This window comes from Mobula birostris, chromosome 11, assembly GCF_030028105.1.
Source record: "Mobula birostris isolate sMobBir1 chromosome 11, sMobBir1.hap1, whole genome shotgun sequence".
Taxonomy (NCBI): Eukaryota; Metazoa; Chordata; class Chondrichthyes; order Myliobatiformes; family Myliobatidae; genus Mobula; species Mobula birostris.
In genome coordinates this window covers 75023444-75167622 of record NC_092380.1, presented here as the reverse complement: position 1 = coordinate 75167622, position 144179 = coordinate 75023444, and the positions used below count along the sequence as shown (strand labels likewise).

At 40.3% G+C, this 144179-nt stretch overlaps 1 protein-coding gene, 1 long non-coding RNA gene and 2 other non-coding genes across 4 annotated transcripts; 1 reads left to right on the top strand and 3 right to left on the bottom strand.

Annotated features, from left to right (window-relative positions):
* Positions 1 to 49678: 49678 nt before the first annotated feature.
* LOC140205193 (uncharacterized) lies at positions 49679 to 54054 on the bottom strand. Its single transcript, XR_011887774.1, has 5 exons — positions 53902 to 54054; positions 53580 to 53779; positions 52960 to 53009; positions 50604 to 50679; positions 49679 to 50032 (listed from the first exon to the last, which is right to left on the bottom strand). It is a non-coding gene; the product is annotated as an uncharacterized lncRNA (long non-coding RNA).
* On the bottom strand, positions 50434 to 50513 carry LOC140205639 (small nucleolar RNA SNORD35). The gene has a single exon (XR_011887907.1). It is a non-coding gene; the product is annotated as a small nucleolar RNA SNORD35 (small nucleolar RNA).
* On the bottom strand, positions 53259 to 53336 carry LOC140205638 (small nucleolar RNA SNORD35). Its single transcript, XR_011887906.1, has one exon. It is a non-coding gene; the product is annotated as a small nucleolar RNA SNORD35 (small nucleolar RNA).
* Positions 53564 to 133508, top strand: LOC140205192 (protein RIC-3-like). The gene is made up of 6 exons (XM_072272542.1): positions 53564 to 54293; positions 112532 to 112752; positions 116867 to 116951; positions 117395 to 117488; positions 131445 to 131590; positions 132444 to 133508. The coding sequence occupies exons 1-6, from the start codon at positions 54173 to 54175 to the stop codon at positions 132881 to 132883; spliced, it is 1107 nt and encodes a 368-aa protein (XP_072128643.1). The 5' UTR covers positions 53564 to 54172; the 3' UTR covers positions 132884 to 133508.
* Positions 133509 to 144179: the final 10671 nt, after the last annotated feature.

Sequence of the window (144179 nt, the reverse complement as noted above, 5' to 3'; positions counted from 1 at the left end):
TTGGTACTGTGTTTTGTACCTTAGCCCCAGAGTAATGCTGTTTCATCTGGCTGTATTCATAGGTATTCATGTATGGTTGAATGACAATTAAACATGAAACTGAATAAGCAACTACAGGCTGAAGATTTTGGCTAATCCACAATATTGAGTAGCATTAACTCTCAAGATATGGCATTTCTTTCTAAATTTCTTCAGAAAAGCTGTTTGAATACAATTTAAGCACTGCACTGTACAAAAGCAAAAATTAACAAGTTACAGTCACAGTATCTTGACAATACTATTTATTGGAGTGACAAAGTAAAAGATTTGCTTGCATGCATAAGTTATGACATCAACACAGCTCCTATTATTCAATTCATTCAACATGTATGTAGTCACTTGGATAATAGAGTTCCTGATGATGAATTAAGAGAATGGCAGGTTTTTGACCTTGTTGCTCTTACAAACATAACCAATTCTGAATTTGGGGAAAAAAATGTTGTACAACTGACAAAAAGTACTCAGGTACTATTAAATACTACAATGAAAGCGTTGCCTAAAAATATCGCAGCAATACTCTAATTTCAAATTTGTCATTTCTGAGAAAGTTAAGATTGGTTTAATTAAGGCATTCACTGATAGGCTGAAGTTCATGCATAGAAGCGAAGAATTTGAAGAATTGTCCATTGTTGTTGGCACCATTGGAACATCTCTAGCTCCTAGTGCTCAGTGTGAACATGGATTCAGTCAGATGTATTCAATCAGATGTAATCCAGAAACAAACTAGAAGTAAATATTTGGATGAGCTAATGAAGATTTAGAGGTATCTTTTATCTAGATGTGAAATTAACCTGGACAGTATTTATAGACATGGATTTGTAAAGACAGACGAAAGTATTTATGGAATGTGAAAGAATTTCTTTGTACTGTATTTTATTATACCTTTCAATTAATAAATAAAATCAAAGGCATGTGATCTTTCAATTTTCATTCTAAATATTCATAGTATATATATTACAAAAAAAAACAATTTAAGTACCACACAGCTTTCAGGCCATGTAACAATTTCCTGCCCAGAGCAATGGTTGGTCCGTGCAACTGCGAAAAGAATTAGAGGGGATATTGGCAGTGGGTTTGCTTTAATATTAAGAAGTTTATGTTCCTTTATAAATATTGTTATTGAAAAGAAGCAGCACCTTGAGTTGATTCCACAGCTAACATAATATGCACATCTGGTTGTGATGCATTCACCTGAAGTACAAACTTAGAACCTTGGTCCTTCTAATGTGTTTATTTTGGAGAGTTTCCACATAACCTTTTTACCATTATTATTTAAATGAAGACATATGAACTCCTAAATTAATACAACCTATAATAACTTGTTTATTATGATGCAGATATACCTTCACAAAATTGCCAGGGATGCAGTATATTGTTGTATGTAACAGGCAATTTACATTGTGATGAAAAATTCTGATGGAAGGTCAGTAATCTGAAACATTGACTCTGATTCTCTCTCCACAAGGGCTGCTTGATCCAATGAGTAGCTCCTACATTTCCTGATTTGTTACAAATTTCCAGTTTTCACAGGTTAATGCTTCTCAAAGAAGTTTACACCTTGTAAACTTTTAATTATATTTTTCTTCAAACGGACAAAATTGCAATATGTTTGTGACAATGAAGTGTTAAGTGGAAATGTCCAATTTTGTATTTGATTGGCATTTATATAAGCAGTAGATGGGATTACTAGAACTTCAATAAGTCAATGTTTTGGTGACAATTATGTGAAGAGAAAAAATAAACTGAGAAACCATTGTACAGGAACATTCATAAATATACAAACCCATGGAGATACCCACTCCAATCATAGAGCAAGGACAACACTGGGCATCCCTGTAATCTCCCCCTATCACAGACAGTCACCCATTGTTAAAGTCGGAGTACAATTGGATAGAACTGCAATTTGAACGTGGTCCCTATTTAAGATATGGCAATCCAGAATGAGTTCATTTACTTTATACTTTATTGTTGCCAAACAATTGATACTAGAATGTACAATCATCACAGCGACATTTGATTCTGCACTTCGTGCTCCCTGGAGTACAAATTGATAGTAAATATTAAAAATTTAAATTATAAATCAAAATAGAAAATAGAAAAGGGAAAGTAAGGTACTGCAAAAAAAACGAGAGGCAGATCCGGATATTTGGAGGGTATGGCCCAGATCCGGGTCAGGATCCGTTCAGCAGCCTTATCACAGTTGGAAAGAAGCTGTTCCCAAATCTGGCCATACGAGTCTTCAAGCTCCTAAGCCTTCTCCTGGAGGGAAGAGGGACGAAAAGTGTGTTGGCTGGGTGGGTTTGCATTTTTAAATTGTAGAAACAATTAAAATGAGTGCTAAAATAAAGAGTAGCAACTTGAGGAAAACCTCTTTGAAGAAGTAAAAGGCATCCCAACTTATTAACAATTCTGACAAGTCTGTAGAGTAAGTGCATGCAGAATGTACTGTAGGTCAGATGAAAGCATATGTAAATTGAAAGTGAGATGGAACAACTAGTGTCTTGTTTAATGGCTAAATTAGTGATGAGCAGAATGAGGTGTTTGTAAGATTGGTGTCTGTGCAACTCCTTGTACCAGCTCTGCAGATCAGCTACACTAGGAAGCACCAAGAAGTTCCTGAGCAATAGTTTATCAAATCTTCTTCTCCCTGGAAGTAGAATGGCCAAATTTCAGTAGCTGGGGAACAGGGCAACAAACCTAATCTCACTACTACAGTACTTTCTGAACTCACTAAAGTTCAAGGCACAAAAAAAAAATGAACATCAAAACTTCTGAAAGGGATTAATAAAATATTTTGAAATTTATTTTATAGTTATCTTTCAAAAAAGTTACAGACGCAAAACTAAAATATTTTATTTGCTTTTTTTCCATTCTTTACAGTCAGCATTATGGTTTTATAAAGTATTATTAAAAATATTAGGTGATGAAACATCCCATATGCTGGAAGCTATGGACAGAATTCAGTTTATTGAAATTGTGGAGATGATAATGCCAGCTTTACTCCTTTGCTAAAACATGCAATAAATCTGAAAGTTTTTGTGCATTATTGCTTCAATATTGTATCTTAATATAATAACCCCATAATATTGAGATTATGATAAAAATTCAATTTATGGTAATAACACGGCTCTGTGTATATGGCTCAGATTACATTAACATCAACTCCCCCAGGATATAAACAGATTAATGTGCCATCAGCAATACAAATATTAGATTCATAATCAAAGCCCCTCTTATTGCCATTGCTTTAATGTATAAGGTCCAGGTAAATGTCTAACATCCACATTGTCAATCTTTAAAGTGGAATTTGCACCCCTGCTGCCCCTTCTTGAAATAAATTATAAAGAATTATGTTTTGCTCCTTCTAGAGTAATACAACTTTGTCTATCTAAGTCCCACAGTTGATCACACAGATTACAAATTATCTGCACAAAGATTGTTGAAATCCCCTGTGTTAAAGGACACAGATCTGATTCTTGAACTGATAGCGAAGGACATCATAATTCTACACATTTTTTCTTGAAGTTTCTTGTAAATCATGTTGCCCAATAAAATCTAATTAAAATTGTTAAAGCTTCATCTCCTTGTGAGCCAGTTACTTGGCAGCCAACCATCCTGTCATGAAAGATAACCTATCCCACTGTAACACACATGCTTGAATTTCCAGCATCTGCAGAATTCCTGTTGTTTGCTGTTGTTTGCTATCCCACTGTGACTGCTTTATAAGACAGAGATGAACTCCGATTCCTCAGTCTAACTACACCATTGTGCAACTGGGTGTTGGACTTCCATCCAACAGACCTCAAAAAGAATGCACAAGCCCTGCTCCCTCCCCATCATCCTCAACATGGCTGTGTGCTGGAGCCCATTGCTGTACGCTCTGCTCACACATGACTGCATGGCCAAACACCCAAGTAATCACATTGTCAAGTTCACCGATGACACAGCAACAGTGGGTTCCTCACCAGCAACGATGAGATGGCCTACAGAGAGGATGTGGAAGACCTCAAGGCCTAGTGCCAGGCAAATAACTTCTTCCTCAATGTCCGGAAATGATTATCGACTATGGGAAAACACATACCACTCACACCCCTCTTTACTTTGGAGGCACTGCAGGGAAAACTCCGAGCTGTTTCAAGCTCCCAGGACTGCATATCTCACATGACCCCTCATGGTCCCAGAACACATTTTACAGAATCAGGAAAGCTCACTAATCCCTTAACTTCCTGAGGAGGCCGAAGAGGGTTGGACTTTGCACACCCATACTCACATCATTCTACAGATGTGCAGTGGAGAGCATCCTAATAGGCTGCATCACTGCATGATATGGAAACTGCACTGCTGTGGACAGGAAAGCTCTATGACATGTAGTCAAAACTGCCCAAAGTATCAGCTGCACCAGCCTACCTGCCGTTAAGAACAAATATACAGAAAGGTGCCAGAGAAGGGTCAGCAACATCATGAAGGATTCCATCCACCTTGCTCATGGACGGGGTTCTTCTCTGATAGGAGTCCCACTCCCGCCAGAGAAGAGCCTATGCAGCATCCACGCCAAGGCCACCAGACTCAAAAACAGTTACTTTACCTAACATCTCCAATCTCTAACCCACCCTTCCACGCTCCCAGCCACCACTACTTTATCATTTCCTATCAGTCACCTACGCACAGGCACTCTTATGCCTGACATCCCTTTATGGATGTACAATCAATCTATGCATATAATCTATCTTATCTACTTATGTCTACTGTGTTTGTGTTTAAATATTATTGTGTTCTTTATCTTTTTTTGTGTTGCATCAAAGCTGGAGTAACAATTCTTTCGCTCTCCTTTACATTTGTGTGCTGGAAATGACAAAAAAAATCTTGAATCTTGAATGAATATTATTAAAATGGTGGTATAAGGTAAAGGGCACATGGGAGAAGTAAATCAGTAACAATTACTGGAGAGTGGTGCAAAGTAATTTGTTTTATCATTGTGACTTTGGTTTCAAAATTATTCTATTTATTAACTGGCCTGTAGAATATCACATATTCTGTTTCATACTCTTTCCTATATCCTCTAATAATGAGAAATCTGGATATTCCTTGAAGTTACCAACGTAAACTTTCTCTATTGTTGTAAATCTGAAACAAGGTCAGGAATTGTTGTAAATAATTTGATACTCAAGCTGTATCTGTGGAAGAAGAAACAGGCGGTGTTTCTGATCAATGAAATGATTACTCTCTTTCACTTCCTGAGGAATATCTGACTTGTATATTCATAGCATTTTCTACTATCCTTTCCAGTTTACACAACTGCATTAGCTATCCAACACAGTGCATCCACACCAAACCCAAAATGTACAAAGTTCATGGTAAATTTACATCAAAGTACATATATGTCAGCATATACAACCCTGAGACTAATTTTCTTGCAGGCATACTCAATAAATCCAATAACCAGGATAGAATCAATGAAAGACCATGCCAACAGGGTGAACAACCAGTGTGCAAATGATAAGAAACTGCAAAGGCAGACAGACAGACAGACAAGCAAGCAATAAATTTCAAAAACATGACATGAAGGGTCCTTGAAAGTGAGTCGATAGATTCTGGGAATAATTCAGTGAATAGGGTGAGTGAAGTTATCCCTTCTGGTTCAAGAGGCTGATGATTGAGGGGTAATAACTGTTCCTGCACTTGATGGTGTGAGTCCTGAGGCTCCTGTACCATCTTCCTGATGGCAGCAACAAGAAGAGAGCATAACCCTGATGATGGATGCTGATTTCCTGCAATAATGCTTCTTGTAGATGTGCTCAATGGTGGCGAGTCTTTTACACATGATGGACTGGGCTTCTGTAGGACTGTCTATTCAAGGGCGCTGGGTGTCCATACCAGGATGTGATACAACCAGTCAATATACTCTCCACCACAGAAGTTCATCAAAATTTTTGATATTGTATCAAATCTTCGACTAGCACAGGGAATGGAAAATTACAAAATTGAATGCAATATTTCAAGTGATTGAAGACCATTATTTTCCTTCTTACTGCTGTCACTCGATGCCTCTGATCATGACATTCAAGATTCGGTTTTCTTTTTCTGTTGTTGCTCCTGTATTACAATCTTTAAGTGAACCATTTAGCAGTATTGCCATATCCCCAATCCTCTCCTATCTTGTATCAATCAAGTTATTACAATTATGTGCACATTTTGACTATTCATTCCCATTTTCTGATTTTACTGTTCTTCGTTATCCATATAGAGCAACATCTGATAAGTAACTGGGACCATCAAAGCATCCAATCAGGAAAATGAGAAGACACTGGTGACTGCACAAACAAAGCACATTATTGGCTCCATGGGGCACCAATAAAAGGAAGCTTTGACTATTTGTGGGGGATTAAGCCTGTTGGGAATCACAGAATAAGAAACTGAATTCATCCCATTCTATTTTCATGTTAATACAGGTATTTTTCCTTCCTTCATGCAGAAACAGCCAGATTGTATTTCTCCACACATTTTGCATCTTTATCTGTAGGTACGGGCAAAATTAAGAATCTTGAATTTCTCATTGTTGAGAAGCTTCTTTAATAGCATAGTAACTCTACTGGTTCACAAAGCTTAATGTCAATCGCCAGAAGTGGAGCATAGATGCCAGTCAACTGAAATGAAGGTGCTTTCTCCTCACTGGTACCCTGCTTTCAACATAACCAATTCCTGGCTTAGTAAACCAGCTTCTGAATTATCATGGACAATTTCTAGGAATCAGTCTCTCTGGCTCAAGTCCTCAAAAGTAATATAAAAATTAAATTTGTCTTTGAAGGGACTCTATATTTTTCAAATTCTAAGAATATCTTAGAATTATGCATTAAATTAACTTTTATTACAATGAACTAAGTAGATTTTGGTGCAAATTCTTGTTTTAGTGTTTTTTTCAGTGTGCATCTTGATTTGTAATGAATCAGCTCTGATTTTCTGCAGATGTCCTTTCTGTTCTTAATGGAATTACATTGTATTATTTGCAGTTTACATTTATGTACTTTACTCTTTTTGATTCAATTTCACATACTGTATGCATTATTGATGTAGTCTTTGCCCCAGGCAGGTAACCAACATTGTTAGTTCCCAGCAGGTTGGTATAATTAGTGCTTGAGTTTATTTGCAGCAATGTCAGAATATTTTTAAATCTTTAATTCTAAAGTTGAGTTGAAGTTATTGGAAAGTTCCTCACAGAAGCTTGTACACTTTTCTCTGAATTTCTCTGAATTACCTAATTTTCATTTGGTGTGTCTTCCCCCCTAATACTGTTAATGTCTGGTATGCTAAGTATGTATTTTATTACTATGCAGGGTGTGGCACTAAAAGCAAAGCCAGCATTTATTTCACATAAACCCAAGAGATTCTGCAGATGCTGGAAATCCAGAGTAATGCATACAAAATGCTGGTGGAACTTAGCAGGTCAGGCAGCGTCTATGGAAATGAATAAACAGTCAAAGTTTCGGGCTGAGACCCTGTCCTGATGAAGGGTCTCAGCCCAAAACATCAACTGTTTATTCATACCCATTGATGCTGCCTGGCCTGCTGAGTTCCTCCAGCATTTTGTATTTATTTCGCATCCTTCATTGTTCTTGAGAAGTTACTACTAAGGTGCCTTCTAGAACAACTACCAACAAGTTGATAATGATGTTCTCAGAGCATGTTTGCATACAGTGATCCAGGATTTAGACTCAGTGATAGTGCAGTGATGCATTGTGAAGTCAGGATAATGTGCTTTACTGGCTGTAAGAGGCTGTTGCATTCTTCAAGGTGGTAGATCAGCTTGCTAGGCCATATCAGTGGGCAGGTAAGAGTTAACCATTACCTTGTAGGTCTAATATAGGTCAAATTTTCTTCTCTCAAAGACATTAATGAGCAAAATACCTTTAAATATCATCAGTTATGTGCCTAGTTATTGATGTTAATTCCTCTTTTTGTACAAATTTCATTTTATTTAATGAACTAATTACTTATTTCATTAATTTCCCTCTCTGGTGTGGTGATATCAGAATCATGTCTCCAGGTATTAAATCCAGGGCTCTGGTTTACTAATTCTGTAACTCACCCTTCCAACATGATGCCACCACCAGGCATATAGTCTCCTCCATGCACTGCCACCCCCTTTCGACATCTGAAATGTCAGTTCTTTCTGCCATGCACTGGCCCACCCTTCCATCTGCAGCAGCATCCTCACCAGTTCTCACAGCACCTTCCCATTCAGCCACAGGATATCAACATTTGTCTTTTTGTCTCTTTCTTCCCACCACTGCTTCCAGAAACTCACCCAATTTAGTGTACAGCACTCTGTCATCACATCAGATTTGCTCCGACTTAGATTTGGTTCAAAATCCACAATAGCAGTGCTGAGCTTCTAGTTTCCTACCACTATGACCTCTGGCCTCCCTGTCCTTCTCTATTGAAGTCTAGTGTAAGCTGAAGAAGTAGCCCCTCATCTTCTGACCATGCCCCTCATCTTGCCACTAAATTCAACAACTTCGGAAAAGCAGCTTTCCACATTGTGTCAGACCTGTTGATAATTGTTGACCCTGACCAGATTATAGTAGTGAGTTCATTTTCTGAAAGCCATTAGTGAACTGGACTTATGCAAATCTAGCAGTTTGACTGGCACATCAGGTCACAAAACCAGCCAGCAAGCACCAGGCTTCCAGCAGCGCCAAAGAGCAATCAGGGAAATCAGAAGGGCTGTAAGACAAATATTTAGCTCTGACATTATCATGGATGGAAGAAAAGTAAGTAAATGTGAATTCTATATGTTTTCTATTGGTCCCACTCAGTCTGGGATGAATGCAAGGTCAGTAAATATGGTATGTTCACATGGAAAAAACTGAGAGTCCTGATTCTCAAGACCCTGGCTTTCAGGTACTCCACTCCTCTTTCCCACTTCCATCTTCCCCTGGGATTAAACTCAAGTCTTTCACAAATAACAACATTGTTACAACTACAAATTGAGAGACTTGTTTGATAGCATAGGCAAGTGCCCTGTAGAGGGACTAAAGCTTGTCTCTCAGGTCTTCACATACTCCCAATGGAAACTCTAACTGATGAATGAATTTGCTGAATTGGGCCATGAGAGCTGAAAGGAAGCCATCCCAAATTCTCACTGAGTTTCCCAGATACAGCTTTGCGGCAACTCAAGCTCCAAATCTAACATTGACTTATAGAATTTGTTCTATCTTATCACTTAGTTTTTTTCTGTTCAAGAAATTTGTCAAGTATGTGGTCGGAACTGCAGCATATCGTGTGACATCTATTGTCCCATGAACTCTATAGTAACAATGTGAATAGTTGCTAGAATACTTTCTGAGAGTAATCAAAAAACAGACAAATCTTCCAACTCTGCTGAATATGTCAGAATTTACCAAACATGAGGACAATCTGGCTAATGTGGTAGACATCCATGGTGGCACTTGACAGTTAAAAACAGAGAGCTCTACTGACAATTTTCATTATCAACGCTCCGAGATATCTTCATCTGGATTTCTGTTCATTGTGCGTAAAGTGGCATTGTGGATCATTTATGAAGACACAATGTCACTTTCGGTATCTTTTTGGATCTCTAAGATCATTACAGCTGTCATAGTAGGTTAGCTATGCAGACCTTTAAATGTGCTGATCTCTTGCTTTTGCTATTGCTCGTCTTCTCAATGATTCAAAAGCCTTTGGGAGGATCTATGATGTTCAATGAAGGTTAAAGATATGTTATTGACCAGCTTGTATATTTTCTCTGAAAGTTTACAGTTGCCCCACAAAGCAATTTTAAAATAATTCCCAAAACATGTTGACAAATATGAGATAGGAATGGAGCTCATCCAAACTCTATGCATTTTCAACTGGGACACTTTTCCTGGTAGATCCGTTTCATTATTTGTCATGAGGTACACTAAGGAATGACAAGAATGGGAGATCTGCTTTATGCAACAATCACATTTGTATATACATGTTATTGTTATGGAGATCAGATACATTATCTCTCACATAGTTTGGAAATTTCAATGGCTAACACTAGAGGGCAGCTTTAAGGTGCTTGGAAGTAGGTACAGGAGAGATGTCAGGGGTAGGTTTTTCAGGCAGAGAGTGGTGAGTGCGTGGAATGGGCTGTTGGCAACGGTGGTGGAGGGAGATATGATAGGGTCTTTTAAGAGACTCCTGGATAGATACATGGAGCTTAGGTAAGTAGAGGGCTATGGGTAACTCTAGGTAATTTCTGAAGTAAGTACATGTTCGGCACAGCATTGGGGGCCAAAGAGCCTGTATTCTGCTGTAGGCTTTCTGTGTTTCTATGAATACAAATAGAATGGCCACAGGGATTTCTAGCAAGATGGTGGCATGCTTGGACGCAGCAGCCACTCTGGGTCCAGCCAACAGTGCAAATGTTCATCCTTTATGTCTTTTTTACATTCACAAGAAACTGCCGGTTATCAAGAACATGAAGTAATGCAGGTCTACCCCATCAGCAAGTTGTTTAATAGCAATGGAGCTTGACTTATTAAGTACTGTAGTTATGTTGTCGCCTGGACTTGTTGCATACTTGTTGCTGCCCTGAAAAGGAGATGTCAAAGCTGTGTGGGAGATAGCAGGAGACTCTGTGAGCACACTGGAGTCCATGTTGGGTTGAGATCTGGCCCCTTCCTTCAGGTCTATCCTCCAGGGTTCCTGGATGTTCCCAGTGCTGTCCTCCGATTTGCTCAGTGGAAGAACAAGCTGGACCAGAATAACATCCCATGTACTATCATTCTACAGGCCATGCCATTCAGGGACTTGAGCTAAATTTTTTTATGAATGTATGTTTTCTGCTGTCATAACCATATGTGCCATGTGCTATGTGCTATGTGCTGTTGCTAATGTGTTTTGCACCTTGTTCCTGGAGGAACATGCCTTCATTTGGATATCTTCATGTATGGTTGATAGATAATTAAACTTACACTTGAATTTGCTAATGAACGTCAGTTTTAGATTTTGTTTAAAATGTCATCTAAAGACATCAGATTTCTCTTACATCTTTATTTTCACTAAATACTATATAAGGAATTTCGAGCATTTCTAGCCAAACCAAAAGCTTATACCATCCAACAACTGAAAAAGTTATACCAGCAGTCAAACCAACGGAGAAGCGAATCATATCTGCAACAACAGATTCACTTATATGAGCATCTACAGAGACTGTTCGTGTTACTTTCTATAGCATATAGCATTTATCAATGACCTCCAATAAATGTACAAAAATAATTTCCAGTTTTCCAGACAACAAAAAAAACTTGGATCAAATAATAAACTATGAAGAGGGCAGTGAATGGCAGATTGGTGAAAATAATCAAATATATGGCAAATGAGAAACAATGGTAAAAAATGAAGATATGGGAACTCAAGATCTGGAAGGATGTTGCATAAGTCATTGAAAGTGTGAGGGAAGATTCAGAAAACAGTTTAAAAATAAAACAAGTTCTGGTCCTTATAAATCAAGGCACAAACAGTAGTTCAGCCAATAGCTGTATAATTGTGTCTAGCTCTGGGTACAACACATTAGGAAAGATGTGATGATATTTGAAAGGGTGCAGAAGAGATTAATTTGAATGATTCCAGGAATGAGAGAAATTGGCTTTGAGGATAGACTGGAAAAAACAGAGGTTTCCTCTGGTGTCTGAAGGGCAATAAGATATTACAAATCATGAAGGGTCTAGTTGGAGTAGATAGAGAAATAATGTTCCACTGATGGAACCACAGAACACAGAGTAAAAGTGATTGATAATAAAGCAGCAAATTCATAATTATGCAGCAAGTGGGTAGTAATAATTCCATCCCTTTCAATACCTTAGCTAAAAGTTAAGAAGAGCTTCATAATGTATGTGAGATGAGGTCGCAGCAGGAAAACCAGTGGAATGTGAATGCAGGCAACTATCAGTTAATCTCATTAGATATTGAGTAGGTCAGTCTGAAATTAGCCCCTGTTCATCAGCAGGGTATTTTATAGTAGGGTTTGCATGCATCCTATGTTTGTAATATAGGAGGGTAGCAACAGTCACAAGAACTGGGAATGCCAGTTCAACCAATTACCCTTTTCTTAACAAATGATGGTAAAGGCACTTCCAGACTGTTCATGAATACTATTTTCTAAACCATTAGAGTTCTGTGATGCAAACACATCCTGCTTTCAAAGTATCATGACCAGAAAATGAATTACAATTTTATGCAAGTAAATAGCTTCTAGTAAGATGGTGGTGACCTGGGCACAGTGGCTTCTATAGGGCCAACAAGAAGTGTTTTTGTCTTTTTTTAATGTTCTTTTTTATGATTGCAAGACACTGCTGGATATTAAGAGCTTCAGATACTGTAGGTGTACCCCATCAATGAGTTGCTCAATAGTGGGAGTGCTGGAAGGACTTGATGTGGACTGCATTACTGCCTGCTACAGAAAGGTGTTGGAGTCGATAAGAGAAAGTGGTGTGCTGTCTAACAGCAAGTGATTGTCTTGGATATTTTTCTTCTGATGCAAGACCCTGTTGGACACTGGTAATGTAGAATACCGCAACTCCGGTTCACTGGGAGACCAGAGGCGGGGGAACTGCATGGCCTAAGTTGTAGTATGGACTAGGCCTCATGTTGTGGGCTTGCCTGTTGTAGCTGCCCAAGAGAGGAGATGCCATGGCGTAGCATCCATGCTGGATTGGGGACAGGTCCCTATTATTGGTGCTGCCCTCCAGTGTTTGGTCAGTGGAAGACAAAGTGAATTGCATGTGTGCATGTGTGCATGCTTGCATTAATCTGTGGACTACTGAGGGCCCGTGCACCTTCAATCAACAGGACAAGTCACTCAGGGTCTTGGGCTAGATTACTTTTTTGTGTAAGACTGTTGGTACTGTATATTGCACCTTGGCCCTGGAGGAACACTATCTTGTTTGGCTGTATTCATGGGGCATTCATGTATGATTGAATTATAATTAAACTTGAACTTGCTTCATGAAAATCTTTCACTGGGTGAAAGTTTTCTAAATATATTCCAAAAAATGCAGAATATGTAAATTCATTAAGATGATCATTAAATCCGTTTCTTTCTCCACAGATGCTGCCTGTCCTGGTGAATACTTTTAGTATTTTATTTCTAATTTTCAGCCTTTGCAGTATTTTTTTCTGCTCTCAATAAACTTCTCCAAAACTCTACTCAACAGTCCAGGTCATCGCTTCTGTCTTTGAATTATTTTCACGAACGTTTTGAGCAATCATTCCTCTTCATATTCACTATAACCTTGAACCTAGAGTTGCCAAGAAATTTTTCTCCAACTCCTATGCTCCTTTATGTACGGCTACTCTTCAGTTATGTATGTGTAGTCAATTTCTACGGAAATTTCAAAAGATACTCTGCTCTACAACACCTTTGCTTTCTCAGCACCTTAACTTACTGCACCATCTCAGAACGCTTGTCCAGCATTTGGCTTTGAATGAGTTTTAACCAGGGGTATAATCACTGATAGGTTACAGCTATGACAGTTTTGAAAACTTTTCTACTTATACTCATAGTTGGAGCAATTCTCTTTTCCATGGAGCCAAAATCTAAATGCTGACATAATGAATGTACTTTGGTTAAATACATCAAATCAGTCATTGAAATATGATCTACAAGATGCACAAGACATGCTGAATTATCATAATCTAATTGCTAAAATAGTATGTATGAAAATCCTCAAGCTACCATTAAATATTTTGATTTATTTCATGCATTATATTGACATACACTGAATTAAGAAATGCCATTTTAATTTACTCTGTCCTAACTATACTGAGCTGTCATTGACTGACTAGCCACAATATTTTACCACTTACTTATCTTAAGACAGAGTCTGCAAATTCTACTTGACAACGTTGCAGCTACTGAAGTTGGCTTTCGGATTGGTTTTTGAAGCTGCAGCATAAGAAACTAATGGAAGATGTAAGGAGCATATTCTGTGCTAGGTGCCGATTCATGCCCTGCATCTAAGCCCCACAATGAGATCAGTTCACCAAAAGTCAATGTTTTTACTTCGGCATAACAGCTCAAGATAAAATCGTACAGGACATTCCCTTTATAAGGTCCTGTGGAGAGCATTGTTGTTCTGCAGGCCCTCCTCCATTCCATCCATCACCATCAATCTCAACCAAGCTCCCACTGACAGTTAGCTCAATTGATGATGTCATAGGTGAGCAGCCAAGTAAAGCAAAAGTTCATTTTCAAAAGTGCCAGTGATTGGGGGAGGGATAAAGTGTAAAGTATGAGTTCAGAGTATTAAGCATTTCACCATATTATTATGAAAATAATCCAAAAGCCATTTGATGCACAAATGTGAAAAATGCCATTTCCCATGGGATAGGAACTAAATTAATAGCTCTCATCTGGACTAACTCTGTTGTTGGTAGAAATGCAGACTGGTTTCTAAGTAAGGATCATCATAAAATATCCTTTTGCATTCACATTAACTCACAGTTGCAACACAAAGCAGCTTGTGAATGTTATGAAGTCTCCACAATTCCCTTTACAATTGAAGCCTTTAATACAGGACTGATTGGCAGACTTCATAGGCACAGAAAAAAATAGCTCAAAATTAATCACACCTTTTGAAGGAGAACAATCTAGTAATAACAAGGTACAATTGTAACATATAGCTGTGTCAGTAAGACAAGATTATCTACAATTTTAAAGAGCCACCAATTCATTCAAAATAACTATCTAATGCAAATATGCCATACAATTATGGTTTTGATGAGAGTCTCACTTCTGGGCTGTTGTGGTGTTCATGATGCTTACACCCATGAAAAGCTATAAAACTACTCTCAATGGACTACTCTGCCAGGTATGCTGCACATTTACATTGTATAGATGGGGAAGTCTCAAAATGTTTTCAAACCTGAGCCTCAAGAAAATATTTTTAAAGTGGTTCTACCCTCTTAAGGAGTGCAACAACCATTTTCATTTTTACAATTTTATAACACAAAGGGTACTGTGTGATTTCTGTCGCCCTGCAGGATAACAAAATGAGGAACATCAAACCTAAACATCATGCACAAAAAGTGCCCTTTAAGAGAGAAGTTTAATGATAGTAGTTTAAGGATTGCGTTTCACTGTCACTGGAGGAGTGCCTCCTGTAAGGTTAAGTGCTGTATAATTATACTTTAGATACCTTTTTACCCTGGGTTTCTTCTTTTGACAAGCACTAATGATGAGTCTGCTTTTACTTAATTAAAGAAACTCCTCTTTCCAACTTCCTTGCTTATGCTGTGATTCTTCTGGAATTCAATAAGTGAATTTGTGAAGAGTGTTACATTAGTTTTTCTGACCCGACCTATATTCTCAACATTCCTGATTTACAGAGGAATAATTTGGCTGGTGATCTGACTCCTAAGTGCCTGTAGACTGGTAGAAATAGGATGAAGTTGAAAACTTGTTGATTTTTGACCTGAGACATCGACTGTACATTTCTCTTCAGAGATTTTGCCTGACCTGTAAGTTCCACTAGCGTTTTGCATGTTGCTCCAGATTTCTAGCTTCTGTAGCCTGTCTTGTGATCTTTTGATTCAATGTTAATGTACAGATATATAGAGCGGGAGAAAAGATCAAAAGGGAACATCAGGAATAAGAGGAATGCAGCAAAGAATAATTATGAAGGGATAGGTATGCTTATACTTATACTTTTATACTTTATAATTTATTGTCGCCGAACAATTGGTACTAGAATGTAGAATCATCACAGCGATATTTGATTCTGCACTTCACACTCCCTGGATTACAAATATTAAATATTAAAAATAATTAAAATAGTTAAAATTAGTAAATATTAAAAAATTAAATTATAAATCATAAATAGAAAATAGAAAAATGGAAAGTAAGGTAGTGCAAAAAAACGGAGAGGCAGGTCCGGATATTTGGAGGATGTGGCCCAGATCCGGGTCAGGATCCCTTCAGCAGTCTTATCACAGTTGGAAAGAAGCTGTTCCCAAATCTGGCCATATGAGTTTTCAAGCTCCTAAACCTTCTCCCGGAGGGAAGAGGGACGAAAAGTGTGTTGGCTGGGTGGGTCTTGTCCTTGATTATCCTGGCAGCACTGCTCCGACAGCGTGCGGTGTAAAGTGAGTTCGCGGACAGAAGATTGGTTTGTGTGATGTGCTGCGCTGTGTTCACGATCTTCTGCAGCTTCTTTTGGTCTTGGACAGGACAACTTCCATACCAGGTTGTGATGCACCCTAGAAGAATGCTTTCTACGGTGCATCTATAAATATTAGTGGGGGTTTTAGGGGACAGGCCAAAATTCTTTAGTTTTCTCAGGAAGTAAGGGCACTGGTGGGCCTTCTTGGCAGTGAACTCTGCTTGGTTGGACCAAGTCAGGTCACTTGTGATATGTAAGGCAGAAAAGGTGGTAATGAGACAACATAAACACAAAGAGATTTTTGCAAATTCTGGAAATCCAGAACAATGCACACAAAATGTTTCAGAAACTCAGCAGGTCAAGCAGCATCTATGGAAACCATTCAGGACTGATGAAGACCCTTGTCCCAAAATGTCATTTCTATAGATGCTGCCTGACCTGCTGAGTTCCTCCACCATTTTGTGTGTGTGTTGCTCTGGTAACTGGACAAGTCAGGAAGTAAAAGTCAAGAGAAGGTGAAAATGCGAGAATCATCAGTAAGCAATTGATCTGACTGTCAGATCCCACTAACAATAGAGAGTGGAGTGATGTGACAGACTATTGGAACTTTAGGATTATGTTTGCTGGTAGAACAAAACTGTGCTGGAAGGGTATCATCCAGTCTCACCAGAGGGGAGACCCATTATCAGCAGTGAAGACACTATATTAATAAAAAGTAATTGTTGGAACAAGTGCTTGAGGCCCTGATTTGTGGGAAGGGAGGAAGTAAAACTCCAATCAGCAGATTCATCAAAATGGCCAGAAATTGGTGGGTAACAATCCAATGAAAAGCGGAGTGAGAGGAAATTTAATTTTAATTTATGACATACCAAGGGGCTGCAGACTTCCTAGATGGTATATGAGGCCCTTCTTTATAGGGCCTCTGCCCCTTCCCTCTTCAGTCCTGACGAAGGATTCTGGCCCAAAACGTTCACTGATCGTTTCCACGGATGCTGCCCGACCTGCTGAGTTCCTCCAGCGTGTTGTGAGTGTTGCTTTGACCCCAGCATCTGCAGAGTATTTTGTGTTTGTAACCTATGAGGAGCATTTGTTGGCTCTGGGCCTATACTCACTAGGGTTTATAAGCCTACCGAATATTGAAAATCCCAGACAGAGTGGGTGTGGAGAGGATACTTCCCATAGTGGGTGAGTCTACGATCAGAAGTCCCTTCAGAGCAGAGATGAGGAGGAATTCCTTTAGCCAGAAGCTGGTGAATCTGTGGAATTCATTGCCACAGATGGCTGTGGAGACTAAATCTTTGGTTTTAATTAAAGCAGAGGTTGATGAGTTCTTAATTAGTAGGGGTGTCAAAGGTTACAGGGAGAAGGCAGGAGAATGGGATTGAGAGGGATAATAAATCAGCCATGATGGAATGGCTAGCAGACTCGATGGGCCAAATGGTCTAATTTTGCTCCTATATCTTATAGTCTGTTCTTGTACCTGCCTCTATTATCTTCTGTAGAAGCTTGCTTCATACAGACCCTCTGCATGGGAAATTTGCTCTCAGATCCCTTTTAAATCTTCCTCTTCTAAGTGGCTTATGCTCTCTAGCTTTTGCTTTCATTTCCCTGGGAAAAATTACAATGTACGTTCACCCTACTATACCTGTCATAATTTTGTGCACCTCTGTAAGGTCATTCCGCTGTCTCCTACATTCCGAGCAATAAAGACTCAGCCTGCCCAACTTCTCCCTATAACTCTGGCCCTCAAGTCCTAAATATTTCAGATGTATAGTTCTACGGAGTGAATCAACAATGTACTTGCCTTTCAAGAGGGTTCTTAATGGATGAATCCATTATATAATGAGAATTGCAGAGTAGTAACTTGCTAGATTCTGCCTGTAGCTTTATTTTAACTTTTCAACATCTGTGTGTCATCAGCAAAGTAAACATTCTTGTTCCTCCCTAGATGCCCTGAAAAAGTGGTGCTGTAACTATTATCTTGGACTGCTGAGGTCATTCTGGTAAATGCTCTCTTCTGTTGCTGTTTGGGACAGCGATCCAGTGGCAATGGCAATATATTTCTATTCAGGATGATGTGCGATTTGGATGGAATCAAAGATTCAAAGTGTATTTGTTATCAAAGAATGTATATATTATACAGCCCTTGAGATTTGTTTGCTTCCAGGCAGTCGCAAAACAAGGAAGCCGAAAGAACCCAATTAAAAAAAATAAGACCAACCCCCAGTGCCCACAGAGAAAGAGAAAAGAAAAACACAAATTTACATGAAACAATAGAAGTGAGCAACAACAACAGCATTATGAACCAAATTGAGTCCTTAGATCCAAATCCCTGGAACACCTCAGAGGAGGCCCAAAGCCTGGGTATTTAGTTCATCATATTAGCAGGGCAAGTTGCCACAAAGTTTACAGTCACAAAGCACAGTGGCAGGGAGCAGTGTCACCGCCTTAGCATCATGGAGAGAGAAACTCCCAGTCTATCTAAACAGCTTAGGACCCAGGTCTTGCCACGGCAAATCACTCCAGGCCTAGAACATGCTGCCCATTGATTCGACCCAGACCTAGTTTTTGCTGCCAAGGAACCTGTTCTTGATCTCCCCAAATCAGCTTGGCACTTAGAATAATCCACCCTCGCACCCGGACCAGCTGGACGGGCATTGGAACTCCTCTGTCCCATATTTCCCCCCTGAATCATTCACTCTAACCAGCACGACTCTAATTCCAACTGCATTGAATTTGCAGCGACCAGTAGGGGCACGTCCCACGAATTTGCTTTGCCTTCACTCACCTCTTCATTGTTTACAGTGATAGTTTTCCACAATTCACTTCAAAAAAAGTGTTATTGATAATGTTTTTAATCAAATTCTTTTGCTTTCGAACTACCAGTAAGCTGTCGCACACCTTTGGTAGCACCATCTTGAACTGCAGTGATGATATTCCCAGAGAGAAGACAGTGCAGAGCGGTTTCTCCAGGAGCCCCAATCTGTCAATAGTCTTTAGGCAGCAGTTTTGCTCAATGATCTTCAGTACGGAGCAACATCTAAAGAACTTTTCTAAGAAAGTGCAAATTAGTAGCAAGTGACTTAGAGTGTAGTCCATGGGAATGAGTATAAGGCAATTGATAATTCAATATTGCGTCCATGTCCTGGGTGCATGATTCTTCCATTATCCCAAACTGTCCCTATCTCTAATGGAATTGAACTTGTTTTGTTGTTGTTGTTTCTGCTTTGCAGTGAACATGGTGGGCATGATATGCTGGTGCCAGAGTGTGAGTGTGAGTGTATTGGTTGTTAATACAGATGGTACATTTCACTGTATGTTTTGGTGTATGTGAGATAAATAAATGAATCTGAATCTAAGATGGGACCCTTTTCATTGGATCCGATCTGATCTCAAAATAGAACAATTTATAATTAATAAGAATAAATGGATGCTTATTTCTGCATAGGAAGTCCTGACTGAACCAGAAACCATTTCAAGATTTAAAAGTTGCTCTTTAAGGAGTTAGAGGCATAGATGTTCATGAGAATTACAACATTACTACCGTAGGGGATAAATTCCAAGTGGCTGTGTGAAATGGCCTGATTACATTTTATAACTTCTTTTTAACTTTCAAAAACGTTTTTAAAATACTGTAAGAAAATGACATTCATTATTCTTCATGAAAACATGTCTGATTCTCACAGTATGATTTTAAAGTTAAAAGATTATTTATTTTAATAGCTATAGCTGATTTCAGAATGATCAGCTGGCTATTTTGTTGGAAGATTAGATCAATTTATATATTTTATGTGGCAAATTGAAGAATATAAATCACTACTGAGGGAAACAATGTATGCAGTCTCTTCCAAATGTCAGATTATATCACAGTGCAGGCTGTTAACATTGTCTCTGTTGTCAGAGTAAAATGGCAAGGCTTCTACCTGGTGATCACTTCAGTATATTCAACTATATTATTCTATATAATTAGGAATTAAATAGATTATTACTTTGGGCTTATTTTTCCATGAATAGCATACAATGTATTTAGTAGTGATGATAACCTGACTGAAGCAGTAATATTCCATTCAGGATCCTGTCAGATCACTTTCCCATTTAAAATAATGAAACATGGTTGATTCTTGGGATTAGAAGAGTGAGCATACATACATCACACACCGTTTATTGACAAAATCTGTATCTTAATGTTACTTACATCATTAGGGACTATAAGAGACTCTTAGATAGACCCATTGATGAAGGTAAAATGGAGGATTATGTAAGAAGAAGGTTAAATTGGTCAAGGAGCAGGTTTAAAGGTTGGCACAAGGTCACAGCCCAACAGCACTACGCTGTGCTCTTCTATGTTATATTTTTTATGTTCCATAATTCCAGGAAGATAACTCAGCATAATAGGGAATTATGTCTTATAGATGAGGTTGGTTGGTGTACTCTGGCTCAAATAATTTGGGCCTTGTCAAAGTAATCTGAAATTTCCAGATGTATGTAGATGGCTCAAGCCCCAGCTCACTGCCATAACTCTCCAATAATGAAGTATCAAACATTTCCTTCACCTAAATTCTAAAAATGCTGAAGTCATCCAACACTTCTCCAATACATTCCATCAACACCCCCTCCCCCACCCGTTCAACACACTGCATTCCCATCTTGGTGTCCTAAAGCTTTTAAATCTTTCTACTCCATATCTTTCCCATTTCCTCCAAACCTACAGCTGCTAAAGCCTCTGACTCTGAAATTTCTTTCTCCAATGTTTCTTCCTCTCTACATTGTACCCCTCTCCTCCCATCTGACTACATATTTCGTCACATGTCCTAATAGTCCCTTATTATGGCTCAAAGTTAAATCTTATTTGTTAACAACCCTTAGCACCACCTTACTACTCAAATGTCCCTATGTAAGTGCAAGTTGCTGTCACCATAGTGCAGTAATGTCTCCTCATATAAATATGCCTTGCTAAATTTCTTGAAGAAGATGGAAGTAAATAAACAAGAAAACAGCTGAAAGCTAATGTTTCTTAGGCTATTTATTCTGGACTGTCTCAAAAGTGATTTCCCTCTTCCTGAACAGTGGGAAACTATGGAGAAGATCCCAGCTCTAATGTATTGGATGGTAAACTTTGCACAACATAAAGGTTGGGAGATATAAGTCCATTGTAAAATTGCATTAGATGACAACAATAATTTTAACAGAAGCAAATAGAAATTTCACAATGAAGAGGAAATATTTTAATAGCTTAACTGAACTTCCTCCAGAAAGGACAGCAGCTTGTAATTCATCAGTTACTGTGCTGGTGCAAATGAATTCTGATATTCTGTGGCATGACTGAGAGAGTGTCAGTAATGCACCATTAACACTGCAATCAGTCTGTTCTAAAGGTGATTCATTCTTACATTCTAATGCACTGAAATTTGACCATTAAGTTATAATTTACAGCCATATAGGATCATATCACTGGGCACTGAAATTATCATTCTTGCTCACAAAGAAATAAACACAAGTACAAAACTGTGCTAAAGACTTAAGCACATGTAAAAAAAATCTGTAAAGCAAAGATGGTTTCAAAAATAACAAAGTTCCTAAATATCAAAAAATTACTATAACGAGCAGTAAACAGTGAAAATATAAATCCAATCAATATTTGACGTGACCTCCATTTGAAACTGCATCTATTTTCTTAGGTACATGGTCATGCAGTTTGAGAAGAAAAATCAGTTCCTAGGTTGTTGCAAGCATCTTGGAGAACTTGCCACAGTTCTGCAGACTGGCTGTCTCTCCAGGTAATCCCAAATAGTCTGAATGATGTTGATATCAGGACTCTGTGGAGACCATACCTTCTGTTGCAGAACATCGTGTTCTTTTTGCTGAAGATAGTTCTTTATGACCTTGGTCGTCGTCGTCGTCGTCGTCGTCGTCATCGTCGTCGTCGTCGTCGTCATCCTCCTCCTCCTCCTCCTCCTCCTCAACATTTAATTTTTGGAGGAAATGGATGATTGGAAATCTAAAATTTGCTCTTTTCTACTGACACAGTAATTCAGAAGACAAAAATAAACAAAATTTATATTAAAAAATCTAGTATGCCTATGACTTTTGCACAGTACTTTAGAAATAAAAGTTTAACTAATCTGACTGAGATATGCCCTGAACTTTATCTTTTCTAAAATCTTGTTTGTCATGATCTATGATTGCCACCCTGCAAAAACTTTAATTAAAATAAATTGGTTCACATAGATTTATAATCTGCTGCAATCTATATGTGGTTATAGATGAATAAGTAACAAATGGCATTTTTGTTTCATCTCAGAGCGCATTTGAAGCCTGTATCTTCATCACACAGATGCGACTTCTTTGCCTCATATTGGATTGTCCCAACCTGACTAAATTTTCAAATATAAGCAAGATTTCTTCTTCTTTTGCCAATTTTCATTCCATCTGCTGAAAGATTCATTTTATAAAATCATTCTATGTGTCCAAGATGTTTCAGCGATCTTAGCCAAAAAGTTGCATTTATATATAAAATTTGGTAGTGAGTATTGACAGACTCATCTTACTTTTGACAGACCCGAATTAAATATTTGCTGAAGACTAATTATTTGGTCAAGCTTTTAGTTGACTGCTCTAATATCTCCTTCTGCAGCTCGGTTTTATTTGTTTTCTGATAATAAACGTGTGACGCCTTGGGACATATTAGCTACATTAAAGATATAAGGCATTCTTGTTAGCCTCCATTTAGGAGCCCAGGGTGAAATACCCCATTGCAACCTTCTGACACTCTAGCCAATTGTCATTCAAGGTGAGATAATAAGACCACAAGACCATAAATCTAATCATTTATGATTTATATTAATGATCTGGAGAAGAGCACATAGTGTAAGTTTGCCAGTGACATTAAAGTAGTTGGAGGAGCCTCTTAAGGTGAGTATTTTTGGACTCCACATCAGGATATCAATAGTTGGGGTAAACAAATAGACTTGACAAATGGAGTTTAATGTGGGAAAACATGAGGTCGTGTACAGTGTAGCAGGAAATTAAGGCAGAACATTGCCTAAGTGGAGAAAGTTTGTAAATTAGTAATGTATAGAGGCTTGCATGATCACAAAAGAAGTGAGCAGGCAGGTGCAGCTTTTAGTTATGAAGGCAAGTGCCATGTTGGTCATTATAGCAAAAGGGTTTGGGTTTAGGAATAGGGAAGTATTGTTACAACTGTACATTGTACCACTGAGGCTCAATCTAGAATCCTATGACCAGTTTTATTACCTTTAAGAAAAGATAAACTAGCATTGAAGGCTGATCAAATGGAATTTGCTGGGCTAATCCCTAGCATAAAGAGCTGCTTGATCATGAGGGGCTTATGGAATTCGATGTATATCCTTTGGATTTAGAAGAATGAGGGGTGATCTCCTTGAAACATATAAGATCCAGAAGGGGTATGAAAGGATAGATGTTGAGATGTTTCCACAAGTGGGAGAGTTACAAACAAGAGCACATAGATATAAGATTAAGAAGTGGTCCTTCAAAACTGAGTTGCAAAGGAACTTCTTGCATATTCCAGGATTCTTGGCAAATCGCAGGAATTCTCTGCTACAGAGGGATATACGGATAAGAGCACTGGATATTGTTGAAGAGGGAACAGATAAGTTTTTGAAATTTGGGTATTTGAGAGATATGGGAGACTGGCAAAGATGTGGAGCTGAGGTCTGGAACAGATCAATATGATCAAATTGAACAATGGCAGGTCTGGCTTTAGTTGCCAAATGGTTTGCTCCTGTTTTCTTATGCTTTTAAATCGGGTATTTGCGTCGATTGGATTACTTACAAAGTAGTAAATAGATTTGTTGCCTACTGATCCCAATTCATGAAGCTCTTGTTCTTCCTCTGACCATCCTAAACAAATGATGATTGGTGCTTAATATTGTCCTGTGGCATGTGGATGGAAATCAGAATGAAACCAATGCAAGATCCTGATCACATCTCAAAAAACATGGTATAGTGAAGTTGTCAATTAACTTACTTATTTTCATGCGGGTTTGAGTGATTAAGGATAAATACAGTGGATTGGGGGCAGCAGAACAGGGTGCATCAATTATCATTAAAACGTGTTAGACGATACACTCATATGAATGTATCTATTTAATATGTATGTTTAATTTAGCCATCTGCAGACAATCAAGATCATGTTTTCATGCATGCCCTGTTGCAAATAATACCAGAAGATAGTTTTTACATACCAAGCTAACACATAGAGAATCCTTGCAATTCCTCATCTAAAAGCTAGAATTTCTAAACACACACTGTGTCCCAATGTGATGATCATTGCCAATTTGAGTAGGTGGTGCCAAAAGCCAAAATAAGGATTTGAATCCATGATCTTGTGACTCAGAGACATCAGGCTAACAATGCAGAATTAATATTATCATGGAGCTATTCTTTCACATCCTCCTTTATAACAGATGTATCCATTAAAGTCCTCCCAAAAGAGTTATTATTTAGGTTTTATTCTAAGATTAGGCTATTCTTTCGGTAACTGCTTTGTAATTGAGTAGCAACATACGAAAGTAGCAGCATTAGAAGTGCAAGCAACACACATCAACATTGCTGGTGAACGCAGCAGGCCAGGCAACATCTCTAGGAAGAGTCCTGAGTCCTGACAAAGAGTCTCGGCCTGAAACGTCGACTGTACCTCTTCCTAGAGATGCTGCCTGGCCTGCTGCGTTCACCAGCAACTTTGATGTGTGTTGCTTGAATTTCCAGCATCTGCAGAATTCCTCATGTTAGCATTAGAAGTGCAGTAGCAATAAACTAATTACAGTGGATTTCAGTTAACCTGGACACATAGGTGGCCCAATTAAGCAGCTGCCCCAACTAGCTAAAGTTTCATGGAGAAAGTTAAAATATATTTTTAAAAAGTCAAACTACAGTTTAACTGAGAAACCAATTTATGTATTTAAATGAGATACACAACACATTAGAACATTACCAGTTCTGCTACAGTACTATAAAACCATGTATTAGTTCCTAACAGTTATCTGCAGATTAATTCATCCAGTGTATGCTGCCATGTTCTTTTGATTGACTGTAAATGAGCAAAATCAGTGCAGACACCTAGTGTAGATAAATGGAATGCAGATAATACAACGCATCATCCAAATCTCCATTTTCACTCTAAGCACAGTGTAGTGTTGATAGGCCACACAAGTGTGCACGACTGATGCTAGACTGACTGTCTCTTGTCCCAATTAAGCATCATAGAGTCTTGAATACACAAAGGGAATCTGGGCTGTACTCTTGATTCGTTTTTGTTCTTTATCGCAACTAAGTAGCTGCCCCAATTAAATGATGGACCAATTAACTGGAATCCACTGTATTGGCTAGATATAATTTTTTTAAAGATCTAATGATCAAAGGTTATTCTATATTAGTTGTTTCAGAAATACTGAAGTAATTGCAGTAATTTCTTGAAGGGGTGGAAAATATTATTCTGACTGGTTCAAGGTTTTAGTATCATCTGAAAGCCCTTCCATCATGGAGTCATACCTTATTGTTTGATAACATATTCAGTATTCATCGTGTTTTTTGGTTCAACTATTATTCAGAAATATGGGCATGAAAACATTCTTTAACTATGTATCTGAGGTGCCCACTCACTCCATAAACAGAGTTACAAAAGTGTGTTCAAGGGGTAACGAAGGCAGATAAGGGTGTTGCATCTTCTTATTGTCATACCTTTGTCTTTTCCTATTCTCTTTTAATTGTTGATTCAGTTGTTACATTTTTGTCTGTTATTTTCAGGACCAAGAGTAATACCACTGCATGTACAAGTGAGAGATTCTGTGGCTGAGCATAGGAGTTTATAATCATAACGAGTCTTTTACTTTTACAGAGGAATTAGTTATTTTACTTCACTTTATTATGGCAATAGCATAGCTCATTTTTCCTCCAATAATCATGACATTAAACGCAGCCCATACTGTCAATAATGGTTTCACCCAGTGTAGAGCTGACTATCATAATAAATGCAATTAAATCATTATGATAATGTAAACACAATTTTGGTGGAAATCTAAGAACTACAAATCAGCAAAGTAAATCTGTCTCTTGTTTTCACCTATACATGCATATATACATAAAGTATATCCATAATAAGTTTGGTGCTGAGATGAGAGTCATACTTAAATTTAAAAAATATTCTGATTATGGCAGAAACTCATGGAGGTGTATCTGAGAGCTGCTGGCAATGACAAAGATTCAATTAAATGCTGTGCAAACATTAATAAAAAAGGTAATTTTTTTAAAAAAAGTTACCTATTCAGGATTTGTGAAGAACAATATTTCTGTAATTAGTTCATTAATATTCAATTAGGGTCAGTGGGCTAAATAAAACCTTTTCAGAACCTAGCAGAAATGTTGAAACACACTAATGCAGATGCCTACATTCATTATCATCTGTATACAGGCATACCTTATCTCCTGCCCAGATGTCTGAGAACAATGTTCACCAATTATCATCCTGGCACAGTCTGCATCTCTGAGCTGTGGTTTACTGTGACTGTGCAGAGTAGATACCAGAACATTTAGCGCCACTGATATGTGGCTCATGTTTGATTTTAGAGAGTGTATTTTTTCTTCCTTTTCTTTAAATGAAGGTATTTAAAATGGCAGGATGAGTTGTGATTTTGTTCACAGTCTGTTTTCAGAGTTCACAAGTCACTCTTCAGGCGAGGTGAGTGTCAAATGTTTCTCTACATTGCAGTTCGGAGTATTACCAATTACCAAAAGTGGATGTTATAAGCTATTTTGATTCCTAATATTAGGTGTGGCTAGTCAGAAAGCAACACATTCGTAGTATCCTCTTGTACATCAAAAAATTGCCAATTGTATCTTCCTGACATGCTGGATTTGATATCCAAAACCTTATATCTTATCAGAAACATTATTGCACATTCCTAGTTATTCTTTTACTTAACAGAATATCTTATAAATGCTATTAATGTTGATACGTTAATGCAAGTGAATTCTTTTAATTCTTCATTTCTTCAAAATAAAACAATTGAGATGTAAGCAATTAAGATTTTTCAGTTATGTAACTATTGTGAACTGTTAAACATTAATATATTTCTCTATAATAATCAAGCTGCTATTTGAATTTTCTAATCATCCATGAGTTGTACAGATAATCCCTTGGCTTCTTTATCCTTTCCTATTTTTATTTACTTTCACATTTAATTTTCACTTTTTCTTGTGCTCTCTTTTTATACTTCAGCTACAATCCTGTACTATGCTTTTCTTTATACGCCTTCTCTTTTCTAGTATTCTGTGTAGGACGCTACAGAAAAAAATGAGGTCTGGCACAAGAAGGAACATAAAATCAGCCACTAAAAAACAACAAATTGTACTAATTTAGACAACATTCTACATCATTCTCCTATGTAGGGAATAGTATGTTGATTTATACACACATAGCTCTGTGATAATGAGCAGATAATTTGCTTTTCACATGTTTAATGAGAAATAAAAGTTAGAAACATAGAAACATAGAAAATAGGTGCAGGAGTAGGCCATTCGGCCCTTCGAGCCTGCACCGCCATTTATTATGATCATGGCTGATCATCCCACTCAGAACCCTGCCCCAGCCTTCCCTCCATACCCCCTGACCCCCGTAGCCACAAGGGCCATATGTAACTCAAATAAAAGTTAATCAAGTTATTAGTTTATCTCCCAGATAGTTCCTGTGGTCTTCTTCAATTTACAGTCAATATCCAGCAGCAGTTTTTGTTTTCTGGTTTATAATTAACCCTGCCTTCTGAATACTTCTGCATATCCTACTGTCCCCAGATGATATCAAGGCAGGCAATTGTTCTATGAGGTGGCCCTCCAGGACGATCAGGGACTTCATACAATTGATGCATGGTCATGGATCTAGGAGTGCATTTTTTGCAATTTAGTGCACCGCGTTCAGTGCTCACCATATGGGTTTCTCTACAGTGGAAAAGGCAAAGACAGATAGGGTGACCTCTGCTCAGTTTGCATGGATGAATCCTGAGCTTTCTGTCTCAGTCATCTTAATTCTTCAACCACTTCCATCTTGTCTACTTTTTTGACCATTTGTATTGTTCCAACAAAATCGAGGTATGCTTCAACAATATTAACTCATCTTCCGATTGGGCATGTTAAAAACCTTTAGACTCAATGTTGAATTACATAAATTTCAAATAACTTTCCTTTCCCATTTGTTTCTGATGAAAAGGCATCAACCTGTAATATTAACTCAGTGGTTTTTTCTCTCTGCAAATGCCGCTCGTCCTGTTTAGTGTTTCCAGCATTCTCTTTTATTTCAAAAAAATACTGTAGCAGTGCTTTATATCCCATAGTCTGAACAGTGTTTTTGTTTTCTCTCATTGGTCTTCATTCACCACCTATTTACATTTTCACCAAACAGACTGGCTGCAGCAAACAAGCCTTTACCACCATCATTCAGCCGGCTCCCCTGGCCTCGACATCCCCTATATTCTCTCCATCTCACCCACTTCCTTACAATTTAAGACATGTTCTGTTTCTAACTTTCCTGTTTCAGATGAAAGGTCAATTCTTTGAAACTTCTCCACCTTGGGCTTACATTCCTGCTCTCCACTCATTGGTCTTTCACTATTGAAACACATGTCATCATGATGCAGGTATCTCCAGACCTCACATGATTTGTAAAAGCTGATTGTCAGTGTGTACCAGAATAGAGAAACAGTCAGTCCAGCACATAGCCAATTCAGAGTAAAATAACATTATCCTAAGTGTAAAGGTTTCAAGTTCCAATAATGAGAATTAAAATTCTGGATAGCTTTACATTGCACAACTGTATCTACAGTTACCTACTGTGATTTACTCACTTGCTTATTACTTCTAGATTTTTTATCTGCAGATGTTTAGTCAACATAGATGAATAGATTAAAGAAGAATTTGTTGTTGTTCAGTTGAGTCTGACTCTTCATGACCTCATGAACCAGAGGGTTTTCATGGCAAGATATGGACATAGATTGCCAGGCCTTTCTTCCCCACAGGTACTGCTGCTGCCCAGGTTGGGACCCGGCTAGGTTTGAGTTCAGGACCATTTACCTTGAAATCCAGTGCTGATGCCACTACACCACCAGCTAGCCCAAGAAGAACTTACGTTGACATTTACGTGAACAAGGATCAGGTAGATTATAGCAGATACTCATATGTTTGCATTTGTATGTTAACGTGGTTTAGTTAAAGCAACACTAAATAAATTATTGTAAACTTTTTTTCTCATGTGACTTAACCAAACCTTACTCCGGCACAATCCAGCACTTTATCCGCCAAAACTAACCAGTCTCACTATTTAATCTCCAAACTGCCTTTCGGTTATTACTCTTTTCAATTGGTCTAAATGCTATTTCTTTCAATGTTCTGCATTTTTAATTGATGTGGCTGAATAATCATTTGACCTGAGAGTCAACACATCAATTAGTTGTTAATCAGTTTAAGCATACACATTCACAACTGAGACTGTGAACCAATCATGTGACTTCTGGCATTGCAATTTTTCAACCAATTACAATCAGTAGATCATGAATACTTGAAGATTTTCAGAAGTGACATGGAAGAGTCATGAAAAATTGTAAGGAGATGGCTCAAAAATAATCACTTAATTTTCTTTGTTTGAAGCAACAACTTGTTAGGTAACAGAAAACACTTTTCACCCATGTAACCAAATTCTGAATGAATCTTTAGAAGAATTAAAGAAATCTCTTAAGGTTCCTGAGTGTATTCTCAATCAGACCATCTTGTGTGCTAAGCTTTCTCCCTTCAAAAATTTTAAAAGGGGATCATAAATTTATTTCATTAATATTGGCCATGATAAAAATCACAAGTGATGGTCTTGGTTAATTAGTCAGAGTGTAACAGATTACTGAGCATCAGCCCAAACGCAAGATATATTGAATTCTGCTGATACATCAAAGGTCTGTCAAAAAGATCATTAATTAATGGCAGCTCCAAAACGCCACCCCAATAAATAGAAATTAGTAAAGTCGGTGTAATAGAACCCATTTCCAATAAAACACATTAAAATGATAGGTTTGAAAATGGGATTAAAGAACATTTAACTTCTGAATGACAATAATAATTGCATAAAAATGCCAGAAAATATCTAGAGATCTTAAAGTGGGAAATGGTAAGGACAAGAAATTAAAAACAAAACAAAGGTATGTTCATGTTGACATCAGGTAGATATAACAGAAAATGTATATATTTTATTGTTACATTTTTTTTTACTCTCTCACAAAATATTGGTGCATGACCCAGGCATTTATTGCATATTCTTTAACTCACTTGAAATGAACTATTACAGTATGTGGAGTGAATGTAGGCCCATCACTTAGAGAGGGAACTTTAGAATTCTGACCCAGTGACAAGAAAAAAATGGTAATGCATATTGAGGTCTCAATGCATGTCATAGAAATACAGCGCAGTATAGGCCCTTCAGCCCACAATGTTGTGCCGACCCTTAAACCCTGCCTCCCATTTAACCCCCTGCCTTAAATTCCTCCATATACCTGTCTAGTAATCTCTTAAATTTCACTAGTGTATCTGCCTCCACCACTGATTCAGGCAGTGCATTCCACGCACCAACCACTCTCTGAGTAAAAAACCTTCCTCTAATATCCCCCTTGAACTTCCCACCCCTTACCTTAAAGCCATGTCCTCTTGTATTGAGCAGTGGTGCCCTGGGGAAGAGACGCTGGCTGTCCACTCTATCTACTCCTCTTAATATCTTGTATACCTCAATCATGTCTCCTCTCATCCTCCTTCTCTCCAGAAAGTAAACCCCTAGCTCCCTTAATCTCTGATCACAATGCATACTCTCTAAACCAGGCAGCATCCTGGTAAATCTCCTCTGTACCCTTTCCAATGCTTCCACATCCTTCCTTTTGTTGTAGCATGGATGAAATCACCGGAGAGACAGAGTCACTGGCAGATACAAAGCAGCTTCTTTATTTGACACAACAAGGTACAGCAGGCATCTTAACGGATGGAGACACTTTCCGCAGAAAGGTCTGCTAGGTAAAATGTGGGCTCGATATTTATATGCTAAACACAAAGGCAATCGCAACTTAAAAAGATACAGACAATGCTTCCTTTTGAAGTTACATACAAACATCACACCTTCGGATTTCGTCCTTTCCTTCTGATGCCAGCATGTCTGTGTTGGTATCCACAGCCTTTTAGTTCAATCCACAATACATTTACGTGGCATTTTACGTGCTAACATAGAAGACAATTAATATTTATAATGTATAGATAAGACTGTCTTCAAAACTACAGCATCAGGCACCAGAAGCATCTGGTATTTACACCTTTTAGGAAGCCCATTGTGGTGGACTCAATCCACGTCCTTTGTCAAACAGTTAAAATAGAAGTCTGGTGGCCAAAGTCACTTAAGTGTTAACAAATCATCTACCCAAAAAGAAATCCACTCTAACACGTTAGTGAGGCAACCAGAACTGGACACAGTACTCCAAGTGTGGCCTAACCAGAGTTTTATAGAGCTGCATCATTACCCTGCGACTCTTAAACTCTATCCCTCAACTTATGAAAGCTAACACTCCATAGCTTTCTTAAATACCCTATCTACCTGTGAGGCAACTTTCAGGGATCTGTGGACATGTATCCCCAGATCCTTCTGCTCCTCCACACTTCCAAGTATCCTGCCATTTACTTTGTACTCTGCCTTGGAGTTTGTCCTTCCAAAGTGTACCACCTCACACTTCTCCGGGTTGAACTCCATCTGCCACTTCTCAGCCCACTTCTGCATCTTATCAATGTCTCTCTGCAATCTTCGACAATCCTCTACACTATCCACAACACCACCAACCTTTGTGTCATCTGCAAACTTGCCAACCCACCCTTCTACTCCCACATCCAGGTCGTTAATAAAAATCACGAAAAGTAGAGGTCCCAGAACCGATCCTTGTGGGACACCACTAGTCACAACCCTCCAATCCGAATGTACTCCCTCCATCACCACCCCCTGCCTTCTGCAGGCAAGCCAATTCTGAATCCACCTCTCCAAACTTCCCTGGATTCTATGCCTTCTGACCTTCTGAATAAGCCTACCGTGTGGCACCTTGTCAAATGCCTTACTAAAATCCATGGAGATCACATTAGATTAGATTAGATTATGAGAACACTCAGTCCTCTTTTTTTTGTCATTTAGAAATGCATATATGCATTAAGAAATGATACAATGTTTATCTGGAGTGATATCACAGAAAACAGGACAGACCAAAGACTAACACTGACAGAACCACATAATTATAACATATAGTTACAGCAGTGCAAAACAATACCATAATTTGATGAAGAACAGACCATGGGCACGGTAAAAAAAGTCTCAAAGTCCCAAGTCGATCGACTCCCAAGTCCCCAATAGCAGGCGGCAAAAGGGAGAAACTCCCTGCCATAAACCTCCAGGCACTGTCAACTTGCCGATGCCTTGGAAGCAGCCGACCACAGCCGACTGAGTCCATCCGTCTGAAAACTTCGAGCTTCCGACCAGCCTCTCCAATACAGCCTCCCGAGCGCCATCCTCTGCCAAGTGCCTTCGACCTTGCCCTGGCCGCTGAAACACGCAAAGTTGAGGATTTCGGGGCCTTCAGCTCTGGAGATTCTGGTTACCACACAGTAGCAGTGGCAGTGAAGTGGGCATTTCAGAAATTTTCCAGATGTTCCTCCGTACTCTCATATCTGTCTCCATCAAATCAGAATTGTGCACGGTCCCCTACTTGACAGATAACAGATATCACCACCGAAGTGGCCACGCACGCTGCTGTTGCGCTGCCATCTTCTCCTCCACTACCCACTGCATCCACTGCACTACCCTCATCTACATGCCTGGTCACCTCCTCAAAGAACTCTATCAGGCTTGTTAGATACGATCTGCCCTTCACAAAGCCATGCTGACTGTCCCTGATCAGACCATGATTCTCTAAATGCCCATAGATCCTACCTCTAAGAATCTTTTCCAACAGTTTTCCCACCACAGATGTAAGGCTCACTGGTCTATAATTACCCGGACTATCCCTACTACCTTTTTTGTACAAGGGGACAACATTCGCCTCCATCCAATCCTCCAGTACCATTCCTGTGGACAATGAGGACATAAAGATCCTACCCAGAGACTCAGCAATCTCTTCCCTCGCCTCGTGAAGCACCCTGGGGAATATTCCATCAGGCCCCGGGGACTTATCTGTCCTAATGTATTTTTAACAACTCCAACACCTCCTCTCCCTTAATATCAATATGTTCCAGAACATCAACCTCACTCATATCATCCTCATCGTCATCAAGTTCCCTCTGATTGGTGAATACCAAAGAGAAGTATTCATTGAGAACTCGCTCACTTCCACAGCCTCCAGGCACATCTTCTCACCTTTATCTCTAATCGGTCCTACCTTCACTCCTGTCATCCTTGGAGAGGAACTTGCAAGTGACCACGTTACAGCCAAGTTACTGCTCCCGTTATCCTTTCAGCTGGTATTTATTCACCCATGGAAGGTGAATGCTGCTCACATTTACTGCAGTCCCAAACCTGCTTGTTAAGACCGAAAGAATATTAACGCAATAGCAGTCAAATTGGCAAACGGTATCTTACTTCCTTCTACAAATTGGGTTTGATGACACTGGTATTTTCATATTTCCTTATGGTTACTGAAACTATATTTATTTAGTTCTTGAATTTCAACTTCCCAGCTGCCTTGGTGAGATTTGATCAGGTGAGCTCATGTTTGAAGGTCTATAGTTTAGGCCCAGATATCAGTGCAGTAATTTAACTGTTATCCTTTCCCACCTATAAGGAAAGCAGACACTGGTGCTACTGAAAAAGCCTGGATGAATTTCTGCACTCAATTTTGTAAGGTTGCATTCTGCAGCTTCCTTGAAAAAGGGAGTGAATACATTCGATGATGAAGGCAATGATGAAGAATGCTTGTGCTGGTTGGTCAGAGAATAGAATGACGCAAAACCTTGAGTGCGCTGCAGATGCATTCATCTTGGCCAGTAGATACTTTGTCATACTCCTGACTTCAGTTTTACAGATGGAAGACATACAGGAACGAACCTTACTTCCACTCTGTCATAAGCTTTTTGATCGGTCCATGGTACCCTTGAATACTATCTCCTTACTTCTTGTTGTTACACTATTTATTTATTTTGTAATTTATAGTCATTTTAATTCTTTGCACACATCTGTAACCACAAAGCAACAGAATTTGTGTCATAGTGCAGCAGTTAGCGTGATGCTATTATAGCTTGGGGCGTTGGAGTTCAGAGTTCAAATCCTGCATCCTCTGTACCCATGGAACGCATGGGTTTCCCCTGGTGCTCTGGTTTTCTCCCATTGTCCAAAGGTATACCGGCTAGGTTAATTGGTCATTCTAAATTGTCCCATGATTAGATGAAACGGGGGTTTCAGAGAATGTTGGGATGGTGTGCTCGAGGGGCCAGCTCTGCACTGTGTCTATGAAATAAAATATAAGGCAGTGATAATAAATCTGATTCTGATTCTACTGTAGGTTGCCATGTTTCTGACCTATTTGTGTAGCCAGCACATTAATAGTGATGTTCCTGCTAAAGCTCTGGTCAGTGTAAACATTTGGTGTACCAGGCAGTCCCTGGGTTGCCATAGGGTTCCATTCCTAAAAATTGTTCATAATCGGAACTGTTCGTAGGGCTGATATTGTGTAAGAGAGGATTACAGAAAGAACTATGATGGGAGAGCGAGCAGGCACAGGTAAAGGAGCCTGCCAGCTGGTGAGCAAGTGAGTGAGTGAGTTCAGTGCTTCCAGCTCAACCCAGGCCTGGAATGTTGAGGCTCGAGAGAGATGTGGGTTTGGGATGGAGAGAGAAAGCGTTCAGAAATGGCCCACTCAAACCCAGCCAAAGATGCCTACAACTGCACAGCAGCCAGCGAAGCCATCCCCATCCATGTGGCTGGACTCCCATAAACTTGTTCATATGTATGGGGTGTCCATAAAATGGGTGTTCATAACTTGGGGAGGACTATCAGAAGGAAGAATCAGGATTAGGTCATATGTCTGTTGCCATGAACATTATTTGCTACCTATCATGTTTTACATTGCACGTGATTAAAACTACTTTATCTTTGGGTATTATGAATAAGAATGAAGAGTAAATATAGTCATAGTCATAGTCATAATTTATTGATCCCGGGGGAAATTGGTTTTCATTACAGTTGCACCATAAATAATAAATAGTAATAGAACCATAAGTAGTTAAATAGTAATATTTAAATTATGCCAGTAAATTATGAAATAAGTCCAGGACCAGCCTATCGGCTCAGGGTGTCTGACCCTCCAAGGGAGGAGTTGTTAAGTTTGATGGCCACAGGCAGGAATGACTTCCTATGACGCTCTGAGCTGCATCTCGGAGGAATGAGTCTCTGGCTGAATGTACTCCTGTGCCCACCCAGTACATTATGTAGTGGATGGGAGACATTGACCAAGATGGCATGCAATTTAGACAGCATCCTCTTTTCAGACACCACTGTGAGAGAGACCAGTTCCATCCCTACAACATCACTGGCCTTACGAATGAGTTTGTTGATTCTGTTGGTGTCCGCTACCCTCAGCCTGCTGCCCCAGCACACAACAGCAAACATGATAGCACTGGCCACCACAGACTCGTAGAACATCCTCAGCATCGTCTGACAGATGTTAAAGGACCTCAGTCTCCTCCGGAAATAGAGACGGCTCTGACCCTTCTTGTAGACAGCCTCAGTGTTCTTAGACCAGTCCAGTTTATTGTCAATTAATATCATTCATTGATTGGGTATAGTTGGGGCTAAGAAGAACAAATCCCAAAGAGACCTCCACGTCAGTATTCAACTCCTTTTTCCATCAGAATGGAGCTTAAAGTAGGCTTTAATTCAGGTAATATGGATGTGTTGCTATAAACTTCAGACTTGGTCTTTCAATACTCAAGTGATTGTTGACCCAATCTGATGAATCAATTGAAAGGAGAAAACAGTGCTCAAATAAGTTTTCGGAAGCAAGTCTGTTTTCATATGAGCACTGTTCTTTGAAGAGGCTATGTAATTTTGTGCTGCACTAACCTGAATAGTTCAATTAAAATGGCATTCTCCTAAGGGTAGGACAAAGCCACTTTCTGCATTATTTCCCAATATAGCAAATGCTCCTGATATTTCAAAAAAAAATACCTTTTTGGTCCAAGATGTGTATATCCCAATGGATAAATCCCTGTGATATTTCTTTTCTGACACATTGTTTGAAATAAAGTGAAGGCATCTCTAAATCCCATGCAGTTTCCAGTTCTCCAGCCTGTTGTTATGCATCGTTAGAATTTAACGAGTAGGCTAAAGAACCCACTCCCTGCATGTTTGTGATAAGCTCTAAATACAGCACTTTCATTGATTGCTGGAATGAAGCATTTTGTATGCAAATGAAGTATGGATTGGCAGAGCTAAAGCTACCAGGATGGAAAATAACAAACATTTGCCCCTTTGAATTCATTGCTTGCATAAGCTTCAAGTAACTTTAAGATGGAAAATGCTCTACCTAATTAAAACTTAGAAATAAGGGCTGCTATTTTGTAATTGCAAATGTTACAATATCGATAAAATAAAATGTATTATTGCCACTAGTTTTATTCTAAATAACAATGATAATTTGAACAAGTGTTTAGTACAAATGTAAATGTGATCAAATGGATGTATCAGTATACAAATCTGAGGTTAAGGAATGAACAGTTCTATATATGTGCTGTGTTAATTATCTTCCAATTCTATTTGCTTGTCATTAAATTGATAATTCTTTTAGCTGCTTCTGGGCTCCAATGTCATTCCTGCCATGGTGCTCAGTTTACACAAACACTGGTATAATATTGCTTCATTAGGTGACATGTCCTGTAATATCATCCATATGGATGATAATGAAAATTTCTGCATGTAAGTCTGAACAGTGAATATGCGTGAGCAATGCGTCGCCTGTTGGGTGTGATCTGAAACCAGTTGCCCCTGTAGCCAAAATGTTTCAACACTGACAATGTGGAAAACTGCCCAGGTATGTCTTGAAACATCCAATCTAGCTCTTGGTGTCCTCCCAAATCATCAGCGTTGCACTGAAAGATGTACCTACTCTCATTAATTGATACCTAGGTTTTGACAGGACAATATGACAAAAAATGTATAATCCAATGACTGTGCAAATACACTCTGCGAAAATGAGGCTTGAAATCTGACATTCTATCACATGTCACTCTTCAGCATTGAATTTAATATTGCTTAAGCCATAATGTATTGTATAATCCAACTATCTGATATACACACTGAAACAAATTTCAATAGGTCAAACCATCACTATTAGTAGGTTTTCCCAAAGATGGTCAAATTTAAATGGTCATAGAGAAAAAATGCCCAACAAGGTGTATTGTGTCAACTAAATGTTTTTATAAAGACACTCTCCCACTTCCCAGTATTTCCTGTCCATTCAGAATTCAATGTATCTTATGTTTCTTCTGCTGGTCAGTCATCTGTTACACGTTGTCATTCTCAAACTGTTCTCCTGGGTCCTCGACGACTCAATCAGGTATTTATTATCCCTCATTTAATCTAGCCTTGAGAATTTTGCTATTCCAATGCAATCTCCTCTCATTCAACCTATGCCTTCACAGAGCCAGTTTAGTGAAATTTCTATAGCAGGTATATCCTTTTAGGAGAGGGCATTTGAACTATATACTCAGGAGCACTGGGTTGAGTCACAGAGCACAACAGCACAGAAACACATCCTTCAGCCCATCCAACCCACTGTATTTTGCCTAGTGCAATTAACCCTTACCTGTCCATATCCTCCCACCCATGTACTTGTTCAAACTTCTCTTAAATGATGCATCAGAACCCCGTCCACCACTTCATTCCATCACGCCACACTCACCACACCTTCTGAGTGAATAAGTTCCCCCTCAGGTTCCCATTAAATACTTCCCATTTCACCCTTAATGAATGACTTCTAGTTCTAGTCTCACCCAACCTGAGTGGAAAAAGCCTGCTTGCAGTTACCCTTTCCATACACCTCATAATTTTGTATACCTCTATCAAATCTCTCCTCATTCCAATCTCCAGGGAATAAAACCTTAGCTTATCTCTGTACTATTTCAATCTTATTGATATCTTTCCAAATCCACTGGTTCCCTTACTTACTCTACTCAAAGAACTCCAACAGATTAGTTACACATTAATCAATGTCAACATCATACTCTTCTATTATTCTTTCCTGTGTTTTGTAATTATATCCTTTGCTATAGATTTCAGCATTTTCCCTAACAGGCAGTTCCTAATTTTTACTCTTCCCCCAATCCATGTGAATACTTTCAGAGTCTACAGAACTTTCTGAGAATGGAAACACTAACTATTGTCCAAAGCAGCCCTTTTCAAGACATTGGGCCCTTGGGATTCATCAGCCTTTATTAAATTCTATAGTTTACTTTGTTGAAAATTTGGTTCCTTCAAGTTCTTCATTCTCATCGATCTTGCATTCTACAAACACAAGGAAATCTGCAGATGCTGGAATTTCAAACAATACACACATAAAAACGCTGGTGAACACAGCAGGCCAGGCAGCATCTACAGGAAGAGGTACAGTTGACGTTTCCGGCCGAAGAGCCTCGGACTGAAACGTCGACTCTACCTCTTCCTATAAATGCTGCCTGGCCTGCTGCGTTCACCAGCAATTTTTGTGTTTGTTGCTTGCATTCTGCAATCTAGCCAAACTTTGTGAATCATCAGCAGCTGATTAATTCCTCTGTTATCTCCTCGCTCTCATTTACAAATCTTTTATATGGGCCTCAGATTTATCTTCAGTCTTATGTACCAATAAATACTCGTACCAGTCCATTTTTAACATTTCTTACAAGTAAAGAGTATATTGTCAATCTTTATCAATGACTTGGTCCCCTTCTGTCATGTGCGAAATGCTCACAATCCTTCAGCAAATTGCAATATCTGACAATCACATGTGCCTTTGATAATTGATTTCCTTTCCTGTTTCCTTTAACAGCAATAAGAGATGGGAATTAATTTGAATAGTGGGGCAGAGGCAAAATTTATACTCATTCTCAACAATGAATGGCTTTGTTCTACAAAGAATTATAAGAATTTAAAAAAATCATTGAAATCTTGAAAGCTGAGAAGCAGGACCTCCAGGGTAGTAAGGGTGTCACATGCCAGCGAGGGTAGAAACAGGATGATTTGGCTGATAAATGTGTGGTCGTGAAGCTGGGGGCAGGGCTTCAGGTTCTTGGATCATTGGGATCTCTTCTGGGGGAGGTATGATCTGTACACGAGTAACAGGTTGCAAGTGAAGCTAAGGGGGACCAATATCTCCTGGTTAGGTTTGTTAGAGCTGTTGGCGATGGTTTATTCTGATTTGGCAGGCAGGTGGGAACTGGAGTGAAGGAACTCAGGATAGGATGAATGGTAAAAAAACAAATTCAGTTAGACTGTCAGGAAGGGCAGGCAGATGATAGGACAAGATTGCAGCCAGCAGGGTGAGGATTAGTGCATTAGGATGCAGAATCAAAAAGAGTAGCAAATACAGTACTCAAAGGGTTAATTCTCAAGTACAGTACTCAAAGGGTCAATACTCCAAGAAATAAGGTGGATGATCTTGTTGCACTTTTACAGATTGGTGGATATGATGTTGTGGCCATCACTGAAGTGTGGCTGAATTTAGTTGTAGTTGGGAGCTGAATGTCCAAGATTACACATTGTATCAGAGGAATAGGAAGGTAGGCAGAGGAGGTGGTGCAGCTCTACCAGTAAAGAATGGCATGAAATGAGTGGAAAGATATGACAGAGGATTGGAATATGTTGAATCCTTGTGGGTTGAGTAAGAAACGGCAAGGGTAAAAGGACCCTGATGGCAGTTATATACAGGCCTCCCAACAGTCGCTGGGATATGGACCACAGATTACAATGGGAAATAGAAAACATGTCAAAACGGCAATGTTATGATAGTCAGGGGAAATTTTAACATGCAGGTCCATTGAGAAAATTAGGATGGTAATAGATCTTAAGAGAGTGAGTTTGTTCAATGCCTATGAGATGGCTTTTTAGAAAAGTTCGTCATTGAGCCTACTAGGGGATCAGCTTTACTAGATTGGGTGTTGTGCAACAGGAGGCGATTAGGGAGCTTAAGGTAAAAGAACCCCTAGGAGTCAGTGATCACAATATGATTGTATTCAACTTGAAATTTCATAGGGAGAAAGTAAAGTCTGACATAGCAATATTTCAGTGGAGTAAAGGAGATTACAGTGGTATGAGAGAGGAGTTGGCCAAAGTAAATTGGAAGGAAATGTTGGCAGGGATGACAGCAGAGCAGCAAAGGCGTGAGTTTCTGGGAAAAATGAGGAAGATGCAAGACAGATATATTCCAAATATGAAGAAATACTCAAATGGCAAAATAGTATAACCATGACTGACAGGGAAGTCAAAACTAATGTAAAAGCAAAGGAATGGGTATATAAAGCAAAAATTAGCAGGGGTTAGAGGATTGGGAAACATTTAAAAGCCTACGGAGAGCAACTAAAAGAATTATTAGGATGGAAAAGATGAAATATGAAAGCAAGCTAGCAAACAATATCAAAGTGGAGAGTAAAAGCATTTTTAAGTATGTAAAAAATAAGGGAGATGAGAGTGGATGTAGGACCACTAGAAAATGAGGCGGAGAAAAAATAATGGGGGACAAGGAGACGGCAGCTGAACTAAATGAGTATTTTGCATCAGTCTTAACTGTCGAAGACACTAGCAGTGAAGGTACTCAAAAAGCTGAAAGACCTAAGGTACATCAGTCACCTGGACCAGATGAACCGCACTCTGAAAGGGCTCTGAAAGAAGTGGCGGTAGAGATTGTGAAGGCATTAGTAATGATCTTTCAAAAATCATTGTACTCTGGCATTGGGCCAGAGAACTGGAAATTGCAAATGTCACTCCATTCTTTAAGAAGGGAGGAAGGCTTCAGAAAGGAAATTAATAGACCAGTTAGCCTTAAATCAGTGGTTGGGAAGATTTTGGAGTTAATTGCTAAGGATAATGTTATGGAGTACTTGATGACACAGGACAAGATAGGACAAAGTCAGCATGATTTTCTTAAGGGAAAATCTTGCCTGATGAATCTGTTGGAATTCTTTGAGTAGGATAGATAAAAGGGATGCTGTGGATGTTGTATATATGGACTTTCAAAAGGCCTTTGACAGGATGCCACACATGAAGCTATCTCACCGTATTAAGAGCCCATGGTTTTACAGGAATGTTACTGGTATGGTTAGAGCATTGGCTAAATGGTAGGAGGCAGCAAGTGGGAATTAAATGATCCTTTTCTGGTTGGCTCCTAGAGACTAGTAGTGTTCCTCAGGGGTCAGTGTTGGGACTACATTTTAATTCTGTATGTCAGTGATTTAGATGGTGGAATAGATAGCACTGTTGCCATGTTTTCAGATGATACAAAGAGTTGCGGAGGGGTAGATAGCATTAAGGAAACAGGAGGGCTGCAAAAGTACTTAGATAGATTAGGAGAATGGGAAAGAAAGTGGTAAAGGAATTACAATTTGAAAAATGCATGGTAATGTACTTTGGTAGTAGAAATAAATGTGCAGACTGTTTGCTAAATAGGGAGAAAATCCAAAAATCTGAGTTACAAAGGGACTTGGGAGTCCTTGTGCAGAACACCTTAAAGGTTAGTTTGCAGGTTCAGACAGTGGAGAAGAAGGCAAGTGCAATGTTAGCATTCATTTAAAGAGGTCTAGAATACAAGAGCAAGGATGTAATGCTGAGTCTTTATAAGGCACTGGTGAAGCGGTGAACAGTTTTGGGCTCATCATCTGAGAAAAAATGTTCTGGCATTGGAAAGGGTTCAGAGGAGGTTCACAAGGATAGTTCTGGGAATGAAAGGGTTATCATATGAGGAACGCTCTGGATCTGCATTCGCTGGAATTTAGGAGGATGAGGAGGGATCTCATTGAAAGGCCTAAACAGAGTAGGTGTGGAAAGGATGCTTCTCGTGATGGGGGAATCTAGGACAAGTGGGCACAACCTCAGAATAGAGGGGTGTCCATTTAAAACAGAGATGCGGAGAAATGTCTTTAACCAGAGGGTGGTGAATTTGTAGAATTTGTTACCAAAAGCAGCTGTGGAGGTCAGGTTATTGGCTGCACTTAAGGTAGAAATAGATAGATTCTTTATCAGACACGGCATCAAAGTTTACAGGAGAAGGCTGGGGAGTGGGGCTGTGGAGGGGAAAAATAGATCAACCATGATTGAATGGCGGAGCAGACTCGATGGGCCAAATGGCCTAATTCAGTTCCTAGGTCTTATGGTTATATGGCCTAAAACTAAAATGGATAATCATAGATCTTTTTGAGATGCAGCACAGTAACAGGCCCTTTGGGACCACTGAGCTTATGCCACCTTATTACACCTTTGTGGCTAACTAACCTGTACAACTTTGGAATGTGGGAGGAAATCAGAGCACCTGGCAGAAAACCACACAGTCACAGGGAGACCAAACAAACTCCATACAGACTGAGGCAGAATTGAACCCCGATCACTGGCACTGGAATAGCATTACAATAACTGTGCTGCTCCATGATCAGCTGAGTCCATTGGCAAACTTCCTGCAACCTTAGAGCCACCCTGTACAACTGTACAACTCCAATATCAACAGAGAACAATCAACGTGGTTGCCAATATATCTGATTCTGCATGTCCCTTTCTCCACTCCAGTAGACGGGGAGCAGTTGCTCACAGGTAAAACAACAGTTGACAAATGAAAGTCTTTTACCGAAAAACAAAGACAGCAATTTTAGGGAACTTTGAATAACAAAGGATATTGAACGGCAGACTGGGGTGAAAAAGTGGGATAGCAATCTCTTAAAAGTGTAGTATAAGACCATATAACCATAAGACGTAGTAGCAGAATCAGGCCATTTGGCCCATCGAGTTTGCTCCACCATGCAGTCATGGCAGATCCTTTTTTACCCTTCCTCAACCCTATTCCCTGGCTTTCTCCCCGTCACCTTTGATGTCGTGTCCAATCAGGAACCTATTAATGTCTGCCTTAGATACACCCAACGACCTGGGCTCCACAGCTGCCTGTGGTAACAAATTCCACAAGTAAGACAGAATGTAAGAGAGAATTTAAGAAGAAACTTAAAAATGAACCCTGAAATAATATCGTTGGCAAGTGCGTTTGAGGAGAATTCCAAAATGTTCACAATTATCTCAGGGGCAAGCACACAAATCAGCGAAAAAGTTGCATGCCATCCATACAGATCATTTCATTCTAGCAATGCACTGAGGAAGCACAAGGGAAATAACAGAATGAAGAATCAGGTGTTACAGTTACAGAGAAAGTGCAGTGCAGGCAGACAATAAGGTGCAGGGCCACAATGAGGCCTGGTGAGGTCAAAAGTCTATTTTATTCTACCAAGATTGCTCAGTAGTCCCCTGGTACAAATCTGTTAGAGTTCCTTGAATAACAGGCAGGGTGGACAAAGGAGAGGCAGTGGATGTCACTTACTTGGATTTTTGGAAAGCAGTTGATAAAGCTGCTTAACAAGATAAACTCCTATGGCGTTACAGGAAAAATACTGGCATGGATAGTGGAATGGCTGACAGGCAGGAGGCAGTGAGTGGGAATAAAAGGGGCCTTTTTTGGTTGGCTGCCAGTGCCTAGTGGTGTACCTCACGGTGAAGGAAGTGGAATTGGTCGTATCTCCAGAGGAGAGCACTGCAGGTGAGACTAAAGCAACAAAACACAGCAGACTGATGAATTTGATCACTGAGATTCAGTAGATGCTGAAATTCTTGAGCAATTATTTAGATAATGGAATTAATGTCTTTGTGGCAAAGTTTGCGTATGTTATGAAGATAGCTGGAAGGGTAGGTAGTGCTGGAGAAGCAATGCGATTGCAACAGGACATAGACAAAGTGGAAGAATGGGTAAAAAAGTGGCAGATGGAATATAGTGTTGGGAAATGTATGATAATGCATTTTGATAAAAGGAACAATAGTGTGGACTACTATTATCTAAATGGAGAGAAAGTTCAAACATCAGAAGTACAGAGGAAATTAGGAGTCCTTGTGCAAGACTCCCAGAAGGTTAATTTATAGGTTGAGTCTGTGTTAAAGAAGGCAAATGCAATGTTGGCAATTATTTCAAGGGGAATATATAAAAGCAAGGAGATAATGATGAGCCTTTATAAGACACTAGTCAGACTGCACCTAGAGTATTGTCAACAGTTTTGTCCCATATCACAGAAGGAATGTGTTGTCATTGGAGAGAGTCCAGAGGAGGTTCACAAGGATGATTCTGGGAATGAAAGTGTTAACATATGAGGAGCATTTAGCAGCTTTGGGCCTGTACTCACAGGAATTTGGAAGAATGCGGGTGGGGGGGGGTGAAATATCATTGAAACCAACCAAATGTTGAAAGGACTAGATAGGTTGGATGTGGAGAGGATGTTTCCGTGGTGGGGGTAACCAGAACTAAAGGGCACAGCCTCAAAATTGAGAGGCGACCCTTTAGAACAGAGCTGAGGAGGAATATTTTTTTAGCCAGAGAGTAGTAATTCTGTGAACTGCTTTGCCACAGAATGTGATGGAGGCCAAGTTCATTGGTATATTTAAGGCGTAAATTGATCATTTCCTGATTGGTCAGAGCATCAAAAGATATGGCGAGAAGGCAGGTGTATAGGTTTGAGTGGGATCCACGATCAGCCACGATAGAATGGTGTAGCAGACTTAATGGGCTGAATGGCCTAATTCTGCTCCTGTGTCTTATGGTCTTACAATAAGATGCTAGAATCTAGAAGCAGTCATTGAGCCTGGTGGTACATACTTCCAGGGTTTTGTATTTTCTGCCTGATTGTGGAGTGGCTGAGGTCTTTGTTTATATTGGCTATTTACTGAGACAGTGGAGTATAGCCATAGTCCATGGAGGGGAAGTGGCTTTTGTGATTTGGTGAACTGTATTTCCAACCCCCTCTGTAGTTTCAGGCAGAGCAGTTACCATACCAAGTCATGGTGCATCCAGATAGGATGCTTTCTAAAAAGTGATAGGGTCAAATCGGACATGCCAAATTTCTTTAGCCTCTGAAGGAAGTAGATACTGGTGTGCTTGTTTGGTGTGGCATCTACATGGTTTGACCAGGACAGGCTTACTCTTAGGAATTTGAAGCTTTCAATCTTTCAACCTCAGCACTGTTGATGTAAAACAGGAGAGTGTACACTGCTCCTGCCCCCTTCCTAAAGCGAATGACTAATTCTTTGTTTTGCTGATAGAGGGAAAGGTTGCTGTCATGACATCATTCCACTAGGCTATCTCTTTCCTGCCCTCTGATGTGTCATTGGAGATTCAGCCTGTTACAGTGGTGTAATCTACAAACATGTAGATGGAGTTGGGGAGTTGGACTGCACCCAATCAGCGAACAGGAGCATGAGAAGAAATGGTGACTTCACTAACGGCCACAGTTGAAAATTATAAAGGGCAGTGTTTCACAGCATTTTTCAGAGTTTGGACTGTGCTCATTCAGTGAACGGGATTGATTAGAAAGGGCGAATTAAAATAAGGCAGGGGCAAGCAGAGTGGCCATTGTGAGAGTGGGCTACTGTTGGAGTGGCGTTCACTCATCAGGCTTCGGTGAGGTAAGTGTCTTCTTTCTTCTTCATTCCCTGCCTGTTAGGGTATAATTAGTGCAGTGAGAATGGCTTCAGAGGCTATGCTTTGTTCTGTGTCTGAGATGTGGAAATTCTGGGCGACCTCCAGTCTCCTGGATTCCACATCTGCACCAGGTACATTCAGCTGCAACTCCTCAGAAAACCTGATAAGGAAATGGACCAGCAGCTCGATGACCTCCAGCATATATGGGAGACTGAGGATGTGATAGACAGATAATTGGGTGACTGTCAGGATAAGGAAGGGAAATTTGCAGCCAGTGTAGAGTATCCTGTGGCCATCCCCTCAATAACGTATACCACTTTGAATACTATTGAGGGGGACAACCTACCAGGTGGGGTGTGTGCCGTAGCAACCGGGTCTCTGGGACTGTGGCTTTGAACAGGAGAGAGGTGAAGAGAACTGCAGTACTGATAGGTGATTCCATAGATAAAGGAACAGAGACAAGATCCTGTGGATGTTATATGGACACCCAGGTGGTACGTTGCTTCCCAGGTGTCAGGGTCAGGGATGTCTCAGATCAGGTACACAGCATTCTAAACGGGGAGGGTGAGCAGACAGAAGTCTTGGTACATATTGGTACACATGACATAAATAGGAAATGTGAGGAAGTCCTGAAAAGAGATTTTAGGGAGCTAGGTAGAAAGCTGAAAAGTAGGACCTACAGGGTAGTACTCTGTAGATTGCTGTCTGTGCCACGAATCACTGAGAGTAAGAATAGGTTGATTTGGCAGATGAATGTATGGTTGAGGAACTGGTATAGGGGTCAAGGGTTCAGATTTTTAGATCATTGGGATCTTTTCTGGGGAACATAGAATCTGTACAAAAGGAATAGGTTACACCTGAGCCCAAATGGGACCAATATCCTTGCAGGCAGGTTTGCTAGAGCTGTTCAGGAGAGTTTAAACTAACTTGGCAGGGGGATGGGAATCAGAATGATAGGGCTGAGGATGACATTGTTGATTACAAATGGTGTGTAATGAAACTGCTACCAAGGGCAGACTGGTGATTGAGCAAAATTGCAGTCAACTGTATGAGCTGCAATGTAAAAGGGGGAGAAAATCCAAAATGGTGATGAATACAGGATGTTATATTTGAATACATGCAGCATATGGAATAACATAGATGAACTTGTAGCACAGTAACAGATCCACTTGTATGACATGGGCATCACTGAATTGTGGCTGAAAGATTATGGCTAAGAACTTAACACCCAAGGATACATGTTGTATCAAAAGGACAAGCAAGTAGGCAGAGAGGTTAGGGTGACTCTGTTGGTAATCAAATCATTAAAATAAGGTGGCATAGGATCAGAATGTGTAGGATAGTTGTGGGTAGAGCTAAGAAACTGCAAGGGTAATAAGACCTCTGAACAGTAGTAAAGACGTAGTCTACAATTTATAAAAGGAGATAGAAAATGCATGTCAAGGAGCAACATTACAATAATCATAGGGGATTTCAATATGCAGGTAAATTTGGAAAATGAGGTTGGTGCTGGATGCCAAGGGGAAGAATTTGTAGAATGCCTACAACATGGCTTTTTAGAGCAGCTTATGGTTGAGCCAACTAGATCAGCTTTTCTGGACTTGGTGTGCAACAAACCAGAATTGATTAGCGACCTTAAGGTAAAGGAATCTTTAAGGACCAGTGATTATAATATGATAGAATTCTCCTGCAATTTGAGAAGCTAAGGTCAGATGTATCAGTATTACAGTGGAGTAAAGGGAATTACAGAGGCATGGGAGAGGAGGTGGCCAAAACTGATTGGAAGGAAGCACTAACAGGGAAGACAAACGAGCTGCAATGGCTGGAGTTCCTAGGATGTAGATAGAAACATGCCAAAGATGTATTCTAAAGGCAGGATGAAGCAACTGTGGCAGAGCCAACATATAAGCCAGAGATGGCACATAATAGAGTAAAAATTAATGGGAAGGTAGAAGACTGGAACTCTCCTAAAAACTAACGGAAAGCAATTAAAAAGTCATACAGAAGGATGGAATACAAAGGTAGGCTAGCCAATAATTTTGTACGTGATACCAAGTTTCCTCAGACATATACGGTGCATGAGAGGTGAATGTAGCATCAAACAGATATTGGAGATGGGGGACAAGGAAATGGTGGATGAACTGATATATTATTTTACATCAATCTTCACTGTGGAAGACATCTGCAGTACGCCAGAAGTTAGAGCACATCACTGAGTAAAGTTGCTATTACTAGGGAGAAGGTACTTGGGAAGCTGAAAGGTCTGAAGGTAGGTAAGTCACGTGCACACCAGGGTTCTCAAAGAGGTGGCTGAAGAGATTGTAGAGGCACAAGTAATGATCTTTCAATAATCAATGGATACTGGCATGGTCACAAAGGACTAAAAAATTGCATATGTCACTCCACCCTTCAAGAAGGGAGAGACAGACTGAAGTCTGACCTCAGTGGTTGGGAAGATGTTGGGTTTGATTGCTAAGGAAGTAGTTTCATGGCACTTAGAGGCCAAGGGAAAATCTTACCTGACAAATCTGTTGAAATTCCTTTAAGAAACAAGAAGCAGGATAGACAAAGTATCAGTTAACATTGTGTACCTGGATTTTCAGACCTTTGGCAAGGTGCTACACCTGAGACTGCTTAACAAGAGACCATGAATAGAGCACTGAGGTGATTGGCAGGAGGCAGAGTGGGAATACGGGGAGCTTTTTCTGGTTGACTGCCAGGGGATTGTGTTGGAACAACTTTTTACATTCTAAGTCAGTGATTTGTATGACAGAATGAATGACTTTGTGGCCAAGTTTGTGAAAGGACTTGGAAGTCCTCATTCAGGATTCCCTAAAGGTTAATTTGCAGGTACAGAAAAGCCTGAAGCACTACCTCACTCATTTAATATGTATGTTTTTTGGCATGATTTTTAATCTATTCAATATGTATAGTGTAATTGAACTGCAGCTGCTAAGTTAGGGTGATAAATCATCTGATTCTGCTGTTAAAACTTTACTGGAGTGCAGGTCTCCAAGGGCCAGGATAGGGAAGCTATTGGAGAAAACTCATGGATAGTCATCCTGGTGTTGTGGAGTGGAAATACTCCTCCCTTTCCCCCCCTTCTCCCCCACCCACCACTGCAGCATAATTAAGGGCAGCAGTAGATATTATCAATACAATAGGCCATTTGAGAAGGCTTCAAATGGTAGTGTGGTCTAAGTTCAAAGTGAAGCTGTCTAATTAGCTTAGAGTGGAGACCAAGGGTAGAAAGGACGATTGTCCAATTAGTGGTGCAATGATACACATCAATAACAGATACAAATACTGGAGGCATGAGTAACACATTTGCAGATAAATTGAATCATTGCAAATAGAGCTAAGACATCTATAATAAAATGATAGAGTAGTAAGAAATACAAATAAAGACACATCTGTGGATTTGAATTCAAATTCATAATACCCTCCAAGTACAGTATAGGTACATATGGTGCCATTTTGTTGCTTGCTTTTATAGACTAAGGAATAAAATTTAGAATATTATCACTACCTAACACTAGGCATCATCAGAGCAAAAGCAACACACTACTAGATAATAGTTTACAGCCTTGATTGGCAGTGTCATTGTTCTAATCATTTATGCACCTTATAAACAGAGTAATTGCTTGAAAAAAAATGCACAAAACTACCTTCTCAAAAATCATGCTAGGACATTTAGGAGTACTAAACTGCAGAAACTAAACCAAATACCAGTTCCTGACAAAGCATTTAATACATAGAAATTTTCAAGAAATGGAGATGAAGGAAAACATTTGGTACTTCAAGAAATTTTCACTGCTTTGAATTACCAACATGCTTTTCAGTTACCAAATATACAAATTTAAACTCATTACACTGACATCTCTAAATAATACATTTCAACATATTCTAGGTTACATTGAACAGAAGGCATGCAAATAAAATGTTGGTGGATACATAAGTCATGAATAACATCAAGTATCTAGGCTTGTGACCAAGCACGAATTTTGAACATATCCAGCCTGGAGCCTTCTGTAGTTTCACTGCCAATATCAAGGGACTTTTAACGATGATCCACTCAAGATAGCTCTGGGAAGAAAAAAGTGAGAGAGAATTAACTTTAAGCTAAAATGTTTCCTTAACATTCAGTGAAAAGACTATTACATTTTCATTGCACCTGAAAACTATATACACCTACATAGGTTTAATATTTCATTCAATAACCACAATTAGATTAATCTACAGTCAAACAGCAAAAGGAATAAATGGGTGGGTGAAGGGCAGATGGCAGAGGAAAATGCACCAATACAAACTATACTAAATGCTCCAAGGTACATGAGCCTTGGGCAGCATTATTGCTACAAGGTGTCACAAACTAAGTGCATAGAACTATAGATAATGTATTACACTTGCAACCCAGGACGACACAGAAATAAGCACAGAACCAATCTCACTCATTGCATTAAGTCAATCTAGCCAACAATCCCTGTCTGGAGAAATCAGTTATTGCTATTAAGCAGTTTCATCATATTTGTTATGAAGACCATCGTGAGTAAAAACATCATTTTAACTCCAGACAGGAAACAATGTTGAAGATTCCATTAAGACATTGTGTACATAAATGCCACTGGACCTTACACATTTGAATCTGGGCACCTACCCATGAAATAACCTTACTTCTTCAGCGATTAAGTAATCTTTAGTCCTTATAGCGCAACATTACAGTAGGGCACTGGCTGAAACAAATGTAAAAAAGCACCATTAGAAAACAAATGAATATCACAGATTACTCAATTGCACTTCAATGCCCCCACTGCTGCTCCAGATAAAGACAAGCATTAGATCCAAGCTAACACATTCAATGGCACTAGAAAGTTCCAGATAAATAGTTAGCAGTATTTGAAAGTCACAACTGTCACTAACACCAAAGGAACTACCAAATAAGCAGTCCAAGATCTGAACCAAGCTGTACTGCTGGAAGTGATGACAGTCACACCTTTGCACCATTGAAATGGAAGTCACTTAACTTCTCCAAAGGGTTTGCCCTCACTGTTCAATACAAGTTACTGCATTCATGCACTGTGCCATTGCCAAAATATTAAAGCCCAATATGTTAAATGCCAAGATGAGAATTCCTATTTCAGCCTAGGACTTGATATGATCTCAAAGCAGCTGTGGGTTATAGTAACAAATTGCAACAACCTGAATATGGTTGTGAATGATTCATCCTTGATAAAATTATTCACAACCATATTCAAACACAAATATGACAGGATGATCCATATTTGCTTTGTCAAGGTCCTCAGAAGTTGTCTTCAGATAATTCAATCACTCCACAAATACTAATCAAGTGAGAAGTTTACAGAAAAAGGTGTCAAGACCAGAGAACATCCTTGCTGCAGTAAACCCAACCCTCAGAAACTGATACTCCCAGTGAAACAGCATCCATGGAAAGTAGTCCAGACACATCCTACTCACAAAAAGCAGACCAATGCAAACATTTACCACCTAGCCCATGGTTAGTAAAAGATGGGTGGACTACAGCACCAGAAGCCAACATACACCCAGTGGAGACTTCATTAGGTACAGGAGGTACCCACTGCATCTAGATGACATTTGATGAGCAAGACTTCAGTGAAAAGGCCCTCCAAAATGACTGATTATTGGAGGCAGTCATTCCAGCCACAGGACTACTCCCTGTGTACTCAGGTTCATTGTCTAGGCCTAAATACCAAATTGGTTAAGAGAGCTTGTGTATAAAAACTGGGTAAGCTGAGCTAGTTTTCTTTGAGCACAGACCAAAGGAGTGACCTTTAAATGTTTATAAATTAACAAGGGGCAAAGAGGATTGCCATTCCTCCCCCATTTACTACACCAGCCCCAGTAGCGTTAAAATGAAGTGCAGAGATTCAAGTGAGTGGGAAGAAAACCCGGGAGGCAAAATTTTCTCCATGGAGGGCAGTGGGTACAGAATGAGCTGTTGAATGTGGGTACAATTACAACATTTAAGAGATATTTCGACAGGGAAGGTTTAAAGGATAAGTTTCCAACCTTTTTAATGCCATGGACCCCAGGATGGTAACACTTGGTTTAGAGGGATATGGATAGACCAAATGCAGGCAAATGGGACCAGCTCAGGAAGGCTGGATCATGGGATTGGACTGGACTGAAGAGGACCACGTGTTGTTTGACCACGATTTAGGATTTCAACAAGCATACCCACACTAACCATAACACTAGTACTTCAGCTGTAGTGTGCATCTAAAAAAACTAGTCAGACCAGATTTTTTAAATCTTGGACTCATATAATGAGACCTGCTGAAATAAAACTTCCGAAACACGGCTTCTATTAGCAAACACCTCTTGTAATGCCAACCACCCTGCATTCCAAACATCAACTCGACATTGTCACCTTCTCTAAATACTGGAACTCCTCCATCATTAGCAGCGTGGTGAGTACTTTCAACAGAAGCAAACAGCTTAAGGTGGCAACCAGTCACTTTCAAGGGCAATAAATGCTGGCCAGGTCAACAATGCTCAAATAACAAAACCATTAATGCTAAAGCACACAGCCACTCACAAAATGAGCTACATTTCCTAATTAACTACTCCTGGGTATTTAAAATACTCACAATTCAAAGCCATTGAGGACAACAAAGCAAGTTCCAGGAGATAAAGCAAATTCACAATGGAATCACTATCCACCAACCCTTTCACTAAACCTCTCCTACTTGCCACCTAGCCCCACTAACAGGATCCTATATATATTTTCTAGCTCAACTATTAATCTCTTTAGCTACCCAAGCAGCCACTGCTTAAAATGTTGTTCCATTCCATTTAGTTTTTCCAGTGTATAAACCCTTAATCACAGACCCTACTATTAATGTAAGCATCAAACTCTTTCAGCATCTTGGATTTTGATCCGGAATTTCCAGTAAGCCTCACCCCGAGTAAACTTTGCTGACTGACATCAGCTCTCCAGTAACTGAACCAAATCGGAAAGACGTGCGAATTACCTGGCGACTGTTCATGATTTATGACTTCTCAATCAGAAGAATTCTGCAAACTGCGAAAGAAAACAGAAAATGTTCATAAGACATAGCCACATTGATTTCTTAAAAGTATTTAATATTCTGTTAAAAATCAGGTAGGAATGCTGCATTAATGCCGCTGTAACACAACTTCACTGGTCCAAAGATGTCACGGAAAACCGAGCACAATTTTCTATATACTAGAATACTAACAGCAGTCTAATCAATTAAAAAAATTTATGAAGCCAGCAACTCGCAAGAGTATAAAGCAGACAATTAAGCACTGAGTAGCTATCAGCAATGCCTTAAGCAATCTCATCACAAAGATTATGAAGACCATCGTGAGAAAAAACATCATTACTACTCAGCGATAAAAAAAAGACACTAAACAATTAATTACCCTTATATTTCAAATACACTTCTGAAAGTGTACAGAAATAACTTCATAGTTTTAGAACTATCATAGCAAAAATTTGCATTTGGACACCGGCAGACTGAATCTAAAATAGCCCTTTAAAAATAGCGATATTGTTAACAAGTTCTTTGTTCTATTTCACATTAACTACAGAGCAGGCCAGGAGTACCCACTACTTTGAAACACTTACACGAGCCTGGTTCGACCACGTGGAGTGGAAGCGCTCGGGCCCCTCTCCGTCGCAGGAGCGCCATCTCTCGAGAAATCAGATAGAGACCCGAGAACACCAGGAAATGATGAATGTTGGAACGGCTCTACTCGGTCCCATCGGCCTTCCACAATTCCCTCTCCGCGCCACACCCGCACAGCCAGCGAGGTCTCTTCTAAAGGCTAGGCGAAAGAGTGAGGTTGAAGGAACGAAGTGTGAAGAACTTGAGAGAGAGAGACGAGGAATGCAGGGGCTAAACCACCAGCGGGACCCGCACCCATCCCATCCCAGTCACCCCACTCACCCGAGGACCCTCCCACCTTCAGCGGCTGGAGTTGATAAGGAGCTGCTGGACCCTCCCGGCATTGGCCCATCGCCACGACCACCACCCGCTCACCAGCCACTGTCCCGAGAGAGGAAAAGAACAGCAGAGCGCCCCGATTCTTATTTATTTCCAGGAGACCGGAAGCTGTCGTCACGTGCTGACCGAGGCCCCGCCTCTCTCTGGGGTCCTGGCCTGAGCCCGGAGCCCGCCCGCTGGCCGGCCGCTTCCAGAATCCGGCGCCGACGTAGCCATGGGCTCCTCGGCCCTCCAGAAGGTGTTTCTGATTTCCTGCGTCGTGCTTTGCTGCTCCATCGTCTTCCCCAAAGTCTTCGTTTTTCGATCGATGAAGGATCAGCCGCGGCCGCAGGAGGGTAAGGACCCTTCCATCAACTCCTTCCCTCCATCAGCTCTTCTCCCCTCCGTCATCTCCATCATCTCCCTCCCCTCCCGTCCATTTGTTCTTTAACCAACCTACGCAACCCTAAACTTCACCTCAATATTACATCACCATGGCCACTTTCACTACAACAAATTTATGTTCTTTCTTGTATAATTTATATTTTTAATTTATCTATTTCTTGTGACTTATGTATCTGATGTGATGTAACTGTGATACTGCTGCAAGTAAGTTTTTCATTGCATCTGTACGTACATGTATATAATCATATGACAATAAAGTCAACTTTGACTGTTGTTCCCTCTCCCATTCTGCTCGAACTGCACTCATGTGTTGCCTGATTATATCCAGGGATTTGCTTCTCCAATAAAAGTTTATTTGTATAACCATCATGTTTTGCTTGCTTTTTCATCATTTTCCTCATGTATTCCCTATCCCTATGACCCAGCATTTGTGTTTCAATTTTATTTTTTATCACATTTGAAATTAGACTTACATTTAAAATGATTTATATTTTTCTGTAGTTTTGACATTTGATTTAACAAAGTTAATATCAGGCCATACTGGTCTTCCTCATTGAGCTTAATTAGAAAATCTGAAAGATGAAATAGTGAAAATGTCTTCAAAAGTTGTTGATCTCTTTTAACATTTACTAGCCGAATAGACAGGCAATTACAAAGGTGCATATTGTTAAACTTAAAATTTTAAGAGAAAAAAATTTCCTTGACTAAATGCCAAAATGCTGCAGCTCGAGAAGCAAATTTGCAAGTTTTGAAAACCAGCAGTTCTAGTATTCTGCACAGTTGTAAGCAATGTTCCCTCTAGTTTTATTTTACAGCTGTAGTTTTTTTAAACATTGCTCTGAGCAGGAAATTTGTACGCAGCCCGAAAACTCTGCAGCACTTTAAAAGTTTTCTTTGTAATATGCATAGTATATGAATATTGACTAGTCGGCGTCAGCAATCAGCGAGCCAGCGATTTATTAACAATGAGCTACCAACTTTCATTCTGTGTTTGTTGTTATGATTTGTAACAGTGTTGTACCTTGAAACTCTGACAATCTAAATATGTTGAAGCCCTAAAAATATCTCAAAGTAAAGGTTGTGGTACATTTTATTATTTATAAGATTTATAGATCTACATTAATATAATTAATTACAGGGTATTTTACAATTATATTAATATTATATAAAAAAAGTTCCAGCTGCACGGCAACAAACACTGCGTGCACAGGAGCATTTCAGTTATTGCACGACCACGCACCTGCAGAGCTTAGAGGGAACAATGGTAGTAAGGAAACACAGTATTGTTTATAATATGCGTAAATATTTCTGCACTTGGCCAGGAGAATGGGAAAATCACTGATGACTTTAATAAAAAATACTTTCATGTCTTTTATCAATGGATTACCTCCAGATGAATGACATAATTTTACAGATGATTTTGATACTTAATATTAGTGAAGAGGAAAGATTGACATACAAAAATGGTGGAGGAACTCAGCTGATCGGGCAGCACCTATGGAGAGGAATAAAAAGTCAACGATTCGGGCTGAGATCCTTCATCAGTATTGGAAAGAAAGGGGGAAGAAACCAGAACTAGGACGTGGGGGGAGCAGAAAGAGTTCACGCCAGAAGGTAATAGGTGAAGCTAGGTGAAGGGGAAGGTAGGTAGGGTGGGGGAGGAAAGATGAAGTGAGAAGCTGGGAGGTGATAGGTGGAAAAGGCAAAAGGCTGAAGAAGATGTAATCTCATAGGAGTGGAAAGTGGACCATGGGAGAGAGGTCATTTCCACTGGAATTTGCTGGAGTTTAGAAGAATAAATGGGGATCTCGGGTTTGAAGAAAGTGGGAGGAGCCAAAAGAGAAACTGTTGAGTGTGAAGACCAGTTCCACCAAATGGTGGAGGGAACTGATGAAGTCTATTGTCTAGAAAGAAGTGGAGAGCTTTAAGGCCTTCTTGATGAGGGACAGAAGTGTTTCGGGACTGGATGTCCATAGGGAAAATTAGCTGATCAAGGCCAGGAAATTAAAAGTTGTTGAAGAGATCGAGAGGATGTGAAGTGTTCTGAATGTAGGTGGTAAGGGACTGAACAAGGGGAATAAAATAGAATCGAGGAATCTGGACACAAGTTCAGTGGGGAAGATTGTAGTTTTGTAAAAAAAAATCTCATGGCATAGGAGAGCAGCTTCATTGCAGATGTACTAGAATGTTGTGTTCAAAAAGAGCTCCATTCACTTGAGTAATTCTGACTACTTTGTCATATTTTTGTATCTTTCAATGAAATATTTATAATACTTAGAATGATTTTCTTAACTGCTTCATCTAAAATGAGTAAAAATACTGAAATCCTCAAAGTAATCCCATTATTAGTTAAAGAATGTCCCCCCAAGTATTGGGAGAGAAAAATGACAGCAGCATTAAGAAATATTCTAATTTCTGAAATTCTTGATCTCATTTAGTAAGGATCTTCAATACAGGAACACAAAAGAAGAGGAACAAGCGAAGACCAGGACCTTCACACATGTCCCGTCATTCACTATGACAGTAACCAGATTTAACTTCCATGAGCCTCTGGAGCAGGAAGTTCCAGCGAGACAAGAGATGTCTATGAACTGCAGTTTAAATGACCAGCCCTTTGCAAAAATGCCCCCTTTTTTGAGACTCTCCTATTTTTTTCAATATTGCAGTTATGACAGCCCAGATTTTGCCAGACCAATCTTCTTGAGTGTAATGAACACACATTATCTTCTGTGATTTATCTAGACCGAATGTAGAGATTCAGTTTTATTGCTCTGAAACCATCAGCATTTGAACTGGCTGTCTCAGTACGGCAAGGCCTTCTGTAGCAGAGGGAAACCATATGCCCAAAATACCCCGGATGTTATTTGAATACAGTGGGTTCTGATTAATTGTGACACATTGGGACCGGTACATTTTAGACCTATTGAGCATCCGCTGAAGTTGCATAGAAAGTATAACAAAGATAAGCTACCATTTAACTGAGTAAAATTATGTATTTAAATGAAATTCAGAACAAATTAGAACACTATCAAAACTACTGTGGTACTATAAAACTCTGTATTAGCTTGTAATACTTACCAATTAAGTTACGCTGCCCTGTTTTTTTGATAGACTGTAAATTAACAAAGTCAGCGCAGAAACCAAGTGCAAATAATGGACTGCAGTCAAACAATGCTTTCAACGATTGCATCCTCCAAATCTTCATTTTCATTGTAACGTTCAAGATGATTGTCAATATCTTTAAATTCTTTGTAGGTCCTAACTTGTTGAAGTAGTGAAATCATTTCATTACCTGACCTTAGTTAGAAACTGTTCAGCAACAACCTCCTGTCCCAATTAAGTAGCATAGTGTTCCAAATAAACAAAGGTAACCCAGCTCTTTTCTCAATTTGTTTTTGTTCTTTAAGAATTGTCTCAAATAAGCAGCAGCCCCGATTAACTGATGGTCCAATTAACAGGAATCCACTGAATTAAGAAAGCAGCAATACTCCTTTATCAGTCCCTGACCTTCTAAAGCTTTCCTGGCTTTTAAAGAAACTGTAAAGGATTTTTAGTAGCTCTTAATGATCACAAAACATGTTAAAACATTCTTAATGTCAATATTGGAGGAATTAAAATAACTTATTAGAAATTACAAAATCAAAATGTAAAATATCTACAAACACACTTCTAATTAACATTAAACAATATGAAAAAAATACATACTTTTTTTTCACTTTTGCTTCTAGCTGAAACCCAGCAATAGTGTTAAAATCAGGCTTGTCTTGGAACTTGCACCAGATCTTATCCTGTGCAGCACACTAAGAGATTTTTCTTTTTTCAGGAAAAGTCCAGGGTTATACCTTTTTTTTATTATTAATTTTTTATTGCAACACCAACAAATTACATTCAATACAACCAGTTGCCAATTACATTTTGACTGTTAAACCCAGCCACCCCCAACCTTCATCACCATCCCCTCTCCACCCCTCTCTCCCCCCATCCCTCTCCCCTCCACCAATCAACTGAATAGTAGTACATACACAGACAAAACATTCCTATTTTAAGAAAAGATCTTTTAAGTTAGATATCAAATTTGTCCACATTATGATTGTGTTTGGTCGTGCATCATTTACGCTTGCTGTTGAAGGTTCCGGGCGAGAAATGTCCAAAAAGCTCCGAAGCCAGTGAGTATTTGAAATATCATGGGGAGGTTTCCAACGCTGGACTACAATCTTCTTAGCTGCAGTCAGGCCTGCCAGCCAGATTTTGCGTGTTTTTTCCATAAGGGAAAGGTGGGAATCATCACTTAGAAGATGTATAGCGGGGTCCATTGGTAATTGTACCCCTGTTAGTTCTGTAAGAGTACTGATAACCTTCCCCCACAAATCAAAAACCCCTGGACATTCCCATACAACATGTATAAAAGAGCTAATGGCTCTATGGGGGCAAAATGAACAATATGGGTCAGGAACCAGTCCCATTTGATGTCTAATTCTCAGTGTTAAATATGCTGTATGACAAAATTTCAAGTGTATATACTGATGATTTGGGTTTTTCGAAGCACCGGCAGCATTATTCCAAATTGCATCCCAGTCTTAAGTCTTGTCCCAATTAAGATATGGCCCTATCCCAAGCTTTCATTCCCGATGTGGGCATATAATTCTGGGAGTTTAATTTATCATAGATAAATGACACTATCTGTCCTGGAGCACTCTGTATCCAACTTAAAATGGGATGGTCCTTTAAATCTGACTCCCAGGGAACGCCGTAGGCTTTACAAGCTGATCTTACTCGAAAATAGAAAAAAAGAGAATGTTTATCAATATTATATCGAGATATCAGTTCTTGAAAGCTAAGGATAGTACTTGCCCCATTAATATCTTGAAGAGTAGTAATACCTTTATCCTCCCAAGTTCTGTTAGTGAATGGTTTCCCCCCAGATAGAAAATGATTATTGTTCCATGATGGAGATGATTTACACCATACGCTTTTAAATTTTAGGAATTTTTCTGCTGCTCTAAACACTTGTAGCATATGGATTAAAATTGGACCGTAATGCAAATCACACTTTTTGGTAGACATACCTACAAGGAGAAAGTCATTCAACCTTATTGGTGCTATTAGCTCTTGTTCTATATTTTTCCAGGACGAAACTTTATCCTCCTCCATCCAATAGCTAAGACTTTTTAATACAAATGCCCAGTGATACAATTTAAAATTTGGACATGCCAATCCCCCATTCAACTTTTTGAATTGTAGAACTGACCATTTTATATTGGGTTGTTTACCATTCCAAACATAGCATCGTAGTAAGGAGTCCAGTTTTTGCCAATATCCTGCTGGAGGTGCAAGTGGGGTCATTGAGCTGATAAAATTAATGCGGGGTAAGATGTTCATTTTAATGACCGAAATATGGGCCGGGACTGATGCTGGCAGGTGTCTCCATCTATTAATATCTTGCTCTATTTTATTTAGAATTAAAGAGTAATTTGTTTTAGCCACAGATGATAGCGAAATATTAACTTTAATACCCAAGTAGAGGACCTCATTTGTAACTTTAATCTGGGGAGGAAGAGACACCTTACTTTTATCCGTATTAATCAGCATCAATGCTGATTTTAACAGATTAACTTTGTATTCTGAAAGAAATCCAAATTGCTCCAGTGCTTTTAAAACATAGGGGAGAGTTTGTTGAACATTCGCCGTATAAACTAGCATGTCATCCGCGTAAAGTGATATTGAATGCGATGTTGTACCTATTGTAATAGGGGAGATCTGAGGAGAGTTTCTAATTAAATGTGCAAGCGAATCAATAGATATATTAAAAATTAAAGGAGACAAAGGGTCCCCTTGTCATGTGCCCCATCTTATGTCAAATAACTCTGAGAAACCTCCTCCCACACATACCCAGGCTGAAGGATTAGCATACAGTGTTCGAATCATATTGATAAGTTTATCGCTGAACTTAAATTCTTTTAGAACTCTCCAAAGATATGGCCATTCAAGGCGATGGAAGGCTTTTTCAGCATCTAGAAATAGCAGGCCACAGGCAGGTGGGATTTTATGTGTTGCACTCAGTACGTGTAAGAGCCAGCGAATATTATCAGATGCGAGACGCCCCTTGATAAAGCCTGTTTGATCACAAGATCACAAGACAAAGGAGCAGAAGTAGGCCATTCGGCCCATCGAGTCTGCTCCGCAGCTGCCCCATGAGCTAAACTATTCACCCATCTAGTTCCAATTTCCGGCTTTTTCCCCATATCCCTTGATACCCTGACTAATCAGATACCTGTCAATCTCCTCCTTAAACATCCTCAATGATCGGGCCTCCACAGCTATATGTGGCAAGGAATTCCACAAATCCATGAGCCTCTGGCTAAAAAAATTTCTCCTCATCTCTGTTTTAACTGGGTACCCTCTAATTCTAAGACTATGGCCTCTTGTCCTGGACTCACCCACCAAGGGAAACAACCTTTCCATATCTACTCTGTCCAACCCTTTCAACATTCGAAAGGTTTCTATGAGATCCCCTCTCATTCTTCTATACTCTAATGAATACAATCCAAGAGCCAACAGATGCTCCTCATATGTTAGCCACTGCATTCCAGGAATCATCCTTGTAAATCTTCTCTGAACTCTCTCCAGCATCAGTATATCCTTTCTAAGATAGGGGGCCCAAAACTGCACACAGTATTCCAAATGAGGTCTCACTAATGCCCCATAGAGCCTCATCAACACCTCCTTACTCTTATACACTATCCCTCTTGAAATGAATGCCAACATAGCATTCGCTTTCCTTACCGCCAATCCAACTTGGTGGTTAACCTTTAGGTATCCTGCACGAGGACCCCCAAGTCCCTTTGCACTTCCGATTTTTGAGTTTTCTCCCCATCTAAATAATAATCTGCCCAATTATTTCTTCTTCCGAAATGTACAACCATACATTTGTCAACGTTGTATCTCATCTGCCATTTCTTTGCCCACTCTCCTAAACTGACTAAGTCTCTCTGCAACCTTTCCATTTCTTCAACATTTCCTGCTCCTCCACCTATCTTGGTGTCATCCGCAAACTTGGCCACAAAACCATTTAATCCATAATCCAAATCATCGATATACATCGTAAAAAGAAGTGGCCCCAACACCGACCCCTGCGGAACACCACTAGTAACCGGCAACCAATCAGAATAGGATCCCTTTATTCCCACACTTTGCGTTTTGCCTATCAGCCAATGCTCCACCCATTTCAATATCTTTCCTATAATTCCATGGGCTCTCATCTTATTAAGCAGCCTCATATGCGGCACCTTATCAAAGGCCTTTTGAAAATCCAAATACACAACATCCACAGCCTCTCCCTTGTCAATCTTATTCGAGATTACCTCAAAAAATTCCATTAAGTTAGTAAGGCAGGATCTTCCCTTCATGAAACCATGCTGGCTTCGGCCTATCTTGTCATGCACCTCGAGGTATTTCATAAACTCGTCCTTGAGGATTGACTCCAATATCTTTCCAACCACCGATGTCAGACTAATAGGTCTGTAATTTTCTTTTTGCTGCCTCCTTCCTTTCTTAAATAGCGGAACTACATTTGCGACCTTCCAGTCCTCCGGAACCATGCCAGAGTCTATTGATTCCTGGAAGATCATTTCCAATGCTTCCACAATCTCCAAAGCCACCTCCTTCAGAACCCTTGGGTGTACCTCATCCGGGCCAGGAGACTTATCTATTCTTAGTCCACTTAGCTTCCCAAGCACTTTCTCTCTAGTTATCTTGACTGTACCTAATTCTATTCCCTGATACCTCTGGCTATCAGGTATATTGCTCATGTCTTCCACTGTGAAGACTGATGCAAAATACTCATTCAGTTCCTCCGCCATCTCTTTGTTATCCATTATAATTACTCCAGCATCATTTTCAATCGGTCCCATATCTACCCTTGTCACTCTTTTACTCTTCATATATTTAAAAAAAACTCTTAGTATCCTTTTTTATGTTAATCGCCAACTTCCTTTCATAATTCATCTTTTCTTTCCTAATGACTTTCTTAGTTTCTTTCTGTAAGTTTTTAAAGGTCTTCCAGTCCTCATTTTTCCCACTAATTTTTGCTTCCTTGTACGCTGTTTCTTTTGCTTTTATTTTTGCCTTAACCTCTCTCGTTAGCCACATTTGTGCCATTTTTCCATTCATGATTTTCTTTTTTCTTGGAATATATTTTTCCTGCATTTTCCTTATTTCTTGTAGGAATTTCATCCAATTCTGCTCTGCCATCCCTCCATTTAGTTTACTTTTCCAATTGACTTGGGCCAGTTCCTCTCTCATACCACTGTAATTTCCCCTGTTCCACTGAAATATCGATATACCTGATACCAGCTTCTCCTTTTCAAATTTGAAACTGAACTCAATCATATTATGATCACTACTTCCAAGAGGTTCCTTTACCTCCAGCTCCCTAATCGCCTCAGGTTCGTTACACAACACCCAATCCAAAACAGCCGGTCCCCTGGTGGGCTTCTGGACAAGTTGCTCCAGAAAGCCATCCTGTAGGCATTCTACAAACTCCCTCTCCTGAGATCCATTACCTTCCCGACTTTCCCAATCCACTTTCATATTAAAATCCCCTATAATTATCTTGACATTGTCCTTCCGACATGCTTTTTCTATGCTTTTGATCTGGGCTAATTATTTTCCCAACTACTGTCTCAAGTATACCAGCTAAGACTTTGGAAAATATCTTGAGGTCGGCATTTATCAAGGAAATTGGACGATAATTGGCACACTCCAAAGGGTCCTTACCGGGCTTAGGTATAACTGTGATCAGGGCTGTGTTTAGATCTCTATGGAAAGCGCCATTTCCAAAAGCATAATTTAATGTTTCTAACCATACTGGTCCAAGAATATCCCAAAGTGCTAGGTAAAGTTCCACAGGTATGCCATCTATGCCTGGCGAATGGCCCTTATTTGTAGCTTTGACTGCTTTGAGTAGCTCATCCAATGTAATAGGAGAGTCTAGAGTTTTGGTGTCCTTTAACGACAATGTAGGGAGGTCTAATCCACTGAAAAAATCTGTGAAGTCATTCTCAGAAGGAATTGAGCCACTTGTATACAATTCCTTAAAGTAACACTTGAATGTCTCGTTTATTTCCTCTGTTGAAGATACTACTCCACGTTTAGCGCATCTAATTGCTGGTATAGACCTTTTAGTTTCCTGTTCCTTGAGCGTTAGAGCTAAAAGATGGCTCGGCCTGCTGCCTTTTGCGTAATACTTATGTTTGGTTATATGGATCATATATTCTGCCCTGCTTCTTAATAAATCATTTAATTCTGCTTGTTTTGTTTTGAGCTCGTTTTCTTTTGTTATGGTGTATCTCCTTTTGAGATCATTCTCCAAAACCTTACATTCTTCTTCTAAGATGGAAATCTTTTGAAGCCGGCTTTTATGTAGGTAAGAACTGAACCATATAGCGTTATTTCGTAAGAAACTCTTGATGGAAGCCCAAATCACTGTCACATCTGAGTCATTATTTTTATTTACATTTATAAATTCTGTCAGTTTTGTTCTTAGTTGTGGTAGAAATTCATCGTTTTTTAGAAGGGTGGAGTTAAACTTCCACCTAGTAGCCTTATTTTTAATTTTGCCATAATTAAAAGTAGATATGACTGGGTTGTGATCAGATAGATGTCTGGGCAAAAATTCTATTGAGTGTACTAAAGGCAACAGACCGGAGGATATAAGAATGTAATCTATCCGAGAGAAGGTTTTATGTCTTGTGGAGAAAAAGGTATAGTCTTTAGCAGACGGATTATGCACCCTCCACACATCTGTTAAATTTAAATCCGCTAGAAATAGGTTAAGTGCTTTGGAAGCAGATTCTTGAGAGCTTAATATAGTCGAGGAAGATTTATCGATGTTAATGTTTACCAAAGCATTCATATCCGAACCAACATATAGTTGATAGTCACTTAACTTCAGTAATTGTGAGGTAATTGAGGGAAAAATTCAACCTTGAATATAGTTGGGGCATATAGGCTAATGAATGCAACTTTTTTACCCTGAATGGATGTGCAGCAAAAAGCTAGATGTCCTTTATTGTCGGCACCCATCCTTTCAATTGATACATTAATAGTACGTCTCATTACTATCATAACTCCTTTTGTACGAGTACCATCAGCTGATGGCCACAACGGGTTTATAAAAACAGTTTTGAACCCTGGGAATGTCATTAGGTTTAAGATGTGTTTCCTGTAACAGCGCAATATCTATTTTCTTTCTGCGTAAGAAATCTAAAACCTTTGAACGCTTGTAGGGAGAGTTTAATCCTCTAACATTAAATGATACAATAGTAAGATTTTCTAATTTATCTGTGTTGCTCATCTTCCCCTGGATCTGTTGTTGTAAGTTGGTGGTGGAGCCCTGAGTTACCCCCTTCCCACCCCCCCTCCCATCACCCCTCACATTCAACCCTTTGCTTTGTAACATCTGTGAGTGTCACTTAGCACTGTCAGACACTGAACACTGACATCAACCGCCCCCTTCCAGCACCAACAAATTAGAAAGGCAAAGCAGTTCTCATAGACAATCATATCAACGAGACAAGAAAAAAGAAACCTGGACAAACCCGTTAACCTATATAAGTAAAACCGTTTCTGTCTCACATATATTATACAGTAACACATGATCAAGATCCCAACAGCTATCTTGCAAGAAACTGTCGCTTCAGTAAACCGTCGCTTAGCGATGGTGCTAATGACGTCTTATCTGGTGCCCAGAAATGTAAACAAGTCTACTGGAGACATAACATTCTAAAGTTAGTCAGAACAAACTGCTGTTTTTCAGCTTCATTCTTGATGAAGTATTACATTTGGGTATATTGAATATTACCTTAAAACTCTGACCTGCAATAGTCAGAAACAAATTGGCCCCTTAATTAACTAAATAGAAAGGTGCAACGAATGAATTTCGGATAAAGGAATAACCAGAAAACTTCACACCTAGAATGTTAACTTGCCCGTGCCTGATAAATTGCGCATACAGGCTAGTTCAAGCTCTTAATGCTGTTCCATCTCCTTCCGAGGGGCGTGTGGACTTTGCCCAGGGTCTTCTTCCATATCTCCCAGCACCGATGATTTCAGAACTTCTTTCGCTTCCTCTGCCAAGTTAAATGACATCTTCATGCCCTTGATATTCACTTTCAAAATCGCTGGGTATATGAGAAATGAGTCGATCCCCTTCTGTTGAAGTTTAGCACAGATCTCCTTGTATCCCTACCATTCCTGCATCATGCTAGGGCTGTAGTCGGCGAAGAACTGTAGCTGGGTGCCATCAGGGAGAGTAGGTTTGGCGTTCCTCGCACCCTCCAGGATAGCCTGCCGGTCGGTGTACCATAGTAGCTTAAAAATCATGGTCCACGGTCTTGAGGTGTTGTTGGAAAAGATCCTATGTGCTCTATTGATCTCCAAAGGAGTGCTGTGGGGATTCTTGAGCATTGGAATCCAATTAGGCAGCATCTTCTGGAGGTAACCTCTTCGATCGTCGCCCTCAGCACCTGTCGGCAAGTTGACCAGCTGCACGTTATTTCTGCTGGATCTGTCCTCCAAGTCGTTTAACTTCTTCCATATCTTAGACACCTCCGCGAGACAGGAGTTAGTAACTTTCCCATTCTTGCGTAAGCAAACCTGTATGTTGTCTATTTTGTTGAAGACCATGTTAAATTTTTTAGCGTGAATGTCCGCTTGCTCCTTTAATGACCGGAGAATGTTGCCATTCTCTGCCATTTGTTTCTGTATGGGGTGGAGAGCCTTTTCCAGCAACTCCCTTAGCATGTGGGCTACCGTTTCTTGCAGCGATTCCATCTCAGTTGCCATTGTTTGTTTAATTAGCATAGCTATTTCTTCGGATGAATCGCTAGCTTGTTGTCGTCTGCTGGTATCTTGTTTCCTGGTTGAGTTTGTATCTTTTTTTGAAGCCATGTCTTTAGTTAGATCTTTCTCCAACTCAACCTTGTATTAAGACCGTCTATGAGCCCTGAAGAACTTGAAAAAGGAGGGTTGTATGTCAGCGCTCAGTGCCGTGCTGCCATCTTGCCTCGTGCCTCACCGGAAGTCCCAGGGTTATACCTTCTGAGGTCCAGGGCTTAATGTTGCTTGAAAAGCTAACTGCTAGTAGTTTCATTTAGAATTAGCATTGCCCAGAGAGATCTGGATCAGTGTCTGAAGTGAAAATATTAACTAGCTAAGAATTCATGTATATTGGAAAATGTTCACTATTAAGTGAGCAAGTTCTTATAGGAAGTAGTACAACATACCTAGCTAGTTTTCACCTTTGGCAAATCAGCTCAAAATTTTAAAATTGTTCTTAGATCATACAGTACCTATAAAAAGTATTCACCCCCTCCCCCAGAAATTTTCATGCTTTACAACATTGAATCATCGTGGATTTTATTTGGCTTTTTTTGATACTGATCAACGGAAAAAGAATCTTTTTATAGGCACTGTAATAGTAAAATGGCTTAAATGTTCAAATTACAATGTCTTGAAAAAGTATTCAGTCCCCAAACCTTTGTTCACATAAGTGAGTAATACAACCAGGGATTTTGATCAATTTAACTGAGAATTTTTATTTGTGAATCACATGCTCCTTTCTTCAGCCCCAAAAAACAAGGAAAATTGAAAAGTGTGAAAAACTAAAAATTCAAAACCTGAAATGTTAGCAGTTCAAAAGTAATCACTCCCTTTGGTCAGCGCTTAGTCAAATCACTTCTCGCAGTTATTACAGCCAGTAGTCTTTTTGGTAGGTCTCAATTAGCTTTTCACAATGTGATGGAGCAAGATTTGCCCATTCCTCCATGCAAAGTAGCTCAAGCTGTGTCAGGTTAGTTGGGAAGCAGTGGTGGACAGCAATCGTTAGGTCTTGCCAGAGATTTTCGATTGGGTTAAGGTCAGGGCCATGACTGGGCCACTCAAGGACCTCAATTTTCTTTGTTTGAACCCTCTCCCTGGCTGTTCTGGCAGTGTACTTCGGGTTGTTGTCCTGCTGAAAGATGAACTTCCTCCTTAGTGTAAGCTTTCTGGCAGAGGCTAGTAGGTTTTTATCCAGAATCTCTAATTAGCAGCATTCTCTATCCCATCAATCCTGACTAGATTTCCAGTCTCTACTGCTGAAAAGCATCTTCATAGAATGATGCTCCACTATACATTACAGTAGGAATAGTGTTACTTGGCTGATGTGCAGTGTTAAATTTATGCCACACATACCGCTAAAAAAAGCATATCCTCACCTGTAAAAACTTTGCAAAACATTACTTAGAAGATACTGTAAAGATGTGGAAGAAGGTCTTGTGGTCAGATGAGGCTAAAGTGGAACATTTTGGCCTCAACACTAACCAGTACAGGTGACATAAATCTAATACTGCGCATCAGCCAGGTAACATCTCTAATGGACTAAGGCAAGAATACTGTAGGCCTGCTTTACTACCCTATCTGCTTGTGTTGCTACTTTAGAGGAGCAATGAATTTGCACTCCAAGATCCCTCTGCACATCAACATTAAGGACCCCTCTATTTTCTGTCTACTCTCCTCCTACATTGTCCATCATCAAGGACATCCTCAAAATGTGGTGCCCGAAGAAGTGCTGTCCATCAGTGAGGACACTCACATTCCCAAATGTGCTGTCTTCTAATTACTACCATCAGGGAGCCTAAAGACACATACTCAACATTTTAGGAACAGTTTCTTCCTCTCCACCATCAGGTTTCAGAAAAGTATGTGAACCGATGAATATTACCTGTTCTCACAAAATGCTGGCGGAACTCAGCAGGTCAGGCAACGTCTATGGAAATGAAAAAAAACATTAATGTTTCGGGTCAAGACCATTCATCAGCACTGGAAAGGATGGGGGAAAGGGAAGGAGTACTAGCTAGAATGTAATAGGTGAAGTCAGGTGGGTGGGGGAGGAAAAAACAGTGGGGAGATAGTGAGTGATAAAGGTAAGGGGCTGGAGAAGAAGGAATCTGATGGAAGATGAGAGTGGACCATGGGAAAAAGGGGAGGTGAAAGGGCACCAGGGAGATCTACAAGATTATGAGAGGCATAGATAGGGTGGATAGCCAGTACCTGTTTCCCAGGGCACGAATAGCAAACACCAGAGGGCATATGTACAAAGTTAAGGGAAGGAAGTTTAAGGGAGACATCAGGGGTAAGTTTTTTTACACAGAGGGTTGTGGGTGCCTGGAATGACTTGCCAGGGATGGTGGTGGAGGCTAAAACATTAGGGGTATTTAAGAGCCTCTTGGACAGGAACATCGATGAAAGAAAAATAGAGGGTTACGGGGTAGTGTGGGTTTAGTACGTTTTTTTAAAGGAATATATGGGTCGGCACAACATCGCGGGCTGAAGGGCCTGTACTGTGCTGTAGTATTCTAGTGTCTAGTGATAGGCAGATGAGAAGAGGAGCAGTGGGAAGGGGGCCATACCTCATATTCATTCTGGGTAGCCTCCAACCTGATGGCATGAACTTTAATTTCTATAACTTCTGATAATTTTTCCCCCACCCCTTCCCTCTTCCATTCTGGCTTGCCTCTCACCTCTCTCCCTCACTAGCCCTTCACCTTTTCCATCTACCATCTATATCTTTCTGTTTATTTATTTTCATAGATGCTGCCAGACCTGCTGTGTTCCTCCAATATTTTGCTCTGAATTTCCAGCATCTGCAGAATCTCTTGTGCTTAACATTACTTACTCTTCCTCTTTTGCATTATTGATTAATTTTATTCCTTATTGTAACATAGTAATTTTTTATTTCTTGCAGTGTACTGATGCCACAAAACAATAATTTTCACGACATATGTCAGTGATAATAAACTTGATTTTGATTGATTCTCACCTCCCAAGGTGCAGCATCTCACAATTGTCCAGATTAAACTTCATTTGCCATTTATCCATATATATTATTAACTAATATGTACTCAGTGGCCACTTTATTAGGTACACCTGCTTATTAATGCAAATCAGCCAATCATGTGGTAGCAACTCAATGCATAAAAGAATGTAGGCATGGTCAAGGGGTTCAGTTGTGGTGCAGACCAAACATCAGAATAAGGAAGAAAAGTGATCTAAGTGACTTTGACTATGGAACGATTGTTGGTGCCAGACGGGGTGATTTCATTATCTCAGAAACTGCTGATCTCCTGGGATTTTCATACACAACAGTCCCTCGAGTTTACAGAGAATGGTGCAAAAAGTGATCCGGGGAGTGGCAGCTCTGTGGGCAAAAATGTCTTGTTAATGAGAAAGGTCAGAGGAGAATGGCCAGTCTGGTTCAAGTGATAGGAAGGTGACAGTAACACTCAAATAACCATGCATTACAATAGGGGTATGCATAAGTCCATCCCCGAATGCACAACATGGCAAACCTTGTGTACAGTTCTTGTTACTTACCTACAGGAAATATATCAATATACTTGAAAGAGTGCAAAGAAAGTTTACAAGAATGTTGTTGCACTTGAGAACCCAAGTTATATGGAGAGGTTGAGTAGGTTAGAACTTTATTCCCTGGAGTGCTAGAAAGGAGGAGAGATCTTATGGAGGTATACAAAATTATGAGGGACATAGATAGTGTAAATAAAAGCAAGCTTTTTCCCCAAGGCTGGGTGAGACAAGAACTAGAGGTCATAAGTTTCGGGTGAAAGCTGAGATATTTAAGGTGAACCAGAGGGGTATCTGTTTTACTTAGCAGATTCAATTGCAACACTTGAAAAATTTGGATAGATGCATAGATGAGAGGGGTATGGTCCCGGTGCAGGTAGCTGGTACTGGGCAGATAAACTGGTCAGCATGGACTGGATGGGCCAAAGAGCCTGTTTCCATGCTGTAGAGCTCTGTGGCTCCATGACTGTCAATACAAGGAACTTGGAATATATTATTGCAAAAGTCCAAAATACTAAAAGGAAATTATCATGCACGGAGACTCCTTTAAGGAAAATAAACCAGTTGCAGTTTATTTCAGTTATCTCCAACTGATAGTCTTCTGTTTGTGCTGAATGAAATAAGAACTGATGCAAGAATTTGCTTCCATGATTCATGTAACACACCATGTAGTGTTAAATTTTAGACCATTAAGTACTGCCCGTATTTGCAGGTCAGTTAATGAAAATGAAAGCAAATGAAAGTGGGAGCAAGAGCTATGTTGACGCTTTTTCAGTGTTTTGACAGGAAACAGTCTGGGTAAATGTCTCGTATATGAGAATGTGATGAGTGCTTGGTGTATTATGCTACTGTCTCTTCTTTCATAGAGTTAACTTGGAACAACAGTTACAAGTACAGTTTAAAGTTTCTTAACCAATCCTCTTCAGGAGGGTGACTTTGTCTATGCGATATTTGAATGAAATGTATTATAGATAATGAAAATGTTGATCAGCAAAAAGGAAGAACATTAGAAGAGCGGATGATGCAGAATAAGATACAGTCAGCTGAGAGTTCATGGAAGGTCAAAATTGGATGATTAAGAGGATACTGTACATCTTTATTTATTATTTATCTACAGTGGCATGCAAAAGTTTGGGCACCCCTGGTCAAAATTTCTGTTACTGTGAATAGCTGAGCGAGTAAAAGTTGAACTGATTTCCAAAAGGCATAAAGTTAAAGAGGACACATTTCTTTAATATTTTAAGCAAAAGAACTTTTTTATTTCCATCTTTTACAGTTTCAAAATAACAAAAAAGGAAAAGGGCCCGAAGCAAGAGTTTGGGCACCCTGCATGTCAGTACTTAGTAACACCCCCTTTAGCAAGTATCACAGCTTGTAAACGCTTTTTGTAGCCAGCTAAGAATCTTTCAATTCTTGTTTGGGGGATTTTCGCCCATTCTTCCTTGCAAAAGGCTTCTAGTTCTGTGAAATTCTTGGGCCGTCTTGCATGCACTGCTCTTTTGAGGTCTATCCACAGATTCTCGATCATGTTTAGGTCAGGGGACTGTGAGGGTCATGGCAAAACCTTCAGCTTGCGCCTCTTGAGGTAGTCCATTGTGGATTTTGAGTTGTGTTTAGGTTCATTATCCTGTTGTAGAAGCCATCCTCTTTTCATCTTCAGCTTTTTTACAGATGGTGTGATGTTTGCTTCCAGAATTTGCTGGTATTTAATTGAATTCATTCTTCCCTCTACCAGTAAATGTTCCCCGTGCCACTGGCTGCAACACAAGCCAAAGCGTGATCAATCCACCCCCGTGCTTAACAGTTGGAGAGAGGTTCTTTTCATGAAATTCTGCACCCTTTTTTCTCCAAACATACCTGTGCTCATTCTGGCCAAAAAGTTCTATTTTCACTTCATCAGTCCACAGGACTTGTTTCCAAAATGCATCAGGCTTTGTTTAGATGTTCCTTTGAACCTTTTCAATAGAACTTTTTGGCTGCAATGAGCAAAGGTATGTTTGGAGAAAAAAGGGTGCAAAATTTCATGAAAAGAACCCCTCTCCAACTGTTAAGCACTGAGCCAATAGGCTGGTCCTGGACTTATTTCCTGGCATAATTTACATATTACTATTATTTATTTATGGTTTTATTACTATTTAGTTATTTATGGTGCAACTGTAACGAAAACCAATTTCCTTCGGGATCAATAAAGTATGACTATGACTATACGAGGGGTGATTGGTAAGTTTAGGCCTAAGGTAGAAGGAGTTAATTTTAGAAAACCTAACACATTTATTTTTCCTACATTTACACACTTAGTCCAGCGGTTGTGGAGCATACAGATTCCTCCTTTGTAGAAGTTGGCGTCTTGGACTTCCAGAAAGTGGTCCACAGCAGGGGTGATTGATCAGGGGTGATTGATAAGTTTGTGGCCTAAAGTAGAAGGTGATGAGGAGAAACTTCAAACTTTCTGCATTTTCACTCAAAGAGTTGAACTGCACATGCATGTAACGGGAGCTGTATAACTCATCTCCTGCTGCCTTAGGCCACAAACTTATCAATCACCCCTGCTGTGGACCACGTGGAGGTCTAAGACGCTCTCGTTACATGCATACTCAATGTCTTCACTTATTTTATCATTGTGACAAGCTACAGAGTTATTACTCAGAGGAATTGATTTTAAAATACTGGTATCCATTTTGAGAACAGTGGTGAGCACCGTTGTTTCATGAATGAAATCACTGGAGAGAGAGTTACTGGTAGATACAAAGCTGCTTCTTTATTTGACAAAACAAGGTACAGCAGACATCAAGATGCTTTCGGTAGAAAGGTCTGCTGGCCCAGTGTGGGGCTCGATATTTATTTGCTAAACACAAAGGGCAATCCATATTTACAAAGTATAGACAATGCTTTCTTTTGAAGCTACATACAAAACTTAACACCTTCTGATTACATGCATCCCACCGGCGCTAGCAGCATCTGGACTGGTATTCAGGAATCCATTGTTCCAAACTGCATCCACAATACATTTACTTGGTATTTTACATGCTTAACATGAAGGACAATCCATATTTACAAAGTATAGAAAATGCTGTCTTTGAAACTATGTGCAAACCTCACGCATCCATCCCACGGGCACCAGCAGTGGTATTCCGGTATTCACAGCTTTTAGGAAATGCATTGTTACAGATGGACTGGGATTCTGGTATTCACAGCTTTTAGGAGCAGAAAACTGGTGGCCAAATCCATTTGCTAAGTGTAAATGACCTAAACCCAAAAATTACTCTCACAAGCACTTATGATATAACAGGCATCATGAATGTTTCACCAATTGTATGAGATTTTGCTATCATTTTGGAAATGCTATAAGAAGTAGCGAGATCACAATCAAGGTCATTTTTAGCTTTCTTGGCAAATGATGAGTGTGCAAAGCTTTTCAAGTGCTTCTTTCATCTTCTGGAACTGAGTAATATGATAAGTAACCTTTTCAGAGTGTCTTTTACGGAAGTGTTCTTGATGGTTTCATGGATTCATTAGACAGTACAGTATTACAAATAAGACATAAATCATAGCTGATCTGATGGGAACAGAATAAAACCAATCTCCAGTTATGTAACATTGTATTGACGCTCTGTAGTTTCTGTTTCTTAGCAGGATTAAAATTCAAGGCCGCACCGCCTTCAGACTCAGAGGTCGTGCTGTATATATTTATCCATCTTTAATGAGGACAAATTAAAATTAAAAAATAACATAAATTGGAAATGTCTGTCGGATGTTGACAATGGATGGAATGAAAGTAGTGACATGCAAAGGAACAGCGAAGCAAAGATGAAGATGATCACAACAGCAAAAATTATTTTGACAAGGATTCAGATTGGAACCTGAATGTTAGTCGGGATTGAGCTGATGTTCAGCAAGCAATCTTTATACTATTCCAGTTAGCACTATTGACCATAAGGTCTCAATCCGAAAAGATGATTCTTGACCGCACATATGAAGCTGAGGTCACTTTGAACATCTCGAGGAATCCTCAGGGTGGGTAGGTTCACTAATTGGTTCCATTTCACTGTTTGGCTCCAGCCAGTGCTGTATCATTACGTGACCTGCTTTCCATAAATCTGCAGAGAAAGTTGAGAGGGTATACTTGGACTTACCAACTGATAAATTGCATGAACTCGTTCTGTGCAGTGAGTCAAGGGGACCTGTTGGACACCCTGGTTGCTAATTCATACATCCCCAATAATGTTTGGTTGGTAAGGTTGGATGAGATGAATCTCGAACACCCTCCGACGACTTCTATCTCCCCTAATGCCTCCTTAGTACATGTAACCACCCCTTGGGGACGGTACCGCCCCCTTTGGGCATCACTGGTCTTGACTGTCCTAGTGGAGACATCTCAGCGTCATGCTGCTTAAGATTTGGAGCAAGAAGGCTGCGAGTGAACAGCTGATTTTTCGGAGCGAAGGGAGTTTTTTACTACTCGGGTAAAAGAGAGGCGAGACTGTGCAGGTGTACGACGTCAGCCAGTAGCATGCGAAAGATTTAAGAAGAAGGCCGCCGTATCCAGCGGGCACCGGAGTGAGAGGCAGCAGAGTGACAGGGCTTTGGCTCAATGGGCTTAGGCGAGGTAGGTTTACTGGTGTTAACTACGGAAAGGAGGTATTATGTGTGTGAGGCCAGTTTTCTGTGCTCGGTGTCAGATGTTGGGGGTCCTGGAGTCTCCCAGCCTCCTGGATGGTCATATCTGCACCTGGTGTGTCAAACTGCAGCTCCTGAGGGACCGAGTTAGGGAACTGGAGATGCAGCTCGATGACCTTCGCCAGGTCAGGGAGGGCGAGGAGGTGATAGAAAGGAGTTATAGGCAGGTGGTCACAGCAGGGCCACGGGAGACAGACAGGTGGGTCACAGGAAGGGGAAGGGGAAGAGGCAGGTACTAGAGAGTACCCCTGTGGCTGTACCCCTTGACAATAAGTACTTCTGTTTGAGTACTTTTGGGGGGGACAGCCTACCTGGGGGAAGCGGCAGTAGCCGTGCCTCTGGCACAGAGTCTGGCCCTGTGGCTCAGAGGGGTTGGGAAAGTAAGAGGAAGGCAGTAATGACAGGGGACTTTATAGTTAGGGGGTCAGACAGGCGATTCTGTGGACATAGGAAAGAAACTCGGATAGTAGTTAGCCTCCCAGGTGCCAGGGTCTGGGATGTTTTGGATCGCGTCCAAAATATCCTGTGGTGGGAGGGAGAACAGCCAGAGGTCACGGTACATATTGGTACCAATGACATAGGTAAGAAAAGGAAAGTGGTCCTGAAAAAAGACTACAAGGAGTTAGGAAGGAAGTTGAGAAGCAGGACCACAAAGGTAGTAATCTCAGGATTACTGCCTGTGCCACACGACGGTGAGAATAGGAATAGGATGAGGTGGAGGATAAATGCGTGGCTGAGGGATTGGAGCAGGGGGCAGGGATTCAGATTTCTGGATTATTGGGACCTCTTTTGGGGCAGGTGTGACCTGTACAAAAAGGACGGGTTGCACTTGAATCCCAAGGGGAGGTTTGTTAAGGCTACTGGGGAGAGTTTAAACTAGAACTAGAACTGAAGAGACTGGGGAAGAGGAGGTTGGCTCACAAATAGAGAAAGCTTGTAGACAGTGCGAGAGGGAGGATAGGCAGGTGATAGAGAAGGGACGGGCTCAGACTGAAGGTTTGAGATGTGTCTATTTTAACGCAAGGAGTGTTGTGAACAAAGCGGATGTGCTTAGAGCGTGGATCAGTACTTGGAGCTATGATGTGTTGGCCATTACAGAGACTTGGATGGCTCAGGGATGGGAATGGTTACTTCAAGTGCCGGGCTTTAGATGTTTCAGAAAGGACAGGGAGGGAGGCAAAAGAGGTGGGGGCGTGGCACTGCTGATCAGAGATAGTGTCACGGCTGCAGAAAAGGTGGATGCCATGGAGGGATTGTCTATGGAGTCTCTTTTGTGGAGGTTAGGAACAGGAAGGGGTCAATAACGTTACTGGGTGTTTTTTTAGGCCGCCCTATAGTAACAGGGATAGCGAAGAGCAGATAGGGAAACAGATCCTGGAAAGGTGTAATAATAACAGAGTTGTCATAATGGGAGATATTAATTTCCCAAATATCGATTGGCATCTCCCTAGAGCAAATGGTTTAGATGGGGTAGAGTTTGTTAGTTGTGTTCAGGAAGGTTTCTTGACACAATATGTAGATAAGCCTACAAGAGGAGAGGCTGTACTTGATTTGGTATTGGGAAATGAACCTGGTCAGGTGTCAGATCTCTCAGAGAGCATTTTGGAGATAGCGATCATAATTCTGTCTCCTTTACAATAGCATTGGAGAGAGAAAGGAACAGACAAGTTAGAAAAGCATTTAATTGGTGTAAGGGGAATTATGAGGCTATCAGGCAGGAAATTGGAGGCTTAAATTGGAAACTGATGTTCTCAGGGAAAAGTAAGGAAGAAATGTGTCAAATATTCAGGGGATATTTGTGTGGAGTTCTGTATAGGTACATTCCAATGAGACATGGAAGTTATGGTACAGGAACTGTGGTGTACAAAGGCTGTGATAAGTTTAGTCAAGGAGAAAAGAAAAACTTACAAAAGGTTCAGAGAGCTAGGTAATGTTAGAGATCTAGAAGATTATAAGGCTAATAAGAGCTAGGAGAGCCAGAAGGGGCCATGAGAAAGCCTTAGTGGGTAGGATTAAGGAAAACCCCAAGGCATTCTACAAATATGTGAAGAGCAAGAAGATAAGATGTGAAAGAATAGGACCAATCAAGTGTGATAGTGGGAAAGTGTATGGAACCAGAGGAAATAGCAGAGGTACTTAATGAATACTTTACTTCAGTATTCACTATGGAAAAGGATCTTAGTGATTGCAGTGATGACTTGCAGCAGACTGAAAAGCTTGAGCATGTAGATATTAAGAAAAAGGATGTGCTGGAGCTTTTGGAAATCATCAAATTGGGTAAGTCGCTGGGACCGGATGAAATGTACCCCAGGCTATGTGGGAGGTGAGGGAAGAGATTGCTGAGCCTCTGGCGATGACCTTTGCATCATCAATGGGGACGGGAGATGTTCTGGAGGATTGGAGGGTTGCGAACGTTGTTCCTTTATTCAAGAAAGGGAGTAGAGATAGCCCAGGAAGTTATGGACCAGTGAATCTTACCTTAGTGGTGGGTAAGTTGATGGAGAAGATCCTGAGAGCCAGGATTTATGAACATTTGGAGAGGTATATTATGATTAGGAGTAGTCAGCATCGCTTTGTCAAGGGCGGGTCGTGCCTTATGAGCCTGATTGAATTTTTTGAGGATGTGACTAAACACATTGATGAAGTAAGAGCAGTAGGTGGAGTGTATATGGATTTCGGCAAGGCATTTGATAAGGTACCCTATGCAAGGCTTATTGAGAAAGTAAAGAGGCATGGGATCCAAGGCGACATTGCTTTGTGAATCCAGAACTGGCTTGCCCACAGAAGGCAAAGAGTTGTTGTAGATGGGTCATATTCTGCATGGAGGTCGGTCACCAGTGGGGTGCCTCAGGGATCTGTTCTGGGACCCTTACTCTTCGTGATTTTTTTCAATGACCTGGATGAGGAAGTGGAGGGATGGGTTAGTAAGTTTGCTGATGATACAAAGGTTGGAGGTGTGTATAGTGTGGAGGGCTGTCAGAGGTTACAGCAAGACATTGATAGGATGCAAAACTGGGCTGAGAAGTGGCAGATGGAGTTCAACCCAGATAAGTGTGAAGTGGTTCATTTTGGTAGGTGAAATATGATGGCAGAATATAGTATTAATGGTAAGACTCTTGGCAGTGTGGAGGATCAGAGGGATCTTGGGGTCCGACTCCATAGGACACGTAAAGCAGCTGCACTGTTTGACTTTGTGGTTAAGAAGGCGTATGGTGTATTGAACGCAAACATGAGGAAATCTGTAGATGCTGGAATTTCAAGCAACACACATAAAAGTTGCTGGTGAACGCAGCAGGCCAGGCAGCATTTCTAGGAAGAGGTACGGTTGACGATTCGGGCCGAGACCCTTTGTCAGGACTAACCCAGGACTTCATCAGGTACGGTGTATTGGCCTTCATCAATCGTGGAATTGAATTTAGGAGCCAAGAGGTAATGTTGCAGCTATATAGGACCCTGGTCAGACTCTATTTGGAGTACTGTGCTCAGTTCTGGTCACCTCACTACAGGAAGGATATGGAAGCCATAGAAAGGGTGCAGAGGAGATTTACAAGGATGTTGCCTGGATTGGGGTGCATGCCTTATGAGGATAGGTTGAGTGAACTTGGCCTTTTTTCCTTGGAGCGATGAAGGATGAGAGGTGACCTGATAAAGGTGTATAAGATGATGAGAGGCATTGATCATGTGGATAATCAGAGGCTTTTTCCCAGGGCTGAAATGGTTGCCACAAGAGGACACAGGTTGAAGATGCTGGGGAGAAGGTACAGAGGAGATGTCAGGGGTAATTTCTTTACTCATAGAGTGTTGAGTGCGTGGAATGGGCCGCCAGCAATGGTGGTGGAGGCGGATACGATAGGGTCTTTTAAGGGACTTTTAGATAGGTTTATGGGGCTTAGTAAAATAGAGGGCTATAGGTAAGCCTAGTAACTTCTAAGGTAGGGACATGTTTGGCACGACTTTGTGGGCCAAAGGGCCTGTATTGTGCTGTAGGTTTTCTATGTTTCTAAGATCTTGTATCATTTAATTAGATCACACTTCATTCGTGTAAACGCCAAAGAATACAGATCTGGGTTTTTTTTAGTTGTTTGTGATAGGACAATCCTTTTATTCCAGGAATTAGCTTGATAATGTCTTGTAGAGGAATCCCATGTAGTCACATAGTGAACACGTGAATTTGGAAAAAGAAATGTGTATGCAATATATATCTAAATGTAGACAAATGAAAGTGATGAAATCAAATGGCAAAAAAAAGCCTCAAGGAATAAATCTAGATATGCCCCTGTAGCTGGACAGGATATGCCACTGATTACCATGGAATGCAAGGGAAGAGATTGCTGCACATATGGCGATGAACAGCGTCCTATCTGGCTACACAAATGGTGCCAGAGCATTGGAGGGTGGTAAATGATATTTCTTTGTTCAAAAAGTTGTCGGAACCAGGTTTAATATCACTAGAATATGTTGTGAAATTTGTTGTTTTGCAGCAGCAGTATATAGCACTACATAATAATAAAAACTATAAATTATTATAAGAAGTACTACATATAAAGAAGAAAATTAAAAGGCCAAAAGAGAGCGAGAAACACTTAGGTATTTTTCATGGGTTTATTGTCTATTCAGAACTCTGATGGCAGAGGGGAAGAAGCAGTTCTGGAAATGTTGAGTGTGTGTCTTCAGGCTCCTGTACCTCCTCCTTGATGGTAGCAATGAGAAGAGAGCATAAGGCAGAGGGTAATAGTTGAAGGGATTTATTCGAGCTGGAAGTCTGTAATTACGTTATGCAGGGATCTGTGCTGGGACCTCTGCTGTTTGGGATGTATATAAATTACTTTGCTGAAAATGGGTAGGTTAATAAGTTTGCATATGAATCCAAGATTGGTGGAGTTGTGGATAGTGTAGAAGACTGGCAAAGAATATAGCATTATATAGATCTATTGCAGATATAGGCTGAGAAATGGTAGATGAGTTTAACCCAGATAAATGTGAGGTATTGCACCTTGGTAGGGCAAATGCAAGTGGAAAGTACACTGTTAAGGTCAAGATCCTTAACAATTTTGCTGAGCAGAGAGATCGTAGAAAACCTATAGCACAATACAGGCCCTTTGGCCCACAAAGCTGTGCCGAACATGTCTTCATCTTAGAAATTACCTAGAGCAGTGGTCCCCAACTTCCGCGCCGTGAAGCATGCAGTGGTGCAGCAGTAGCCAGGACGCACCCAGCACATCTTTAAGAAAAAAAGCCGAAATAAACAAGCTAATTAATTAGGTGCTGCCTGGCACGTAAATGTTGGCTCAGATCAGAGGCGTTTTCTCCATGCACCTATCCAAAAGTCTCTTAAAAGACCCTATCGTATCTGCCTCCACCACTGTCGCTGGCAGCCCATTCCATGCACTCACCACTCTGCATAAAAAAACTTACCCCTCCTCTGTATCTACTTTCAAGCACCTTAAAACTGTGCCCTCATGCTAGCCATTTCAGCCCTGGGGAAAAGCCTCTTACTATCCACATGGTCAACGCCTGTCATCATCTTGTACACCTCTATCAGGTCGCCTCTCATCCTCCGTCGCTCCAAGGAGAAAAGGCTTGAGTTCGCTCAAACTATTCTCATCAGGCATGCTCTCCAATCCAGGCAACAGCCTTGTAAATCTCCTCTATACCCTTTCTATGGTTTCCACATCCTTCCTGTAGTGAGGCGACCAGAACTGAGCACAGTACTCCCAAGTGGGGTCTGACCAGCCTCCTATAGAGCTGCAACATTACCCCTCAGCTCTTAAACTCAGTGCCACGATTGATAAAGACCAATGCACCGTATGCCTTCTTAACCACAGAGTCAACCAGCACAGCAGCTTTGAGTGTCCAATGGACTCGGACCCTGAGATCCCTCTGATCCTCCACACTGCCAAGAGTCTTCCCATTAAATACTATATTCTGCCATCATGTTTGACCTACCAAAATGAATCACCTCACACTTATCTAGGTTGAACTCCATCTGCCACTTCTCAGCCCAGTTTTGCATCCTATTGATGTCCCACTGTAACCTCTGTCAGTCCTCCACACGATCCATAACACCCCCAACCTTTGTGTCATCAGCGAATTTACTAGCCCCTCCCTCCACTTCCTCATCCAGGTCATTTATAAAAATCACAAAAAGTAGGGGCCCCAGAACAGGTCCCTGAGGCACACCACTGGTGACCGACCTCCATGCAGAATATGACCTGTCTGCAACCACCCTTTGCCTTCTGTGGGCAAGCCAGTTCTGGATCCACAAAGCAATGTTCCCTTGGATCCCAACCCTCCTTACTTCCTCAATAAACCTGGCATGGGGTACCTCATAAAATGTCTTGCTGAAATCCATATACACTATATCTACTGCTCTACCTTCATCAATGTGTTTAGTCACATCCTCAAAAAATTCAGTCAGGCTCGTAAGGCATGATCTGCCTTTGACAAAGCCATGCTGACTATTCCTAATCATATCATGCCTCTCCAAATGTTCATAAATCCTGCCTCTCAGGATATTTTCCATCAACTTACCAACCACTGAAGTAAGACACACTGGTCTATAATTTCCTGGGCTATTTCGACTTCCTTTCTTGAATAAGGGAACAACATCCACAACCCTCCAATCCTCCGGAACCTCTCCCATCCCCATTGATGATGCAAAGATCATCGCTAGAGGATCAGCAATTTCATCCCTCGCCTCCCACAGTAGGCTGGGGTACATCCCATCTGGTCCTGGTGACTTATCTAAATTGATGCTTTCCAAAAGCTCCAGCACATCCTCTTCTTTAGTATCTACATGCTCAAGCTTTACAGTCCACTGTAAGTCATCCCTACAATTGCCAAGATCCTTTTCAATAGTGAATACTGAAGCAAAGTATTTATTAGGTACCTCTGCTATCTCCTCTGGTTCCATACACACTTTTCTACTGTCACACTTGATTGGTCCTATTCGCTCATGTCTTATAATCTTGCTCTTCACGTACTTGTAGAATGCCTTGGGGTTTTCCTTAATCCTGTCTGCCAAGGCCTTCTCATGGCCCCTTCTGGCTCTCCTAATTTCATTCTTAAGCTCCTTCCTGCTAGCCTTATAATCTTCTAGATCTCTATCATTACCTATTTTTTTGAACATTTTGTAAGCTCTTGTTTTCTTCTTGAATAGATTTATAACAGCCTTTGTAAACCACGGTTCCTGTACTCTACCATCCTTTCCCTGTCTCATTGAAATGTACCTATGCAGAACCCCACGCAAATGTCCCCTGAACATTTGCCACATTTCTTCCGTACGTTTCCCTGAGAATATCTGTTTCCAATTTATGTTTCTAAGTTCCTGCCTGCTAGCCTGATATTTCCCCGTACTCCAATTAAGTGCTTTCCTAACTTGTCTGTTCCTATCCCTCTCCAATGCTATGGGAAAGGAGATAGAATTGTGATCACTATCTCCAAAATGCTCTCCCACTGAGAGATCTGACACCTGCCAGGTTCATTTCCCAATACCAGATCAAGTACAGCCTCTCCTCTTGTAGGCTTATCTACATATTGTGTCAAGAAACCTTCCTGAACACACCTAACAAACTCTACCCCATCTAAACCCCTTGCTCTAGGGAGATGCCAATCAATATTTGGGAAATTAAAATCTCCCACCACAACAACCCTGTTATTATTACACCTTTCCAGAGTCTGTCTCCCTATCTGCTCCTCGATGTCCCTGTTACTATTGGGTGGTCTATAAAAAAAACACCCAGTAGAGTTATTGACCCCTTCCTTTTCCTAATTTCCACCCACAGAGACTCTATATTAAACAATCCCTTCATAACTTCCTCCTTTCCTGCAGCTGTGACACTATCTCTGATCAACAGTGCCATGCCTCCACCTCTTTTACCTTCCTCCCTGTCCTTTCTGAAACATCGAAAGCCTGGTACCTGAAGTAACCATTCCTGCCCCTGAGCCATCCAAGTCTCTGTAATGACCACAACATCATAGCTCCAAGTACTGATCCCCGCTCTAAGCTCATCCACTTCGTTCGTAATACTCCTTGCATTAAAATAGGCACATCTCAAACCATCAGTCTGAGCAGGTCCCTTCTCTATCACCTGCCTACCCTCCCTCTTGCACTGTCTCCAAGCTTTCCCTATTTGTGAACCAACCGCCTCTTCCACCATCACTTCAATCCGGTTCCCACCCCTAGCAATTCTATTTTAAACTCTCCCCAATAGCCTTTGCAAACCTTCCCACCAGAATATTGGTCCCCTTGGGATTCAAATGCAACCCATCCTATTTGTACAGGTCACACCTGCCCCAAAAAAGATCCCAGTGATCCAGAAATCTGAATCCCTGCCCTCTGCTCCAGTCCCTCAGTCACGCATTTTTCTTCTGCCTCATTCTATTCCTATACTCACTGTCACATGGCACAGGCAGTAATCCTGAGATTACTACCTTGGTGGTCCTACTTCTCAACTTCCTTTCTAACTCCCTATAGTCTGTTTTCAGGACCTCCTCCCTTTTTCTACCTATGTCATTGGTACCAATATGTACCACAACCTCTGGCTGTTCTCCTTCCCACTTCAGGATATCGTGGACGCAATCAGAAACATCCTGAACCCTGGCACCTGGGATCCAAGTTCATAACTCCTTGAAGGTGGCTACACAGGTTGATGAGGTGGCTATGAAGGCTTATGGAATGCTTGCTTTTATCAGTCGAGGCACTGAGTTCAAAAGTCAAGAGGTTATGTTGCAACTTTATAGAACTCTGGTTAGACCACACCTGGAGTATCAGTTCTGGTTCCCCCACTACAGGAAGGATATTGAGGCTTTGGAGAAAATGTAGAAGAGGTTACCAGGATGCTTCCTGGTTTGGAGGGCATGAGAGGCTGGATAAACTTGGGGTGTTTCTTCTGGAGCGGCGGAGGCTGAGGGGAGATCTGATTATAATTATAAGATTATGAAAAACATAGACGGAGTAGACAGGGAGTATCTGTTTCCCAGGGTTGAAATGTCTAATATCATTGAAGATGAGAGGGGGTAGGTTCAAAGGAGATATTGAGGGGTAAGTATTTTACTCAAAGAGTGGTGGATGCTTGGAATGTGCTACATTAGAGGCTCTTAAGGGACGTTTAGATAGTCACATGGATGTAACGATGATAGAGGGATATGGACATTGTATAGGTAGGAGGGATTATACTTGAGTGTTTTTGATATTCATTTTAGCTGGTTCAGCACAACACTATCGGTCAAAGTGCTTGTTCTTCTGCTGTACTATTCTATGTCCTGGGTGATGGGAGTCCTTAATAATGGATATTGCCTTTCTGAGGCATTATCCTTGTGAAGGTGACGTGAATTCTGGGGAGACTCGTACCCATGATGAAGCTGACTAAGTTTGGAACTTTCTGCAGCTTTTTCCAATCCTATGCAGTAGCTCCTCCATACCAGATGATGATGCAATCAGTTAGAATGCTCTCCACAGTACATCTATAGAAATTTGTGAGTGTCTTTGGTGACATACTAATTCTCCTCAAATTCTGAAAGAAATATACCCACTGTCATGCCTTCTTTGTAATTGCATTTATACCATGGGCCAAGGATATATCCTCAGAGATGTTGACACCCAGGAACTTGAAGCAGCTCACCCTTTCCACTTCTGATCCCTCGATGACAACTGGTGTGTGTTCCCTCAACTTCCACTATCAATTCCTTTCTCTTACTGACGTTGAGTGCAAGGTTGTTGCTGTGACACCATTTAACCAGTTGATCTATCTCGATCCTGTATACCTTCTCATTACCATCTGAAATTCTGCCAACAGTAGTTGTGTCATTGGCAAATTTACAGATGGCATTCGAGCTGTGCTTAGCCACACAATCGTGGGTAGAGAGAGAGAGTAGAGCAGTGGGCTAAGCACGCATCCTGAGGTGCGCTAGTGATGATTATCAGCGAGGAAGAGATGGTTATTTCTGATCTTCACTAACTGTGGTTTCCTAGTGAGGAAGTAAAGGATCCATTTGCAGAGGGAGGTACAGAGTTAATAGGGATAACTCTGGGAATTAGTCTTACATCAGTGTGGGCAAACTATTTGATACGATTCCTAGAGAGAGGATTAATGAACATTTCATAGTCATAGTCATAGTTATACTTTATTGATCCCGGGGGAAATTGGTTTCTGTTACAGTTACACCATAAATAATTAAATAATAATATGTAAATTATGCCAGGAAATAAGTCCAGGACCAGCCTATTCGCTCAGGGTGTCTGACCCTCCAAGGGAGGAGTTGTAAAGTTTGATGGCCACAGGCAGGAATGACTTCCTATGATGCTCTGTGTTGCATCTCGGTGGAATGAGTCTCTGGTTGAATGTACTCCTGTGCCCAACCAGTACATTATGTAGTGGATGGGAGACATTGTCCAAGATGGCATGCAACTTGGACAGCATCCATTTGGAGAAGCATAGTCTGATTGGGGATAGTCAACGTAACCTTGTGAGGGGCAGTTCATGCCTCATGAGCCTGATCAAATTTTTTGAGGAAGTGATAAAACATATTGATGAGGGCACAGCAGTCAGTGTGGATTTTAATAAGGCATTTGACAAGGTTCCCCATGGCAGGCTCATTCAGAAAGTCGGGAGGCATGGATCCAGGAAAACGTGGGTGCGTGAATTCAGAATTGGCTGAATTCCAGAAGGAAGAGAGTGGTAGTAGATGGAGAATATTCTACCTAGAATTCAGTGGTGCTCTGCTGGAATCTATTTTGGGACCCCTGGTCTTTATGATCTTTTATAAATGACTTGGATGATGAAGTGGAAGAATGGGTTGGTAAGTTTGCAGATGACACAAAGGTTGGTGGTGTTGTGGAGAAGGTAGAATGTTGTTAAAGGTTACTTTGATAAGAATTTGATCGGATAGAGGGCTGGGCTGAGAATCGACAGATGGAGTTCCATCCGGAAAAGTGAGAAGTGATTCTCTTTGGAAGTTCAATCTTGAAGGTAGAATGCAGAGTTAAAGGCAGGAATATTAACAGTATGGAGGAACAGGGGGATCTTGAGTTCATGTCCATAGATCCCTCAAAGTTGCAGTGCAAGTTGATAGGGTGGTTAAGAAGGTCATGGTGTGTTTGCCTTCATTAGTCAGGGGACTGAGTTCAAGAGCCACATGGTAATATTAAGGCCTTATAAAACTGTGGTTAGACCACACTTGGAGTATTGTGTTCAATTCTGGTTGACACGGTATTGGAAGAATGTGGAAGCTTTAGCGAGAATGCAGAGGAGATTTACTAGGATGCTGTCTGGATTAGAGAGTGTATTTTATGAGGATAGATTGAGCGAGCTAGGACTTTTTGTTTAAAGGAAAGGAGGACAAGAAGTGACTTGATAGCAGTATAAAAGCCGATGAGGCATAGATATAGTGGACAGCCAGAAACTTTTTCCAGGTCGGAAATGGCTAATACGAGGGAGCATGACTTTTAGATGATTGGAAGAAAGTATAAGGAGGATATCAGAGGTAGGATTTTTACACAGAATAGTAGATGTATGCAACACACTGCCAGGGGTAGTGGTAGTGGCAGACACGTTTGGGACATTTAAGAGACTCTTAGATAGGTACATGGATGAAAGAAAAATGGAGGACTATGTGCGAGGAAAGGGTTAGATTAATTATAGAGTAGTTTAAAGCGTTGTCACAATGTTGTGGGCCAAAGGGCTTGTACTGTGTTGTACTATTCTATGCTCTATAAAAATGTCTGCATGTGTTGGGGAAAATTGAATGCAACAAAGGATTCGGGAGCTCTCCGATTTAACATATGATGAAGTACTTTGATGGATTAAACACTGCAAGGGAAAAACCTGTGATGCAGATTATTGAATGTATTGATCTATACATTCCAGTAAACCCTAATAGTGTGCTTTGTGTGCAGAGCAGTTGGGTATCATGATTTTGTTGTGGGCCTTATGAAAGCTTCAGTTGGACACAGGCCTTAAAGACTTCCATGCAACTGAAACAATGTTACATATTTTGCTGATATAAATGTTCCATTCATGAGAGGGGACTGTCACTAAGGCTCGGGCAAAATGAGGGTGTCCATGGGAGGAGTAGTGTTGAAGATCAATCAGGCTTGTTCATTGTTTTGATTGTTATAGCTTCTAAGGGGATAAAAGATTAGGGCTTGATCTGGTCAGCTGGGATGAACTGGTTGGATGGGGTGAGTTGAGCAAGATGATCCCTCCCCCTCCTGTCTTCTCCTATCATTTTGGATCTCCCCCTCTGTGGTAAACCATGTATATATGTTGTAACTCGGTTACCTGTCTGGACACACCCCTCTGCTGACTGCCCCTGTGGCTCCTCCCACAGAGTCCTGTATAAAGGTGTTCGCCTTGCCCCTCCCCCTCAGTCCGGGGGCAGACACTCACTGTGGAGGTCGTATTGTACAGCGAATAAAAGCCTTTCAGTATTTTACCAAACCTCAGTCTTTTGGAGTAATTGAAGGTGCTTCAATTTTATTCACTGTACGTTTTAAAACATGGAACAGGCCCTGGGACCAGAAAAATTAGACCTTGATCTGCAAACGTCTGACGCTGGAAACGCTTTCGAACTTTGGATGGCCTGCTTCGAAGCGTATCTAGAGGAGATTAAAGCAACCGACCCCCTAGCGAAGCGCAGAGTTCTACTCTCCAGGGTCAGTCCACGGGTTTATTCGCTGATCAGAGACCAGCCGAACTACGACGGCGCGATGAACGCACTCAAAAGTCAATACCTGCGCCTATGCTCGGCATCGCTTAGTGACACGGCAACAACGGTCCAGGGAATCGAGTGCTGAGTTTGTCCGGGCCCCACAGACACTCGTGCGGGCCTGCAATTGCCAGGAGCTGATGGCAGCGCAGCATGCAGAACTCCTAGTGAGAGACGCCTTTGTTACGGGGACCAGGTCAGTGTACGTGTGCCAGCGGCTGCTGGAAAAAACCGATCTTACCCTAAGGTTGGCGATCGAGCTGGCTGATACGTTGGAGGCCACTCTGCATAACTCCGAGGCTCTCCAGGCAAGTGATCCCCCCATGGCCTCGTGGGCGCCGCAGACCCTGCAACCCGCTGGCGAACCGACCTCGGCTGCAGCCAGTCATGAGTCCGCGAAGTGCTACTTCTGCGGACTGGAGAAGGACCCCCGGAAACGCTGCGCGGCCCGATAAGCTACCTGTTCCAGCTGCGGAAAGAAGGGCCACTTCGCCAAGGTCTGTAAGTCAAAACCGCGAGCGGGATCGAGCAGCACCACATGCGAGACGTGGGGGTCGCCATCTTCCCTGCACACTGCCACCACGTGCGAGACATGGGGGCCGCCATCTTCCCTGCACGCCGCCACCATGTGCGAGACATGGGGGCGGCCATCTTGGTCGGCGCCACCTCCCACCGCCTACGACCAACGGGTGCTCACGGGCCACCCCACCACGCCGGACCAAGACAGCGACCCCACCCTGGCTTCCGTGACCCTCGACCAAAGCGCTCCCCACCAGCTCGCAAGGTCAATGATGGACATCCTGGTGGAGGGGCAGAGGACAAGCTGCCTGTTTGACACAGGCAGCACGGAGAGTTTTATCCACCCGGCCACGGTGCAGCATTGTGGACTCATGATACGGCCGGTAAGTCAGAGGGTCACCATGGCCTCCGGGTCGCATACAACAGACATCCGGGGGGGGGGGGTTGTGTAGCGACGCTAGTGGTGCAGGGCACAGAATATCGGGACTTTAAGTTACTGGTCTTGCCTCAACTGTGTGCCCCTGTGCTGTTGGGGTTGGACTTCCAGAGCCACCTGAAAAGCGTGACGATGAAGTATGATGGGCCCCTCCCGCCAATTACTGTCATAAATCCCCTGTTTTGTAGAGATATGTCACGTACCCCGCTACTGACCACACACACACACCGACCCGCGCATCCCACCCAACATCATGCCAACTGCCGCACTACCGACACCACTTGCGGCCCCTCCACCCTCAGGATCCCTCCCCCACCGCTGTTCGCCAACCCGACCCTCGACTGTAAACCCGTGGCAACTAAAAGCAGGAGGTACAGTGCGGGGGACAGAGCTTTCATTAAGTCGGAGGTGCAGCGGCTGCTCAGGGAGGGGGTCATTGAGGCAAGCACAAGTCCTTGGAGGGCTCAGGTGGTTGTTGTTCGGAACGGGGAGAAGAATAGGATGGTCGTGGACTATAGCCAGGCCATCAATAGGTTCACGCAGCTCAACGCGTACCCTCTACCCTGCATCGCGGATATGGTCAATCAGATAGCACAGTACAAGGTGTACTCGACCATAGACCTAAAATCCTCTTACCATCAGCTCCTCATCCGCCGGGAGGACCGCCTTTGAGGCGGACGGCAGGCTTTATCAATTCCTGCGCGTCCCCTTTGGTGTCACGAATGGTGTATCTGTCTTCCAGAAGGCAATGGACCGGATGGTGGACCAGTGCCAACTGAAGGCCACGTTCCCATATCTGGATAACATCACCATCTGCGGTCACGACCAGCAGGATCACGACAACAACCTCCAAAAATTTCTCCAAGCGGCCAAATCTTTCAACCTCACCTATAACAAGGACAAGTGTGTATTTGGGACCACCCGACTTGCTATCCTTGGGTGTGTCGTGGAGAATGGAGTCATTGGCTGTGACCCCGACGGTATGCGCCCCTTGTTGGAACTCCCTCTTCCCAATACCCTCAGAACCTTCAAAAGGTGCCTGGGCTTCTTTTCATATTACACCCAATGGGTCTCTAACTATGCAGACAAGGCCCGCCCCCTGGTCAAGTCCACCACATCCCCCCTCTCTGCCGAGGCCCACGCGGCCTTCAACCGCATAAAAGGGGATATTGCCAAAGCAGCAATGCATGCGGTGGATGAGGCCATTCCCTTCCAAGTAGAGAGTGACGCCTCCGACTTTGCGCTGGCTGCTACCCTCAACCAGGCAGGAAGACCAGTGGCGTTCTTCTCCCGTACCCTTCAAGGCCCTGAAATTCGGCACTCTGCGGTAGAGAAAGAGGCCCAGGCCGTAGTGGAAGCTATAAGGCACTGGAGGCACTATCTTGCCGGCAAAAGGTTCACCCTGCTAACTGACCAGCTCTCAGTCGCATTCATGTTTAATAATCAGCAGCGGAGCAAAATCAAAAATGATAAAATTCTGAGGTGGAGAATCGAACTCTCTACCTACAACTATGACATCATGTACAGGCCTGGGAAGCTCAACGAGCCCTCCGATGCCCTATTCCAGGGAACATGCGGCAGCGCACAGATCGACCGGCTATATGCCCTACATGTAGACCTTTGCCACCCGGGAGTCACCCGGCTTTTCCACTTCGTGAAAGCCCGGAACCTGCGTTACTCCCTTGAGGAGATCAGGATGATGACCAGGGACTGCCAAGTCTGCGCAGAGTGCAAACGCACTTCTACCGACCTGAAAAGGCACCAGTCATCAAGGCCACCCGCCCCTTTGAGTGACTGAGTGTTGACTTTAAGGGCCCCCTTCCCTCCACCGACCGCAATGTGTACTTTCTTAACGTAATTGACGAGTACTCGCGGTTCCCCTTCGCCATCCCCTGCCCCGACACCACTACCACGTCAGTTATAAAAGCCCTGCGCAAGCTCTTCACTCTGTTCGGATACCCATGCTATATCCACAGTGACAGAGGGTCCTCGTTTATGAGTGATGAGCTGCGCCAATATCTACTGGCTAGGGGAATTGCAACCAGTAGGACCACGAGCTATAATCCCCGGGGGAATGGACAGGTAGAGAAGGAGAATGGCACAGTGTGGAACGCCACACTCTTAGCCCTCAGGTCAAAGGGACTGCCGGTCTCCCGCTGGCAGGAGGTCCTTCCCGAGGCACTCCACTCCATCCGCTCCCTGTTATGCACAGCCACCAATGCCACCCCTCATGAGCGGCTCTTTTCTTTTCCCAGAAAATCGACCACTGGAACCACCTTACCATCTTGGCTGATGTCCCCGGGGCCAGTGCTGCTCCGGAAACATGCGGGGAGCAATAAATACTCCCCGATAGTCGAGAGGGTTCACTTACTTCATGCGAACCCCCAGTATGCCTACGTGGTTTTACCTGATGGGCGGGAGGACACGGTCTCCATCCGCAACCTGGCGCCCGCAGGAGCTCCAGGCCCCTACCCTGAACGCTCCATGGTGACTATTGACCCCGTACCCACCAATGTATGTACCTACAAGACACCGTGCATCCCAAACCCTATACAGACACCACAGGACACTCCCATACTGGGCATGACGCACACGCACGAGGGATTACCGACGCCTAACGTGCTGGCACCTGAAGTCAGGCCGGAGCCAGCACAACCGCCATCGCCGGTGCTACGTAGATCACAGCGACGGACTCGACCGCCTGATAGACTTAACCTGTAAATATACTTCTTGTAAATATTGTCAGTCACTTGACCCCGCGGGACTCTTTTTAAAAAAAGGAGGGGTGAATGTGGTAAACCATGTATATATGTTGTAACTCGGTTGCCTATCTGGACACACCCCTCTGCTGACTGCCCCTGTGGCTCCTCCCACAGAGTCCTGTATAAAGGTGTTCGCCTTGCCCCTCCCCCTCAGTCCGGGGGCAGACACTCACTGTGGAGGTCGTATTGTATTGTACAACGAATAAAAGCCTTTCAGTATTTTACCAAACCTCAGTCTTTTGGAGTAATTGAAGGTGCTTCACCCTCCCCCTCCCACTTTCAAATCTCTTACTAGCTCTTCTTTCAGTCAGTCCTGACGAAGGGTCTCGGCCCGAAACGTCGACTGTACCTCTTCTTAGAGATGCTGCCTGGCCTGCTGCGTTCACCAGCAACTTTGGTGTGTGTTGCTTGAGCAGGATGAATCAGGTTTTATTGTATGATGAAAGATGAAGGATTCTGGCTGACAATGAGGGGAAAGAATCAGAGCAGCAAATGAAACACAGGGGGAAATGGTGAACAGGGATGGTAGTTGGAGGTCAGTGGCTCCATTTGGGTCTTAAGGGTGGTCACAGGACCAGGACATTCAAAGTAAACGCTAAATGAGTTGGTGGGGCAGAATGCCCCATTCATGTTACTTCCAGGACAAGTTAATCTAGATACTTACAGTGTTCCAACTGCAGCAACACATCAAGAATAGCAACATTTCTTGCATTCTGAGTGGAGACTGAGTTAGGGTTATGAGGTGACTTACTCCAGGAAATATCCTGTCCAAATCTTGGAGTGAAGTTGTTATCAGATGTTACTCTGGGGGAGAAATAATTTTCAATCGCATAACATAAAAAAGTATGCAATTCAATTCCTAAACCCCTGACTGTTTAAAAAAACGTTATAATTTTGATTTAACAAAACCTTGTATGGTATCATATTGCTCTTGTTAAATATACAAGGTATCTAAATTAAATCATAGGGATGATCTGCTTGCAGACCGATTTTGATAAATGGGTAATATCTCCTGTGGAGAATTTCATTTGCTGGCCTGAATAAAGTAATTTAGAAACCATCAAAAATGTCAGATGTCTTCTGATTGCAGCTTACTCTCCCTTTAACCTTTGAAGTCTGAAGCAGTGGTGCAAAGCAAAAATGAAGAAAATGCAACATAAGTTCAATTTCTCAGGTTATTTAAAATCTATTGCACACAGAGAATGCTGCATGTGATTCCACCATTTTCATGAGAATGACGTGAGACCTTTTGCTTTGAACTTTAGAGTGAAATAAGGAAGAGTTACTCAGAGCACCAAGTGAAAGGGAAGATGTAAATTACTTTAAGATCCCTCCTTCCTACATTCTCATGCTAATTTCATCAATAGATAAAGCAATTTTTAAAAAATAGAACAGAATATAGAACACCACTAAACATAAGCAATATTACAAAAAGCAATTTTAGAAAAATAATTGTCTGCTGTAATGAATCAATTGAAAAATGTTACGCTTCAGATGAAAGTAGAACACTACAATCAATGATTCAGTAAGATTTGGATGTTTAAATAATCTATGATTATAGGTAAGCGTGACTCAAGAACATACATGCACACAGACATAGATATGTGATCTTTTAACATTTTTTAATGTAATGGGATTAGGAGATGCTGAGGTTGCAATATCGAATTAGCAAAATCTACATAGAAAATTGCAATTTCCTCATAATTTTTTGATTGGAATTTTTAACAGAATTGCTAAATCGATAATGTTATAATACAAAAACATTAATATTAGATGTAAACAGAACAATTAAGTTAAATTTGTATCTTATTCTTTGGACTTCTCATATTCATCTGTAAATAATATTACAGTAATTAGATTTTGATAAAATAAAGTACAATTTTTACAAAATATCTATTTTCTTATTTCTATTATCCTGATATTTATAATCTTAAGTAGAAAGTAAAATTAATTGGACCATTTATATTTTCTCCAAAAAATAAACCTTAATTGTCTTACTGTCCGTTTCAACTTTCATGCTGCATTTGGGAGCATTTTTTAAAATTGCCGCATCTAAATACAAGTTCAAGGATGCTGGTACGTGATTGCATCCAAAATAAATCTCCTTTTAATATCAAATGAAAACTGAAAATTGTGTAGATGCTCAGAAGGTCAGAGAGGGAAAAGAGAATTTCAGGCTGAGCACCTCTCAGCACAAGAAGTTCAGACAAAGAACTATTAACTGTATTCTCCTTTTCTCACATGCTGAGTGTTTTCAACATTGCGATGACCTCATAATTTTTGTTTGGACTTTTTAACAGAATTTTCTGCATCCACAGTTTTTCTTTAAATCTCCTTTTTCTAAAAGATTCAAAATTCCAGATTGTTTAATGTCATTCCCACTGTACAGTGTAAGGGAGAATGAAGTAATTATTACTCCAGATCTGATGCAGCACCAAAAAACACATAAAAAGATAAAGAACACTATAATAAAAACACTATAAATATAAATACTTAAGACGACAGCTGATGTACATATATTGTGTATCTATATTTACTGCTTTTATATATATATACACACACACATACACAACGTTTGTAGGTTGATTGTATGTCCACAAAGTGATGCTAGGTACTTGATTGTAAATAGGAAATGATAAAGTAGATGCTTAGTTCTAGTACCTTTAGATTTTGTTCCTTGACTGGTATAAATGACTCATCATAATGTCCTTGTTTGACATATCCACTTGCTCTCTGCCATGATTAAGTTTTCATAGTTTCTATTTATAAAGATATTCTTTAACATCTGCTAGGTAAACATTAATACAGAAGATCATTTGTGAAACCTAAGCAAATCTTATGATTAGCACTCAGTTCAGACCAACAGAACCATTAATCTGAAGGAAGAAATGCACTGTATTCACTTGTCCAATATGGAAAGCTCATGTGAATTATCTGGTATTAATTACTTATAATAGTGAGCTCTAGGATACAGTATACATATTAGAAGGTCAGATTTTGTTTTAAATCATCTAGACCTCTCTGTCCTTTGACAAATAAACCACATAGAACATGGTCAAGATCAAAGTCAAGTTTATCATACAAGTACATGTATGCACAAGTGCAATGAAAAACTTGCAGCAGCAGCATAGGCACATAGCGTCATATAAGCAGTTAAGCATAACTTATACACAATTTTTACTAGAAATCTCAATTATAGCAAAAAGAATCCATTTTAGTTTAAAGCTATTAAAAGAAAGCAAAGTTCATTTTAGTGTGTAGTAGTGATAAGTGTTGCTAAACTGTAGTGATTAGGATTTTGCTGATTGATTCAAGAACTGAATAGTTGAAGAGAAGTAGATGTTCACGAACTTGATGGTATGGAACGTCAGGATTCTGTACCTCCTGCCTGATGTAGGTTGAGTATCCCTTATCTGAAATTGCAAAATATGAAAACCTACAAAATCCGAATTTTTTTGAGCAATGACCTGATGTTACAGATGGAAAACTCCACAAGCCGCTGGGAGGGTTTCCAGGCGACACACAGTTCTCTGCACACCACAGACAATTCTGTGAAGCAACCTTACCCAAGTAATGAACAAAAGTTAATGAAAAACAGCAAAACGCATCATAAAGCAAAAGATGAATGACTTCATCGTCGGAGTAAACATAATGCTGCTTAACAGTACTGTATGTTGATCATGAAACAAGCAAAGATCTAGGTTGAAGGCAATTGTGAATATTTAGCAGGCTGGTTGCAGAAATTAAAAAAAAGGCACCTGTTACATTTTTAGATTGTAAAAATTTTAAAGCTAAAGTGGCTATTTATGAAGCATTCATAAGTTTATGAAGGTCATCACTGATGAAAATCGGAACAAGTCAACAATACTGATTGTTTTTATAGCTTACATAAAGTGTAAAAAATAGTAAAATACAAATACAGTGTACTGTAACCTTTTAATCGAAAAACGACATCGTAGGTGGAGACTGAAAGCTTGCCTTTGATGTTGTTGTTGTTCAGCAGCTGATTCAGGTATTCTCCCGATGCTGTTGTGCTGCTTTGGTTACCCTGCACTCATTATAATTTCATTATCTTAATAGTATGCAATCTTTTTACTGTTAAGTATGTATGTGTGATGAACAAATGTGAGACAAAGACTGCTTGCTAGTACCTCATAAATTGAAAGTCAGAAATTATAGTGATCCCAAGCTATCTCATGATATATTACAAAATCTGAAAAAATCCAAAATCTGGATCATTTCTGGCCCCAACTAATTCAGACAAGGAGTACTCAACCTGCAATAGTCACAGAAAAATGGCATAGCTTGTGTGGTGGGAATCTTTGATGACAAATGTTGCATTCTTGAGGTACTAATGGTAGAGAGAGAGGTACCCGTATGGGGCAGATTCACACTGCAGCTTGTTCCATCCCTATCCCTTCAAATTGCTGTACCAGACCATGATACAAGCAGTCAGAGTACTTTCAATAGTACATTTGTAGATTTTTTTTCAGATGTTTGATGACAGGATGAACCTCCTCAACATTCTAAGAAGTAAAGGTGGCATATGTGATCCATGTTGATGCATTCTAGGCACAGTACTTTACTGAGCTTATCACTAGTAAGAATGTTGAGTTCTAATAATAATCTTAGTTTTAATTTCAAATATTTATTTTAATACCCAACTTAATTTTCTCTGGTTGGTGAGTCTGCAGCAAGTGATTATCAATTACTTATGCTGCTAAAAGATATAGCTTTGAGGGAAAGTTTATCTAGACTTCTTAAGTTCTTAGAACATGCTCACCTGGTGAATAGAAAGTTTATGTGTAACTTGCCTGTAAAATCATTTTGTTTATATTTTAGTAAAATCATACACATTTTTGGTTGAAATTCTTCTCATCAAGAAATTAGTCTGAGTGAATCCATGAACAATTTGCCCTGGTGCATCTTTCATTTCTTCATTATTATTTGGGCTTATAAAGATATTATCAATGTTGATTTCCACAGTTAAGTCAGAAATTAATGCAATAAAAGTCTAATTTACAACCCATAGTTTTCAATCAAAAGTAAATCATGCACCAAATGAATTAAAACATTTCACCAGAGCATCAAGGTTCTATCCTTCCGTTCCAATCTTCTAAGAAGCAAAGGGAGTGTGGTCAATAAAAGTTTTCTCATCACCCTTCATGACCACCATTACAAGGTCATGGCTGCCATGAAATATATACTGACTGATTTCCCAAGAATCAAACTGAGAATGACATGGCAATGTAAGCATTGCACAGTCACCAGGAAACGCACAGGAAACATTTTAATAAGGAAAGAGTGGTGCAAACTATGCCAAAACGTTTTACTGGTAAATTTTGACATCTTTCTGTGTTCATAGCATATCGTATGTTTAGTGTACCAAATAAGAATAAAGTCCAATTTTGGGGCAGGTTCTAAAATTCTGGAAACGGCAGAATCTGGGCTTCATATTCAACACATGGTAGCTGAGGCGACATTGAATCCAGGTACAATTCACCCTGGTGCATATCTCATTTTTTCATTGTTGTTTGGACATATGACAACATTATCAATATACACAATGCTGATTTCTACAGTTAAGAATGAAATTAATGGTATGAAAGTCCAACCTAAAATCTGCATTTTTCAATTGAAAGTAGATCATGGACACCAGTCAACATTAGTTTTTACAATCTGTCCGCCAGAGAAAGCAGGATCTCCCAGTGGCCACACATTTTAATTCCACATCCCACTCCCATTCTGACATGTCTATCCACGGCCTCCTCTACTGTAAAGATGAAGCCACACTCAGGTTGGAGGAACAACACCTTATATTCCGTCTGGGTAGCCTCCAACCTGATGGCATGAACATCGACTTCTCTAACTTCCGCTAAGGCCCCATCTCCCCCTCGTACCCCATCTGTTACTTATTTTTATGCACACATTCTTTCTCTCACTCTCCTTTTTCTCCCTCTGTCCCTCTGAATATACCTCTTGCCCATCCTCTGGGTCCCCCCCCCCCCATCTTTCTTCCTGGACCTCCTGTCCCATGATCCTCTCGTCCCCCTTTTGCCTATCACCTGTCCAGCTCTTGGCTCCATCCCTCCCCCTCCTGTCTTCTCCTATCATTTTGGATCTCCCCCTCCCCCTCCAACTTTCAAATCCCTTACTCACTCTTCCTTCAGTTAGTCCTGACGAAGGGTCTCGGCCTGAAACGTCGACTGCACCTCTTCCTACAGATGCTGCCTGGCCTGCTGTGTTCACCAGCAACTTTGATGTATGTTGCATTAGTTTTTAAATATTAAGTTTGAATCATCGATACAACCCTGATTGCACGTGTTCACTCATTTGTGTATAAAAATACAAATCTAAAATTTACAAACAATGTTATTTCAAGAATTGAGACAAAATAGAATGCATATCTGCACTGCTTGACTCAGCTCAAGCTTACCTTTAGCCAGTAGTTTCACTGAGAATTGACATATACTAATAGCTTAGAGTTCAACTAATCCAGAATTTCCACACATGCTTGGTCCAACAAGAAGTCAGAGAGAAACTGGGAGTCACATTGCTATACATCTGAGCTCTTGCTCTGTCACTGTATCCAGCACTGACCCCTGCATTGGAGCATCAGCACCCTTAGGAGAAGGGCCAAATCAGGACCCTCAGCCTAATTCCAGAGGAACCTGGTCCAAGAACTGCAACCTCATTTATTCAGATACAGTGTCCAACCATATAAAGAAAACGTAAGTGGTTTGTATATTTTACCTCGTAATATTTTAAATTATTTTCTAGTATTTTAAATTGCTTTATTATATAATATTACATTTGTTTACTTTTTTAAAAATGTTTGATTATTTAAACAATTGGTAAACAACTTTGATAGTGGTGAGTCGTCAAAGACTGGCTTGGCCTCAGGATCCAAGAGCTGAGATCTTCTTACAATGTAGAGACCTGTCTGCCTCAAAGGACACCTCTTAGCTACACAGGGTCAGCTTAGCTCACCAAATCCAGAACAGTTAAGAATGATCATTAGGTTCAGGAGGTAGTCCGGAAACAAGACTATCTGAGTCATTACTTTTCAGAATTATGCAGAAAAGCTTTACCCATAAAACCTCAAAGGGTTAAAGAAGTTTCAGGTTTTGGTAATTTGCTTAGAGATAGGTCTGTTGAAACAATTAACCCGAATGCTAGAGGTTTCTACTTCAGTTTAAATTTATGAAATTGACTGGAAATTGTAAATAGAAACATCCAGACAAGGAAATTGCCCTTTGAGATGCATTGATTTTTTTAAATAGCTATTTTTGTTGACTTTTCAATTTTAAAAACACTGTCAAGTCCTCATTTGCCTTACAGCTAACCAATAACTTCCAATTACCTGTTTGCAATAATAGAATAAATTTCAATGTGAAATTATTGCCTATTTTAAACAGCAGTAAAAGGGGTAATACCCCAGTGATGGAAACACTGGCAGCAATGTTGCCAATTGTAAAGAATGATGAGCCTATTTGGAACCAATCAGTAAAAAAGGCAGAAAACTTAACAAATGCAATTTACATTATTTAAAATGTTACTCTCTTAGGAGCTTATTCAGATTAATGCCATGAATTCTGAGTGACATTTTCTAATACCTTCACATCTGGAAATAAAAGAATAGGTAATGTAGATGAACACTTGCAATAGTTATTTATACAAATGGTAACCCAGCAACCAAAGGCACAGTAGGCAAGGATGAGTTAAGTAGCGCACTGGTCCTTACCAGAACACAGATGATAAAATAAGACAAGTTGAAAAGTTTTAATTCAGAAATGCACAACAGAAACATGTTTTCTCTTCAGTTTGCTCAAACAATTGAATTTAGCACTTTCAAAAAACTGACCTAAAAGATAGATGAGGATCAAACAAGGAATACATCTTTCAAATTTCGGCTGTATGCTTATGAGATCTAACAGCTAGTTTGTTCCTCTACAACAGCATAGTACAAAAAACAATAAGAATCAGTGTCAGGAATCTTTGTCCAGTCATCATTAACAAAGGCAGTAGCTTAAGTCAAGAGGTGTGTAAGTGAGACCAATCATTGTTACTTCTTGTCAGAAGGCAAACCAAAACAAAAACACCCTAGTTGGGATTTCTTTTCTCACTGTGGCTTTTTTCAAGAACATCCTGAAATGTTTCCAATCGTGCTGTCTCCTGAACTCCTTATTATATTTACTGTTCATATGCGTGGGAATTTCTAGTGCCTCTTTGGATAAGAGGGCAAGTGTTACCCGAGGGGTTTTTAATCCTTTAGTTAGTTATTTAAACTTTAGTGGCTAGTCGTCACTGGTGTTTCTAATTCTGAAGGGCTTGACAAGTAGTTATTGGAAGTATATTTCCATTCGCGGAAGAATGCCAAATGAGAAGGCACAGGAGAATAAGAGGCTGCCTGCTTGACATGGGGATGAGTAGGACTAGGGAGTTACAGAGGCTGTGAGATAGCTAGGTATTTGCAGAGGTTAAGGATAGTGGGGAGAAAGTAGTAGTTGGAGTGAGGCCAAGGTCAGTTTAGACATGATCTCATTGAAGAGTAGAGCAGATCTGCAGGTCAATTGACCTTCTCCTACTCCTAATTTCAAAATCTTGTTAAATCTTCTGCATCCTTACTGAGGTCATCCAGTGATTGCTGAGACAGCAATTGAACATAGATACAAATTCTAATTCTGTAAGGACGTAAAGTTTTGGAGAAAGTCATTTACTAAAATGATTTCACGGGTGAAGGATTTCAGACTAGACTGGAAAAGGCGCAGGTAATTCAAATGGTGGAAGGATACAGGAGCACAAGAGTCACTGCTGCCCAGTACAACATGGTTTGTCATAACCTATCCTCCAGCAATAAAAGGCAGTACTGGCGCAATGAAAGCAGAGGTGAATTTCTTCTTGCCTTTACTGAGAGATGGGAAGTGGTTCATGTTTCTGGAGACTTGCTGTAAACCTGGATTGTGAGAGGACCGTGTGGAGCAACAGAAGTGGGATTATGGAGGACCCTGGCCTTGTAGTTGTTTACCTTATATGCTTTGGAAGCAAATTGGCAGTGTCTTGGAGCTTGGTCTCAGACACACACAAATGCAATTGGCGTCTTCCAACAGTTGCTCAGTAATTGAGGTCTAGTTGACCCTGGTCCTGGAGTGCAGTTACCATTGGATGAATAATTTCTCATTAATTCTGAATCCTGGTGGGCTGACAGTCTTCTGACTCTCTGAATGCAGTTTCTCTTATGCTGAGGCATAGGGCAGTTATTAATGGTGATAACACAGAAGAAAAATAATATAAGAGTATGAAAGGGACAGATAAGATAGAGGCAGGAAAGTTGTTTCCACTGATAAGTGAGTCTAAAACCAGAGGACATTGCCTCAAGATTCGGGAGAGTAGATTTAGGGCGAAGATGAGGAAAAAATGCTTTTCCCAGGGAGTAGTGAATCTGTGGAATACACTGTCCAGGGAAGCAATAGAGGCTACCTCATTAAATATATTCAGTGCACAGTTAGATAGATTTTTGCATAACAGGGGACAAAACAGGTGCTGTAGATGGAGCTGAGTACATGGTCATATTAGCCATGATTTTTTTGGATGGCAGAGCAGGCTTCCGAGTATTTCTTATGTTCTTATGTTATTTTTATGTTTTGTAACTGCAGAATCTAATTGATAGAAAACATGGGATCTAGGGAATGTGTCTAGTTAGTTTCTCTTCTTTCATGAGGTGCTCACATATGATGTAGTGCTGTAATGACGTATGCCATTCACATACTTCTTACACATAATGAATTATGTAAACAACAAATAATGCTTAGTCAAGCAATATATTAGCAATATTACTCAAATATTACTGAAATATTATATACACAATACTTCTCCCTGCTTTGCTATAAACTCCAATTCAAATATGTAACATATTGCTCTCTAGTAATCTTATATACACAGTATACTATATAATACAACTACTATATAGACAGCCACAGCAGAGTAAATTTTAAATTGTTCCAATCAGGCCTAAAGATTTAAATGCTGTGGGGGATTTCATATTCTTTTGGGATAATGTCTTTCTTGACGGACGTGGTGAGGTGAGAGGGTTCACTTTGCTTGGCAGGTGAGACTTGTGGCTGAGAAATAATCTCAGGTGTTTTGGGGCCTCCCCTGTGGTGGCCCTAGGAGTCAATACTGGGTTGCAGGAATTGTTCTGACAGTTCTGGACACCTTTCTTCTCTAATAATTGACTCTGCTCTCCTTAACTGATCAATGTGTTGCCTCCAGATGGCATCAGACACAATCTCCACTGTGTAGGAGAGTGGTCCAGTTCTGTCCTTAATGTTTCCATACCCACTTTTGATCACCTCTGTAGTCCCTTGCCAGGACTGATTGTCCAGGAGTGAAACATCAAATGTCCTTGTTTTAGGAGACCTCAATTTGTCTCAGCTGTCTGTGCTGCATACACATTCTGAGATTGGGTTTGAGGAAATCCAAGTGTGAGTGTAAGGAACGATCATGGAACGACATACAGTAGCTGGTAAGTTGTTGGTTGTGGACTGTGCTATATTGTGATATGCAAGGAGGAACTTGGCAAGCTTCTGATTCAGTGTTAGTGCTGTGTGTTCTACTGACATTGCTTGTAGAGTGTTCTTTAGACTCCGGACAAAACTTTCTGCCAAGCCAATTGCAGCTGTGTAGTACTGTGCAGATGTAATATGTCTTACTCCGTTCATTTTCAGGAATGACTGAAACTGTTCTGCAAAAAAAACAGTGGTTCATTGTTACTGACTAAGTGTTCTGGAACATTTATCCTTGAGAAGAGGCTTCTGAACATATCAACTGTGTGCGAGCCTGTAGTGGAGGCTATTTGGAATACTTCTGGCCTCTTTGTACCTGCATCCACTACTACCAAGAAATTTGTGCCCATAAGTGGTCCGGCAAAATCCACTTGAATCCTCTGCCAGGACAATGCAGGCCATTCCCAGGGAGGAAGAGGCACTGCACTTGGCATCTTCTGGACGTGTTCGCATCCCGGACAGTATATAGTGAACTGCCTAATCTGGTGATCTATCACAGGCCACCGGACAAAGCTTCAAGCCAACACTTTCATTTTCACCACACCTAGTTGACTGGCATGTAGCACCTCAAACGTTTTAGCTCTCAGCTTGGATGGTACAATGGCTCTCATTCCTCACATAAGGCAACCCCCGTCAATGGCAAGTTCATCACAGCACTGGTAAAAATAGGCGAACTGGAAAATCAGCTGCACATTCTAGCTATGTTGGGTTGCCATGTAGACTTGAGATAGTGTGGTGTCATTTTTGGTTTTCCCTTTGTTTCATCTCTGCGGTAATAGGGAGGCTTTAATTTGCAACAGGGAGACTATGTCAAGAGGAGTGTACCCTTTTATAATTTTTTCAGATATTTCCTTTACCAAAGGTAAGCGGGTTAATCCATCAGCACTTCCATGATTAATCAACCTTTTGAATTTGATCTTGTAATTGTGGCCTCCAAGGAAAAGAGCCCACCTCCGCATTTGTTCTCCTGCTGTTAGTGGAACTCTCTGCTGTGGATTGAAAATGGACACTAGTGGTTGATGATCAGTAACAAGGGTAATCACTCTCCCATACAAGTACAGTTTGAAACGTTTTACACCACAAACTCAAGGCCTGTTTGGCTATGGGTTCACTGCCATCACTCATAACATGTGACATGACTGTACCTACACTATAAGGTGAGGTATCACTACCAAGCTTCATTGGATGATGGATCGTAATGTGTGAGTACAGTGTCTGATATCACCATTTCCTTTGCCTTTTGGAGAGCCACCTCACACTGCTTTGTCCATTGCCATTTTTTATCCTAAAAAAGACCGCAACTGTGGCGCGTCCTTTGGCCTTGGGGCATACACCATTGCTTGAATTTTCTCAGCACACTTGTATAAATCTGTGCTTCAATGGTGTGACCACAGTAAGTGATACTTGGTTTAAATAATTCACGCTTGTTGTATTGTGTTCTGAACCCATAGTCTTCTAATCTTTTTAACACTGTCTTTTAAGATTTTGGAGATGTTCCTTGTCATCCTCACCAGTAGCAATGATGTCATCCAGGTAACACTGAGCACCTGGGCTGCCCTACAGCACCTAGTCCATAGCTTTCTGGCAGAGTGCAGGTGCAGATGCTACTCCAAAATTAACATATTATACTGATAAAGCCCTTTGTGAGTGCTTATGGTGAGAAACATTTTAGGCCTCTTCTTCCATCTCCATCTGTAAGTAGGCCTCAGCTAAGTTGACTTTGCTGAAGTGTTTCCCTCAGAAAGATTTACAAAGATATCCTCAATCCTGGGCAGAGGGTATCGATATACTTTCAATCCTGGGTTGACGGTTACCTGAAAATCACCAAAGATCCTAACAGACCCATTCTTCTTGGCTACTGGGACCACTGGCATCGCCCATGAGCTCCACTCAAACTTGGAAAGAATTCCTTCAAGCTCCATGCAATACACACAAAGTGCTGCAGGAACTCAGCAGGCCAGGCAGCATCTATGGAAAGTGGATGCTTCAGGCCTGCTGAGTTTCTCCAGCATTTTGTGTGTATTGCTCGGATTTTGAGCATCTGCAGATTTTCTCTTGTTTGTGATCAGGCTCGATAGCTCACTGGCTATTTTATCATAGATTGGATAAGAAACTGGACAGCTTTGTAAAACTTGGGTGTGGCATTTTCATTTAACATTACTTTACCCTTGATATGTCTGAGTTTTTCAATACCATCCTTGAACAATACTGTGGCATCATCCAGTACCTTTCTTAATTCACTTTCAGTTGACTCTTTTGCAGGGGATGTGTCATGCAAATGGTGGATGGGTCTCCAATCAAGTTGTCATTGTCTCAGCCACTCTTGCCCCCACAATACTGACCCCCCTGTTTTTACCACATACAAGCCCAACGTGGCTTGTTGTTGTATTTCACTGTTATGAATGTTATCCCCACAGGAATGATCTTTTCTCCATAGGTTCTTAGCTGGATATCTGCAGGCTTCAATTCAGTGTCTTTGAAATGCTGTCAAACTCATTTTGTGGAATGCCTGAAACAGCCGAGCCACTGTCCAATTCCATTTTAATTAATTTGCCATTCATTTCTGGTGTAAGTTGTTTACATGGTGGCGCAATGATAAAGACCATAAGACATAGGAGTAGTATTAGGCCTTTCGGCCCATTTAATCTGCTCTGCCATCATGGCTGATCCTGAATCCCATTCACCTGCCTTCTCGCCATATCCTTTGATGCTCTGACCAATCAGAAAACAGTCACCTTCCACCTTAAATATACCCACAGACTTGGCCTCCACCGCAGTCTGTGGCAGAGCATTTCACAAATTCACTACTCTCTGACTAAGAAAGACCCTCCTCTGTTCTAAAAGATCGCCCCTCAATTTTGAGGCTGTGCACACTAGTTCTGGATACCCCACCATAGGAAACAATCTCTTCATATTCACCCTATCTAGTCCTTTCAACATTTGGCAGGTTTCAATGAGATCCCCCTGCATTCTTCTAAATTCCAGTGAGTACAGGCCCAAAGCTGCCAAATGCTCCTCATATGTTAACCCCCCCCCCTTCATTCCCAAAATCATTCTCATGAACCTCCTCTGTACTCTCTCCAATGACAACACATCCTTTCTGAGGCATGGGCCCCAAAACTGCTGATAATACTCCAAGTGTGGCCTGACTAGTGTCTTATAAAGGCTCAGCATTATCTCATTGCTTTTACATTCTACTCCCCTTGAAATAAATGCTAACATTGCGTTTGCCTTCTTTACCACAGACTCGACCTGTAAATTAACCTTCTTGGAGTCTTGCACGAGGACTCCCAAGTCCCTCTGCACCTGTGATGTTTGAACCTTCTTACCATTTAGATAATAATCTGCACTACTGTTTTTTTTTACCAAAATGTATTATCATACATTTCCCAACACTGTATTCCATCTGTACGCCATTCACTTATTTCTTACATACAACAGATCATGAGTTATGTAAACAACAAAGAATTCTTCATAAAACAGTATATTTACAATATTACTGAAATATTAAATACACCACAGTTATGTAAAAGCAGGAGAAAGAATGTTATATAAATTTTAATTGTAAGTCATATTTCAGATTACAGTGTATTCACATTTCCTTGAATTTTATGTACTTCAGAAGGATATTTATAAAATCATAAGCTAGATTTTTCCGAGTGCTTTCCACGTTCACTTGTCAATTTCCCATAGCTAAACATACTTGATTTTGTTTTGCAATGCTAATCTAACTGGCTAACGCCATCCTGAACTGAGATACTGAGGAAGCCCACATCAAGCCCCTGTCACGAAACTCTTCTGGGACCTTTGTCCAAATCTATAGCTCTGCCCTCTGTCATAATTTCTTATTCAATGCTCAAGTATGACCTGAGGTTCAATAATATTTAAGAACTATTAAATATAAAATGAATACATCTAAAGCACATACGTAACTAAAAATATTACAAGTAATTAAAAGAACATGCTATGTACCCTGATATCTTTCTAGCTTGCAGTCATCTAATGATGGAAAATTCCTGCAAATTGCAGCCTCAGGAATGGGACACAGCTTGGAAATTGTGGGCAGAGTTTAGCCAGGATCTGGAGTTATGTTTTTCTAAGCTCCAGACCAGTATGTAGGAACTGATGGCATTTACCACGTGGAACTAATGGAGCTGCTAGATTTTCGACGTTGTCAGAAACGTTCAGAAGACATGACTGAAGCAGAAGATAGATGTTTGATCCTATAAAGGCATAGATTACAGTCTGTCTAATCTTCAAGGAGTGCAAGGTATGCTTGTGATAATTTTATTCTGTGTACTATTAGTTGTGGAAGAAAATAGGTGACCAGCACTCATGCTCTTAGGGCATGGCATGATATAATTTCTTAAGCTGTTAACGTAAATGTTAACTTGTGAGATTTAAGTATGAAGTACACTCTAACACAATGTGTGTGTGAAAAGTTTCGGGCTCTAATTTTAATCTTATACCTATGATTCCCTGTTTCAGGCCCTTCAAGCAGTGGAACAAATAAGTGGATTTGACAGAAGATAATTTTGCAGTAAAGTTATTTGCTTACTGGAAACAAGAAAACATATTGGAGAGGAAATTTCCGAAACAACAAAAAACTGGATTTAACAATTGAACAATTGCAGCTTTCTAATTTCAAAACAATACCATGTCAAACAAATACAATCTTACCCAAATGTTCTTTCATAACTAGAATTATACTTCTAATTTAGAGTGTTGCATCAAGGTTGGGATTAGGTATGCTCAGAAAATCCCACCCTTTCACTGCTTTCACTTTTCTAATTCCAGTGCTATTTGACTCTATCCCAGCATATACCATACTGTTTAACCATCCTGCTTATTTGTGTTTTCTCTATAGTTCAGATAGGCCAATAATATAATGAATCATATGCATCTTGGATAAAAATGTTCTTAATTTCCATAAAAATGGCTCTACTTCCTATTGCATGATACTGTGAATTCTGCAAAGCCCTTCTGTAAACAGACCTTATTGAGAAAAAATATAGATTAGACAGAAAGTTGAGTGGAGCACTGGCAGATAGAATGTAATCTCACAAGTATGAACTGATGAATTTTGGAAATCAAGTTGGGGTAGGAAGGAAACAGTAAATGGCAGGGCACTGAAGAATGTTGATGAAAAAAGAGACTTGGAGTAAAAGTGACAACCCTAGCCAATAGGATGGTAAAGAAGACATATGGCAGGCTCATCTTTGTAGATCAGGACATAGAGTATAAGTGTTGGTATGCTACAACTTCAAAAAACCCTGGTTAAGTCACACAAGGAGCATTATGTGTATTTATGTTTGCTATGCTGTCAAAAGAATGATTGCAGTAGAGGGAGTGCAGAGGTGATTCACCAGACTGCAGCCTGGATTGGATAACCTCAGTTATGAGGAGAAATTGGAGAGGATGGGTTTGTTTCCCTGGACTGATGGAGGCTGAGGGGTGACCTGATGTAACATTATGAGCAGCATAGATAAGGGAGATAGTAAAAATCTTTTTCTCATAATACAAGCATCAAAAATAAGAGAGCATTGTTTTAATGTGAGAGGAAGGAGTTTTAATGAGTTTGTCTGAGATTTTTTTAACACAGGAAGTGGTTGGTATCTGGAACATGCTGCAGTGGAGGTGGTAGAAGCAGATACAATTACCACTTTAAAGTTCAAAGATCAAAGTACATCTATGTCACCATATACAACCCTGAGATTCATTTTCTTGTGGGCATACTCAGCAAATGTATAGAATAGTAACTGTAACAGGATCAATGAAAGATCAGCCAGAGTGCAGAAGACAACAAATCATGCAAATGCAAATATAAATAAATAGCAATAAATAATGACATCACGAGATAATGAGATAGAGCCCTTGAAAGTGAGATCATTGGTTGTGGGAACATTTCAATGATGGGACAAGTGAAGTTGAGTGTAGTTATCCCCTTTTGGTCAAGAGACATTTTGACAGACGATTAAATAGGCAAAAGCAGAAGTATATGGACTTAATGTGGACAAATGGGATTGGTCTTTAGCTCTAATATTTTCTAGTTGAGTTCAACTTCCTATTCTTCTCTCTTCTCAATTCTTTTTAATGCTGTGTTTTGTGTTTGTATTGATCTCTGCCGTGCTTGGGATATTAATGTGCTTTGTGGCAGGGGAAAAGAATGTACATGTGAGGAGTTGTGAGAAGTACAACTTCAATCTCATCAACTAAAGAATAGTTTGTCTTGTAGAACCAGAGCATGATTATTATGCTGTTGTTAACTAGACTGCTTGCAACTCATGTCTCTTTAAAAGAAAACATGATCACATTCAATGCTTGGTTTTAACTTCATGCTCCCATTTGCATCTAAAAATAGAAACATAGAAAATAGGTGCAGGAGTAGGCCATTCTGCCCTTCGAGCCTGCACCGCCATTTATTATGATCATGGCTGATCATCCAACTCAGAACCCTACACCAGCCTTCCCTCCATACCCCCTGATCCCCGTAGCCACAAGGGCCGTATCTAACTCCCTCTTAAATATAGCCAATGAACTGGCCTCAACTGTTTCCTGTGGCAGAGAATTCCACAGATTCACCACTCTCTGTGTGAAGAAGTTTTTCCTAATCTCAGTCCTGAAAGGCTTCCCCCTTATCCTCAAACTGTGACCCCTCGTTCTGGACTTCCCCAACATCGGGAACAATCTTCCTGCATCTAGCCTGTCCAATCCCTTTAGGATTTTATACTTATCAATCAGATCCCCCCTCAATCTTCTAAATTCCAACGAGTACAAGCCTAGTTCATCCAGTCTTTCTTCATATGAAAGTCCTGCCATCCCAGGAATCAATCTGGTGAACCTTCTTTGTACTCCATCTATGGCAAGGATGTCTTTCCTCAGATTAGGGGACCAAAACTGCACACAATACTCCAGGTGTGGTCTCACCAAGGCCTTGTACAACTGCAGTAGTACCTCCCTGCTCCTGTACTCGAATCATCTCGCTATAAATGCCAGCATACCAGCATACCATTCGCCTTTTTCACCGCCTGCTGTACCTGCATGCCCACTTTCAATGACTGGTGTATAATGACACCCAGGTCTCGTTGCACCTCCGCTTTTCCTAATCGGCCACCATTCAGATAATAATCTGTTTTCCTATTTTTGCCACCAAAGTGGATAACTTCTCATTTATCCACATTAAATTGCATCTGCCATGAATTTGCCCGCTCACCCAACCTATCCAAGTCACCCTGCATCCTCTTAGCATCCTCCTCACAGCTAACACTGCCGCCCAGCTTCGTGTCATCCGCAAACTTGGAGATGCTGCTTTTAATTCCCTCATCCAAGTCGTTAATATATATTGTAAACAACTGGGGTCGCAGCACTGAGCCTTGCGGTACCCCACTAGTCACTGCCTGCCATTCTGAAAAGGTCCCGTTTATTCCCACTCTTTGCCTCCTGTCTGCTAACCAATTCTCTATCCACATCAATACCTTACCCCCAATACCGTGTGCTTTAAGTTTGCACACTAATCTCCTGTGTGGGACCTTGTCAAAAGCCTTCTGAAAATCCAAATATACCACATCCACTGGTTCTCCCCTATCCACCCTACTACATCCTCAAAAAATTCTATGAGATCCGTCAGACATGATTTTCTTTTCACAAATCCATGCTGACTTTGTCCGATGATTTCATCGCTTTCCAAATGTGCTGTTATCACATCTTTGATAACTGACTCCAGCAGTTTCCCCACCACCGACGTTAGGCTAACCGGTCTATAATTCCCTGGTTTCTCCCTCCCTCCTTTTTTAAAAAGTGGGGTTACATTAGCTACCCTGCAATCCTCAGGAACTAGTCCAGAATCTAACAGGTTTTGAAAAATTATCACTAATGCATCCACTATTTCTTGGGCTACTTCCTTAAGCACTCTGGGATGCAGACTGGCCCTGGGGGTTTATCTGCCCTTAATCCCTTCAATTTACCTAACATCACTTCCCTACTAACATGTATTTCGCTCAGTTCCTCCATCTCACTGGACCCTCTGTCCCCTACTATTTCTGGAAGATTATTTATGTCCTCCTTAGTGAAGACAGAACCAAAGTAATTATTCAATTGGTCTGCCATGTCCTTGCTCCCCATAATCAATTCACCTGTTTCTGTCTGTAGGGGACCTACATTTGTCTTTACCAGTCTTTTCCTTTTTACATATCTATAAAAGCTTTTACGGTCCATTTTTATGTTCCCTGCCAGTTTTCTCTCATAATCTTTTTTCCCCTTCCTAATTAAGCCCTTTGTCCTCCTCTGCTGAACTCTGAATTTCTCCCAGTCCTCAGGTGAGCCACTTTTTCTGGCTAATTTGTATGCTTCTTCTTTGGAATTGATACTATCCCTAATTTCTCTTGTCAGCCACTTGTCACTTATTAGTCTTTCTGCAAAGCAATGCCTTACTATCTTTACTTATTCAATTATTTTCTTATGCTGTCTTTAATTTCAAATTAATTTAAAATTAACTTTTATCATTTCTTACATCCTATTATCAACAAATGCCTTTTTCAAATAATACAATCCATTTAGTGCATAATTTTAAATTCCTGTTGTTGAATCAGCCTATAAAAAGAAATAAGCCTCAATTTTGCTGTATGTTTATACTGTATTTCCTCTATACAAATGGTATCGGTGTGAATCTATGCTATAACCTGTCTGCTGCTTTACTAACCTATCTAAAGGATAGACTCAAACTGCACAAAGTTCTACATATTAGTAAGATATTGGATCAGTCAAATGGAAAATTTGCCCAATTAAATATCACATAAAATCTGCACTTTGCTACCTTTGTGCCTAAAATGATCCTTACTCTTTAAACAGAACACAAAGCCTTTGTTACATATACACCAATTAAAACAGCAAAAAAAAAACACAAATCAAAATTGGGCACATTTGGAATTTTCCAATTAACACAGAGCATCTCAAGAAATTAGCTCAATCTTGATGTGTACCTTTTGAAGCAAATAGACTGCATTTGGTCTTAAAAGTTTCAGGATAGATTAACAGAGACCAAATTTAGCAGCTGAATAATTCATTATATATTTTTATGCTAAATTTTGTGAGAGAGTCACTACTGCTGTCACAAAACACTGCAGCTCTGCCCTAATGTGGGCAATGTCAAGGGTAAATTACTAGTAATGCAACAATTTTGCCAATCACCTTCATAATTTTGAAAACTTCATGTGGTTATCTCAAGGTGTCATCTTTTCAAAGTCCGCATGGTGGTGCCATGAAATCTCACTGTGTTGTTTCCAGTTAACAGTGAACATATGAAAGTTAGCATTTCGACTAAGAGATTAATTAAATGGCAATAGTATTGATGAAATGTTCAGATCATAGATATCCACATTTACTGAAAAAATAGGTAATTTATCCTTTGTGCACTATTGACAAAATAATTCTTTGCAGTAATAGAATATAGCAAAAATAAATTGAGGAAGTTTTTATTAAAGAAGTAAACATATTGTATGCTCTTAAAGATGAATTTGAGAACATTATTCTATTCCATATCCATATGACAAATTTCAAAATATCAACCAAGTTCTATTGATTTCATTTAGTTTAATATATTTATATCATAAATAAGTGATGTTAACACATAATCAAACTTTATCATATCTAGCCCACAAAAATTTTCCATGATCCCATGAAGAATTTGTCACTGAATCAATCCTTTATTCTAATAATTCTATTAGTGTATTTGGAAAAAGATTTTCGAGACCTGTTCCTTCAAAGTTTACTTCATCCCTTTGCATATGATTTTCTTTTTGAATTACATTTTAAAATTTGTTTCAAATGACTTTTATAAGTCAGTTTAACAACATAAACCTGGACAGCATATAATGTGCAATAAAGCTCTGTTGACATTTTCTAAACATAGAAGAAAATTTGGCATTTAATCAAAGCTTTCTGGTATTGGAAATCTTAAAACAATTAGACTCAGAAAAGTGCGAATTTATATTATCATCCAGCTCAGCTGCATAAGCAATTAAGAATATATTTCTCCATGTTCTTGATCTTTTTCAGTGATACAAACATTTAATTCAAAACTGCTGTAGCTTGTATCAGTTCGTTCAGTCTACCTTCAGCACTCTCTTCCTGCCGCATTACATCTGCTCTATCATAATTTATTGATTTCTTCCAAGTTACAAAACAGCTGGTGGCATGCTAGTAAATCAGTAGTAGGTAAATGCTTGTAAGAACCAATAAAAAAAAGGAAAACTCATTAAAAAATACAAGATGACTAGTCAAACTACAAAATAGTAGGTTTCCTGACTTGTAAGACGCGAACAAATTTGGAACATCTAATTAATCAGCAACTGAAAGTCAAAACTGTCTTACATTAAGTTATATATTTCATAGTGTTTTAATAGATAGCAACTATGAAATTGGCTATTTGTTTTAAATACCTTTAATAATACTTTTAATGAAAGGCCTCTAACTTCTTTTCAAATACTTGCTCTTGGACGATATATTTGCCCAGTATTATTATCACTATCACTGCCATTAGATGTCACAGTGTCAAAATATGCCAAGGCACTTACCTTTCCAGTATGAGTAAATTTATCCTTTTCCATTGAATTATTCAAGGAAAACAGCTCTTTAATCAGGCAATATTCAGACTCTCTTTTTAGTAAAAAGGCACTATGTGAGTATATGATTGTATACACATATGTTGTTTAATATTTTAGAAACGTAATCATTTTGTTAAAGGGAATTTAGTTTGTTGAAACATTCCTTAGTTAATACAGTGGGATTTGGAATCCTGGTTCTGGAACAGTCGTCTGGGACTCTAGTTGCTACTGAGGTAACATAATCAATGTGCTACTGTACACTAACAGCTTTACTTATTAGTATCAATCGCCAAAACATTCTCTATTCTCATATTTTTGCAGTGTATTTGATCTTGAATTTTTATATTCAGCAAAACATTTTTTTTTCCAATTTAAGCCTTATTAGTGTTTGATGAAGTACTCCTGTCAACTCTAACCTAGATGTCAAGTTCCCATCATGCATTTTAAACAAAAAGAACCTTATCAATGCAAATCAAAACCCAAGTGATCCATTAACATTTTAATGTCTTCTTTTTGCAGCAAGGTCTAATCGACCATCTCCCATGGCACAGCACCCAATGGTCTCAAAATCCAAGCAGCAATGGTCAGCACGTCCCCATCTCCCCAAGTCCCACCAGACTGACTCAATTGCCAAAGCAAAGGGTGGAAATGCTGGAGGTGGTAACAAAGGTTTTATGGCCCGGATCATACCTGTGTATGGATTTGGATTGGTTATGTACATTTTGTACATCCTTTTTAAGGTACTGTAAGACTTACTTACTGAGGAATGTTATGGTGATGGAAAGTACTTTGTAAATGACTAAATCTGAATTCTGATATTCTTATTTCTTGTGTTGTGGATTGCCCTAGTTATATCACTGAACTCCAAAACTTAAATATCAAGTATATCTGAGAAAAGGTAAAAAATGGGTGAAACCAAGGCAAGATGAGAATGAACTGGAGTTGTATCAGTTATGACACATTCCCCTTCATGATCACTTTCACTTGTCTGAAATCAATTATAGGATATCTTTCCCTAATTGAAGAATGGGAGACTAATATACTTGAAATCAATTATAGGATATCTTTCCCTAATTGAAGAATGGGAGACTAATGTAAATGTTGCATGCTCGTGACTTACTTGGGTTTAATAGATGCTTTTTCAATCATGGTCAAAAGTTGATGTCAGTGCGGATCCACAACAAGGAAAATGATCATACTAGGTGGTTTTAAAGATCACATGGGAGAGAAGGAGGCATGGCTTCTGTTCTTAAAAGAATACTTTGGTCTCTCCTTGTCAAATATCTGAAAATCATGATCACCCTCCCGCTGACAGTCCCAGTGGATCATTTTACCCATTTGCCCATACCAGCTTATCACCCTGCCCAAATCCTCTCTTCCAGCCATCTGTGGTGATGTAATCCCTATTGACCACGAGTGAGATTCTGAGTCAGACCATGTAAATAAGATCTAGTAGTTAATATTGTCTGTCCCTCTGTAGAGTTTTGAACAGACCATTCACCGTTCTCCTCATCACTCATGCCCAGATTCCAGTCATAAGTTAAAAGATTGCTCTAATATGTGTTAATTAAATCTTAATGCAAAACTGTGTGGAGAATGAGGCAAATGGACGTGTCTTGTGAATTAAATAGAGATGAATGGAGAAGATAAGCTGTGATTAAATACAGTGGAGCAATTGCCACTGACGGATGTAGCTCATTTATTGCTCTCAAAAAATCAGGCAGATTTAAGCTATCTTTTCTGCAAAGTATATTATGTCGAGGTGAAGGAGTTTTGCTCTGATTTAATTCAGTATCTCAGAGATGCTCAACTTTGAGTCACTGTAGAAAGTGGAAAGAGCTAACATCAGGAAATGTATTAGGAATAACAACAGCTCCAATCTATATGCTGATTCTTTGATTTAATGCTTTGACAAGTGAATGAGACAACACTCAGATATGCTTCAGTATTGCCTTGTGACTATTTTTACTGCAGTTTTTATTTTAATGAGACAACATGGGTAAACTACTACAGTATTAGGACAGGTTTTATTAACCAGAGTGTAAATTTTGCTTTTTACCTGAAATAAAGCCTTGGTACTCAATATATAAGGATATCAATAAAGAAAAACTGATCATTAATCTGTATAATTCCACAGCAATGAAATAGCCTCTTGTCTATCAAATCTACACAAGTGTTTGTCTTTTTCTATACGTGGCTACTCTTATAACCTTCTTATACACAATGCATTATAATCACTTTGATTCAAAGAGCGTTTATTATCAAGGAATGTATAATTTATACAACCTTGAGATTTGTTTGCGTACAGGTATTCGCAAAGCTGAAAGAAGCCATTTAAAAAACAATAAAGACCAACCTCCAATGTGCAAAGAGAAAGAGGGGGAAAAAAAAACAAACCATGCAAACAATTGAAGCAATCAACACCAACAGCATTCAGAATCAGAGTGCTTAGATTCAAATCCCCGGAGCAGTTCGGAGTAGGCCCAAAGCCTCGGTACTCAGTTCATCATATCGTTGCAAAGTTCGCAGACATGAAGCACAGCAGCCAGGGGCAGTTTCACAGTCTTAGCGTTGTACAGAGGGAAGCCCCTGGTCTATCTGGGTCGGTGTTTAAATTGTCCAAACAGCGGATCATACCTTGCATTAGATCCTGGGTTCCACCAAGTCGAATTGCTCTGGGCCTAGATTTCGCTGCCAAAGAAGCATTTCTCAACCTCTCCAAATCGGCTTGGCGCTCAGAGCGATCCACACCCTGACTCTTAACACCCTGCCTTTTTCAAGAGTAGCTAATGACAGGTTATTTTAATTACTAATCTCCAATGTTTTTCTCTAAACTCCTTCTTGTTTTGCTTTGTATCTTTCTGCCATTGACTTACAGGGTGGTGGCAGAAATAATTACTAGTTATCTAATAAAGCTCTTAGAAAATAAGAAATAGAATTGGGAGTAGACCATTCTGCCCATTATGCCTACACCACCATTGAATAAGATCATAACTGATCTTTCATCTCAGCACCATCTCCTGGACAAGTACCACCAGGTCCAAAAACAGTTACTGCCCCTCAGCCATCGGGCTCTTGAACCAAAAGGGATAACTTCATTCATTGAAATGTTGGGACTCACTCTCAAAGACTCTTCATCTCATGTTATCAGTATTTATTGCTTATTTATTCATTTATTCTTTTGTATTTGCACGATTTGTCATCTTTTGCACACTGGTTGTCCATCCTGTTGGGTGTGGTCTTTCAATGACTCTGTTATGGTTATTGGATTTTTTGAGTATGCACACAAGAAAATGAATCTTATGGTTGTATATGGTGACATATATGTACTTTGATAATAACATTTACTTTGAAATTTGAACTTTGCACTCGGCCCATATCCTTTGATTCTATTAAAATCTAGAAGTTAATCCTGCGAAGGTGGAAATGGACTCTGTGCCTATGTATGATCTGTGGCTGAGAGAACTAGCAAATACTTTACATTTGGAGAGACTGAGACTATGTAATGAGGGCAGAGGGGACATCTTTGAAAGGCTATGGGGCCCTGTATTGGACTTTCTTACGGGAGGAGGACTGAGGTTTTTTGGTGTGGTACACCTCTGCTATGTATGTTTACTTTTGCCTTTATATTTTTCTCACTTTTGCTGCTCAATATTTAATTAGATTTTGAAAAGGTCGTGGTTTTTGTGGATGTGCTGTACTTTTGTGGAGCAACAATGTGCTTCATGAAAAACTGCTGGTCTGCAAGTGAAGCCCACATCCTTTAACACAAATGCTTCCAGGTCAATAAAGTACCCTTGAGCTTCAACAAAAGTTCAGTTTTCCTTTTTGTCCACAAACATCTTAATACTCATATGGCCATAATACACTAAAGTCCAATTAATTACTTATTCAAATTGTGGTTTGTTTCTTCCTTAAGTTCTCCACCTCATCACCCAGAATCAAACTAAGTTGTACTGTTTCCTTGCTATAGCTGTGGTACATTGACCAGGAAAAGAGAACAAAGTATACACAACAAAAAAGCACTTTCTTTCTCACAACATATTGTTTAGTCAATCAGTGGGTAATGATTGTCTCCAATTATTACTTGATTTGATTATTATTCCTCTAATTGCAGTCCATTACTTACTGTAATTGAAGTCTGCCTGCTGGGAACCTTTTGTACCTTTTTGTTCTTAGACCCATTAGTCAAAAGCCTTGAGTGCACTTTTCACATGAATGAGCTGCTTCATGCATATAATTGAGGTTTGAATATTGTTTTCTACCAGCTTCACTTTCATGAATGTGCATATCTAGTCCCTTTCCACCCCAGACAGATCCCTGATCCTTGCTTCAGGAAGAGTTAGACAATGCCAGATATCCCCATAACTTCCAAACCCAAAACCTACATTTTATACCCATTAGTTATGAGTGGCTATAATAATTATCTAGAGACACTAATCAAGAGTGGACCTTTGGCTCCAATTATAGCGATGAAATCTAATTATCTGAGCCTATCACCATAATAAGATATAGTGTCATATTTGTCATATTTTCACCAGACCAATGCTGACCCAGGACTATAAGAAATATTATTTTTATTTGAAGTATAATTATTCCCTATAATAGGAACCAATGAGAACATTTACCAGAGATAAATACATAAAATGCTGAATCTGGACTGCACATCATTAAACTCCCTTCAACATTGTTACTTATGGTGCGATAAAGCAGCAAGCCACCATAAGCATACTTTGAATTACTGACAATCTCTATCAGCATAAACAAATATGTTTGCATTATAACTGAAATGGGCTGTTTTTTAAATTTCCTCATTTCCATGATGTGTCTCGTATATGTATTTGTATTTTTCAGATCTCATCCAAAGGTATCAGCCAGAATCCTAAAACAGGAAAGAGATGTGCAGGCACCCAACTTGGAAGCAGGAAGCGTAAAATTAGTACGTGTATATTAGTTGACATTTTGAGTATTAATCAAATGTTTCACCATTGACCAATTAAATTACAGGTTTCTGCCATGACTTTAGACAAAATCAATTTCTAATCAAATTTCCTGTTGGATGTGTTATGTTCATTAGAATCGATCCCTGTATTAAATTCATCTATGAATTCAGTGTAATCAGTTATTATTGGATTACTGATAGCAGATGTTCACTGTTTGTTCTTGTAATACCGTATTCATTAAGATCTAACTTTAAACCTGAATTAGTTATGGAAGCAAAAGCTGCCAAATGGAATCTGACAGAGGCTACACCCATTAGCTATGTATCATGGATGTATTTAGGAAATAAGTCTTTAAATGAGGTGGGAAAACAGAAGGTATATACCGTATTTTAACCAGACCTTCCTGAAATGACATAACAACATGAAATATGTTTTGCAGCTGATTACGAACTGGCTCAGCTTCAAGCAAAACTGCAAGAGACTGAAGTGGCCATGAAGCAAATAGCATTGAAAATGGGAAATGGATCAGACAAGTAAGAAATAATAACTTAACATCCTTAAAGTGGTAGTTGACATTTTGGAAACAGATTTACTTGTAATTTTAAAACAGGAAAACTTCCCTAGGAATAACATTTGGTGCTTTTGTTTAAATAGCAAAGTCAATGAAGAGATTCAAAAATTTTTGAACTCTTCACTGATGTTTTCCTTCCTTCCATGGCTATCTGAGATGTGGCCTGTATGTCTTGGGAAACAGTTACAAACAAAATGCTGGAACAATACACACAATGTGCTGGAGGAGCTCAGCATGTCAGACAGCATCTATGGATAGGAATAAACAATCAACATTTCGGGCCAAGACCCTTCATCAGGACTGGAGAGTCAAGTGGCACCTGTGGGGAAAATGGACAGTCTGCATTGGGAATCAGTTTAATCATTTGTACTTGCCAGTGCGTTAAATTTAACAGCGCCATGCCTTGGAATTAAAATGTCTATGTACAGTCCCTTAAAGTCTGTCATATGTGCACCTTTGTCTGGCCCCATACTCCTGCGTGGTGTTACTCCAGGTGTAGCTGCGTGCCTGGAAGAGTGGGGGAGATAGAGAAGGCTTTGGTGAATATCCTTGAGGAATTCTGAAACAATAAGGACCAGGCTAGGATAATGTGAGGTTCACATGGATAACAGGCATTTAGGCCGGTTGGCTGGCACTGATCCAATGCTGGGCACAGAACCTTTGGGAGGAAATATGCCTATGATGTTATTTGGAGAGAGGACAATTGATACAAACCCCATGGTTTCACTGTCACTCTCCTTAAATGCTGCCACATTTTTCCCAATAACCAGATACAGTAACATATGGAGCCATGTCATACTGGATAATGCCTTTTGTACAGTGGTATCGATACCCGTTGTCGTGATGGAGACGTCTGAACTTGAAAGTCAGTGATCTAGTGGTCTGCACATCCAGGTGCTTGCAATTATGCCACAGTGGAAACTGAGACATTGGTCATCAGATGCTGCATCCTGGCTGGCTCCATATGTGTACTGATGGAGTTGTCCGCTAATTCAGGCCAGAATAGATGTGTTCAAAGGCCCATGCTGCAAAAGTGAAACCCTTTAGCATTGCATATTTGGAAATGTTAAGCAACTTACTCCTGTAACCAGCTCTATTCAAGTGTTAATCTAAGTATTCTGTGGTAGATCTCCAGTGAGTTCTGGTCCTTCGAAATCTAGTGAATGGGCTCCCCAGCTTCTAGTCACAGCTAAAGGCTATTAATGTGTAAAGTCTTGTCCCATAGTTCATTTCTAAATTATGCACAGTGATGGATGGTTGCTACTATGACAAAGAGCGATGGCATTTTCATCCTCACTTTTTACTATTGTCTGGACAGATTGCAGTTTTCGGCTATCTATAATGAGAAAGGGAAGAATGCATAGGAATTTTAAGTTTTTTTTGTCCCATCTTCACCCCATAAAAAAAAGAGAGAATGTAAGAAAAGGTGTTAAGTGGGAGGTTAGAAGGAAGATTTGGTATGAGGTTTGTTGGATTCTGATGTTTTCGATCCAAGATACTTTCAGAAGTCAAGAAAGTGTCACAAAACTTGTTGCTTCATGATTGTTTTATTAAGCTCTAATAGAACAAAGAGAATCGGAAACATAAAGTTGCAAAAGCCTGGTAGCTAAGAGCAAAGAACAGGAAAAAGAATAAAAAATAGGGATGGTAGGCCAATGTGGTCTGCCCTTCTTATAATCCATATATATATTAAAAAAGCCCTATTCAAATAATGCAATAGCAAAAGGCTTCCAGGTGAAGACAGACTAACTGTAACCACTAGGGGACACACTGAACAATTGCATGTATATAGGTAGTTATATAAAATACAAGCAGTCAACTAATTGTTAAACTGCAGAAGAAATAGCAAATTATACATGTGAATCCAACCTTCCCCTCTTTGATTCTAAATCACACATTTAGAATTATTACATTTGAGAATTCAGTAGGTTCAGTCATGTGGTTTCAATGCTAAGTATAATCAAGAACCATGAAATAGCAAAGAATATTTGTAGGATTATGTCATGCTTAGATAAATTAGTAGGTACACTTACATGAGTATACAAGTTAAAAGATGTAAACTATGATAAAGCATTTTTGAATGAATATTAGTCTTAATTGTAAGTAGGGGAAATTGGCAAAAATATAGCAGCAACACCTAATATTAGAATAAACATCATAATGTCTGGTAGCTGTCAGTTCTGAAGTCTTCTGGCTGCTTAGTGATTTGCTTATTGTAGCCCAGCAACGTGGGCACTGTGTCAGAGGTTACCAGCACATTAACCACAGCACTGGTTGTCCTTATCTGGCACTACTTTATCTTGTTTGCAGTGGCTCATGTGTAGTCACTTGCATACCTTTACCGCAGAGTTAGTTATTAACACTACTTTATAAGGAATTTTCTTTCTTTTTTTTAATTAATTTTTTTATGAGTTTCTACAATACAACAAAATAAAACCCACCAGCAAAAAAGAGATTTATACAGTGCAAAACAAACATGTCTAATATAGAATTCATAACAGTAAAGAAAAAGCACCCAAAATAAAATCATATAAAGTTAGTATCCTCCCCACCCTCCCACTACACAACTCCAAGCCAACCATTTCAATGTGAAGAAAAGTTAAACAGAGCTTTTGTCACCACAGAGCTGTAAATATAAAAAGAAAGTGACTTAGGGAGTGTATCTGCTGTGTCAGATAAGGACGCAACATAGTTAGAGCTACTAGTCTATGACTAGAGCTGTATCTCCATGCTCCATCACTGTTTAACACCCACCATTCTCCTCCCACAACCACTTTACCTAGTTAGTGCATTGAGCTTGCATCTCTTGAATATCTTGTATGTTCGTCTTTGATATAGAGTCTAACTTCATTGCTATAATTTCAGTTGTTGGGGTCACTGAATATGTTCTCTGCACTTCTTCCAAATCTTTCTTCTTTTTAACTCCTTCCTATGCTGCCCTTCCTGCAATTTCATCCTCAAATGCATTCCACAGCTTTCCATTGTAGTCATTTTGGAGTGTTTTTTACATTTTAATACGACACCTTCTGATGGTAATTGTATGACATTCATCAGTTCTTGTCGTAGTTGGCCATTTTTGATTGGAGTTCCTACATCTGTAAGAAATCCTGTTTGGCTCCATAAGTTTCCAAAGTCGTAAACAACTTCAAAAGCATATCGAGAATTGGGGAAGATATTAGCTGATCTTCCTTCTGCCAACTTACAGGCTTCAACTAAAGCTTTCAGTTCTCCCTGGTGCTCAGAGTTACCAGGAGCCATGCTTTACACCAGGAGTTCAGTTTCAGAAACAGCCCATCCAGCCATTTGAATTCCTCACTCAATCAGTGTACAGCAGTAGATCTTTGGCAGAGTAATAACCAACCGGACACTGTTGGTCTGCATGTTCTTGAGCTAAGACTGCCATCATATGTTTCTCATTGATATACAGGGTAAATGTTCTACCTGTATCAGATGCAGTACGCAATATCAGCTTTAAAGTTTTTGAAACATTTTCGGTTGTTCTTCATTAAGAATCACAGGGTCATCAAAACACTTACTGCCCTTCAGCAGACTGTTGAGTGGATGAGCAATTTCAGCATAGGAATTGAACTGCCCAGAAATGATCAGAGCTGCTGAACTGTTGAAAGTGGCTTTCTCGACTTAATGGCTTTTGCACGATCCTGCTTCTGTCCAAGGTGAATTACTTCTTCTTGTTGTAATAGTGCCTTGTCTAGATTTGCTTTATGTTCTTTGGAGGATAGATAATCAAGCAAATAAAGCACATCATGTTCATGCTGGTCTGAGCCTTGGATGCTATTAGGATATCATCTACTTATTTTATCGTAGTAGTAGTAATAATAATAATAATAATAATACTTTATTGATCCCGAGAAGAACATTCTTTCGTTACAGCAGCAACATTTAAAAACACACTTAGCAGTGTGCAGACTTAACTAATAATAAAGTATAGAATAATAATATACACAATAATAATGTACCAATATGTGTGACAATAATGTATGAAATAATAAAGCAGAGATTATTATACACAGAGAAGAACTGTTGTATATGCTTATTGCACTTGGTAGGGAAGATTTTCTGTAATGATTCTTATGACAGCAGAGCTGAATGAATCTGTTTGAAAAGGTGCTCTGCTGTTTATTCAGTAGGTCATGGAGGGGATGTGCCAGATTGTCCATAATGGATAACAGTTTGTTTAGTGATCTCCTCTCCATCACTAATTCAAAAGAGTCAAAACAATGGCTGGTAAGCTCCTCAGGTGTTGTCTCAAAGCTATTTGATAGACAGTGGGACAATTGTGTTGTCCTTGTGGTAGTGTCACCCGCTGGTATTATTGGCCATCAAAAAAGTTGTGAAAACCAACCACAGTTGACACCAGTGGTACGGAGTAGAATCCATTGGCTATATCAATAACTGTAAACCACTTGTGTGATGGCTTCAGAGCATTGAAAATAGTTGATTAATCTGCCACTAGAGGAGTTAACATGCCAATACATTGATTAGCAACCCAGTAATCTCCTTTCATAGGTTCCATCTTCAATTCCTTGTGTTTTCACTCTTTCAGTCTTTATTGGAGCAAGCTATGACATGGCTGCCAATACTAATCTTCCATCTCTGTCATCCTTACTTGAGTTGCCAGGGGCAGCGTACAGTCCCTGTCATGTCCATCCTTATTCCTCAGAGTTTGGAAGATGTCGCTGTCTTGGAGGACCATCCAATATAAGTGTTGATCCCCAAGGAGAAGTGTCACTGGAAGTGTCACTCGAGGTGTCACTGGCAGGACCGCCCACTTGAAATCCATTCTCAGCTCTTTGATATCACCTCAGTTACTGCTTCTTACTGTTGCTCTGTACAATGCATTTCAATTCAATTACATTTATTATATTGTTTGCTCATTTGGTTAATGCAGAGATTTGCTCTTTAGATTTTTTACTGTCTCTATCATGTAGTTCTTGTAGTTTATTACACATTTCACATTTCCTTCCCCATCAATTAGTAAATGACTTTACCTGCCCCATTCACTCACACATTCCTTCACATATTTGCTCAAACCAACCTTGTGTTCTTACCTTTAACTCACGCATTTCAGGTTTTCCTTTTCCTCAGACATTCTCTGGTTCTTATCACATGCTTTCTTAATAAATTTAACAATGTTGGTATATTCCATCCAGATTTTTAAATTAATTTTATCAAACCAAGATGTTTTATTCAGTTAAGACTTCAGTTTCATGATTTTGGCCATTGTTTTAATTGTAGATGCTTTTTATCCCTGACTGTGATCTCAAAATATCATCAGTTCACAACCAAAATATTGTAGGATTACTCCTCAAACTTTATACGAGAAATCTTAATTTTTTTCTTTTTTGGTTTGCAAATTTCTCTCATTTGATCACAATCCAGATGTTTTTAAGCAATAGATTACAAACAGATATTTTCTTAGCACTTCACCGGCTTGTATGAGTTTAACTCGAATCTGATATTAATTTCAGTGCTTAGCTGATTTTTTACAGATCTTTTTTAAATAGCAATGTATAGTAATTTCCTCACACCTACACTTCCATGATGTATTGAAGCCAGAACTAGTCTATTCTCTCAGACAATTTGGAATTAGAGGGAGGTCGTACCTCCTTTGTTTGTATGCTATAACATTTTCACTTTGTCTAGGATTCTTCCTGTCCTAACATCTTCGCAACTATCCTTGCCGACTACACCAAATTGTTCGATTCTGATGTTTATGATCCATGGTTCTTTTGGAAGTTCAAGAAAGAGGCCACAAAACTTGTTACCTCAGGATCGTTTCATTAAGAATTGGAAGCGTAGAGTTGCAGAAGTCTAGTAACTAAAAATAAAGAACAGAAAAAAGAATTTTAAAAAATCTGGTGGGACAACATAGTCTGCCCTTCTTATACCCCATAGAAAAGAAGCATTCCATTCAAATTTGTAGATAAGAGTCAACGAATCAGATAGCACCTATTCAAATAATGCGATAGCACAAAGCTTTCAGCAAGAGACAGAATAACTGTATGTACTGGAGGACTGTATAGAGGTAGTTTTATAAAATACAAGCATTCAAGTAATTAATAAACTGCACAGAAAATAAATACAACAAGCTACTTTCATTTTGTATCTTTTCCATTACAGAATGATCTATTACAGCTGTTCACCTGTTATAATGTGCCATAGATGCGAATGTTACTTTAGCAGCTACTGGTTGGCCACCATCATTTAGCTCAATGAAAAGCTGAGTGAGTACGAGATTGGTTTATTGACCCATGAAATTATTTGCCGATGTTGTCACTTAGGCAGAGCCAGGAAGATCCTTAGTCTGATTCTCTGGGATTAGATGAAGGAGAAAGGATGTAAGAGACAGTTGTAAGAGTAGATAAACCTGAGTGGGAGGGGCTTATCTGAAATATGAGCAGCACCTAGACCCATTGGACCTCTTTCTGCTGCAGTTTCTATGTAATTCTTCCAACTTGAGCTAGATGATTGTACTCTGAATGGCTGCAATTGACCTATATCTTGATAGTGGGAAGAAAAAGTTGAATATCTGACTTGATTTTAATGTAATGTAATTTAATGATTTTAATCTATTCATGTAAAGAGCTGGATTAGGCAATGATTTTCACTTTTGGACATTCAGCAAAGTGACAGGCATTGTGAGTGAAGGCTGGCATTTGCAGATTGTGTCCATCTGCACTGGTTCTGTCCAAAGACCAAGACTGACTAACCAATTGCTCTTGGAGAAGCAAAAGCTTTACTTTTAAAAAAAATCTTTAATTTACTTAAATTAACTAGAACAGAAATTGATTTGCAAATGAAAAGCATCATGGAGTGCTATATGCAGATTTTGAAATTAGCTTTATTTTTTTCAAGAGTGGAAAGACTGAAAGATTCACCAAAATAAAACAAAAAATGCAGCATCTATTTGGAAACTTCTAATTTATTTATATTGTTTGCAGTACATTGACGGTCATAAGTGTTGCACATACTGTTCTCTGGTGGAGTGTTATTGTATATATAACTATCGCTTGCAGCTAGTTTTAATGAAAAATGTAAAAATATAGAATCTGGGAACATTCTGCTTCTCACAATATTCCTCCACTCATGCCCCACTTCTAGATGATGTTTCATTTAAACTCGTAGGAATTCTGTTGGCACAGAGACCCTCCTGGCATCACTCCTGATGGCTGCTGATGGTACCAATCCTGCTGCACTCTCAGTTATATCCACTTTTTTTTTGAGTTTCACTGGCATGGTTAAAAGACAAAAGAGGTAATCTAAAAAATACTGGAACAAAACACTTTGTCTGGTAGAAGCAAACTACTATAGATACTTGAAATCTGAAAAATGAACCACAGAAAATGCCAGAAAAGGCCTGGCATTATCTACGACTTAATGTTTCAAGTTAATCACCCTTTATCAGAACTATGATGCTTCTGCTTGTGAAAAAAGTCCACTCATGGCATTGGTGAAAATGCCTTCTATGCAGCTGGCCAGCAGCATGACCTCAGTCTTCACTGAGTGCATTGTGAAGATGGTCATGGCCATAGATAAGCAGACAAACAAGCTTGAGCTATCCACAAATGGGAAGTCTGAGATTGGCTGGGTAATCTTTTAAAAAGGAAGAATATTTTATTGTCAGAGACAGTTAAGAAAAAATATGTTAAAACACTTCATGTATTGAAGTGTTTTTATTTAACTAAGAAACGATAGAAACTCACCAGCCAATGAGATATAAGGCATAGGACATAGGACATAGACCAGTATAGCTCAGGAACAGGCCTTTCGGCCCATAATGTTGTGCCGATCCAAATAAATAAACCAATGAGTGATATTTAGAGAAAATAAAGTTAAATTATTCCCAAAAGACAAAACAAGAGGCAAAAATTCCACTCAGTTATAGGCTATGTTCCCTCTAAGCTGTGCGTGCGCACGCACATTTTTCAACCAGCGCACAAAGGAAATTAATGTGTGCACAAAAGGTTAGTTACCTAAAATAATGTAGTAATTAATAATTATACTTATTGAAAATAATCTTTTAGCCAAATGTTTCTGTTAACTAGTTAGTTGGTTTTTCAAATACCACAATGCACGTCACTAATTTACTGTTCCGGTTTGTACAGCTGCATCACGGCGGCAGCTATCTTTGGCAGACAGTGTTCATATCGTAAAGTTTACAAAGATCTGTTTCAAATCCTGTAGATAGCTTACTAAGTTTTTATTGAAAACAATCAGTCAAATGACCCTGTGGCTAAATACTGTCACAAGTAAGTTGATAAACATCACATACAAAGTAGCTTTACAGGTTTTAAGTGATGTCTTTGATGAACTGGCTGCACTGTGCAAGATTCTGCAAAAGAGTGGCCTGACACCAACTGATTCACTTCATTTTGCGCGAGGCAAAATTGACAAGATAAGAAAGCAGTATCTGGGAGACAATGTTTCGTGGAGTGACAAAGTTAAGGTTTTGCTAAGCCAACAACGTGAAGAAAACTTCACAGTAGGTACAAGTTTGCTGTTGATTTTTATAAATAGTCTTTGTGTTCATTTAGAAGAAAGATTTCCTGAAGATGAGGTACAAGAATAGTCAACTTTTGATTTCTCCGCAATTGCAGATTGTGACTTCACAGTTGGCGATGAACAAGTTAATGCCTTACGTCTAAAATATCATAATTTTCTAGCTAAAAATACTGTAATAGTTAGACAGTTTAATGATTTCAAATTTTCCTTGCAAGAAAAAATTAAATACAAACTGATTTCGAACTTTGCTCAAATGGTGACATTTGTACTTCAAAATGAACAGTTTTGCGACCTTGCACAGTTGATGGACATTGGGGGAACCTTTCTTGCGTCTAGTACGGACTGTGAGCGAGGTTTTAGCCTAACTCAAAAACAAGCTGAGAAACCGTTTAGGTGAATGTCATTTGCATATGTTAATGAGAATCTAAAGCTATCAGTTGGATGGAAGTTCCATTAGTCTAGATAGAGTTTACAAAGAATTGGTAAATGCCAAAGACAGGAGAGAGAAAAAAATAACTGAGTGACTTAAATATGTATGTTATTTTGTTGTTATTCTGTGCAGTTTTATGACAAGTATTTTGTAAACCTACATAAACTGTGCCATGTGTGTATTCAGTACACACATACTTTTGTCACAGGAAAAAAATTTGCACAACATAAGATTTTTGCGCACACGGATGACTACAAATTAGAGGGAACATTGGTTATAGGCAACTGTTAGGCATTACTTTCCAAGCAAAAACAGTGATAAAAACAAAATCAAAAACTTCTAAAAGAGAGATCTATGACTCTTTTATAACACCATTCAGCCAAAAGTCAGAGGAGCAGAATTAGGCCATTCAGTCTGTCAGGTCTGATCCACCATTCGATCATGGCTGATTTATTTCCCTTCCCAAGCCCATTAGAAACATAGAGAACATACAGCATAGTACAGGCCCTTTGGTCCACAAAGCTGTGCCAAACACGTCCTAGAACTATCTAGGTTTTACCCAGAGCCCTCTATTTTTCTAAGCTCCATGTAGCCATCCAGGAGTCTTTTAAAAGACCCTATTGTTTCTGCCTGTACTACCGCCGCCAGCAGCCCATTCCACGCACTCACCACTCTCTGCGTAAAAAACTTACCCCTGACATTTCCTCTGTACCTACCTCCAAGCACCTTAAAACTATGCCCTCTCGTGCTAGCCATTTCAGCCCTGGGGAAAGGCGTCTGACTATCCACATGATCAATGCTTCTCATTATCTTGTACACCTCTATCAAGTCACCTCTCATCCTCCGTCGCTTCAAGGAGAAAAGGCCGAGTTCACTCAACCTGTTCTCATAAGGCATGCTCCCCAATCCAGGCAACATCCTTGTAAATCTCCTCTGCACTCTTTCTATGGTTTCCACGTCCTTCCTATAGTGAGGTGACCAGAAATGAGTACAGTACTCCAAGTGGGGTCTGACCGGGGTCCTATAGAGCTGCAACATTACCTCTCGGCTCTTAAACTCAATGAAGACCAATGCACCGTGTGCCTCCTTAACCATAGAGTCAATCTGCGTAGCAGCTTTGAGTGTCCTATGGACTCAGACCCCAAGATCCCTCTGATCCTCCACACTGCCAAGAGTCTTACCATTAATATTATATTCTGCCATCATATTTGACCTACCAAAATGAACCACCTCACACTTATTTGGGTTGAACTCCATCTGCCACTTCTCAGCCCAGTTTTGCATCCTATCAATGTCCCGTTGTAACCTCTGGCAGCCCTCCACACTATCCACAACACCCCCAATCTTCTTGACTAGATTTACAACAGCCTTTGTACACCACTGATCTTGTACCCTACCATCCTTTCCATGTTTCATTGGAACATACCTACTCAGAACCCCACGCAAATATCCCCTGAACATTTGCCACATTTCTTCAGTACATTTCCCTGAGAATATCTGTTTCCAATTTATGCTTCCAAGTTTCTGCCTGATAGCCTCATAGTTCCCCTTACTCCAATTAAATGTTTCCTGAACTAGTCTGTTCCTATCCCTCTCCAATGCTTTCCATTCTATTCTTGTCTGTTCCTCTCCATTCTCCTGCCTTCTGCCTGTAATCTTTGATGCTCTTACTAATCAAGGACCTATCAACTTCAGCTTTAAATATATCCAATGACCTGGCCTCCACAGCCATCTGTGGTAATGAATTCCACAGATTCAGCACCCTCTGGCTAAAGAAATTCCTCCTTATCATTGTCCTAAAAGGATGCCCTTCTATTCTGAGTTTGTGACTTCTGGTCCTAGACTTTCCCACTATGGAAACATCCTCTCCTCACCCATTCTATCGAGGTCTTTCAGTAATTGGTAGGTTTCAATGAGATCCCACCTCATTCTTCTAAACTTCAGTGAGTACAGGCACAAAAGCATCAAGTGCTCTTCGTATGTTAACTTTTTCAGTCCTAAGATCATTCTTGTAACCTGTGGACCCTTTCCAATGCCTGCACATCTCTTCTTAGATGTGGGGCTCAAAACTGTTCACGATTCTCCAAATGTCATCTGACTAGTGCCTAATAAAGCCACAGCATTATATTCTTGTTTTCATCTTCTAATCCTCTTATTTGCCTTCCTTCCTATCAACTCAACTTGCAAGTTCACCATTAGGGAAACCTACACCAGGACTCCCAAGTCCTTTTTGCACCTCAGATTTCTAAATTTCCTCTTCGTTTAGAAAATGTTCTACACGTTTATTCCTTCCATCAAAGTACATGGCCATACACTTTTCTACATTGTATTTGATCTGCCAGTTCCTTGCCCATTCTTCTAATCTGTCTAAGTCCTCTGCAGACTCCCTGCTTCCCCAGCACTACCTGCTCCTCCACCTATCTTTGTATCATCAGCAAATCTAGGTACTAAGCATTCAATTCCGTCATATAATGCAAAAATTAGTACTGTAGGCCCAACACTGACCTCTGCGTAAACCCACTAGCCAGTGGCAGACAACCAGAAAAGGGCCACTTTAATTCCCACTCTTCTCTCCTGCCAGTCAGCCTATCTTCTATCCATGCTAATACCTTTCCTGTAATGAATTCATACCTTGTTTAACATACTATGTGTGGCATCTTGTCAAAGGCCTACTGAAAATCCAAGTAGCCAGCTTCCATTGACTGTTATTTCCTCAAAGAATCCCAACAGATTTGTCATCAAGATTTCTCTTTAAAGAAACCATGCTGACTTTGGCCTGTTTTATTGTGTGCTTCCAAGTACCCTGAAGCCTCATTTTTAATAATGGACTCCAACATCTTGCTAACCACTGAAATCATGCTAGCTGGCTGATAATTTCCTATCTTTTGCTTCCCTCCCATCTTAAAGAGAGTAGTGACACTTGCGATTCTTGAAAGTGGTTCTTGAAAGATCATTTCTAATTCCACCACAGTCTCTTCAGCTACCTCTTTCAGAACCCTGGAGTAAAGTCCATCTGGTCCAGATGACTTATCTACCTTCAGACCTTTCAGCTTCCCAAGCACCTTCTCTTTAGTAATAGTGACTACATTTATCTCTGCTCCTTGATACTCTCGAATTTCTGACATGCTGCTGATGTCATTCACAGTGGAGACTAACAAAAAATACTTATTCAGTTTGTATGCCTTTTCTTTGTTTCCCATTACTACCTCTCCAGCATCATTTTCCAGCATTCCAATATCCACTTTTGCCTCTCTTTTATTCTTATATTTTGAAAAAGGTTTTAGTATCCTCTTCATTTTTTGATTAATAGTTCATTTAATATCAGAGAATGTTTACAATATACTACCTGAAATTCTTGCTCTTTGCAGACATCCATGAAAACAGAAGTGTGCCCAAAGAATGAGTGACAGTAAAAACATTAGACCCCCAAAGCCCTCCATACTTCCCCCTCCCACGTACAAGCAGCAGGAAAGCAATGACCCTCCCCACCCCCACTTCAACAAAAAAAATCAACAGCACCCTATATCCACCAAGCAAGCAATGGAAAAACCCCAAAGAAAGACCATGATCTGCAGTACAACAAACACGAATCGTTCACCCAACAAGTTGACATGCCACAGGCTCTCTTTCTCCCTAATAAAGGGACAGAGAGGTGTCACTCTGTCACAGTGAGAGGAAAGACATAACAACGCAACTCACTGATTTGTGATGATAAAGTCGGCTGTGTCGCGTTTTTCCTGAGGTTTCTGACTCGAGAACGGGTGACAAATTCTCCCACACCAATAAGACAGAAAGAGAGAGAATGCGATTTGCTGAGTACCGAGCCCCCAACAGCCAATCCGCTGTTCCCGATGTTTCTCAGAACCCGAAGGCACACTCGTCTTTTAGGCAGCATTCTTGCAATATTGGAAAGCGGCTGGTTATAAGGCCCTGGGAATGGGTCCCACTGCTGCAAAAAACCAAAGTCTGAATGTAACTGTAGGTCAGGGTCTCATCCACTTTGAAAAGGGGAAAGAGAGATATTAAAGGTAGAAACTAAGCTGTTTCCGCGGATGAGCATGAAGAAGTCACTCTTAAGCGCTGTCATAGCTCCACCACTCAGCTTACCCTAATTTCATCTTTTCTCTCTTTATTGCTTTTTTAGTTGTCTTCTGTTAGTTTTTAAAAGCTTCCAAACCCTCTAGCTTCCCACTAATCTTTGCTATATTATATGCCCTCTCTTTTGCTCTTATGCTGTCTGACTTTCCTTGCAAGTCATGGCTGCCTCATACTCCCCTTAGATTGCTTCTTCTTTGCGATGAATTGATCCTGTGTCTTCTGAACAACTCCCAGAAACTCCAGCAATTGCTGCTCTACCGTCGTCATCCCAGCTTGTGTTTCCTTCCAATTAACTTTGGCCAGTTCCTCTCACATTCCTCTGTAGTTACCTTTACTCAACTGTAATACTGGTGTTCAAAGATCTAGCAAAGTTATGTTAGGCTGAATGATCTGTTTTCCAAAGTTCCAATGTTCTAGAATTCAGAGGTGCTGGACTATATTAAGGGTTACCAAGCTTCCTAATTCATAGTTAGGTCCTTCATCTGCTTTAGAATCATCCTGGGGCAACAGCAATGCTCAGGTCTTTTTATTTATGATGATAAGGCAAAGCATAAACCCTTCACTTCGGCCTTTTCACTATCTCTAGCTCCAAGGAGTTCTTGGATTTCTTCATGGTTATGACTAACAACCCATACAAATGTCACAGCCTTCCCTTTCCAGAACAACCACCTCTCATCTTGCTCTCATCCACTTTCCATTGTCCATTCCATTTCCAACTTCATCCGCTCTGAACCATTTTCCTTCTCGGATGAAGATTTCAATATTTAGGGAGGGTGAGGGAAAACAATGCTTACATGATTTTCTGGATCATATCTTAAGTTAGTGTCTGATAGAAAATGCTACATCTTTTATTTTGTGTGTCCGAAGGTTTACAAATGATACCAGGGAACAGGAAGAAAATTTACTGAGACAATTGAATGAAATCACCAGAGTCATGAAAGAGCAGAAATTCATTGAAGGCATTGGTCCTGAGAAAGAAACAGAGGAACCCCCTTGCATGGAGCAAACTGAAGGTACAGCTAAATCCTTAAATCCATACAGCACATTTGAAAAGGATTACGTGTTCAATATAGTATGGGGGAGGTTTGCCTCTTTTCTAATAATGTACTGTTTAGCACTCAAACTAAAGCACAGTGAATTTATTTTCTTACCTAACTCTTAAAAAATACTGATTTCTGAATTTCAGAATTTGTATTCCATGCAAGTGCCTCATTACTAAAGTAAGGGAGTGCCATTCAATGCACATTGTCAGACCTTAAAGATTGTCCAGTAGAATTAGAAAGTTGGGTGAGAATTTACTATAACCCACATGTGGAGGGCATTGGGAAGTAACTCACTGTAAATGGAGGAGGGAGCAGGGTCTGGTGTTCTACGGACTGGGAATAGGAGAAGATTGGAAAATCTCAGTAATGTCAATTGTGTTGAACACTTGTCACCATTTTTAGGAATGCTTGGGCAGTGCTGGTTCTTCACTGCTTCAACTCTAAGTTTGTCCTGAACTCAAAGAAGCTGCTGGATCATCCACCTGGTATATAATTTGACTAATGGTTGCTTCAAATATGGCCAAGCAATTCTTCTTTGTGCCTATCCTGTATGCATTTTATGCCTGCTCGCCACTTTAGGACTTTAGAAAGCAGCACAGCACACAAAAGGTGTTTGCTGCTCCAATTTAACCTCAGTAGTGTCAGAACATTTGATAACAGGCCATTTCCATTTATGTTGACTGATACTACAAATTCAGCTAAATAAATTAAGAGTATCAAATTACCCTGAAACATGTTTTCTTTTGTTTTACAATATAATATCCAGGTATAGGTCAAGTTTGAAGTAATCTAATGTCAATATTTCTTGATTCATATTTCAAAGGTTATCCTGAGGAGACAGCCCAATCCAGATGCAGTTGCCAGCATGACTCCGATTATTCTGAGTCCAGTCAGCTTTCTGGTGAGGAGGTGGAAGACAAAATAGAAGACAAATGGTTGTCCAACAAAACTACAGATGATGAAATAAGACACCGTCAAAAATGCCATGGAGTAAGCCATCAGAAAGGTGCACAAATTGGCCCAGGTGTGAGTGCTAATGATATTAAGGGGAAAGGTCTCCACCATGAAGACTCCAAGTATCTTGTCAGTGAAAATGATAACTCGGCTGTTACACCAGACATCAGCTCTGAGAACGACTGTAATGTGGGTGGCCAAATTACAGATGAATCTAGTCTGGACCATTATGTCAGTGAACTACAGCCTGTAATCATGTACAATATTGAAGATGTACTGCGAAAGCGCAACAAGACGGCAATAGAATAACTAGTCTGAAAATCATCATAAAGATAATTAATCTTTGGAATATATTATTCAGACCATATCAGATATTTTAGCATTGGGTACTTTCTCACATTACTCTTGTCCTCTCCATGATTGCTAGGGTTGTTTAGATTGCCACATTTTTAAAAAAAAACTAACTGACTTCTTTCTTTACTTTTCCACTATCAATGTCCCCTTCTCATTAATGGCAAGGTCTTCATAATGATTGCGTAAATGAAGAACAAATGTGTAATATTTACACCCTTGGTTAAAATTGCAACTTAAAGCATGAATGCACTGTGATCCCTGGCACCCTTCATCTTCCGTCAGGTTTGCAGCTCCACCATCCAGCTGATCCATCAGTTGTTCTCTCACATGCCCATCAGCTCCAATCACCTCATACCAGGAACAATATAGTGAGCCTACAGACCCACATGTCTTGGAGGATGGAAACTAGATCACCTGAGGGGAATACATAGTCGTGGGGAGAACTGCAAACTCTATGTGGGCAGATATATGGTCATTTCCCTGGAACTGTGAGGCAGCAACCTCAACACTGTGTCACCGTGCTGATGTCCCAGATTAACCCAAATACCATTCTGAAAATATTTTCAACCTTTTGTTAGTACAGATACAGCAGCAGCATTATTCTATCAGTCATATTTCAGCAATCCATCAGTTAACAAACTGGACAGTCTGAAAGTCTGTCTAACCTACATCACTGTTGTCTGATCACGAACAAGAGAAAATCCGTAGATGCCGGAAATCCAAGTAACACACGCAAAATGCTGGAGGAACTCAGCAGGCCAGGCAGCATCTATGGAAAAGAGTACAGTTGATGTTTCAGGCCGAAACCCTTCAGCAGGATTGGAGAAAAAGAGATGAGGGGTAGAGCAAAAGGGTGGAGGGGAGGGAGAAACACAAGGGGATATGTGAAACCAGAGGGAGAGAGGTGACGTAAAGAGTTGGGAAGTTAATTGGTGAAAGAGATACAGCGCTGGAGAAGGGGGAATCTAATAGGAGAGGACAGAAGGCAACGGAAGAAAGAAAAAGGGGGAGGAGCACCAGAGCGAGGCGATGGGCAGGCAAGGAGACAAGGTGAGAGAGGGAAAAGGGAATGGGGAATAGAGAAGGGAGGGGCATTACCAGGAGTTCAAGATATCAATGTTCAGCCATCAGGTTGGAGCCTACCCAGACGGAATATAAGGTGTTGCTCCTCCTGAGTGTGATCACATTGAGACAGTAGAAGAGGCCATGGATGGAGCACCTATGCTCTGTCGGCCAGAAAAAGAGGGATCTCCCAGTGGCCACCCATTTTAATTCCACTTTCCATTCCCATTCCGATATGACTTGATGATGGAGAGGACAATATGAGTGAGGTTGATGTTCTGGAGCATGTTGATATTAAGGGAGAGGAGGTGTTGGAGTTGTTAAAATACATTAGGACGGATAAGGCCCCGGGGCCTGATGGAATATTCCCCAGGCTGCTCCACAAGGCGAGGGAAGAGATTGCCGAGCCTCTGGCTAGGATCTTTATGTCCTCGTTGTCCACTGGAATGGTACTGGAGGGTTGGAGGGAGGTGAATGTTGTCCCCTTGTTCAAAAAAGGTAGTAGGGATAGTCCGGGTAATTATAGACCAGTGAGCCTTACGTCTGTGGTGGGAAAGCCGTTGGAAAAGATTCTTAGAGATAGGATCTATGGACATTTAGAGAATCATGGTCTGATTCAGGGGCAATCAGCATGGCTTTGTGAGGGGCAGATCGTGTCTAACAAGCCTGGTAGAGTTCTTTGAGGAGTTGACCAGGCATATAGATGAGGGTAGTGCAGTGAATGTGATCTATATGGATTTTAGTAAGGCATTTGTCAAGGTTCCATATGGTAGGCTTATTCAGAAAGTCAGAAGGCATGGGATCCAGGGAAGTTTGGCCAGGTGGATTCAGAATTGGCTTGCCTGCAGAAGGCAGAGGGTCATGGTGGAGGGAGTACATTCAGATTGGAGGATTGTGACTAGTGGTGTCCCACAAAGATCTGTTCTGGGACCTCTACTTTTCGTGATTTTTATTAACGACCTGGATGTTGGGGTAGAAGGGTGGGTTGGCAAGTTTGCAGATGACACAAAGGTTGGTGGTGTTGTAGATAGTGTAGAGGATTGTCAAAGATTGCAGAGAGACATTGATAGGATGCAGAAGTGGGCTGAGAAGTGGCAGATGGAGTTCAACCCGGAGAAGTGTGAGGTGGTACACTTTGGAAGGACAAACTCCAAGGCAGAGTACAAAGTAAATGGCAGGATACTTGGTAGTGTGGAGGAGCAGAGGGATCTGGGGGTACATGTCCACAGATCCCTGAAAGTTGCCTCACAGGTGGATAGGGTAGTTAAGAAAGCTTATGGGGTGTCAGCTTTCATAAGTCGAGTGATAGAGTTTAAGAGTCATGATGTAATGATGCAGCTCTATAAAACTCTGGTTAGGCCACACTTGGAGTACTGTGTCCAGTTCTGGTCGCCTCACTATAGGAAGGATGTGGAAGCATTGGAAAGGGTACAGAGGAGATTTACCAGGATGCTGCCTGGTTTAGAGAGTATGCATTATGATCAGAGATTAAGAGAGCTAGAGCTTTACTCTTTGGAGAGAAGGAGGATGAGAGGAGACATGATAGAGGTGTACAAGGTAATAAGAGGAATAGATAGAGTGGATAGCCAGCACCTCTTCCCCAGGGCACCACTGCTCAATACAAGAGGAAGGTAAGGGGTAGGAAGTTCAAGGGGGATATTAGAGGAAGGTTTTTTACTCAGAGAGTGGTTGGTGCATGGAATGCACTGCCTGAGTCAGTGGTGGAGGCAGATACGCTAGTGAAGTTTAAGAGACTACTGGACAGGTATATGGAGGAATTTAAGTTGAGGGCTTATATGGGAGGCAGGGTTTGAGGGTTGGCACAACATTGTGGGCCGAAGGGCCTGTACTCTGCTGTACTATTCTATGTTCTATGTTCTATGTCCATCCATGGCCACCTCTACTGTTGCAATGAGGCCACATTCAGGTTGGAGGAGCAACACCTTATATTCCATCTGAGTAGTCTCCAACCTGATGGCATTAACATCGAGTTCTCGAACTTCTGGTAATGCTCCCCCATTCTCATCTCCCTCTCTCACCTTATCTCTTTGCCTGCCCATCGCCTTGCTCTGGTGCTCCTCCCCCTTTTTCTTTCTTCCAGGGCCTTCTGTCCTCTCCTGTTAGATTCCCCCTCTCCAGGTCTTTCACCAATCAAACTCTGGTTTCACCTATCACCTTTCGTTTCTCCCTCCCCTCCCCCCAACCTTTTACTCTGATTCCTCATCTTTTTTTTTTCAGTCTTGCTGAAAGGTCTTGGCCAGAAACGCCAACTATTTATTCTTTTCCACAGATGCTGTCTGGCCTGCTGAGTTCCTCCAGCATTTTGTGTGTGTCACATTTGTCCGTCTGCTTTTGACCTGTTTTCCAAGTACAATCACATTCTACTGAGTGTTGCAATGTGGGCTTGATCAAGGGTAAAGGAAAGAATGAAACTTCTTCTTCTGATTTCATGTCCTTCATCTGTCCCTATGCATTGTCCAGAATCTACATGGAATTCCATAAGCACGAGGGGCATTATTAACCATAGCCAGCTGGCAAGAAGTTAATGGCATTAGTTTTAATCCTTATAGCATTCTCCTCTCCCTTGATGTTAAAAGAGGATAACATTAGGTGTGATGCAAAAATTAAATCCAAACCTATGGATTTCACAGCTGGGTGAATTTTGTCAAAGTTAACCTCACCAGTCCCCAGTAGGATTGCTTTTAGATGTTTGTTATGGTATGAAATACGCATCGAAACGTTAAGCAGTTCCCTAATCATATAATCACCTTCACATCCCTGTTTGTTAACATGTAGAAATGTTTACTTCTAACAATTAAAACAGAAATAATTAACATGTCCTCTCTGTAAAGGCTGCAATTTGTGGCATAGCCATTATCTTTCGTGAAGTTAGGCTATTTTCTCCTCAATCCTGCCCCCCCCCTTTTTTAAAACATTTGATTTGAAACATATGTTGGAAGTGCAATAAATGTGATTAACTGCAACCTCTTTGTAGAAGACTTGTCATACACTGAATCCCATTATAGCACCATCAGTGTCATAAGACAATATTAACATTGCAATTTGTTTCAATGAGCATTGCACTTTGTGCTCTCCACTAGCTCTATAACAAATGCAATTTTGTTAACATCCTTGTAAATGTAAAAGCAACATTTATCTTCAATGGCTATATTCAATCACTGCACTCTAAGCATATTGCGGCTGTTCAGAGTTTAAAATAAATATATGTTGTTGTTAATAATATTGATAGAAGTGAAAATCAGTGCACAATAATTATATTTTTGCTGAATTTTTGAAGTTGGCCTCTACAAAGAATGAGTCAGATTGTGTTCCATGAAATATTTAACTACATTATGTGCACTTTCTTTAAGGAAATAAATGGTCTGGTGGTCACACAACCAACTTTGCAGCCTGGCTGGTGTGGCTACTACAAACAACATAGACAGTGTATTACTGTACCTACAAATCACCATGAATGAAACTTCCCCTGAGCATATTCACAAGCAAGTCAATGGACCTTCCATCTGTGAAGAATATAAGGAATGGTGGTGGGAATTTTGGAAATTGCTACATTGTACATTAATGGTATGAGTTTATAATATCCATGGAGAATCAGAGGGTTTGCATCACCTTTCAGACAGCTCCAATCAGTTCCAAGCAAACTGCTGATCTATTACTCGATGGTGATGGGGGGGGGGGGTGACAGACAATAAAGTGAGGGGTGGGGGAAAAGAGAGGGAAAGAGGTGTAGCCATATGGCCCATAATGACCAGGTAAGGCAGAGCAAAAAACATATTATGTTTGAAGTGCAGTCATAATAATATTAGACCATAAGATTTAGGAGCAGGAGTAGGCCATTTAGCCCATCGAGTCTGCTTCGCCATTCAAACATGGGCTGATCCACTTCATCCAGTCATTCCCACTCCCCTGCTTTCACCCCATACTCTTTGACACCCTGGCTAATCAAGAACTATCTATCTCTGCCTTAAGTACAGCTAATGACTTGGGTCATTATTATATTGTTCACTCATGCTGATCCAATCACACCACAAGGCAGACTTATTGGCTTTCGACTTGGGGAACATCAATGGCTGATAACACCCATGGAGAACCATAACAGTGAGGCCCAGGGATGATATAATGATACTGTATGGTTAAACAAGTCATTGAAGGAGCCATCTTCAACATTACTTGCCTGGGGTTGAAGATGCATCTCCGCCGCCTGGGTATCAGTGTACACCAAACATGACCTCTAGAAAGGAAGAGATCTGCTGTCTTCCATGTGGAACAAAGATCACGTCACAAAATCTCTTCAGACAGATCTGAGCAAGATGAAGCAAAAGGATGCAGATATTGTACTACTCGTGTGGGAGTCAGATCAGGATGCATTCATTGTTGTGTGATTCTCTAAATTTTCATTAATCCACCTATTCAACACTTGATTCTGACAACATCCACCAGTCTCTTCTCTACCTGTCAAAATCAGGCAATAAGTTCTCATAGCAACCCATCTCCATTATTAAATTTGTGGTTTAAAAGACCAAGAAGTCATATGAAACACAATTTGTTAGACAGCACCAACAAAAGATGGGAAACATGGATACAAATAATGTTTAATGTGGCTCAGAACTGAAAGAAGCTTTTCCAAATGTATCTTATATAGGCTTCCATAACAGGAAATTTTTGAAGGAACTATGGAATTTAGACCATCATCCGTGCCTTTGTTTTGGACTTGATCTGGATTTGACCATCAAACATTCTTTTGGCTAAACTTTCATTATCATGTTCCATAGATTTGAGGTCATTAAAAATTCTGCTCATTTCCTATATACTGACTGAAGGTCCATTATACCACAGAAGAAGTGCTGTGTTTTCTACAGGACTTTAAGACCATGATCCCATCTAGATGGATGCAAAAGATCTCACAGAATTATTATTTGAACAGAGCAAGAGAATGATGCGCAGTATCCTTAACCAATATCACAATTAGGATTACAGGAAGCAGATTATTTAGTTGTTATTGTGTTGTCTACCCATGGACCTTGACCCCACCATCAAATATCAGGCAATAACCTCCCACAGAGTCACGGACCTCATTTCCTCAGGAGATCTTCCCTCCAGAATGTTGAGCCTTCTAGTGTGGCAGATCCAGACATCATAGAACATTGGACAATACAGGACCGTACAAGCCCTTTGGCTCGCAATGTTGTGCCAATCTACCTACTCCAATATCAATCTAACTCTTCCTTCCCAGATACCTCTCTGTTTTTCATTCATTCACATACCGAAGAGTCTCTTAAATCTCCCTAATCATAGATTCTGGAATGGATCCAGAGGACTGGAAAATTGCAAATGTCACTCTACTCTTCAAGAAGGGAGAGAGGCAGAAGAAAGGAAATTATTGGCCAGTTAGCTTAATCTCAGTGGTTGGGAAGACGTTGGAGTTGATTGTTAAGAATGTGGTATTGGTGTACTTGTACACACATAATAAAATAAGCCAAGGTCAGAATGTGTTCCTGAAGGGAAAATCTCCCCTGACACATTTGTTACAATTTTTTTTGAGAAATAACAAGCAGGATAGACCAAGGAGAATCAGCGAATGTTATGTACTTAGATTTTCAGAAGGCCTTTGATAAAGGTGCTGCACATGAAGCTGCTTATCAGGATAAGAAACAATGGTATAACAGGAAAGAGATCAGCATGGATAAAGCGTTGGCTGACTAGCAGGAGTCAAAGAGAGGAAATAAAGGATCCTATTCTGATTATCTGAAAAGGGATAACTTATACTCTGATCCAGTGACTAATGGTTTTCTCAGGAGTCTGTGTTGGGACCAACTTGTTTTTATGTTGAATGTCAATGATTTGGATGACAGAATCGATAGCTTTCTGGACAAACAATTAGTGGGATCAAAACTTGATTCCTTACCTGGGTTGGCCTCCCTGTGACTGCAGGCCAGCCTCACACCAAAACCTGTGACTCTCTTAACAGCATGTTTACATAATGATTACTGTATCTGAGATGTGAGACATTTTTCTATTGCCATTCCTTTATCTTTTGCACATCATTTTTGTTTGTTTTCATCATAATGGAGCTCTTCAATATTAAGTTTAATGAAAAGTTAATTAAATGCTACATTGTTTAATTGGAAGTACCTTAAAGGCATGCTTAGCCTTCAAGGGAGGATTGATAAGGTTAAAGATAGGATATTCTCATCATTAATTAATTGCCTGGTTTGAGCAGATGGGCATGTCTACCTATAGGCCATCATAGGCATCAATATAATTGTGTACTTGTAATTTTTTTTAACAGTTTGAAATCAATCCATTTGAGGAGTAAATTAACTATAGTATAAACTGCAAAACAAACATGGCATCCTTTGAGATTGGTCTAAGCACTTGTATGCAGAAGTTAGAAACTTCAGTTCCTCATTTCTCACATCAAGTTACTTCAGTCAACATACTTAAATTCAGAGATCCATGTAGATCCAAAATCATGAAGTTCTAGAGTCCCACAGCACAGAAACAGGACCTCAGCTCACCAACACCATGCTGACCTTTTAATCTATCTACACGAATCCTATTTCCCATATTAGTGTCACTGCTGCCCTTTGACTCCTCAACCATGTACTCCTTCAGACTTGCTACCACAATCCTTCCTTCCTGTTTTTGCTACCATCTTGTTTATGATTTGCTGCTCCACTGCAAAGCTTCTTTGAGGGATGCCTACCCCAAAGAAGTTTAAATTTTCTCTTCATTGGGAGTTCAGTGTCACTGTTCTCCCTCTGTGATCTCTGCTGCCCTCTGACTCTTTGACCATGTCCTCATCCAGACTCGCTAATGGAGCCATGTATCCTTCCTGGGAACTTGTCTTCACCACCATTGTGTTACTCTCCAGCCCTTTATCATTCCTACCCATCTGGCTTCACCTATTACCTTCTAACTATTCTCCTTCCCCTTCCCCACCTTTTTATTCTGACGATTTGCCTCTTCTTTTCAAGTCCTGAAGAGGGGTCTTGGCCTGAAACGTCAACTGTTTAGTCTTTTCCATAGATGCTGCCTGACCTTCTGAGTTCCTCCAGCATTTTGTGTCTGTTGCTTTAGATTTCCAGCATCAGCACAAGTTCTTGTTCTTATGAATTTCTCTGCCTTGTCTATTTCAGCATCTGTCCAAATAACTCTTAAACATAGTCATCTGATTCCATCACCTACCAGCAGAATTTCTGGTATCATATTCCAGAATTTAATTACTCTCTAACTAAAATTCACCAATCTAGGCAAGATCCTAGTGAATCTCCTCTGCATCCTCACCAGCAAAACCACATCCTTCCTACAGTAGGGTGACCAGACAGATGGTGACTAGGAGGCGTACAGGAGTGAGGTAGATCAGCTGGTTAAGTGGTGTTGCAATGACAATCTTGCAATCAAAGTCAGGAAGACCAAGGAATAGAGAGTGAAGTTCAGGAAAGGGAAATCAGGATAATACACACCTGCCTCATAGAGGAGTCAGCAGTAGAATGGATGAGTAGTTTCAATTTCATTGTCAACATCTCCAAACATCCATTCTGAGCCTAGCATATTGATGTAACTATGAAAGCAAACAAGCAGTAATATTTTATTAGGAGCTTGTGGGGATTTGGCATGTCACCAAATTTCTGGTAAGTTTCTATTGGTGCATTGTGGAGAGCATTCTGACTGGTTTCAACACTAACTGGTGTGGAGACTCCAATGTGAAGGATCAAAAGAGGCTGCTGAGGGTTGTATACTCAGCCAGCTTCATCTTGGGCACAACCCTCTCTGCCATCGAGGACATCCTCCAAATGTGGGTCTCAAGAAAATGACATCCATCATTAATCATCAGGATCACGCCCTCTTCCCATTGCTACCCATTGCTACCATCCACAAAGTGGGACAGGAGCCTGAAAGCAAACAATCAACATTTTAGGAACAGCTTCTTCCCCTCTGGCATCAGATTTATTTTATCAGATTTATTCTACCGGCCCTTTGAGCCACACTGCCCAGCAGTACCCCAATTAAATCCTAGCCTAATCACCAATTAATCTACTAATCAGTACATCTTTGGACTGTGAGAGGAAACCAGAATGGCCAGAGGAAATCTATACGGTCATGGGAAGAATGCACAAACCCCTTACAGGCAGCGGCATGAATAGTGTATGAACATCCATTGTTTCTGAATGGTGCATGAACCCATGAACACTAGCTCATTACGTTGCTGCCTTTTTTCACTACTTCTTAATATATTTTTTATTTTAACTTACAATATTTTTATGTATTGCAGTGTACTGCTGCTAAAGAACAAATTTCATGACATACTGTATGTCAATGATGATAAATGTGGTCCTGATTCTGACTCGAGAGTCCAAGTGCACCCTGGCTTGGATGTTTGGTAAAATGATAACATATAGCATAATGTTCCAACTCTTAGATTCTGTGCCCCAATCTATGAAAGCAAGTATGTCATACCTGAACCCATTGCAATTTGCCCATCGCCACAATAGATCAATGGCTCTTCACATGGCCTTAGACCACCTGGACAATACAAACACCTATGTCAGGATGCTATTCATTGACTACAGCTCAGGATTTAATACCATCATTCCCACAAACCTGATTGAGAAGTTACAGAACCTGGGCATCTGTACTTCCCTCTGTAACTGGATCCTCGACTTTCTAACCGGAAGACCACAATCTGTACGGATTGGTGATAAAATCTCCTCCTCGCCGATGATCAACACTGGTGCACCTCAGGGGCATGTGCTCAGCCTGCTGCTCTACTCGCTCTATACCCACGACTGTGGCTAGGCATAACCATCTATAAATTTGCTGACAATACAACCATTGTTGGTAGAATCTCAGGTGGTGACGGGAGGGCATACAGGAGTGAGATATACCGACTAGTGGAGTGGTGTCGCAGCAACAACCTTGCACTCGATGTCCTTAAGACGAAAGTGCTGAGTGTGGACTTCTGGAATGGTAAGACAAAGGAACATGTACCAATCCTTTTAGGGGGATCAGAAGTGAAGAGAGTGAGCAGCTTCAAGTTCTTGGGTGTCAAGATCTCTGAGGACCTAACCTGGTCCCAACATATCGATGCAGTTATAAAGAAGGCAAGACAGTGACTATACTTCATTAGGAGATTGAAGAGATTTGCTATGTCAACAAATACACTCAAAAACTTCTACAGATGTACCGTGGGGAGCATTCTGACAGGCTGCATCACTGTCCGGTATGGAGGAGTGACTGCACAGGACCGAAAGAAGTTGCAGAGGGTTGTAAATTTCGTCACCTCCCTCTTGGGTACTAGCCTACAAAGTACTCAGGACATCTTCAAGGAGTGATGTCTCAGAAAGGCAGTGTCCATTATTAAGGACCTCCAACACCCAGGACATGCTCTTTCCTCACTGTTACCATCGGCTAGGAGGTGCAGAAGCCTGAAGGCACACACTCAGTGATTCAGGAACAGCTTCTTCCCCTCTGCCATCCAATTCCTAAATGGACATTGAACCCGTGAACACTACCTTACGTTTTTAATATATATTATTTCTGTTTTTTGCATGATTTATAATCCATTCAATATATACATTTACACTGTAATTTATTTATTTATTTATTTATTATTATTATTATTATTATTATTATTATTATTATTATTTTTCTATATTATATATTGCATTGAACTGCTGCTGCTAAGTTAACAAATTTTACAACACATGCCAGTGATAATAAACCTGATTCTGATCCTGATATACATGGTGTCCACTTTATTAGGTCCAGGACTCGAACCCGGTGTGGTTTTTGGTTGCTGTAGCCCGTTGACTTCAAAGTTCAATGTGTTGTGCATTCAATATGCTGTGGCAATGCATGGTTTTTTGAGTTACTATCCCCTTCCTGTCATCTTGAACCAGTATGGCCATTCTCTTCTGATCCTTCTCATTAAAGAGATGGTTTCGCCCACAGAACTGCCACTCACTGGATGTTTTATTTTGTTTATCGCAAAAATCTCTGTAAAATCTAGAGGCAGTTGTGCATGAAAATTCCAGGAGATCAGCAGTTTCTGAGATACTCAAACCACCCTGTCTGGCACCAGCAATCATTCTATGGTCAAAATCACTTTGATAACATTTCTTCCCCCTTCTGATGTTTGGTCTGAACAGCAACTGAACCTCTTGAT

Excerpts from the sequence above, each read along its gene's own strand:
- LOC140205192 (XM_072272542.1), top strand. The coding sequence starts at position 54,173 with ATGGGCTCCTCGGCCCTCCAGAAGGTGTTTCTGATTTCCTGCGTCGTG. Across the intron at positions 116,952-117,394 it reads AAGCAGGAAGCGTAAAATTA|CTGATTACGAACTGGCTCAG; the intron begins GTACGTGTATAT and ends TATGTTTTGCAG. Across the intron at positions 131,591-132,443 it reads TTGCATGGAGCAAACTGAAG|GTTATCCTGAGGAGACAGCC; the intron begins GTACAGCTAAAT and ends CATATTTCAAAG.